Genomic DNA, 114,643 nt, shown 5'->3' with positions numbered 1-114,643 from the left:
ATCACAGAAACTGAATGAGTACAATTAGACATAGATACATCCAATTTACTATTTTGCAAAATATGCACCATCCATTTTGGCATACCTCTAGCCTCCTCATTCTCAGCCCTTTCCACATCAAGTACAACATGTACATTTGCATTAGTGATACGCTAGTTTGTAACATTTTTAGAAACCCCCATAGGTCGTACATGTGTCTCATTGGAATTTACATTCAAGTTTCCACTATTAAAAGAGGCAACAAAGTGTCATTAATGTCATATGAGCTTACATTACTGTCTCTAGTACATGGTAACAAAGGTTGAAGAATCTTCCAAAAACACAACATCTTGTGCAACCAAGATACGTTTTTTTTGCGGATGGTATATCCTATAACCTTTGCTTTTAGTACTGTAACAAAAAAATATGCATTTATTAGCCTTATCATCCAATTTTATGCACTAACCAAAAACTCACATGTGATCAATAGATGGCTTTTGATCATGCCATGCTTCATAAGGAGTCATAGATTGCAAAGGCTTTGATAGGACACTTGTTAAGTACATTAGTGGCACACATGAGAGCCTCAAGCCAAAACAAATGTGGCAAAGCTCAACCCTTGACCATATATCGTGCCATCTCTGTAAGCGATTTGTTTTTTTCTTTCAGCTACACCATTTTGTTGAGGTGTATACGGCACTATAAATTGGTGTTTTATCCCACGGCTAGCCAAAAATGCATTAAACTCATAAGGCATATACTCCCCCCCTTGATCTGAATGGAGGGTGTCCATAGTACATTTAGAGACATTTTCAGCCACAACCAAAAATTTCTTGAAGCACATGAACTCTTTGGACTTAGCTTCAAGCAGATACACCTATGCATGCCTGGAGTAATTATCAATGAAAGTCATGAAGTATAGGTAATTGCCTAAGGATGGAGTTTGCATAGGCCCAAAAACATCACTATGTATAAGTTCCAACCTCCATGTAGTTCTTATCAAACCATCCTTTGGAAACTTTGAACGCTACCTTACCCAAAATACAACCCTCACAAACATGCTTAGAAGGTGCTTCAAGCGGGGGCAAAGAAGCAACCATATCAGATTTTTGTAAACACAGCAAACTTGCAAAATTCAAATGCCCAAAATGTGCATGTCAAAGTTTCACATCTGAAATAGCCTTTGAATCCACAACTGCATTTGCAAAATTTTGACCACACTTCTCATACAAAGTGAGCTTTTATAGTCCATGATACAAATGATAGGTGCAAATATTTCATCACTAAAATTGAGATCATGAACAATATTCTATCATCCACAATTTTGATAGTCTTGCAAGTGAAGATATAGAAAATGGGTTCCTTTTTATCCTTGCTACATAAAGTGCATCAACAAGTGTGAAAGAATTGCCATCCCAAGCAGTTAGCACAATCTTTTCAAATCCCTTGATTGGATAAGAGGCATTATTGGCACAAGTGACCATATTTTGATCAGCGATAGACTCAAGAGAGGTAAACAAGTCACAATGTGAAATAATATTCTTTGTAGCACCACTATCAAAGTACCACACATGTGAATCTGTAGCAGCTAACATACATGCATCATGGACAGAAGGATCATAAGTACACTCTGCACTAAATTTCCACTCTGCATCTACATTAACATCAATATCTCCTTCTTTGACCTCTTTTGCGTTCAAACTTAGGACATCGCTTTATCAAGTGATCATTAGCCTTGCAATAATGGAAACACGTCTTCTTCTTGCCCTTTCACCACTAGACAAGGTGCTTCCAATAGAAGCATTAGGAACATGTGATATTCCACTCATTGAAGAACCATGAAAAGTGGCTACTTTGCTATTACCACCTTTTCTTTGAGCAGCAACAAAAGCCTATTCAACTGAACATTGTTTAGTCTTGTTCTTTCTTGAAAGTGAATCTTGCAATAGCAATGTGCATAATACATCAAATTTGAGAGCTTGAGGGGTTTCTTGGGTCATAAGTTTCCAACTACTAGCAAAAGTTTGGTAAGAATCTGACAATGCATCGAGAAGAGTCTACAAAAGTGAACTGCCAGAAATAACTTTGCATGTAGAAATGGGTTGCTCATTAATATCCTTGATACCAGCAAGAAAATCTTCCTCTTGCATAATCTTTGACTCTAGATCTTTACCCAATAATACAATTTTAGCCTCATTGCGACTTGCATAAAGATAAGCCAGAGTATCCCAAGCCTATTTTGATGATTTTGCTTAGCAATTGTGAGAAGTAATAGTGCACTTTATAAATATTGCAATCAATGCAGGAGCATGTAAATATCTAACATCCCAAAGAGACTGCTCAATTGTAGGTAAAACAACTCTAGCAGCAACAATAGACCTACTAAAACCCGCAACATCCAATAGAGCCCGTATCCACGGAAGGCAGACGCACATCAATGCCCTGCATAACATTCCAAATTCCATTTGACACAAGAACATGTGTCATCATGTAAGCACACATTGGATAGTTATCCCCATCCAATTTATCCTCAACAACAAAATTCTTGAAACATCTGTGTTGTTGTTAGCCATGGCGATTGACTGCACTTGATATGAAAACCGCCCAAAAAGAGGAGAAACAAAGTAAGACTAACACGGGCTATGTAGCACAAACCAAAGAGGAGTATAAGGAACCCGTTATGTATAAAATTTCACTAACAAATATTCTACACAAAATGACAAGATTGCCTATGCAGTATTGCTTGTAGTGGAAACAAAGGCCGAAATGAGCCTGAACCAAAATTTTGAGCACACCTATCTCTTTGAGCTATATCGAAGTATTAATCAACCTAATGTAGCTCACCAAAGCTTACCCAAATCAAAGAAAGTGAGCAAGCGGGTGCTGACGACTACACTTGGGAGGACGCAACCTGCTCTGATACCAATTGTTGGAATTAGGGTTGTAGGGATGCACACAATGCTTGGAGAAGATGAAGAAACTCGAGGCACACAACAAAGAATATATTTCTTAATGCACATTGGAAAGATAAGTTAGCCCTAGAATGATGGATGTATATATAATGCACGGGAGAAAAAACCTCCTAGTGAGGGAAAAAATGCCCTTACAGTTCTAAGTGTGTTCACACTTAGAACTGTAAGTGTGTTCACACACATCACTACCACATATATGTATGGTAACATTTCATATCGTGGAAGCGGAGCGACATGCCAGTCATAGTGCTTTAGTGGTTTGACCAATCTGGTGGCAATCCACACACATATACAAGGTACACAAATGGGGGGAAATCCTCATTCTCTCACTGGCGGATGGAGAGATGATGACTTATCCCTCTTAGACAAGTACACCTATAGTGGCATTATGAAACTTTAGCATTTATATTGGAACTTAGGTTGGATCATCCTGCAAGAATGGGACATTTGTGGATTAAGGCGGGTCGGTGGATAAGATGCAACACACAGAGATAATGCAGAGCTTTCACCATCGCTGGAGAGTGAGAAAGCTCTCTCTCTCTCTCTCTCTCTCTCTCTCTCTCTCTCTCTCTCTCTCTCTCTCTCTCTCGGGTGCTCAGACACACCCCTCCCTTGCGCACACACTCACAACCCCCGCCATTGCCCTCACTCTCTTATCTCACCCTAGTTTGCTCTCCCTTAGCTGCCTATCAATGCCCTTGTTTGCTCCAGTCCCCTTGCTCTAGTTTTTCTACCACTTGTTTCCACTCCTCCCCTCATAGGGGCTAGTTGGGTCACTGCTACAGCAGCCCAACAACACCATCAAATGTAGCCAACCACAGAGCGAGCGGTAGCCACCAATCTCCATTGCTCACTATTAAATGCCGTTGTATGATACTTGCCATTGCACGCCACTCGGTTGGTAGCTTGGGTCCTCTTAGCTGCTCCCCATGGGCTCTTCTCTATAATCATAGAGAGATACAATAAGAAAAAATTCAAATTTACTTTGGGCAATCCACTTTTCCATGGAGCGGCAATGTCCACAACAAAGTTTTTGTCTACAAAGTCCACAACGACATTGTAATACAAAGATGGACATCTTGGTACGACGGACTTCCACAATGGATACACTAAGACAAATCAATTTTGACACTAGTTTGCAACTCTCGGAAGAGAGGGGAGCGACTACTTTTCTCTATTGCTCATGTGTTAGCTTTTTTTTTTTTGGCAAGTCTACATTACTTTGTTTTTTTTTATTTAATATGCTAGAAAAATCAAAAAATGTCTACTCGTCATAGTGTGTCCTTGCCACCCTCTAGTTCTCTAGGAATTTTGGATTTACTCTCATTGACTGAGGACTTAACCCCAACCAAATTCCCAAAGTAGATGCCAGGTTCTCTCCCATTCCAAAGTGTACTTCCTAGTAACGTCCCCACTAATGCCCTTCACATCCGTAGACCCCATCCTTGGACTCGGCGTGCGTGTAGAGGCTACCAACCCTGATGACCCTCCTCTGGTCATTCACCAATGAGACAAAACTTATGGATGTTGATGTCACCAAGGGGGATGATGATGACTTATTGGCTGCCGAGGATGATGCCTATGACCTAGTAGACCCTATCGATGTCTTAACAGAGACGATGCTCTCTAGCATGATGTTTAAATATTTTAATGCAAAATTGACTACCTTAGAGAAAGTCTAGGCTGAGGTAGTCATGATGTTACAAAGTATCTCCACATACCTAGATGCATTGTAGCTGCTTCAATAGGCTTTCCTCTTCCACGATGTGAGTGAGCATAGCCGAGGCCGTGCATAGAGACAACCTTGTCCCTACTCAAAGATTTTAAATTGCCTATCTTTGGACGTGGAAGGAGAGCGAAACAAGGATTTAGTGAATATGTTCCTAGCAAAGTGGACATAAATTCATGTGCTATGAAAGTAGCCTAGTTATGTGAACCTAGTAGGGGCTGGCTTCTTATTGAATGGAAAGGTTTACAAGTGGTGAAAGTGTTTGAGTACTCATCTTGCCACTTACACGGAGTTCAAAACAATGTTTTGAAAGGAATTCTTTTTGGCCAATGAACAAGAGAGAAATTGAGATCTATGGGACAAGTGCTTGATGGAGAAAAAATCAAGAACAAGTCCCTAACTTAGTACATCTTGGATTATAGAGAGACAATACTCAAGTTGAAAGGGATCAATGCATTCTAGATGTTGTAAGGCTTTGAGAGAGGCTCCGCAACTTAGTACATCTTGGAATATAGAGATATAGTACTCAAATTAAAAGGGATCAATGAATTCTAGACGTTTCAAGGCTTTGAGAGAGACTTCACAGATGATTATCTTGAGTACATTGAGTCTCTTTAGTCAAAAGACTTATCCAAGCTAATAAAACATGATGACATCAAGCACTTTGGTGCATAAGATTTATGATGACATCAAGCACTTTGGTGCATAAGATGGGGTAGATAGGGCTGATGATAAAGAGAATAAGAGATTGGGGTTTAAAATAAAAGAGTTTTGTAGTGATAAGCAAGGGGAGAGGACAAACCAGGGGAGTTAGGATGGTCATTGTTCTAAAAAACCGTGACTATTAAAAAAGAACAGAGAATTTGACCAGAAAAAAGAGAAATATGTTAAAGTGCAAAAGTAAAATCAATTCTTTAGCATGAGGGAGGGCACACCAAGGATGAGTTTCCAATGATTACAGCTAGCACTAGTGGTGATGAGTCCAAGAGATACAGTAAATCCTCTAGATAGTTGCATACGGTGTCAAGAAGTTTGCAGTCTTGCCAGGAAAGCATCGGGCTTCTTCCTGTGGGAATTTGTGAGCTAACTCCAAAAATATATGAAGGAGTTATGCCATAGATGCCATGAAGTCTAGATTTTGGTAGGGAGTGCAATCAAAGAAGCTCCATTCTCTCTCTCTTGCGCACACACACACACACACACACACAAAGAAAGAACACAAACAAGAAAATCAAAACAACACGAAGATGAAAACTTCAAGGCTTTGGTCATATCTTATCATGGGTAAGATGAAAGGGCTAATAGATGAGTTAATGGTAATCAACCTTTGCCAACCAAACAAGCTACAAATTGTTCTTTGAAACTGTGGTTTAGTGCTACTATGATATAAAAGTTTTATCTAGTGATTGGGGTTAATTGTGTGTACTAATCTTCTTGGTTCATAGTAAGATAAATACACTTATATCAAAAGATAACTATAGTTTATAAGGGGTAGTATGATGGGATCTTGTGAAAGAAGTATTTCATTGAGCCTTTCTGGGCCAAAGAGAAACACTATACGTTGTTGGAAGTGTATTTTACGGCTAATCCATACGTTAATTATAATAGTTCGCACAAAGAGGAAACGATAGAAATTAACATCATGTGGATTATTCATCTAGGATAACTCTAGTATGTGCAAAATGTAGATATGAGAGAAGTGAAGAGAAGAGAAGTTTCCCTCCCAAGCACTATTCTTGCCCATATAGGCAAAAAGGATACTGCAGGAAGAGATGTACCTGTAGCAAGGAGATCCTAGAGTTTGTAGAGAGAACGAGATTTTAAGAGAGAGAGATTTGTGAGAGCGTAACGGTATGGTTACTCACCTTGTGTATTAGCATAGCTCTCCAAGAAGGTTGATCATAGCTTTGGCGAAGTGTTATAGCTTGAATGCCTTCGGTAGGCTAAGTACAATTAGGCATTAATACTCTCACTCTCTCATGAATGGTTTTCAAGGAAGAAGAGGTCCCTTTTTATAGGTGAAGGGAACCCCCAAGGGTTACACAAGAAAGAGAAGAGCTAGTGTGAACATGAACTGACAAAATTTGATATGGGTTGTCCCTGCATGATGTGGGCAGACTGAAAACCCCCAAGGGTTACACAAGAAAGAGGAGCCAATGTGAACATGAATTGACAAAGTTTTATAGGTGAAGAGAACCTTCAAGGGTTACACAAGAAAGAGAAGAGCCAGTGTGAACATGAACTCACAAAGTTTTGATACTTGAAAAAGTTTTGTAAGCATCCTTGCAATAATGCATTAAAATAGGTGTATCTTTGAAAATCATGCAAGATAGTGTCCCACTAGGATTTGGTTCCTTCCTGGTAGCTATTAAAAAGAAATATAAGAAAAATACATAGAATATATATATATATATATATAAAGTTACCCTAGATATATGATCTAGCTAGGATGTGAGATGATAATGAGATAGTAGAAAGAAAGAACCAATGCTTTTTGCCCCCAAGTTAAAGAGGCGGAGCTATTGACACTTTTTCCCATAGTACTTTCTAACGGTAGAGTAAGAATATGTTACCCTTGAGATAAATAATAGGATGAGATAGAAATATTCTTATTATATTGAGATATGCATATGTCCATTATATGTAATATACTTATGTATCTAAAAGTTACAAGATAGATCTTGTAGCATTCGTTCCCTCTATGTACGTGTCATAACACGACAATGGTTCAGAGGCTTCCTCTCACTTTTGGAGGGTTCAAGGAGGTGAGTGTGTGCCACTGTGATGAGTGTCATGCTTGTTCTTGGGTACACCAGGTGTGTGGCAATCTAGAATAGGTCCTCATGACATGGTGCACATGTATGGCACCATAGGTGGACGTAGAGTGGTGGTCTTCATAGATGATTGTTCTAGCCATAACTTCTTAAACTACTCATTAAGGTTGATTTAGACTGCAACCAATCATGAATATATTGTTGGGTTGGCCAATGGTTATGATTAGATGGTATGGAATACCATAGTATTGAGAGTTCCATTAGCCATGTAGGACTCCCGGGGCAGTCACTTATCAAAAGACCCCTATATCACGTGCGTTCAAGAGGTAATTAATAATACCTCAATATACATACTATACTACACTGTGAGCCTATTCAAAAAACCCCCACCCCCCCTCTGTATGTATACATTTTTATACATTTTGGTCTTTTAATAATCCTCTCCGGTTAACTCACGTGATATCATACACATTTTAAAAAGTGACCGCCCCGGGGTAGGACTACAAGGTTTTTCTTGAATTTTAGGTCATGCACTTGGCTAGAGCAAATGTATACCAAGGCAGGAAATGGCTGTATAGCCTAGAATCTAGGCTAGTGTGGAGTTATTTTCATAATATGTTGTAGTTTGAGCATGGCGATAGGGTCGTCACCTTATAGGGCGACTGTAGTGTCCCCTCTACCCCTCTCATTTCATCCATGGAGGTACAAAGAGCAGTCCACAATTGCCAGATAGCACATGTATTTTCTTGTTACCCTCTTTTATTTTATTTTTTATAAATAAAAGTAAGAGAATTGTTTTTGTAGTTGAAATTGTTAGTAATGTTTTTGTAAACAAGCATAATAAAAACGATGGCCTTAGGCAAGACCCACTATTTGAGAACCTTGTTTGGCATGCATGAGACTGTAAATTTAAAAATTCAAGGCAAAAATAATCCTTAAAAATAAGAACTTTGAGAAAAAAAAGTACATAAATGCTTTAATGAATTTATTAGAGGAGTTTCAGGATGTATTTCATGGTGAGTTACTAGATGGCTTGCCGCCAACTTGAGAATCAGACCATGGCATTGATGTTGTGCAAAGTTCAAAACATATAAGTAAGCCGTCTTATAGATTAAGCCACTTTGAGGCACTTGAAGTGAAAAAGCAGCTGATGAAATACTTGAACAAAGGCTTTATTAGCTGTGGTTCTGGTCCGTGGGTATCACCTATTCTTTTGGTAAAGAAGAAGGATGGATCTATGCGGATGTGCATAGACTATAGGGATTTTAATCATATAACAATTAAGAACAACTATCCAATGCTGCATATGGATGAGTTGTTTGATCAACTCTTTGGGTCAACATATTTTTCAAAGACAGACCTAAGATTTGGTTATCATTAGGTTATAATTAATTAGAAGATGTTGCAAAGAAAACATTTAGGACTTGCTTCAAACATTTTGAGTTCTTGGATATACCATTTGGGCTAACGAATGCACCAACAACATTTATGATGCTTATGGACAATATTTTATGTTCATACTTTGGAAAATTTGTAGTAGTTCTCCTAGATGATATACTAGTTTACGGTAAATCTCAAAAAGAACACTTGGAAAATGTAGTGCTAGTTTGGAGAGATTTTCCATAGAGGCGACGAGTAGCAGAGTAAGAGTTAGTCCAAAGAGACTAACCAAGCCTTCGGGGTATAGTTTGCAGCCAAAGAGCTATGGCGTAGACAATCACCATTGAAAACTATGGCTTCAAAGGAGGGTGATAAACTTCATCAGGGGGAGAAGTATGCTAGCTATTCCATTGACAATGGATACTTTCTCTACAAGGTAGAGTGTGTGTACCAACTATCGGTGAATTTTGGGCCCTCATTCTTAAACCAAGTTAGCGTAGTCCAAGTGCAGGTCATCTTGGGATTCAAAAGACCTATGCACTAGTTATAGGACAATTTTGTTGGCCTAGTTTATTTAAGGACGTCCAAGCTTATGTGTTGAAATGAAATAAGTGTTAGGTCAATAAACATGAACGTATCAGGGTTGGGGGACTATTCCATCGTTTGGAGATTCTTCAAGGGAAGTGGGAAAACATTTCGATGGACTTCATTTACCCAAGACTAGTTGAGTAATGACTTAGTGTGTGTGGTAGTGGACAAGTTAACTAAAATGGCAAAGTCTATTGCCACAAAGAAAACGGTTAAAATGCCAGAGTTGGCAAAACTCTTCATTGAACATCTCTACAAGCTATATGGCTTGCCCAAAAATATATTGTTAGAGAAAATTTAACAACGACTTTTGGAGGGATGTCTTCAAAAAGTTAGATACTACTCTGAGTATGAGCAAGGCGGATCATTGGATTTTGATGATCAAACCAAAAGAGTTGACCAAATCCTAGAGGACATGTTGCATTCTTAGGTAAGTAAGAAGCAATCTAATTGAGAAGAGTACGTATCTGTTGGAGGCTCGCCATAGCATAGGCAATCTCCCACAAATCTATCAATCCGGAGAGAGAGAGAGAGAGCATGACCCGGCTAGGGCTTGGAGGCATCACACAAAGAATGTGCGAGAGCGTCATCGGATGCAAAGATTGAGAGGATTCAAGAGCGTGCATCCTCCAATGCAAATAGAAATCATCCCAAATCAACTAATGCTAATCGCACACATCAAGCAATCATCTACACACATCAAGCAACGAAGTGAAACACACTAATCATGGAATCTCTCAAGCACAACTCTAATTACATGCATTGACGATTAAGCACGCAAGATCGCATTCAAGTCGGCCACCCCAACCATGCCCATCATGGTGTCCAAATCAAGTCACACATAATCAAATTAAACTCAAGGCTTCTTAAACCTACACACACAAGCACACCATTAGAGGACAACTCTAATCCCTCAATCACGAGTACGCCCACTCCGCTTAATCGAGAGAGTTAGATAAGGACTCCACTAATCGGAGAAGCTTAGCATAAGTAGGAGTTAGATTAGAGAAGATCAACACTTCAAAACAATGAAGGAAAGTAGAGAAACATGATTGACAACATAATGAAGACTAGATTAATTAAGAGAGGATTACACTAATTACATGTGATTAGCACTAGCCTTCTAAGCATGGGCATTAAGCTCAAAGGCTAGGCCATCAAGACCTCCTCTAGGGAGAGAGTTCTCAAAAGGACCACTCAAGAATGACCTCTCATTAAGCATAGGGCTCTTTTATAGTTTTGGGCCTCAAACCCTTCAACTATGGGATAAAGTGAGCTCTCTAGCCTATACTCATACAACTTCGGAACTCCTAAATGAGCCCAATCCCTATACAATGAAAAGTAAATATTGTGTACATCCATAACATGTCCACAACTTGGTGCATAATTGGTGTAGCCATTAGCCGCTTCTAACACTCCCCCCTTCCTAATTTGGCGCACGTCCTCGTGTGCCGGTGAAGCAAGACACGAAGACATGGTAGAAAGCAAATCCAAGGAAGAAATGTTGAGCTGCAAAACATAAGAACAAGTAATGAGAACAAAGGCTACCAAGAATGAATATAACATAAAGCACAAATGAACAATCATGCAAAGTGATTTTTTGCTTCTAAAAAATGGGTCAATTACAGTAAAAAACTAGACAACATAAAGCAAAAAAATACTCAAACTATTGTGAAGATTAAACCACTTGAAATTTCAGTTTTATGCATGAAACACAAGCAATCAATTATGACCCTAGGCTAATGCAAGTTCATAAACCTACTAGCCTAAAAACTATGTGAACAATCTTAATAAATCATTCAAGTCTATCATGTCTATGGGCTATAAAAAAAACTCATAATCTATTAGTACATTGTCAAAGCTTTTTGAAGCTCATGGAAGTTTTGATTTAGTCATTCATTGAAAAATTAAAGCACAATCACAACGCTACCACCCCAAGGCATGTCTAGGTGCGACTCTCAGCTCCTTGAACCCTCAAGAAGGTGTTCCAAAAGCCTACTAGCCTACCAAGGCGACGGCTAACCCCTATCAGCCAAGGGCATCGGTTTAGGGCCTTGACCAAGCAAGCCAAGGTGATTCCCCTCGCCTACCAAGTGCCAATAAGACGCTAGGCCTCACATAGACACATCATAACATAGAATTTTTATTTTCATGTACCTTAGTAGCATTTTTGCTACTTTTTTGGACACTTCTTTGCTTCATGGTTCATTTTTTAGCATATTTTTATTGCTTCCTTTCTGAGAACTAGTGGCAATTGGACTAAAAAAGATTAAAGCCTAATCATAGCCCTAGGTCATGACAAAAATGAATGGAATATTAAGACTTATCACTATGAATCTAGGACTAGCAAGAAATGAACCTACATTATCCTAAGGTCAAGGCTAATTACCTATGATTTACATACATAAAACCTAATTTTTTGTGAGTTAATTTTCACAAAGTAGGGTGTTGAAACTTTACGATGCCTAGCTTTCTAACATGAAAAACCCATGGCTTAGAAGCAAAATTTCACTTAAACCAAGCAATAGAATGGAGAGATGAACAATGAGCAAAATCATGGAAGGATTACACCTATTCATGCTCTTTGAGCACCCTTGAGCAAGCATCCTTTGTGTAGAGAAGTCTCTTGATCTTTTTATTTGAAAAAGAAGCCTTTTGAAGCTAAGTGTAAACACAAGCTACAAAAGCCAATTATTGAAAATCCACACAAAAATCATTAATGAAAACCTAAAGCTAGGGTCTTGCATACCCGAATTTGCCAAAGGGAAAAAACCCAAGGGAAAAAAAATGCCTTTGGTTATGCACATGACGCTCTAATGTAGCAAATTTATTCATACACAACAACAATGAGAGATAAAATGCTTCTACACAAGCAAATTTTACAATTTTTACCACCTCTCATGCATGGTTCAAAAAGTCGATTAAGTTCTAGCTCAATGAGATATGGAATTTAAACAAGCTAAGAGCTGAAAATAATGCAACTTTATGAAGTGAAGTGGCTCTTCAAAGCCAAATTTATCATTTCAAAGCTTTTCAAAAGTTGGCTAACAATTAGCTCAATAAATTTTACAATTTTAGAGCATACTCTATGAGCTAGAGATGACTGCAACTTAATGAAATGAAAGTGAGTGGCTCTCGATAGCCAAATTTGTATTTTAAAAGCTCAAAAAGTTTTCTAAACACTAGCTCAAATGAAAAAAATGCATTTCTAGACCAAGCTATGAGCTAGCATTACAACTTTAATCCACACATTTGGAATGGCTCTAATTAGCCAAATTTTGCAATATTGCCATGATGACCCCTTCTTGGATCATAAAATCACACACCTGCCACATCCCTTCACAAAAGACTCAAATCATTAGTGCTCTTTAGCTTTTGAACATCCAATACAAACACTAAAAGCATGCTCTATCAACCACAACCCCAACAGCTTAATGCTCACTCTTGGCCATCAAACAAGCTTCATTTTAGTGCTTTCCAATGATTTTATTTTTTCAAGCAACATGTGAGATTTAGTGCAACTCTCACATGAAGCTCACATGCATTTTAAAAAGAATTGGTCATGTCGTTTCATGAAAATGCCAATGAATATCGAGTACCAAAGCATGCACAAGCAAAGAATTTTGGTGCAATGACCACACAATCATAGCAAACACTCAATCAAAGCCTCATCCCTTTCTTATAAAGAACCAAAATCAATCATAGCAAGAGAGCAAAAATGTATGATGAGATGAACCGTAGATCTATTGAAATGATCAAAACCCAATTTCATGCTGTTGCCCCTTCAAAAAAAGGTCAATTTCAAAGATTTTGCATTCAAATTAGACAATAGGAGCAATTAATCAAAACACCTTTTGAAATGAAGCTCATATGCCAAGCCAAAATGAGCTTGCCTTCTAGTGCAAAGCAAATCTTCATTTATGCAATGAAGTTCATTGATGCATAGAAGTGTTTCAAGAATCCATCATGCACACAAAGCAAAAGAGAGAACATCACTGCTAGTGTTCTCAGATCACAAATCCATTCAAAATTCGTCTTTTAGTGCTAACGAAGGTCTTTAAGGCACTAAATAATCAAAATCAAAATTTTATTGCAATGACATGCATCCAGACAATAGACAACTCCCTTATTGTTTGACTCGAAATTTCATCCTTGCTTTGAATGATTGGACCGACGAGGAGATCTTTGCGGAATGGAGTGGGAACAGCCTTTTAATAGGCTTTTGTCTTTTATTTTATTTTCATTTTATTATTTTTTATCACTCTGGCAGTATCGTGTGCAGGCGACATGACAAACCAGGGAATGCGGGGAGCTCGGCTTTGGAGTTTCTGCAAGAGAGAGAATTTGGAGAGACTGTGTGTAGAGCTTGGTGTGTGTGAGCAAGGCGGGATTCGAGCCTGTGTTCGGTTAGAGTCAGGCTGCCTGGCGGTATCAAAAAAACAACGTGTGTGTGTGTGTGTGTGTGTGTGTGTGTGAGTGTTTGGACAAAGCCGGCCAGCGCTGCAGAAGCAGCCGAGCTGTGGGAAGGGTAGTGTGTGTGTGAGCCGGCGGCTTTTGTGTAGGGCTGCAGCCCGCCATAAAGTGTGTGTGTGTGAGTTGCTGACAGTTACGTTAATGCAGGACGCGACTGAGGTGTCACAAATATGCCATCACTGCAGGAGAGTACAAGCTGCAAACGATATTGTGTGTGTTGTGATGTGGAATAAATCCCGGCACAGCTGCAAACCAGGGTCAAAAAATGAGGATTGTCACAAGCTACGGTGCCAACTCGGGCCTGATTTTAATGGCACAGTGTGTGTGTGTGTGTGTGTGTGTGTGTGTGACCTGTTGCGAGCTAAGCTGATGGCCTAAGCACATTGGTGGGGTAGGCTCAATAAGGCCACAGGACAAGCAAGGTAACTGGGCCCTGGTTGCTCGAGCATGTGCGACAAATCAGGTAAAGCACAGTAGATAATCCGCTTTGCTGCGTTAATGGACTGCACGGGGTAGCCAGGCTGCAGTGAGGAAGGTCATGTGAGTACACGTGTGCGCTACAAGCCAGGCAGAGCCTTGTGGGTGGATGTGGGTAGCGCCAAAGTACGTAGAGCCTTGGTTTTGTCTTGTAGTACAAAAAAGGTGTGTGTGGTGTATGTGTTCGGTGCCAGCGTTGAAGCCAACTTTGTTTGCTTGTTTTTTTCTTTTTTTTAAAAATGAATCTTGGAATATTTCATGCTTAGAGAGAGTTCTCGTGATGACCTAAGGGCGATTATGCGTGCTTGAGCTTGAGAATAACCGTTGTGGCAAACTTCTTAGGCTCTTTAGAATCAAGGGAGAGATAAGAGATCACGTGTGGGAGGGACACTCTCACATCAAAGTTCACGGACATAATTACATGATAGAAAATGAGGATGCCTCAAGTCAAAAAATATCAAAAATCCATTCCAATGCACACTTTGGATCGAAAAAATTCCATGCACAATTGTTAATCCCAATTCCATCAATTAAAAATTGCATATGCACATGTACAAAATGACAATCCAATATTTATTGGCTATTTTCAATCGAATTATCAATCATCGCAACTCATTGGTTCATATTTGCTATCCACAATTATGCAGACGAAATTGGCACAAAACAAATCATTGCAAAACTAATCGCTCATCTCCAATTCAAATGATTCAAACCCAATTAGGATTGTCATTTATGGTTTGCATAGCCATACACATTCATTTACATCAATACATAGGCACACATTCAATAAAATTCCCATCAATTTGGCTTCAATGCACGGTAGTGCATTAAATCATCCTCAATTGTGTGTAATTGAGTCATCTCAAATCAATAAATCATACATGTACCAAAATTTAGGCCTTAATCATCACAATTGGCAACCAAGACCAATTATTCATCCCCAATTTAGGCATAATTGGCCATTACTTAGGCACACACACCTAATTTTAGCAATGATTTAGCAACTCAATAGGATCAACTTAATCAATCAAAAATTGAACGGAGTAGGTCAATCCACTTACAATTGATTGCATCCAAGCTAATCCTTGCTCCACGCGACGATTCCATCATGCACACATATGTGTGCAACTCCGATTCGGTCCAAAATTGACCAAAATCAACACTCAATCACATGATTAGGCATAGATTAGAGCAATTAAGGGTGATGATCCTCCTCAATTAAGGGGATTTAGCATACATTCCAAATCAAAATTAGTGGTTAGGTTAACACAATTAGCACGAAATTAGCATGAATGGGATGCAAAATTAGTGAAGGTTAGTGAAAAATTAGCAAAATCAAAAGAGAATTTTGGGGTGAAATGACTCTATACACATCCAATTAAACCTAATTACACTACACACAAATCAAATCCTACCTAATTACAAGAAATCGGTAATCAAATTACTCTTATCTTTTGCAACCTCAACTCCACTAGCGTAGGCAACCCGTCCCCGGCAGCGGCGCCAATTGTTAAGTATGGAGCCTGATATACCCTTGTAATTTTTTGTTGTAAAAGCGCACATTTGTAAGGCCCCCATTATGAGGAGAAGCCATCGTGCGTGAAGGAAAATCACTCACCGGAAACCAAAATTTTCACGGACAAGAATCAGGGGCAACTTTAAATTATGGTCGGAATATTCTTTTTCGCAGGAATATTATGGCCGGACGGCGGCCAGAAAGTGGTCGGAAAACAATCGGTCGGTTGGCCGGTGGCCGGTAGTCAATGGCCGATGGCCGGTGGTCGGAAGTCAATGGCCGGTGGCCGAATTCAAAAGCGGACTTGTCTTCTCAAGGGCGGCCACACATGGGCGAATTGGAGGGTCCGATTTGGACTTATTCGCACAAGGGAGGCCACACATGGGCGAATTGGAGGGTCCGATTTGGACTTATTCGCACAAGGGAAGCTACACATGGCTGTCTCTCATAAGAGAGGGCAGCCCTTTTGGCTTATAAAAGGAGGCCATTTCTACACACATTTCATAGTGTGAAGTTGATGCAACAAGGTGAGTGTGAGGTGGTGAGAGTGAAGCAAGGCGGGAGCTCCATTAAGGATATAATCCCTTTGTAAACTACTTCTTGTTTTGAAGTACTAAAGCCATTGAGTGGCTGCTTTCCCGTGGACATAGCCCACATTGGGTGAACCACATATATCGTGTGTACTCTGTCTCTCTCTCTCTCTCTACTCTATAATCTCGTGTATATAAATCTGTCTCTCTCCATTAAGTAATCTACTCAATTATCTATTTAGCTACGTCTTATTTCCTAACAACAATGTTGGAGGCTCGCCATAGCATAGGCAATCTCCCACAAATCTATCAATCCGGAGAGAGAGAGAGAGAGCATGACCCGGCTAGGGCTTGGAGGCATCACACAAAGAATGTGCGAGAGCGTCATCGAATGCAAATATTGAGAGGATTCAAGAGCGTGCATCCTCCAATGCAAATAGAAATCATCCCAAATCAACTAATGCTAATCGCACACATCAAGCAATCATCTACACACATCAAGAAACGAAGTGAAACACACTAATCTTGGAATCTCTCAAGCACAACTCTAATTACATGCATTGACGATTAAGCACGCAAGATCGCATTCAAGTTGGCCACCCCAACCATGCCCATCATGGTGTCCAAATCAAGTCACACATAATCAAATTAAGCTCAAGGCTTCTTAAACCTACACACACAAGCACACCATTAGAGGACAACTCTAATCCCTCAATCACGAGTACGCCCACTCCGCTTAATCGAGAGAGTTAGATAAGGACTCCACTAATCGGAGAAGCTTAGCATAAGTAAGAGTTAGATTAGAGAAGATCAACACTTCAAAACAATGAAGGAAAGTAGAGAAACATGATTGACAACATAATGAAGACTAGATTAATTAAGAGAATATTACACTAATTACATGTGATTAGCACTAGCCTTCTAAGCATGGGCATTAAGCTCAAAGGCTAGGCCATCAAGACCTCCTCTAGGGAGAGAGTTCTCAAAAGGACCACTCAAGAATGACCTCTCATTAAGCATAGGGCTCTTTTGTAGTTTTGGGCCTCAAACCCTTCAACTATGGGATAAAGTGAGCTCTCTAGCCTATACTCATAAAACTTTGGAACTCCTAAATGAGCCCAATCCCTATACAATGAAAAGTAAATATTGTGTACATCCATAACATGTCCACAACTTGGTGCATAATTGGTGTAGCCGTTAGCCGCTTCTAACAGTATCCATTTTGGAATTTTCTTACAAGAGTTCCAAACATTTAGCAACTAGATTTAGCATCATATAGTTTTTAGCATGGATGTAGGCCTAGAGAAGGAGAAGATTCAATATGCTAAGGATTTCCTTGAAGATATGAATGATATGATGAAGGCAGCAAAGGAAAGGATTGGTAGTGCAACTTTAGTGTTACTAGATAAATATCTACTTTGTTTATGTTTTTAAACTTATCTCATATTAAAAAAAAATGCCACTAAATGAAGACAATGACCGAACCATAAACAAAGCAGCCAATGGCGTGATTATCCTGCGGTAAAGGAGGCTGTTGCCCCAATGCTACACTGTCGATCGAACATGCTACACTGTTCAAACTAATGAAAGCACCCAAGTGGGCGAAATCCATTGTGGATTATATCAAACTAGAAGTCTTGCCAAAAAACATGAGCGGATCCAATCTATGCTCAATCTAGAGAGAAGCGAAAAACTATATCATCATTGAAAATAGCCTTTATCGGAGAGGGATAGACAACAACTTGGAAATTTGGATCGTGGAGAATGACTACTTACCAGTTCTAGAGCAAGCACATGTTGGACCAACAGGGTGTCACTTTTTGGCCAACAAAACTACAAAAGTGATACTTCTTGCAGGAATCTAGTGACCTACTCTGTACATGAATGCAGGGCACTATGTCAAACAATGTGATGATTGCCAACAAACAAAAATACCAATGTGATATGAAGACCGATGATGGAGGCAAGGGATTTTGCCAAATGGAGGATAGACTTTGTCCGACCTATCTCATCACCGGCATCTTGAATGCATGCTCAATACATCATAGTGACCACATATTATTTGACCAAATGGATAGCACCTAAAGAAACACAAAAGAACGATGCCAGGATGACAATGCAGTTCTTGTATGATAACACCACAAAATATGACACCTTTCAATTTGGTTTTTCAGATGAATTCCATTCTGTTGGTGCAATTCTTGATTCCTACACTACATGTTGCACAAGAATTAAGAGAGGAGATTTAGAAGGGCAATTATGTATTAGCCTACACCTTGAAGCAACACTCCAAGAAATTGAAAAGGTGAGATAATGGCCCATTTGTGATCAATGACATATCACCAAGTGGTGCCGCACAACTTGCAACATTAGAGGGAGAGGTGATGCCTAACTGGATCAATGGTTGCAGATTGAAGAATTATCATCAACCTCTCACAATAGAAATGTTGCAGAGGATACATGAGGTGAAGTAAAGAGAGTAGAAAAAGCACAAGCAATTCAAGAAAACGCAAAGGAGGAAGCTCAGTTGTGGAATTTAAAGTGCAAAGAACAACAAAATCTAACTTCCCTACAAAAAATAGAAGCACCTTCTCCTCGTATTGAAATAGTCCAAATCAAGCACATTTATTTGGGAGATATGGATGTACACATCAATGTCCAACTTGTTGATAAAACAACCAAAAGAGCAGTGGTAGATATTGGATTGCATGTCAATGCTATGCGGCATTCCACATACCTCAAACTATAAACTCAATGATAGGATTGACCAAGATAAGCTTAGGGTGGTTAACAAAGGAAGAATGGTTAGTTTGGGACAAGCCAATGTCTCAATCAACATTGATGGTAATGACTGTCCACATCAATTTCACATCATGGCGAATGCGAATCTCAATGAAGAAATCATCTTAGGAGTTTCATGGATGTGCACTTACAAAGTGGTGCTAGATTGGCAGGATGACACTCTGAAGTACAACCTCATGGGTACATTGTATGTTATGCCCTTGACAAAAAAAATCACATTTGGAATCTATAGTAGGAGTATGAACAAGCGAAGCAACATGAGCCAAAGTCATCTATCCAACAACATCAATCTACAAGCATCCTTGTGGGGAAGGTTAAGCAAGCCTAGGTAAATAAGTCAATCATGGTAACCAAACCGCAACAAATATGGATACCTAAGTCCATGCTTTCCAATGAAATTTCCCCCTCAATGGATCCAATCTTCCAAGTAGCCAGAACACCGAATCATAAGCCCTAACAGTCCCGGGGTAGTCACTTATCAAAAGACCCCTATATCACGTGCGTTCAAGAGGTAATTAATAATACCCCAACATACATACTATACTTACACTGTGAGCCTATTTAAAAAACCCCCACCCCCCTCTATATGTATACATTTTTATACATTTTGGTCTTTTAATAATCCTCTCTGGTTAACTCACGTGATATCATACACATTCTAAAAAGTGACCGCCCCAGGCTAACAGTGGAGGAAATCCAAACAACAATCGGTGCTTCTTTGGGCTTAAACAAGTACACATGGATTCCCAAATTCCAACCAAAAAATCCAACAACCATCAAAGCACCAACATGGCAATGGAGACTGAAACAACTGAAACAATCAAATGGACAAACATCTGCAAAGTCTCCCAAAGCAATCTCAATGTGCATAACTAAAGCAAGGCCAAGCCAAATCAACAACCGTGACCCATCACACTCATCAAAACAACCACAAAGATCGGGCAATGCATCTTCAATAACTTTTATTTGGAAACCGTAACATAGATGAAACCTCACGAGTAGAAACCACATAACAATTCGTTCAATACCCACAACTTGCACATCATCATGCTACCCAATGCATCTCTTCCTCACTAGATTTGACAAGTATTCTCCTATTTAATGCTAGAATGTCTGTGGATTTCCAAAACAACAAAACACTTGCACAAAAAATTGTAGCAATCAAATCAAAGCGGGGATTTGTGCAAATTGTCGAAGTCCATTTGGGGGGGTAATTGAATTCCAAATTCAATTATCTTTTCATGAGAATGTTCTCCTTATTGGGAAAAAGTTGGCCATGTAATCAAAGCTGCCAGAGGGAGTGGAACATGAATCGCGATCCATGTCCCCCACCTCAAAATTCAAACAAAATTGGCGCAAAAGGAAGCCCTTGAAAGTGCCTATTCACTTCTGAGCTCACAGTTGTCAAATGTTGTTGGACATGGATTACAATTTATGTCCCCCAACATGCTAGAACCGGTAAAATTTGTTCAGACATATTCACCTTGCCTTGAGAAGTGTGCCAAATGGGCATTGGGACAACCAAAAATCAAGTAGAAATCAAGTGAAATTGGAATTTCAATCACCAATGGTCATTTTGACCCACTTATGAAATTTTGACCCAAATCCCAAAAAAAATGAACCAATACTTGGGAGAAATGCCAAGAAACTACCCTTGACGTTTTGTAATTTGGGTGCAGAACATGGATCGCGATCCATGACCCCTAGATGTAGAGTTGCCAGGAATTGGTTGCAAAGTGTGTGTACAAGCTAGGAATTGTGCATGGTGGCAAAAATTCAGTCTTTAGTCATGAAAAGTGCTTCATTTGTCAAAATCTCAGCATTGTCAGAGTGTTACAGACTAGAATTGTGTTTTTAATCAAAGTGCAAAGTCAAGATGTCCATTAAACTTATGGTAACTCAAGAAATACTAGAAAATGCGTGGAAAGTGGTCCAAACTTGCCAAGGAGACTGGAGGATTTGAATAGACATTAATGGAGATGAAACCTAACAGACATCTAGGGTCTAAGCCCTTCCTCAGCTCCAAATCATCAAATAGAGGAATTCTCAAACAGATTGATCACAATGATGGATCAAAGTTAGGAGCTATGTAGAGCTAAGGAGCTATGTAAAGAATAAGGAGTTATGTAGAGCTATGTAGAGGAGCTATGTAGAGCTAACAAGCTCAATAAGGAGCTCCATAGATAGTTACATGAGCCACCATTTGAAAAAAAAAAATGAGAGCTTGGTTTTTGAGTGGGTTCAAGAGAAAGAAGTTAAGGGAGCAAGAATTACAAGCTCCAATCAATAAATTCAATATTAGTTCAAAGAGCCCTTAAATTGGAACAGTCATGCCATCAGGTCCCAAATGCCAAGAATGACCTAACCCTATTTGAACTTCAAAACCCTTGCCAAAATGCCAAAATTCTCTAAATCTAAGAAAATTTCCAAGAAGTGGTATAAATTTCCAACCAATGATCCAAACTAAAAAAGAAGTGAACCACAACATCCCCAAAGCATGAAAGTGATTGGAACATAGATAAACTTTAGTGCGGCCTACCATGCCGAATTAGATGGAAAACCAATATACATTAATAAAGTCATTGAAGATATTCCTAGAGCTTATTATATTAGGAATCTTAATCAATGGGCACAATGTCTACCTCTATTGGAGTATGCTTACAATTCTTCACACCATCAAAGCATTAGTATGATCGCATTTTGTGCCCTATATGACCAAAAATTTCTTTAATTGCTCAACTTTTAAGATCCTACAATAAGAGCTTAAGATTCTAAAAGGATTCTTGAAAATCAAACTAAGGCCATTCAAAAGGCCATTCAAGCAGCTCAAGATTGCCAAAATCAGTATCCCAATGTTAAGAGATCCAAGAGATGATTCAAGGATGGAGACAATGTTTCTCTTTGAATACATCCAAAGAGGAGTAACCAATCACTCAAGAAGTACAAAAAGCTTAGTCCGCATTATTGTGATCCTATGAAATCAATTTCATAGGTACTTATGCTTACAAGTTAAAGTTGCCAACTTGTCTCAAATTCCACGATGTATTCCATGTAAGCTTATTGAAACTCAACATCCCTACTCGTCAACAAATTGTAATGCCTACCCGAAACATCTTGAAACTCCAACCTTTAGAAATTGGAAAGAAAATCCTTAGGAATAGGATTCTGAAAGGATACCTTGTCCCATGGCATAACAATCTTGAGGAAGATACAACATGGGAAAATGAAACCACCTTAGAGGAGGACTACCCCTCACGTCTTTTTGAGATAAGGACATCTCAAACCCTTAAGTTGGGGACTCTATAATTTACCTAAGTTTTTTTTAAATTAAAATTTAAATGTATCTTGATTTGAAATCACACATCATGTATAGGAGTGATGTTACTTTTATGTTTTAGACCTTAAAAAAATGGGAAGGCACTAGGAGGCCTACTTTTAGCGAAGTGGGTGTTGACTACCATCAAAAACTAGGACAAAACACTATTTCATGGCCCTCAAAAACTGGGAGAAAAAACTCCAAAAAGAGAGGCTAAGGCTAACCCACAACAAAAAGCAAAAGATCACTAACATTGATTGCACAAAAAGAAGATGCATAAAGGAAACACAACTAAAATTAACAAGGCAAGAGGAGATAGACAAAAATCATGGGCCAAAAACAACACCTTAAATGACTATATATAGGGGCAAAGTTCAAGCATAAAATGGAAAACTCTATAGGGAAAACTATTATACAACAATGAGAGAACTCTGATGCCACAATCCTACCAACTTCTCCCCATAAGTCCCTTCATGGTGATGACCAAGGCAACAACAAAGGCACAGTCTTTGGCGTCTTTCACAATAAGGCTATAGTTGGAGCTATTAGTTGCACAGGAGGTGATAATGGTTCACTCCAAGTCAAAAATTCTTGGGAGGTCACCCACACAAGTAGTAATGCTCCTACCTGAGAACACTTAACCACAAGGTAACTAACAACTGAGTTGAACCTCCTTGTTGTCTATATTTCCAAAAGAATGTGGGGTTTAACTTGAATTTTATATCTACCATGGCTAAACCATGTGTAGCATAAGCATCTCAAGGAATATCTAGAACTAATTAAGTACGCATGTAGATGGGTGTGTTATGCATGTAGATGGATGTGTTAAGGACACATGCACTAGTAATTAGGAGATAGCATCCTTTGTTTTTTATGTGACTTTGTTTACCCTAATTACCTCTCCACATTGTTGTAATTTGTCCCTAACTTCCCCCTTCTTAAAATCACTTGAAAGTGGCATGTGAAGCATGTGTATTTTTCACTTATGGTTATGTGTGTACTAGCATATATTCCTAGGGATATAGATGCATAATGTCATGTAGTCGGGCCATTATAATATGGTAGGTAACCTTGCATGTGAAACACAAAAATAGGGGTTTTAAAGTGTTTCTAAACTAGTACCTAAGGCATCACTTTTTGGTACTACCGATACATGCTTTGTCCCTATTGTAAGATACCCAACTGAGTCATAAGGTGTCCAAGCCAAACACTCTCAATTATAACTATGAAATATTCTCTATACAACGTAGTCTCAAAAATACAACTGGCTAGTGTAGGATGTGTCTTTCTCAACCAAGATTTACATGAGCAAGCAAACATTAGAAAAATGCGTTAGTCGATGCTCCCCAACCCTGAAGGTTGCAGTGACTTGATAGATATGCCTTCCTTTGTTCTTGGACTTTGCTGATGGCATCTTAATCCAATTTAGAGAATCAAGGATACCAACAATATAAGTAATCTAGGTCGCTATCCTTGATGTGTATGTAAGGGTTATATACCATAAGCCAAGTAAATAACCCAAAGGTTTAATGGGATCCAATATCCTATAACATTGGAGTCTCAACATCCCTAGGATCTATAGATGACACCTTTTCCCCCACATTTAAGAGGCACAATTATCCACCATAAATTCCTAGGCATGCTAGGAGACATGTCCTTGACTAATAAATTGTCTTGTGAAAAGTATCCGACTAATTGGGTCCACACATCCATAAACATGGCTCCAAGTGGGTACCAATCTCCCATTTTCCACACCACACTCTCCCATTCCTCATATTTCTTAATAACTACTAAACTAATTTACATACACAATCAAGGCTTTTGTATTTATTTTTTCCACCATTTCATTCATATAGCCCTTCAAACATCACCGAGACATTTCTTTCTCAAATAGAGCCTAATGAAAATAAAGAGAGGGAAAACAAAAATGCACCAATCTGAATTCCACCACCCCTTTATTGGACACAAAAACTCTTTTGACTTTCCACCTTCATAAGTAAGACTATATTAGGTCAAGTGAGAAACTCCCAATTCCCAGGTTAGACAATTTTTAGTCAATCGTAGTTGTTGAAGTGTGCATCCATCCAAGGTCCACCACTTGGCTAATCTAAATGGATTTTGTTAGAGTAAGTGCATTCTAGATCCACCACAAAAGTTTTTCCCCAAATAGCACATCCTTGATCCACAATAATTCTCCATTTTAGACAACTTGTAGAAGCTTTGGTGCAGTCGGCCGGCTACCAAGCCTCACCATATCGATGCTAGCAAAGCAAGAACCACAGACATAAAAATTTTCAATCCGTGAGACGTAGCTGCCCCGACTAGTGCATGGAGGCTACAAGAGATAGCCAATCTCTCAAAAAACCCAAGCCTATGTGGTGTCTACCTAACTGGGTCTCAAATGCGTTCCAGACATCAAAAGCTACTTTCCTTACTGCAAGCTTAGTCGGACAAATTTGTGTATCTATGAGACTCCGAATGCAATGAAACTTAATTCCTAGCAGGGTCTCCTTAACGCTCTCATGTACTCAAATGTCAATTTTGACACTCGAAAAAAATTGTGCATAAACAACCTATTTTAGGTCAATTGGTTTTGACGTTCAAAGCACTCTATGGCTTCCTCTAGACGTGCTCTATCTATTCCTAACGTAAAAAAATCAGTTTTGGTGTGTGTCTTGTGCATAGGGAGCAAAAACATCTCGTAGACGGGCATGACTAAAAACACATTTTCATCACGAGAAACTTATGTTAAATGGATGAGTTTTCACATGCAAACACGTTTGTATGCTCAGAATAGCAATGCAACAATGTACGCGAGAGACACGAAGGGTTGAAGAAAACAATAGATTCACAGTAAGCTTCTACAGCGTACGCTCACTTTCAATATCCAAAAACTTAGGTCAATAGTTGCAAAATTTGGCTTTTATACCTTAGCCAAGGTTTAAGAATGGATTCCTAGCTAATTGGGCTCAATGAGAAGGCTTAAAACTGCATAAAGTTACAAATTTTGAAACCCTAAGCCCCTTTACACTCATTGGCAATCAATAATTACAAAATCTTTGGACTTTGCAAGATTTCTCATTTAACATAAAGGGTTTTAATACAATTAATTGGGATTAAAATGAGAGTGGTGTCCCTTTGATGCTCTTTTTTTGGCTTTGTTAGCTGAGCAGCTAACATTCCCCCCTCCTTTCTTGTGTCGTCCATGACATAGCTACTTAGGGTGCTAAGTAGTGGTCGAGCTTTCTTGGTTCCTCTTGACATGTTGCTCAAGACCTTGTTGGTACTTGATATGAAGTTCTTTGTCCTCTTTTAACATGAATTGCATGAATATTTTGTTCCTTTGCTCGACTGCTAAGTAGAAAACAAACCTAGCTCTTCAATTGGTGATGACGGGGCCAAAGATTTTTAAATCGGTTAGTAAAGAAGCCCGTATAGAATGCCTCTTGAAGGCAGAAACATCATTGGAGCATAAAATCCATGGAGCACTTCCTCTGAAGGTTGGCCTAATAGATCATAGCACAATTCCTTGTTACCTTCGAGGAAGGACATCCATGCAGCATCTATTTGCTCCCGGTGGTGGAAAGTTTGTAAGCAAGTGAGGAGCATTTTGAATATCTTGACCAACATGATGCATGCCAAGTCAGGTATCTGTCTGAACAGCTAGATAGTTCAAGAGAGTGTGTCAACCATATAAGTCTCAGTGGGTGGGCCATTCTGTGGTGGTGGGAACCTTGGAATTGATCCAGGTTGGCCTCTTTTGCTGGATGATTGAGTGTTGCTGCCAGCTTCTGACTCTTGGTATCGAACACTGCACAAAATATTGCTTGATATTTGATGGCACATTTGTATACAAAATGAGATACCTGGGGTGCTGGTTTAGCGAGATCTCTCGCCATTTTGGATGTGTCATTGTTGGGTTGGCTTGGAAGTCCTTTAGCAGCCTTTCTTTGATCTATAGCACTTCAAACTTGATGAGTGGGAAGGGGAGAGCCTGCTGATGCCATGCTTCATTGATATTGGCCGGTGTGAGAAGGCTGACATTGATTGAGTGCAAGATGCACTCTTCCCATTGCATCGCCTCTTTCCATATGGTCTCTCTCTCCTCTTCCACTTGCTTCTTTAATACAGCTTTCTCCTATGAAATTAGGCTTTTTGATTGATATGAGGGTTGAGCTTCTTTGTGAGGAATCTCTATCTCTGAGAGATTGCCCTCTTGAGTGGTGTCTACTTCAAAGTCAATGAACTATAGGGCATCTTTATTACCCATTGCCGAGTCTACTTGTTCTTCCCCCGATGTGGATACATGTGCTTTGGTAGCCTCTTGAGTTTTCTTGAGCTTGACTTTGAGTTGTTCAATCTCTTTGTGATGTCCTTATTCCCACTGCATGAATCTAATGGATTTTTCGCTCCTTTGCATATGTTCTAGCTTTAGCTCCGTTTCTAGGTCTCAAACCTTTTGTTCAAAAGCTTTGTAGGCCTCATTTGTTCCCTAAAGTGTAGTCATTGTTGGGTTGTCCTTCAGCTGATTAAGTAGTGTGTTTTGCTCTTGGCATCAAGACTCTGATTGTGCTAGCTGAGTATTTGCAATATTTAGCTGAAGCTGTAGCATTTGTACTATGGAAGTTGAATCTTGCAAAGTAGTGGTTGCCTCTTTAAAGTGTTGCTCTTAATAAAGATTCTTTGTTTTGAGAGCTTCCAAGTCCGCTTCGAACTTTGCGTTCAGTTCATCTAGTTTCACATATTGTACCTCAATTGCCTCTTGGCATGCTTCATTGAAGGACTTGGCTAGCTCAAGCCGTTCATTCCTTAGATTGAGGCGTGTTTGTAGGGTACAAAGCTACTGATGGTGAGCATACATGTCCTCTTTCATTTTGTCAAAAACATCATGAGCATATTGGGCATATTCATCAATGTCATCTAAACTCTCCAACTTTCTAGAGTTGCTTGCTTTAGGCTGTTTTGTTTGTGTGTGTGGAGCCTCGATTGGGAGGGATTCCTTTGACTGATTCACTTGCTCCTTTTCAGAATCCTTGGGCAGCTCAGTCTGTGTTTCTACATTTTCAGCATTTGGAGCACTTTTCTCTTGTTGTGGTTGCTCTCTTAGAGGAGTAAAGTGTGGAGATTCTTCAGTTTGTACTTGTTCTAGTGTAGGCAAGTCCTCTCTAGAAGGTGTTTGTTCAATTTCTTGTGCTTTTTTCTGTTCTCTTTGACGTTCTTCTTGTCAATAAAGATGTTCTAATCCTGCTAGAGGATCATTATTTAGATTGTACATGGGGTTTTGGATCGAACTTTGAATTTTTTGGGAGATGGTTTCCATTTCTCTTCAAAGTCACCATTGAGCCCTCTTTCGAGCTCAAAAGCAGTAGCTTCCCTCTCAACCCTAGCCACTTTTTGAAATGGTTCCTTTGTTGGTGGTGTAGTTCTTGGCCTCTTTTTGGGTTCCTCATGTTCCACCTTAGAGTTTTTTGTTCTCTCTTTTCTTCCTCTCGAGAGGTATTTCCTCCTCCTACTCTTCCTCTTTGTCGCTCATATGAGCATGATCCCCTTACCCATCACAAAGCTTACATCACACAGGTACACTTTTTTCATGCATAGATTACCCTAAGTTACACTTTACCACACCAAGAGATTAAAAGTGTCCATAAATGACTTTTAGCTTGTCAAATGAGCCTAAACTTTATCAAGCACCAAGATTCAATCCTACAAAATCAATCAAGCTCACTTGAGCTCAAAATGTCCCAAAATCAGCCAAATCTATATTAGGTGCACATAAGATAGAAATGTAACCAAGAGGGCTTGACTTGTCATTTTTGGACACAAAAATGAAGTACATTGCCAAGTTTCATCAAGTTTGGCAAAGCATAACTCCATCATTCACCAAAAGCTGTGAAAGCGGAAGAAGTGGACACAAAAAATTTCATAACTCTCACCATAAATGTCCAAAAGCCATCAAATTTCATGCATATCACCTACAACACATACACATCCAATGCATTCAATATGGCGCCAATTTGCATGCATTTACACACATCTGTATCTTAGGTGCGTCTAAGATAAAGTTTACCAAAATTGAATTTTTAGTGATCTTCTTTGCTTTATTAGCTTTTCTACTTGTTGTTGGGAATTGTTGGAATTGGTCTGACAACCAAACTTGATGATATTGTATCAGGTTCAATCTCATCCACTTCCGGAGCTCCAAAGAAGAAGACCATGAAAGAAAAATTGGCAGAGCTTCTTCCATATCAGATAGAGGAAGAATCACTAAAAGAAGCAAATGTCACATGGCTTGCCAAGGAACAGCTAGAGAGTCAACATGTCACCGTCTACCATGGCACATTCAAAAGCACGCAAGGATCCATAGTAAAAGTTCAAATGATGCCAAAGAAAGCTCAAGACCTTGCCAAAGAAGATTCAGGAGAGATGCAGTCAAGTCACTTTGGGAGAAGATCGGCCTCAAGGACTACATAGTGCTGGAGCCCTATGGGTTACAAGAGGGCCTATGAGCTCTTACACAACATCACACAAGAAGGTAGGGCAACCATTTCAAATTTGAATGAATCCCAAGTAGAATTAGACATCGTAGAGGATCAAGTCACAGATACCCTAAAGCTACAAAAAGGAGGAAAATCGATGAGAGACCACCAGCTACCCACAACCCACATTTTCACTAGTAGATCTACTTTATTCTCTGATCTAAAGAAAAAAGAGATAGAGCAAGCACTTTGGCTCTATCACCATCATTTTCATTTCACTGCAAAGTGGCCTCCCAGATACACTATTCCAAATCATGTCGTGGCTTCTACATTTACTCAGGCATCAAAGAAAGAGGGAGTAATGGAAGTGAACCATGCCCAGCATGTCTTTACAACCCTCACACATGTGAAGAAGCCAGAGCATATTTCATTCTTGGGGGCTCTAGAAGTACTAACATGGATAGCCTATCATGCTATCGGCCAAGCAAAGCATCTACCCCCTTGCCCCGGAGCAAAATTTATGGCTACTAAGAAAAAAATGATGATGAAGAAGAGTGCAAACCAGAGCACCTCCAGTAGCCACAAGATTACAAACCAGATTAGTGACAACTGGCATTTTGATCTTAGTTGTATATTCCTGCTTTGGTTGCCATACCCACTTCATCTTTGGTAATGCAATTTTGTTGATGATGTAGGTACAATGGGTTCACATTAGGCTTCCTGGCAGTGTGTAATAGCTTTTAAGGCACCCATATCTGTTGAGGTTCATTGATAAGTTGACTTTTAGGTATCCTTTTCTTGGTTCCCCTCATGATAGGATGGTGAGAAGAATTCTTTAGAGAAGCGATAGTTGCAAGTGTTTCCGAGGACTCATGCTTCTTTGATTGGAAATCATCGAGAGCTTTTTTCTATTCTTCTTTGTTGTATGCAAACAGTACCTTTGGTTGTCCTCCTTTAAGTGTAAGTTCCAAAAATTTGGCATCTCAATCTTGGATTGTTTGTAGGTTCGCATCCAAGGAACTCCTAATATTAGGTCTTTGTTAATATATTCATCCGCTATGCATATGAAAGTATGCGGGCAAGAGAATCCATGAACCATAACATGACTGAATACACCATACCAAGACCTTCTCTTTCAGTGGTTGTGTAGCTCTTTCCTGCAGGTTTAATAGTTGACTAGCATAGGAGATAGGAAAATCCATTGTTCCCTCTCCTAGTTGAGCTAAGATGCAGCCAATAGCAAAACTCAAAGCATCGATATGCACAAGGAACACTTGGTTCCAGTCTGGAGCTTTTAATATTGGTGATGTGGTCAAAGCTTGCTTAAGCTTCTGGAATGATTTCTCACATTTGTTGGTCCAAGGTTGTGCTTTTTTGTGGATCAATGGGATTGTAACATCTTCTTCCTCTTCAGTAGATCTATACTCAAAAAATTATCACAATTTCTTCCTTTGATTTCCCCGTTGAGCTCAAAGTCAGATTTCGTGGCCTCACTATCTGGTGTTTTGGCCCTTGAACTCTTTCCCCTTGTCCTTCTTTTGGTGGGTGTTGTAGAAGAGCTACCCACCAATGTGACAACATGTTTAGCTTTGTGTAGCAAATCCAGTTGAGATTCAGCCTTTGGTAACTAATCTATCATACCTAGGGCATGGTATGCTATCTGGGTGAGTATTGGGCTGACATTCATGTAGGTTTTATATTTATCACTGCCTTTGAGGTTTGCTTCCACAAGATTCTTGAGGATGTAATTCCCCAGATCGCATTCTATTCTCCTCTCTCTGCCAGCCCCATTGCCATCACCAGTACAATGTGTAGATTCGGCTCTGTGTCTCTGGGGGGTTTTTGGACTTTAAGATGTTATGAAACGAGTCGTAATGATAGCTCACTCTCTCAATAAATAAGGTCTTTGGACATGAGCTTGTGACCTTGCTACTTCACAAAGGCTTTGTCATTGTTTATGGCTCTTGTCTTGTTCAGCAAGTCATCGTCATCGATGGGGAACCACATCTCCTTTAGGAATATGGTTGTGTTTACTTTAGTGCCATCGGCTGCGTGAAACTTGACAATGAACTCGTGTACTGGACTTTTGGCTAGCTTTTTATGCATGATGTGAGTCTTCTCATTGGATGAGATGTCCACCACCTCATAATTGAGCAGCTTCCCACTCCATATGAGGTTTCTGTCGAGCATTTTGCTACCAAAAAGTCTACTGTTTAGACCAAGAAATTGATTTAAAAGTTTTTGAAAAAGTTGAGAAAAATGCAAACTTAACTATAAGGAAAAATAAGCATAATTTGTTCAAAACAGCTCCAAATTTGACCAATGAAACTAATGAGTACTTTGAGTCTGAGCATAGAGAAATTGGGACAAATAGCCATGTCATGGATAATGCACAAAAGCACAAACCATGGGAGAAAATCAACAAAATGAAGATGTCATCATTGACATACTAGAAGAATCAACAACGTTTTCAAAATTAAGAAGGACAAGGTCACTACGTAAGTTGCAGAATCACAAAGAACCAAACATGTATGACAAAGGAAACCTATATTACCAACTTGTCCTTCAACACCTTCTTTTTGAGGATTCAAGCTTACAAGCTCCGAATGACATAGTTTGAATGAAGTTGTGAGGAGTTAAAAGAGTCTTTGGTAGAAAAGGACTGGCGAATATCGTTCTCTGCTAAAAAACTAAAAGTTTTGTCCAAGTACTCTTCTGCAAGGTGGAAGAGTGCTCATAGTCCAATCCATAGTGTGTCTTACATGCTCGATCCAAAGTATTGGAATTTAGTCTTGATGTCAAATGTAGAGGTGGTCAATGATTTCTATCAAGTAGTCAATATATTCTACTCCAATGCTCAAGATCAAATTAATTGCTTGTGTATACATCTGAACATTGTGGATCATAGATTTATGGAGCAATCCATGGATGCTTTGACAAATCATGTTCTCCTACCTTCTTTGCCTCCAAAACTACTTCCGAAGATTAAGCTACATTATATACATGATAATTTGACACCCGCTTGGCTATGGTTTCGAGTATCATGCCCCAATCAATAATGTCGATGTGAGGTTTATTTGCACGACTGAAATCTAACATTATGTTATATGGATGTAGATTGCAATGTACAATGCCAGCTGAGTGTGAGATTGCGATGCCGTCCAGCAAAGCATGCAAAATGGTTGGCATGTTTTCAATTATCGATCTGAGATTTGCATGCTCTATCTCTAATGGTTGTTGATTTTGTTGGCAGCAATTTCTTTCGACCATACTCGAGTCTATGCATGCAATGTCAAATGCGCCTTGCGAGAAGGGTACTTGGCATATTAGGTCTCCCAGTGGGCCCCCCTTATTGTATGAAAGAAAGTGAAACCAATGCATCTGACAATTGAGGGATGTAATGTTTACATGTCCTGCTCTATTTGGAAGCTGTCGAGCATTGCTTCTACCTCTCCCTTATAGCATTTGCCTATGTAATTGATGTGTTCTGGAAAGAAAGATATGCTCTTAATGGTATATAGGTTGCAAACATAAAAAAGAACCTATCCAATCCTAGAACCTTCTGCTAAGGCTGCGTGGGGAAATGCCAATCAAATACACTTAGCATTCAATGATGTGCACATGAATGTTCCCAATCCATTGGTATCCGATCTATCACTGATGGCTCCCTACGTTGGGTATCTTGCACCATCTTGACTCGCTTGGGCAAAGTGGAGAATGTCTTCTTTTCAAGTCTTTGCAATCTATCTTCATGTTGCCAAGCACCGTTCTGATATTATAATGCGAGTCAAATTCTTTGATACCTATTGGCATTAATAACTCAGGGTGGCCTTGTTCAAACAACTTGCACTCTGTATTCTCCAAGACATTAATCTGCTAGATTGTGGCATATGTGCAATTTGTATATACTCTTTGCAAATGGCCCACGTGATGATTTTCCTTTGTTCATGCATCATTTTCACATTGGTCAATAAAGAAACGATTAAAATGTTACTGCATAGCGCATCTAAGTTTTTCACATATTAGAATATCAAAATATAACGATATGTGACAATTTAAAAGACTATTTCAAAACCATAAGACATTGTTTTACATTTTGATTGCTAACAATAGTTCCATCCAAAGTTGAAAACATATGGCACAAACCATGAAGATAACAAAATCCAAATACATTGACTCAATCTTTTAAACCATACGTGTTAAAAACCATAAACACTTCAAAAAAACTATGTTAAACCATAAGATATTGGTTCACATTTTGATTGCTAACACTAGTTTTGTCCAAAGTTGATAAACTATGCCACAAACCATAACGATAACGCAAATCAAATACATTGAATTAATCTTTTGACCCATACAAGTTAAAAACCCTAAACACTTCAAAAAATTATACTAAATCATAAGACATTGGTTCACATTTTGATTGCTAACACTAGTTATGTCCAAATATGGCATGAAACATGATGGTAAGGATAATCAAATACATTAGCACAATCTTCCAAACCATACAAGTTAAAAACATGTAACACCTAAAAAAAAACATTGGTTCACATTTTGATTACTAGCACTAGTTCTATCCAAGGTTGATAAAAATATGGTACAAAGCTAAGGGAAGGTGTACAACTTTCTCCCCATGGTCATTTATGACAGATAATTTATGAAAGCGATTAGTTTTTGCTAGTTCAATTTAAAAGGGAAGTAAATCTTTCAAGATGTCCATATTTTTTACTCCTTTAAGTTAATAGTAGAATCTAAATTTACGAATGATTTACCAATTTTGAGGTAAAATATTTATTATTGAGCTTTTCAAGGAAATTGTAAGATTCATACATATGTAAATTGAGCTTTATCTTTTCTTAATTCCATATGTAAGAAGCTGCATGAGGTTTTGATGTTATATACAAAAGTTGTGTCTCATTTACTTAAATCTATGATCTGAGCAATTTTTGTTTTTGTAGCTCATTACAAGTTTTGCATCCTAGAGGGAGAGAGAAAAAGAGAGAGAGCGAGAGGGAAATTGAAGTTTTGCATCCTAGAGAGAGAGAGAGAGAGAGAGAGAGAGAGAGAGAGAGAACAATTGAACTTTAATTTTGTGATAAATTGATATCCAATATTCAATATGCTCAAAAAATAACATTATATTGTGAAGAAACATTTCAACAACAGATTGTTGTCAAATAATTGTGATTCTCTTTTTTTAATATATGCATGATGATTTGATGCGAGATACTTTGACAAAAACAATCAACACAAACATTTATAGACATTGTGAAAATTTTATATGAAATATTCTTCATGATTGCGTTATCGATCGAGTAATTTGTGTGCATGGTATATATATATATACACAACAACAGTAGGATACCTGGCCAAAAAATGTGGGTGCATGCATTAGTCGTTCTACGATATGGTTCTTATCACAGGGGCATCACTTTGATTATGCGGAGAATATGGTATCGTTGTGGTAAGTATTGGCTCATCGTATGGGTACTACGTCGATAATGTGGCGATACTAGTATCATTATGGTGATTCAACTTCCTTTCCCAATGCAAAGGAAACATATGGGCATCGGTCGGTACCGCGGCCATATGATGCTTGTATTTAAAGAGTCTTTAGATTTGAGCAGCATATATGTGTTGTTTGTTAAAAACATGTGTTTATGCATAAATGTGGCGTTCAGGTTGTTGACACTGCCATATCAACGCCGTATAAATTATATGTATGCATATATATATATATATATATATATATATATATATATATCACAAGGCACCCTATCACACAACGCACACACATACAAGCACATGAGTCATGTGGTCTGCTACTGCTGCGCATTGCAACGTAGAGCATGCTCCCACACAACCCCCTCACTTCCTCCCTCTTCTCGACATACTTGCAAAGGTCATTGTCGATCACTCTCTCTCTCTCTCTCTCTCTCTCTCTCTCTCTCTCTCTCTCTCTCTCTCTGAAAATGATACCTTGCGGGCCCGCTTGGCCCCCCCTTTTTATTATCTTGCGGGCATGTTAGGGTTTAGAGTTTCCCCGACGAGCCTGCATGGTTTTTTATTTTTCTCAACTGGATTTTGGTGGGTTAAAAGCTCACCAATCACCGGCTTAATCGTGATCATGTAAAGTGTAATTAGATAACTACATTGTAATCACATAAACTTTTATGTGATCATGTAATTATAAATCTTGTTCACAACCAAGGACAAAAAATTGCACAAGTGTGACCAAAACACTAAAATTGGATTAACTTTTCCCTTTCATGCTCAAATTTTGATCCAACTTGCCCAACAGTCTTAAGATGATGTTTAGAATCCAAAAAGGTTGGATCATAATCCATGTATCACTCCCAAGGCCAAAATTGATCACATAGATCTGTTCCAAAGAGAGTAATAATCAACAAATTTCATTAGCTCTCCAAAATTCAAAAGGCAAAACCTTAGCCAAAACCAATTTTTTATCCAAGGCTTTGAAAATTGCAAGACAGAGCTTGAATTTCCAACCCGTGACTCAAATAGCACACAAGTGGTACCCCTAGGATCTATTCATCATGCTGAACCAAGCCATGTCATCAAAAGTCAACTTAGCAAAAATTATTGAATCGTGATCTGTGTACCTTTTTCTTAGAATGACCTGCCATCTCTTGCACTTGTGGATAGTACTAGTTCAAGTCTACTAGTGAAGTTTGGTCAAATCTAGATTGCAATTGCTCAAGTTATTTTCATTTTGTTTTGTTCTATGGTCATCAAGGAAGAAATGCATATTTTGGGTCACTTGATTTGTGGCTAGTTTTGAATGTCCCTTACACGATGCCTCGAAGATAGAAGCCCATCATCGTCAAGAACATCTAAAGAACAGTGGGAGTATCTTGACCCACACAAACAAACAAGGCATAACTCACTTAAGGAAGGAGGGAGTGTCCTCAACTGAAAGAATTTTGAAGCTCTTCACCCAAAGAGAAGCAACCCAAATATCAATTCTCACATGGTCGTGCCAAGGGATGACACGAGCTAGGAAGGGGGGAGTGTTTGGAGACATTGACTACATATACCCCATCTAGCCAATTCTTTGCTAATGTCTTCATTTGTAATCCTATTCTAATTCCAAAGGTTGTAAATATACATAAAGCTCACACATTATGATGGAAGTGGATTTGTTCCACCATTGTTGATGCAAATGTATAATACCCATGGGAACTAAGTTTAAAGATCATTTTTTAGAAGGCCTAAGTATACAAGTCACATCTTTTAGAAGCCCTAGGTATAAAAGTCACTTTTAAGAGCTTTTAAAAAGAACTCTTTGTATGTGTGGGTAAAGAAGGGAGCACAGCTACTTTGTAATCGACATATTTTGCAATCCGGTAATCCAATTATAAGTTTTTTTAAGTGCATTGTGTTTCTCTCCTCTTGATATGACAACTCAATGTATTCATTGTCAATTTTGTGATGCTTTAAGATTACACTTTGTGAGCTTTATTTGTTGTTTTAGTGATATTTTCAAGTATAAATTGCTAATCTTTTGGTAGGAAGTTGTTCCTAAACCTTAGGAAATTAAAATATTAAAAATTAGTTATTGCTTCTGAAAGGGCGGTGGTAATGCGTGTGCTAGTCTCCACACAACCATGCTATCTTATAGCCTCCCCCTAGCGTACACACTGTCCGATCGTGTCAGTGGCTTTGCATGTAGGACCCATGTCCTTACATTACCCCCCCCCTTGGAGAATCGTTTTCGTCCTCGAAAAGAACGTAGGAAAACGTTTCTTAAGTGCGGAGACATTCTCCCATGTAGAGCCTTCTTCAAGTCTATCTAGCCATTTTACCAATACCTGTTGTCTGACATGATGTCTGGTGTGAAGCTCATGAGAATCCAAAATCTTTTCGGCCGGACAGTGTGTACGCTAGCCTCCCCCTAGCGTACTCACTATATGACCGTGCAGGTGGCCTTGCCTGTAGGACCCATGTCCTTACAGCTTCACATCATGGGATAGATATTTTATGAATGCACTCCTTAATGCCTTGTTCACTAAGACCTTTTTAGCTGACCAAAAATAAAACACACACATACACACACACACACATTCTTTTGTAAGAGGCAAAACTTTGTGGCTTTCTAAGTGAAGAAGCGAGTTAAGTATACATTTGTTGTGAAGTATTGATTGATTGAAGTTTCCTTGATATTTTAGTTTTTAAAAGATTCTTTTTATTTAAGAGCTTGATATGTGTTCATTTCATCAACACTAATCTTGTAGCTTAAGTCTCCAGTTTTTAAGCATTTGAATAAGATACTAAGAGCATTTAAAAATAGATCTCTAAAAATCCTATTGAACATTTATAAATTGCCTGCAATGTTTGTAAAAATTGTCTTTTCATACTTTTGAGCTTATCATGATAAATAAATGGATCCATAAAGGGTGCTCTCAAAAGATTGTATGTGATGTTTTGAAAAATAGGTATCCTATGTCTTAGAAAAAATTTTGAAGCTTCAAAACAAAGCGAGGAGCCACGGAGGTATGCTAAAGTTAAATGGGAAGAAGAGTTATGGAGAGTAGGTTTTAATTAGCGCTTCCAATTTTATGTCATTTTTTGTTTTAATATAAAATTGTATTATCCAAATACACACATAATCATAAATGCCTTATACGTTATCACGAGCCCACTTAAACAACAAAGTAAATTGATCACATTGGTTAACTAAAACAAAATAAAATAAAAAGATATATTGATAACTAAAACAAAATAATATCTTAATGCTTTCCAAAGAAAGGTAAGTCTAATAACATAAATATTAATAAAACAATTTCATGAAATGAATTTATTTTTGAACAAATTCTTTCACAAATAAATTATTTCTATGCCTTTTTTTTTCCATACTCACAATTGTGAGTTGAGAGAGTTTATATAAACTCGAAAAGAATACAATTGCTCTCAAACACCACATGTGCCTTGAGGGGGCTTGGGGTCCAACACATGCTTGTACACAAACAAAGAGGATACTAAACTAACGGTGATAAACCTACTCTCTTGAGTGTTCTAAGCAGCCCAATGCATGATTACATTCTTGCTCCAACACCATGGATGAGCTCAGTGCTCATACACACAATATCATCAAAATGAGCTACAACCAGTTTGGCCTCAAATACCTGAAGGATCCTAGACTTCTAGACCTAGTTCAAGTAGCAAAATATAGTAATTTGGGTGCACACCAAAACTACCTGGCTTTGGAATCCACTCCCTCCCAAGATCAGGTCATCAGTAAAGAAGATGATCTTCCAAGTCCTTCATACCCATTTGCAAACCTTAGTGGCCAGCCCCCGTGAGGTAGGGCACTTGGTGAACAGATGAAGAGGGTCTTCAGAGGCCGACCTACTACCAAAGAAAGTGTCAAAGCCGAGCCCTCTAGCACACACCTTAATCCTAGTAGGCAAGGCTCCCCAAAGCACCTTCCAGATGAATACCTTCATGTATTTAGGCCATTTAATCTCCCAAATGGCCTTAACACTCTTTTTGTAACGCTCTTTTGACTAGTTTTTCTTCCAGATTCTGGTGAGTGGGGAAAACCAATCTGCTTTGTATACCAGCACATTATGGGTACTTTGGGTCTTGGGAAGCAAGAACACTTTGTCTTTCGGCCAATGCCAAGCTCTCCAATTAATTTCTGATCCACAGACATGTCGAGTTGAGGATGTCAGCACTTCCAAGAGTCTACCGATCAGAAGCCTTTCGTACGTACCCAAGTTATGTTGCATCACTACAAGCTCCACATCCTTCCTGCAAAAGCTTCTATCATCCTAAAGATGAGAAACTTTAGAAATTCCTTTGTTGTTGACCAGATGTGTAACTTCCTTGCAAAAGGGGTCCAAGGAACCCCTTCCGTGAGCCAGGGGGACCAATTGAGAGAGGAATCCTTGAAGCATATGAAATTCTCCCCCCATTCATTGAAGCTGCTTTGTTACACTTTCATGCTAGCTCCCCTGTGCAGCCTCCAAGCTTCAGGAATGTCCACAAAGGCGCCATAATCTTGTCCTGCACTGTGGCCTTCTTCTAAGTGCTTTAAACGTTCTCTTTTTGATCCCGTGTTCTTTAAGATCTTTTTTAACCAAATAAAAAGCGTAAGAAGCAATAAAATTTCAAATGTACGCCTAAACCTGGCTCTCATCTCCTCTTAAGGCTTGTTTTACACCAAAGGGGGATTGAACCGAAGAGCTAACGCGAAGGCGCCGACTACGTGTGCTTCCGAACGAATGCTAAACGGGACCTTCACTCTAGCTCAGGTTGGCTTGCCCGAGTAGCTGGTTGTCACAGATGAGGTCCCTCTTTCCTGCAGTAGAGCTCACAGCAAATGGTAGGAAACTTCTAGGACACGGGTATGTTCAAAGCATCCCCACCTGTTGTTTGTGCTCGAAATGCCGCCATAGCAAGACACACCGAGTGCGGGGAGTTCCGGAAGGCTCTCAATGTCTTTCTCGCCATGCCACAGGAAGCTCTGCAACCTGACACAGCCACCTTTTTGTCGCTGTTGAAAACATCCATTACTGCTCTCGGTCATTTGCAGTTTTGTCGCGTGGTGCATGATCACATCATCAGACTCGATTTCATTGCAGATGGGATAGTTTGCAATGCTCTTGTACATGCTTATGCCAAATTGGGGAGCCTTGATGAGGCACACATAGTTTTCCAGAGGTCAAGGAGTCGAAATGTGCTGATGTGGGGTGCCATCATGTTTGCTCGTTTCCAACAGGGACATGTAGCTCATGTTCTAGAACTTTTTGATAGCATGCTGCAGGAAGGCATAAGCCCTGATAAGTTCATTTATATCTGTGTATTGAAAGCATGCAACCTTACGGGCTCTTTAGATTGGGGCTTTTTTGTCAATTCAGAGATTGTTAAAAGGGGTTTTGGATCAGATACAACTGTTGGCTATGTTCTAGTTGACATGTATTCAAAAAATAAAAGCTTAGACGAGGCTGTGAAAACTTTCAGAGACATGCCTGATCACGATGTGGTATCCTGGGGTGCATTGATTGGAGGATTCTCTTTGCATGGAAAAGCGTCTCATGTTATTGAGTTTTTTGCAGAGCTGCAACAGGAAGGCATACATCCCAATTGTGTTATACTTCTTTTTGTATTGAAAGCGTGTTTAGACATGAAGCTTTTGGATCAAGGAATGATCTTACATGATCATCTTGTCACCAATTCGAATGAATCGGACCTGGCTCTTGGAAGTGCACTTGTTGGCCTTTATTCGAATTGTGGGGAGCTTCTAGAGGCACGTAAAGTCTTTGACAGTCTATCTTGTAAGGATGCAGTGGCCTGGGCTGCCATGATTGGAGGATATGCCCAAGCAAGACAAGATCTTTCCGCCCTTAGTCTTTTCTCGAAATTACAGGAGGAGGGTCTAAAGCCAAGTGATGCCACCTTTTCATCCACTCTGAAGGTTTGTGGTGTCATGCAGAACCTTGAAGCTGGTAAGCTTTTACATCACCAATTTGTGGAGAATGCACTCGAAGCGAACGATGTTGTTGTCAGTGCACTTGCTGACATGTATGCAAAATGTGGGAGCCTTATGGAGGCCCAAGAAGTTTTCCAAATGATATGCCATCAGGATATTGTATCTTGGGGTGCCATGATTGCCAGGTTAGCCACGCAAGGGCGAAACCTTTGTGCTTTTAATCTTTTTCAACAAATGCAAGCAGAGGGTGTAAAACCAGTAAAGACGACGTACTTATGTGTTCTTAGATCATGTAGCACCTTTGAAGCTGCATACTGGGGGGATCTGGTACACATGCAAGTAGTTGAGAGTGGACTCGAGGCAGATGTGGTTGTTGGCAATGCATTGATCAATCTGTATGTAAAGTTTGGAAGCTTAGATGATGCAAGGAAGGTCTTCAACAATTTGTCAGATAGAGATTCTGTTTCTTGGAATACACTTGTAGCAGGCTACACATGTCATGGGTATGATATCTCAGCTTTAAGATTTGTGGAAGAGATGCACACCAGTGGGGTGGAGCCAAGTGATGTAACACACTCACATGTTTTGAAAGTGTGTGCAAACATGGGAGCCATCTTCCAAGGGATGATTACACACGATAAGATGTTAAAAGATGGGAACCCAATTCATGTTTTGGCTGGCAGTGCATTGGTTGGTATGTATGCCAAATGCGGATGCTTGCAAGAAGCACAAAAAGTGTTTGACGAGCTCCCAGAGAGGAACATTGTTTCGTGGGGTGCAATAACTGCTGGGTATGCATTGCATGGCAACACAAATATGGCCAAGGACTGCTTTTACTACATGGAGAAGCAAGGCTTGCATCTCACTGAAGCAGTGTTCACAAACATACTTGTGGCGTTTACACATGCTGGGTTACTTGAGGAAGGCTGCAAATTGTTTAGTTCGGTGTTGCGATGTCATTCCGAATTTTTAAATGCAATACACTATAGCTGCATTACGGACCTTTTTGGCAGGGTTGGGCAGCTAGATGATGCAGAGTCCTTCCTCCAAAGTATGCCTCTCTCACCCCGTACTTCCAGTCAGACGTCTCTTCTTGCTAACTGTCGAATGCATGGCAATGCTGGGCTAGGAATGCAAACTTTCAACTACTATGTTGAAGCTGATTTATCGGTGGCTTGTGGATGAGTTATTTTATTTATTTCTCATCCTCTTCCTGTATGGTGTGTTTTTCACAAACTTATTGGGATGATGCTCTCTGTACAACTATTACAGCAGATGATCAACCCGTGGACTTCTTAAAGGTATCTATACTGATTAACTTCTCTCCCTAATGGAGCATTTTTGAATTTTCTTGACTTAATGTTTAAGTTGGAAGAAGCTGATACGATCCTGCTTTTGCAGGTTGCTTGAGCACTGGATCCACCAGTATATTTTTTCTCCTGCTGCAATTGTGTTACTCTGGTAGGTAAACTTCTTCTAGCTGCTTAAGTACAACATGGAGTTCTTTTCTCTTTTTCCTGCTTGCAAAAGCTTATAGCTGTGTCTGTCTTCTGCGAGAAGCAATAGTTGGGCCACTGCCAACTGTATAGTAAGAGTTTGTTATTATAGTAGTAACCTGCAACCAGTCTGCAGTGCCTTGAGGGGTGGTAGATGAATGTGCCTTGAGGAATGAATGACAGGCTGATAATCAGAGTTTTAGAGAAGATTAGGCAAAATTAAGTGGACACTCTCTCCCAGAAAATTATACAGAAGAGAGTCCCCAATCGTACCCTTGTTGGTATGCCGTAGGTATTTCTTTCTTATAATAACAATCATTTGAGAAATTGTCACGAGGCTGCGACAATCACTAACTTTATTTGTTGGTTTCCCTCCCTTGATTTTTATTTAATTTTTGTGACCCTCTTTTTGAAGTCACAAATGGTCGGACTTTGTATGTCCAATGTGAAACGGTCGATGGCTGAGAGTTTCATCCGCAGCAATGAAGGCCAGGTCTCCGCGAGATGGTTGGGCCGATCGGCACTGAAATTCGTTTAGTAAAAGGGTGGCTAGGCTCAGTGAAAGTCATTCGGGCCCCTTGCCGAGACTTCATAAGTTGGTGGGTTCTAGGAATTTAGACCAAAAGGGAAAAGTGGACACTTGGCGGCTGGAGAGCGAATCTGCAAGGTAGCTCAGCTCCAAGGGGGTGCTCAAATCGATTTGGGGCTGCCTTTCACTTCATCGTGAAGCCACAATGTGTGTGTGAGTAGTGGGTGCAGTTTTACAGCTTTAAAGGAAAGCTTGCCTTCTTCTCTGTGTTATGTAGCACGATGATTCCGCTCTCATGCACCTCTCTCCCCTTTTGAATACAAAATCGTGATACCCAGCTCAAGGACTTTCCATCTGTATGTACAATTTTGTGGGTTTGTTCGCAATTGCCGAGGCAAGAGCCTCTTGCACATGTACCGAATTAGCTAACTACTAATCCCAAGCATGTACAGACTGATTTAGAGAGATTTCTCGCCGGAAACCTCCTCTAAATCAAAGGGCAAGTAGCCCTACATGTGCAGGAACTCGAGGGCTACCTATAGATGCGTTCGGCATGCAAAAGGAATCCCAAAACAGAGAATTACAGCTTGCTGTAAGTTTTTGCAGGTTTAGGGTTTTGACCTTTTTTGATGCCTGAAGGTCCTAGGAGCTTCGAGGAAGTTAGGGAACTGGTAAATTGGTGTTCCAGTGCATTTTAGAGGCGAAAAACAGAGATTTTAGCGTGCTGTATTTTCTCGCCAAGTTTGTAAAAGTGATTTTGTTTGAGAAGCCTTCTACTGTTGTTATGCTACTGAAATTGGGCTAGAGTAAGCAATTTGCAGCCCATTAGAAGTGGGACAACTTGTAGAAGTTTATAGGTTTTCTCCAAGTTTAATTGAAATAAAAAAATATTGAAAAGGGTGCCAGTCTTTGGGGCCTACATGGCGTCGCTGTCTACTATATTAGAATGGCTTTATATGGCTTACTAGGGGGATAATAGCATTTTACTCTAGAGCCATTTACAAGCGGCAAAGGAACATTATCCAAAGTGGCTAATTTGTATTGCTCCTTGTGGTAAAATCTCTTGTACTCTTTATGGCCCTTGCCAGGCTGGGACCAGCTTCTTTGCTTTTTTCTGATATCCTGATAGAGCAGTATGAGCAAGCCTTGTACCATTGGAGATTTGCGGAGATGGTGATCATGCCATGCTATGCGACTAAGTTGCTCTGCTTGCAGAGCTTGGGAAGCCAATCTGTGGCTCTCTTCCAACAGGAAGAGACGAGACATAGGCAGAGTCCATACCCCAATAGGCGCGCAGACTATCTACTCGAGGGGATCTTGAGTCTAATTCAAACGGAGCTATGGCTTCTAAGCTGAAGGCTAGTTGAAATGGTGTGTGAGTGGTTGTGGCTTTGAAAGAAGTGTGATAGGTCCAGAGGGTGCTGTGGATAGCTTGATCCCGTTAAGTTGGATGGAGATGAAATGCTTTCCATAGAAGGGCGATAAGAACCTTGTTCGTGCTCTCGGCGTGCCCATCTAGGATAATAGGCACAATATTTGCGATGAAAAATCTTGTAATTGGCCAACAAAGTCGAAATCAGCTCATTAACAAAGTGATTGCCTGGATCACTGGTGATCTCCAGGGGGCACCAAAACTTGCACAATATATTTTCGTACAAAAACTTTGCTACAATATTGCCAGTGTAATTAATTGTTGCCAATACCTCAGTCCACTTGGTTGCATAATCTGTAGCCACAAGCAAATACTTCCAATTACCCCGGTTGAGCCAAGGGCAAAATTGGACCCACAAAGTCTAAACCCCATCTCTCATAGGATAACCATGCCATAGAGACCTGCAGAGGACGGTTGGACTGCTTACTTGCTTTCGGCCCACAGCGCTGACAAACATTGCAAACTCTGACATGAGCAATTGCATCCCTAAATACATAAGGCCACCATAGACCACTCAGTAGAATTTTCTGGGCGGTGATGTGACCAAGATAATGCATAGTTACCCGGAACGGGAGGGTCCGGAAGGGGATGGGAATGGAGAGGAGGACGGGGACCCGGAACGGGAACGGGAACGGGGCCGGAACGGTCGACTAAAGTAAGGCTTGAATTACCTCCATTCAGCTTAGTCCCAAATAAACTCCAAATCTGCCCCCAAATCTGCCCCCATACTTGCCCTCAAAGTGCACCAAATATGTCCCCCAAACAACCCCAAATTTGCCCCCAAAAGCCTACTTTTTTCCCCTCAAATGCCTACTTTTGCCCGTTCCGTCATTCCGCCTCTTTCCCCCCTCTTTCGGAACATCGTTCCAGTTACACCCCGTTCTGGAACGGCGTTTTGTTCCCGACCGCCTTTTGGGAATGGGACTCGTCGAGAACGCCGTTTCGGAACGTTTGGGATGTGTTCTGCCCATTCCCTGTTACACTAGGATAATGGCCACTAGTGGGACCATTGTGGGCATCCTCAAGAATATGCTCAACTTCATGGGGGAGACACCGCCTCAAAACACCATACGGTCCTGACATGTAGAGCTATCCTCCAACCAGAGTGAATGGTCGAGACTTCAACAACAATCTTCTCTTCTGCAAGGAAGATGCATTCTTTGGGTACAGGCCAGTGGATATTTCGAAGTTGTATCCACCTTAAAGAGACTACTATCTGGTAGGTGGTCCGCAATCCTTGTAGCTTCTTTACCTGTTTGAATGCGGAGAGAGGGGTCAGCCATGACTTGATGCTTGCCGGGACGGAGGACCACCTCGAAACTCCTTAAATAGAAGTAGCCACCGCAACACTCGACTTGCAACTTGCGGCTTATTAAACAGATAGCGCAGAGCATGGTGATCAGCAATAATTGTGAAGTTGACCCCTGATAAATAGTGACAAAATTTTTGCAGAGCATACACAAAAGCCAAACCTTCCCTTTCTGTCCTGCTATAGTTGCGCTCTGCTTTAGTGAGCAGTCGACTTGCATAGTGGATAGGTCGATCCAAACTGAACTTCTTGCTATGTTGAGTCAGCACAACATCCACAACCGTCTGAATCTCATCCGTATGCACATGAAAAGTGAGAGACCAATTAGGGGCAACTAGAATAGGTGCTTCAGTTAGGCGTTTTTTGAGGTAAGCAAATGCTTCAGCCTCGGGCTTTGACCATTGGAAGGTACATAAGTACTGGTCAGGCGTGCCAATCATAGTTACCCGGAACGCGGAACGGGAACGGCAACGGGATCCCCGCGGAACGGGGGAACGGCTAGGGGTCCGGAACGGGAACGTCGCGGAACGGGAGGTATAAAAAACACCCAAATAGTGCAATTTTTAGCTCCTTGTGTTTAAATACAAGGAGTATTAGAGTGCTTTGACTCTAATACTCACAAAAAACTCGTTTTGAAGACCATTCAACCTTGCTATGACTAGATGATGAGCGAGAGAGAGAGAGAGAGAGAGAGAGAGAGAGAGAGAGAGAGAGAGAGAGAGAGAGAGAGATGGAGAGGGAGAGATTTGAGAGAGTGGGAGGGAGAGGAAGAGAGCTTGAAGGCTTGAAGCCTTGAGCCTTGAGAAAGTGAGTCTTGAGAGGGAGAGATCTTGAGAGTGAGAGGGAGAGAGCTTGAGCCTTGAGGATTAGCTTGTGAAGAGAAAGGGGGAGGGGGGTGCGTTTTATGAGTCCTTGAGGCCTTGCACACTTTCAAAAGAAGCCCAAACATTTACTTCAATTTTTTCAAATTTTGCCAAATTTGTTTGTAGCCGTTGGCCGTTCCAGGGGCATTCCGGAACGGTCCGGGGGCATTTCGGAATGTTCCGGAACGGCCGTTCCGGTTTGCATTGGCCACCCGGAACGTCAGACATTCCGGGACGTTCCGGAATGTTCGGGAAGGGAACTGCCCCCCGGAACGCCGGAACGGGGGCTAGGGGGCGTTCCCCGGTAACTATGGTGCCAATGGTTGAGCCACTTGTGCATACATACGAATGAAGCTGCGATGATAGATTGTGTGGCTTACAAATCTCTGAACACCTGTGGGATTGAAGAGAGGAGACGACCTCAAGATGGCTATTATCTTCTCTGGGTCAGACGCACAACCTTAGCAAACACCACATGGCCTAAAAGCGTACCTTGAGTGACCAAAAAATGGCATTGGTTCGGATTGAGCTTCAGGCGTGCCTTCCTACACTTGAGGAAGATGACAGAGAGCTGAGCGAGGTGCTCCTCCAAATTCTCCACTGGGGTGGAAGATTGAGTGCCGGAGAAGGTTGAAAAATCATCCATGAAGATGCGAATATGATCCGTGAGTAGAGGATAAAAGATGAGATATACTCTATGGTTGAAAGACGGTGAAGCATTTTTCAGCCCAAAAAACATTTTTGTGTAAATGAAAATACCCCATGAGGTCAACAAAGCAGTTTCAATTTGATGAGCAGGATGGATGCCCAACTGATTGTAGCCATGGAACCCATCTATGAAACTGTAAAGTATGTGCTTTGCCACATCTTTGAGCATGCGTTCGGTGAAGGGTGTGGGAAAACCATATGGAATTGTTACCTTGCTCAGAGCGCGGTAGTCGACGCACACGTGGATTTTATTATCTTGCTTCTTGGGCGCTATGACCATGGGTGATAGCCACTCAAAAGTGCTCCACGGGTACAATAATCCTTGCTTCTTGTATTTTTTCTAGCTTCTATTTGACAGCTTCTGCATACTTAGGGTTGAGCTTGTGAGCTCGATCTGTGACTGGCTTAGCCCCTTCAACCAAAGGGATAGTATGGACACCCAGTTCTAGTGGGATTCCTTCCAAATTTTTGTAAGACCAGGCAAAATCATGTCTAAAAGAGTGCATAAAAGAGACTACTTGACCGAGTAGTGCGGGGTGATCTCATAACCAAGCGGCTAAGAGGATGGGTTGAGGGTTATCAGGGTCGCCCAAGTTGACTTCTCTGAGCGGGTCAAGAGGTGTAGCTGGCGAGGGTGTATGAGAAGATGAAGATTGTGTCGCCTCTTGGAGCTTCGAGACATCATGGGCTGGTGTCTGATCGGTGTGAAAATCAACATACTCTTATTGCAACAATCCAAGTGGAAACTCCTCGAAGGGTAAGTCCTCAAATACAAAAGATAGCTTTTGCGTGGTCATGGAGTGTGACACAGAGTAGGCTAAGGGGACAGGTGAGGCGTTAAGGAACTCATGCAAAGGAGATTTCTTCCCCCTTCTGTGGTGTGTTATAGGTTGACCGAGGTCGATGGCTTCCATGAAGGGGGCCTACTAAAGTATGATCCTCAGTGATTGTCACTCTTACTTCTGGATGATGTGGCTCACTGGTCTCAATTGGAGGAATAGTGGAAGAGGGTGTATCCACCGGGCTAACACGTATATTGATGACCCAAGCCAACATAGGAGTTGCAAAACACTGAAAGCTCGACTGTACATATTGCACCTGCACCTAAAATTGTTTGGCCCTGGAGTGTAGGGGTGTGAAGAATCAGGTGAAATCCACAAGGTATAATGTGGATCAAACAGTAGAAGCCATTACAGGAAGAAAACATTATAGGCACCTCGCATCTTTTCTTTGACTCTCTGACATCTCTGAGCAAAAAGTAATACTTAAAGGCATCCAACAACTCTTTGTTCCTCGCATAGTCTGGGTAATCAGGATGGAGCAACTCTTGACAGGCTTGAATGGTGGCATCTTTGCAAAGCTGGGAGTATGTGCGCGTGGTCGGCTTTGAAGACGGAAAGGTGGTCATTCCTAAGTGCATGGCCAAGTAGCAGTAAGGTTGTGAGCTCGGACTTTGGGAAAACGGTTCAAAAGTTCGTGAACCATAGCCACCAGCACATTAGTGGGCAAATGTGCATTCGCTAATGCAGTCAAACCTAGTTTCTGTAGTTGATCTTTGGAAAAGATATCGTTGAGAGAAGGATGGGGTAGCTGCACGTGAAAATTCAATGTGAACTTTGCCTGACTTTTCGACTTAGCAAGCCTGCTGATTTCATAAGATAACAGCTGATGCTCTCCCTTTTTTTTGCCTTTGGGTTTTGCTTCTTGGGTGCCGGAGGGTCTTGACTCTGAGCTGTAATTAGAATCAACCTTATTAGAAGGTACTCTGTAACTTTTATCATTGCATTCACTGGAAGTCATCTCGGTTAACACCATGGCTGCTTTAATCGGATTCTACATCATCTTCAAAACTACTATTTCTGTCTATATGAGCAAGCTTTTTTCGCAAAGCTTCTCATCGCATTTGCCTACTACTGCCTGCCATATTAACACAATAACTCAACTCTGTTGTTGCACGTTGGAAAGTTACACTCAGAAAATGTCTCAGCAAACGTGATACCGATGTCTCACTCTGTGGAGAGTCAAATCAAGTAGCTAACTGGTTTAAGCTCTCGCCTGTGGTAGGCTGTTGGACGCTCGATTTAGCTCAATTCTCAAAGCCCTCGCTTTAGCTCAGAATGTGCGTTTTTTTGTCCCTGTCTACCCTAAAGAATGAGTATCTACCGATGTCTCAATCAATCGAGAGTCGAATCAAGGAGTTGGCTGGTTTAAGCTCTCGCTTGTGGTAGTTTACTGGATGCTCGATTTAGCTCAATTCTCAAAGGCCTCGCTTTAGCTCAGAATCCTCGTTTTTTTGTCCTTGTCTACTCTAAAGAATCAGTATCACGTTTGTTGAGACGATTGCAAAGTGTAACTTTCCAGCGTGCAACGACAGAGTTGAGTTACAATGTTAATATGGCAGGCATTTGCGAGGAGAAGCTTTGCGAAAAAAGCCTGCTCGTAGAGACAGACAGAGTAGTTCTGAAGATGATGCAGAATCCGATCAAAGCAGCCATGGTGTTACCGAGATAACCTCCAGTGAATGCAATGATGAAAGTTGTAGAGTACCTTCTAATAAGATTGATTCTGATTCCAACTCAGAGTCAGGGCCCTCCAACACCCAAGAAGCAGAACCCAAAGGCGAAAAAAAGGGAGAGCATCAACTATTACGTTATGAAATTAGCAAGCCTGCTAAATTGAAAACTCAGGCAAAGTTCATGTTGAATTTTCATGTGCAGCTACCCCATCCTTCTCTCAACGATATCTTTTCCAAAGATCAATTGCAGAAACTAGGTTTGACTGCATTAACGAATGCAGATTTACCCACTGATGTGCCTGTGGCTATGGTTCACGAACTTTTGAACCGTTTTCCCAAAGTCTGGGGTCACAACCTTACTGCTACTTGGTCATGCACTGGGAATGACCACCTTTCCGTCTTCGAAGCCGCCCACGCGCACATACTCCTAGCTTTGCAAAGATGCCACCATTCAGGCGTGTCAAGAGTTGCTCCATTGTGATCAGTGTTAGAAAAAAACCGGGGTCTAGTGTATTTTAACCGGCTGAAATTATAAAATCCCAGTTAGATTTTGAGCTTGCCTTTAAGAAAACCGGCTAATTTACCCAAGTTTTAGTGTAATTACCGGCAAAGTCAAATTTTGACCTAAAAACTGGGATAATTTCAAGTTTCCCCTTATTTTGTTCGGTTAGGAAAAATGTATTTTTCTAGCCCTGATCGTGATCACCTAGACTATGCGAGGAATAAAGAGCTGTTGGCTGTCTTTAAGTATTGCTTTTTTGCTCAGAGATGCCAAAGAGTCAAATAAAAGTTGCGAGGTGCCCACAATGTTTTCCTCCTGTGATGGCCTTTACTATTTGATCCACACTATACCTTGTGATTTCACCAGATTCTTTGCACACCCCTACAGTCCAGGGCCAAACAATTTAGGGTGCAGATGCAATCTATATAAGCGAGCTTTCAGTGTTTTGCAGCTCCTATGTTCTCTTGGATCATCATTATGCATGTTAGCCCTGCGGATACACCCTCTTCCACTGTTCCTCCACCTGAGACTAGTGAGCCACATCATCCAGAAGTAAGTGTGACCGTCATTGACGATCATACTTTAGTTGCCCCCTTGATGGAAGCCATCGGCCTTAGTGAACCTATAACACACCACAGAAGGGGGAAGAAATCTCCTTTGCAGGAGTCTCTTTTCCATTCATTGAGAGCGTACCTTGCACTTTGTTGCTAAATTGGCTTTATCTGACATAAAAATAATTCTAAATGAATTTTTGGATTTATAAGTGAGAGGGTTTTCTCGCTTGGAACACCAGGAGAAGTGAATTATTGAAATTTTAAAGTGAGAGGGGTTTTCTCAACGGAGACATCCGAGTACAGAGTATTCCTAGTGCGTCATTCAGAGTAATGACGGGAGCACTGTGAAAAAAAATATCTGTAAGGCCACCAGGAACAAGTACTTGTGATGCGTCACATCGGATGGGTGACCGGGAGCATCGGAAGAAGTATCCGACCATCCGGGAACGGACATCTCTGATGCATCATAGGATGGGCATAGAGCATCGTGAAGGAGATTGTACCGTAAGTTCGGTAGGAAAGGACTAGGTGATGGGTATTCTTGATGCGTCACAAGGTGGGTGACTGGTGCATCGAAAAGGGAACATCCATAGTTTGGAGGAAATTCTGAACTGTGTTAGAAATGTGCACAAGGAAAAGCAAGCACTCGAATGAAGATGGGTTCAGAGGAAACTTTGAGGAAAAACGGATGCATTTAGAGAAAGCAGGTTGCTTTTTGGGAAAGCAGATGCTTTCCTGCGAGGAAGTCTATGTCTGCATTGCATTTGTGCATGTGGTTGCATCCAAGGACGCCTGGAAAGTGTTGTGTAAGCATTGTTTTTAACTTATAAGGTTTTATTGAGTTTCTGGGTAAATTTAGACTATTTTTAAAATACTCCGGCCGCCCACTTAATAAGTGGGCAGCCATGTGATAAATAAGGCAATAGATCAGCCAACGTTCTTTCTCTCTCTCTCTCTCTCTCTCTCTCTCTCTCTCTCTCTCTGTGGCACAACAGCGCACCCAAAAAAAAGAAAAAAAGAAAAAAAACCCGGCCACTATCTCTACGCGGGCGCCAGTGCTTTGCTATCTTTATCATGGCCAGGGAGCTATAAAAGCATCACACGCCTTCTCCCAGAGGGAAGACCAGTTTTTTGCAAGGAGAAGATGCTGCTGCAGATTTCAGCCGCAAAGAAGACGTTGCGGGTGATGCCCATGGCTGCCCCAAGTGTACTAGATGTCGCTAGGACCCAGTGCGCGAGTTCCCTCGCGAAGAAGTGCCTACGGAGCGTGTTTCCATTGTGACAAGCTGCTGTTTTTTTCTGTTTTCAGCCCATAAACGTTGTAGATGGGTGAGACAAGACTCATGTACGAGAAGGAACCCGAAAACACAACTCTTTTGCGTGTAGGATTGGAAGAGAGGATTTTCTATGTAGAGATCTCTTTCGGGGAATTGCTTTTCAAGAACCGAGTTGCGTTTCGAGCGTCGAGACTTTGAAGGTAACGATTTTCATGTTATGATCTCTAAGTATTTGTTTGCAAGTGTACTTCCTCTTAGTGAGAGAGTAGGAGTAGAGGAAGGCATGAGCCTTTGCAGGAGAAAGTGCTATGAGGAACTAGAGCTAGATTAGCCCAAGGGTTTCGTACCCGAGTTTGGGACGTAGATCCACGGATCCGAGAGAGGTAGGTAGTCTCTCGAGTTGTGATCCGGAAGTGGGTTCCCTAATAAGGACTCTGTGTCCGGGAAAGCAGAGTTGTTCTAGAATTTGCAAGAAGAGGACTTTGGAAACAGAGTTGGAAAAGAGTTGCAGGGATGTCATGCCCTGAGTTTGGAAGGTGAGATCCAGAGGCGAGAACCTTGGTTTTGAGGATTGGGAATAAGGAACGGACCAACGCATGAAAGAGTTGATCCTACAGGTACTCTCCCCGATGAGCGAGCCACTCAAGGAGACCGACTAGTCATCACGTAGTGCATGTAGAGATGACGGCTTCAACAATCCAGGCACTGAGAAGTTGACGTTCAGTAAGTATGATGGTAAGATGGATGCTTCTGTGATTCATTCTTGGTTGCATCAATTTAATGCTTACTTTGTGACTAACAAGAAAACCAACAACAATAAAGTTTTGACTGCTGCCGTGTATCTAGCGGGTGATGCCATTAGTTGGTATCAAGCTTGGCACGAGTCACAGTTGGCTGAGCATCTTGAGGATGCCGCGGATGGCATACCCCTCTCTTTCAGTTGGGTTGACTTTATGCCACCGCAGTACCTTGATTGGTTAAAAGAAGATTGGCGCAGCCTTAAGCAAAATGGCACTCCTGTTATGTCTTTTTCTAACCGTTTTTGTAGATTGGTGTTTAATTACGTCAGTCGGATGAGGATCGCAAGGAGGCTTTCCTCTTTTGGGTTGGATGAGTGCATCAAGTTTGATGTGCAAGTTCTTCAACCCTACGGACTACAATGACGTTGTCAGAATCTGTTAGGTGCAGCGGAATGAATGTTTGCGCTTTGCTCAAGATGAGTGCTCCGAACTATGCTCAAGGTTCCTTTTGTTCTTATGGAAGGGAGAGCCTTCCGTTCTTAATGAGAGAATGCTATGATCACAAACAAAGTGAATGGACATTGTGCATGCAGGTGTATGAGACTGAGAGATAGAGAGAGAAGAGAGATACGACACCAGAGACGTTGTAAAACCCTCCTCCGAAGGCCCCACTCTCGTCAGCGAGAGTGGTCTACTTATGATTGCACAAACTGAATGCATGTGACTGATGCAAGTCTAGGCTATGTCGGCGATGACGACGGGGATGACGAGACCGACCTAAGGGCTGGAATTTGCAATCTTTTATCTGCTGTCCAAAAACGCTATGGGCTGAAATCTGCGGCTAGTCCAAAAACGCTGATTTTGGGGGCTGTTTCTGTAGGTCTTTGTCGCTGAAAATCTGCAGGTTTAGGGCTGAAAACTGAGGTTTCTTGGGGCTGAATCTGATGCTCTTTACGGGCTGAATCTGCTTCTCCTTAGGGCTGAATATGCAAGTGCTTCAATGCTGAAAACGCCATGCTGAAAACTGTCAAAACGCTAGGTATGGGTCTCCAAAAACGCTAGGCTGCTGAGCTTCTGTTGGTGATGGTTGCTGATGCAAAAGGCTAGGGCAAGGCTTGGTTCTGGCGACGATGCTGATGCAAAACGCTAGGGCAAGGACTTGCTGACGGTGACTACTTGCTGGAGAAAACGCCAATGGGGGATGGTTCTTCTTGCTTGGAGGGGAAAACCGCCAAGGTCTTGCTTGAGAAGTTGCCTGCTGAGCTTGGCTCCTGTTGCCTCTTCTTCGATTTAGTGCTAGTCTAGGTTTGCTTATATACAAACTTACTCAATTTGCCCTACCTTCTTTCCAACAAAAGTCACTTAAAAATAATAAGTGAAAAATGTCAAAAATAGGTAAAATAGGCTAAATACACTAGAAAATTCCCCTGAAGGATTCTGATGGGAATGCTTATGATCATGCTGTGTGCAACCAGAGGATATGCATCTAAACTAAGTGACTGGGCATGCACTATCTACGAATAGACTCACAAAAGTGCCAGATCACTTCTAATCTAGACTAACTGGATTGACTGAACCCTGGTCATGTTGTAGCTTGTCCACAGACACATAGGGTTGGATGTGTCACGTGACATCCCCTCCTTTTCAAAGTGAGGTACTGGTACCGAACTGTATGGCGTCGAGGGAGATGGCCAGTGACATCCGGAATCCTGGAAGGAACTCTTCGCCGGCCCACTCTGATGTGTGGGTCGTGCGGTACTTGAACTTCATAAAGGTCTGCAACGCTTGCTTCTTTGGGCTGCGCCGAAAGCGACACAAAGTCTTCTATAGCTCCTTCGATGCTTCAACCTCGTCTAGAGTCATGCTTCTTTCTTCTTCAAGAATCTCCATGGCTGAAAATTCCTGAAACCGTTTCCAACACAAAACCATGAATATACCTATTCCATGTAAAGTGACTGGAAAAAATCTTGTCTTCCTCAAAGACTGTGCATGCAATGTAGATGAACAAAGAGACGGAGTGCCAAATCGTTCACCACACACACGCAAACAATGAGATCGAATCTTTCTCTTATGATCTAAAGCAATCAACTGTGGCAATTCACAATGGAAATGCCCATGCTTGGTTTTCATATTTTCGTGTGCTCGTTCTATGAATATGTCATGCCAAGGAAGAGACATGGAATGTGACTTCCTTGAATTCATACTTTTCAGCTTTTCATGAAAAATCCGCATACATTTGTGCTCTTTCATGAGTGAAACATGCCCACCGTACAATATGTCATGCCTATGAAAAGGGATCACATAAAGACACTGACTAAAATACAGGAAACGATCACGAATGAAACACTCGTACAATGCGTATTGACCAATCATGCGAACACATAGTACTTCCTGTAATGGTGCTTGGGACCTAGGCTCGAGAGCCAAGATCGGTTCTTCCTGAAGGGGTTCTTTGGACCTAGGCTCGAGAGCCAAGATCGATTCTTCATGACTGATCGAATCTGCAATGAGGTTAGCTTCACTAGAGAAAGTATCAACTAACACATCATCCTTGTGAACAATCACATCATCTTCATGCAACTCATAATGCTTGTGAGAAATCACATCTCGATAATGCAAATCATCATGCTTGTGAGAAATCACATCTTGATCATGCAAATCATCATGCTCATCATTAACATCCAAATCATCATGCTTGTCATTGTCATCCAAATCATCATCAAGCTTCTCATAATCATGCAAATCCTGTGTGTCATGCTTTGGAGAAGAAGAGACTGAGAGAGTCTCCGTTTCCCGAATCCTTTCAATCTTGTCCTGCATATTAGCAATGAGAGAGGGAGAATGAACAATGTCCTCTCTACGAATGACAATGGGAGAATCACTTTTGGCATAGAGAGTGAAAGTGTTAGCCTCTCAATTAATGAGAGGGTTAAGATCACGAAACCATCGAATGCCCAAAATCATATCACATCCTGAGAGAGGAGAGACAAAAAATCTTCTAGTAAAGGCAGCTTGTTGAATTGTAAACAACACACCAAGACACTCCTGCGTGATGAGAGAGTCCATACCGGGAACAAAGCCAGAGACCTCGAGAGGAGATTTCTGATTAACTTCTAAGCGGGCTCTCTCAACAAGAGAGGGACTGATCACATCATGCATACTACCTGGGTCAAACAATATGACAAAACGTTGCCCCGACACCTGACTATAACATTTAATGAGAGAATCATCAATGGGAGGGTCAAGAGAAACTTGGGGCACACTCGTGTTGTCAGTAATTGCATTGACAGAGGAAGTGGGTTCTGTGGTTTCTTTAGATTCATTCGATTCAAGCTTAGGACATGTTCTTTTTATGTGACCCTTAATGTGACAATGAAAACAACGACCTTCCTTAGAATAAGTGCTTTGCTCTTCCGATGTGATGTATCCTCCTACAATTCCTTGTGCTACCTTTTCATATGGAGTAAGCTTAGGTTTAGCAATTGTGTTAGCCTTACCCTTAGATTCATTGGAAGAATTCTTTTCTGAGAGACTGTTGGAAGATTGGTCAGAAGAGTTACCATTCTTACCATTCTTATTGTTCTGAGGATTCTGAGAAGTTTGCGATGTACTTGTGGAAGTCTTGTTCCCTTGAGGCTTTCCCTTGTTGTGCTTCATCTCTTGTGCGAGAGCAATCGCTACTGCCTTGTTGAGATCGATTGGATGGAGTACCTTGACATCGTACTTGATATACTCGTCCAATCCATAAAGGAATGCCTCTTTGCATTCATTATCCGACTTGCGTAATTGGGTACCTAACTGCAAAACACGATTAGAAAAAGATATAACCGGCATACCATTTTGCTTGAGAGCGCGCCAATCATCCTTCAATCGTGCGAGGTACTGAGGTGGCATAAACCGCGCGTTGAGCTTGTCTTGGAAATCAGCCCAATTAAAGGAAAGGGACGTGAATTCGTCGGCTTCCTCTAGGTGGCGCGGCTAACTGTGCCTCTTGCCATGCGTGGTACCAATTGATGGCATCACCGGCAAGGTACATGGCTGCCGTCAAAACTTTGCTATTTCCTTTCTTCTTAGTTGTCGCAAAATAAGCATTAAATTGATGCAACCAAGAATGAATAGCCGTAGCATCCATCTTACCATCATACTTACTGAAAGTCAACTTCTATGTGACTGGGTTGTTGGATTCCGCATCGTGGCTTGCGCCACTTGAGGAACTCCTACGATCTTTGGCTGGTTCGGACTTCGAGGCAAGTACTTGTCAAACCAATCCTTGAGTACGTAGTTCTCTTTGAGCCTCACGCTCGGCCTCCCAGATCGCACGTCTTGCTGCCGCTTCCTCCTTTCTTTGTTCTTTTCTTTCTTTTCGTTCGTCGGTTTCGCGTTCCAAGGCAATGCGAGTCTCTTCTTGTTTGGCCATCATGTCCATCATCTGCTTGACCATTGTCTCCATAGGGTTTGGTACATTTTGTGGCGTAGATGGCGAAGAGGGAGGGTCGGAAAAATCTCTTGGTGGGGAAAATTCTTCGTCGCCTCTCTCATGCTCATCACCTGTATGCGAAGTATCCATTCCGCTTCGGTTGACGACCATGCACTATGATCTTTGGTTCTTAAGTTCACGAGGAACTTGGGTTCTTGAGGGTCTTGGGTTCTTGGGTGCTTGAGGGTCTTGAGGTTTTCTTTCGCTTGCAAATCGTGTTTGAGAAGGATCTTCTCTTCACCCGAGTTCTACTCCTTTCCGCGGGCGTACCCCTTGGCGGCCTTGCGCTCACACCAAGGTTGCTTTTTCCCACCTCACGTCGATTGGCCGACCGCTAAGTGCACGGTCCACTCTTAATGAGTGAAAAGAGACACAAAGGGAGGTTGGACAAGCCCTTCTTTCTTGGGATTCCCGTCACTCTTCAAAACACGATTAGGAATCGACACGCCCAAGCGAACTTGGGTTCGTGCGACCGCAACAAGCAAAAAAAATTCTTTTGATTCTTGTGGTTCTTTCCTTGAGTGATATGGAACACTGCCAAAGCTCTGATACCAATGTTAGGTGCAGCGGAATGAATGTTTGCGCTTTGCTCAACATGAGTGCTCCGAACTATGCTCAAGGTTCCTTTTGTTCTTATGGAAGGGAGAGTCTTCCGTTCTTAATGAGAGAATGCTATGATCACAAACAAAGTGAATGGACATTGTGCGTGCAAGTGTATGAGACTGAGAGATAGAGAGAGAAGAGAGATATGACACTAGAGACGTTGTAAAACCCTCCTCCGAAGGCCCCACTCCCGTCAGCGAGAGTGGTCTACTTATGATTGCACAAACTGGTACAAACTGAATGCATGTGACTGATGCAAGTCTAGGCTATGTCGGCGATGACGACGGGGATGACGAGACCGACCTAAGGGCTGAAATCTGCAATCTTTTATCTGCCGTCCAAAAATGCTATGGGCTGAAATCTGTGGCTAGTCCAAAAACGCTGATTTTGGGGGTTGTTTCTGTAGGTCTTTGTCGCTAAAAATCTGCAAGTTTAGGGCTGAAAACTGAGGTTTCTTGGGGCTGAATCTGATGCTCTTTACGGGCTGAATCTGCTTCTCCTTAGGGCTGAATATGCAGGTGCTTCAATGCTGAAAACGCCATGCTGAAAACTGTCAAAACGCTAGGTATGGGTCTCCAAAAATGCTAGGTTGCTGAGCTTCTATTGACGATGGTTGCTGATGCAAAACGCTAGGGCAAGGCTTGCTTCTTGCGACGATGGTGATGCAAAATGCTAGGGCAAGGACTTGCTGACGGTGACTACTTGCTGGAGAAAATGCCAATGGGGGATGGTTCTTCTTGCTTGGAGGGGAAAACCGCCAAGGTCTTGCTTGAGAAGTTGCTTGCTGAGGTTGGCTCCTGTTGCCTCTTCTGCCATTTAGTGCTAGTATAGGTTTGCTTATATACAAACTTACTCAATTTGCCCTACCTACTTTCCAACAAAAGTCACTTAAAAATAATAAGTGAAAAATGTCAAAAATAGGTAAAATAGGCTAAATGCACTAGAAAATTCCCCTGAAGGATTTTGATGGGAATGCTTATGATCATGCTGTGCGCAACCAGAGGATATGCATCTAAACTAAGTGACCATATCCTCTAAACTAAGTGACTGGGCATGCACGGTCTACGAATAGACTCACAAAAGTGCCAGATCACTTCTAATCTAGACTGACTGGACTGACTGAACCCTGGTCATGCTGTAGCTTGTCCACGGACATATAGGGTTGGATGTGTCACGTGACAGAATTACTCTAGCACAAGAAATGAAGCACAGCAAAGGTAAGCCGAAGAGAACAAGTCAAGTACTCCTCAGACCCAACCGAATGGTAAGAGCAACGGTAATTCTTGCTCTTCTCAATATTCCTCTACACCTAGAGCACAAAACTCTCACATTGATAGTAAAGAAAAGACTAAAACTCAAGAAACGCCTAAGTTGAGACCTGATGAGAAATATGCTCAAGGAGTAGTAGGAGGATGGTTAAGTCTTGAAGAACGTATTGAATATGAAAAGAAAGGAAGATGTTTTGAATGTCACACTAAAGGTCACATAAAAAGAGTTTGTCCTAAGAAAGTACCCAAATAACCCACAAAAGAACCCACGGAATCCACCTTGTCGGTTAATGCAATTAGTGAGAACACTAATGTGTCCCAAGTTTCTAATGATCATATACATCTCATGTAGTGTTATGGTCATGTGAATAGTCAACACATTATGATCTTGTTTGATTCTGGTAGTATGCATAATGTGATTAGTGACTGTAAGGTGCAGCGGAATGAATGTTGTTTTTTCTCAAGATGAGTGGTCCATAATGTGCTCAAGGTTCCTTTTTGTTCTTATGGAAGGGAGAGCCTTCCGACTTTAAGGAGAGAGTGCAATGATCACGAATAAAGTGAGTGGACACTGTGCGTGCAAGTGTATGAGACTGAGAGATAGAGAGAGAAGAGAGATACGACACCAGAGACGTTGTAAAACCCTCCTCTGAAGGCCCCACTCTCGTCGGCGAGAGTGGTCTACTATTGATTGCACAAACTGGTACAATGATGATGCATGTGACTGATGCAAGTCTAGACTATGTCGGTGTCGTCGACGGGGGTGACGAGGTCAATGCTAGGGCTGAAAACTGAAAGTATGTATCTGCTGTCCAAAAACGCTCAAGGCTGAAATCTGTTGCGATTCAAAATGCTGAATTCGGGGCTGATTTCTGCTTCTGAAAAAAACGCTGATTAGGGCTGTTGAAAACGCTGATTTTCTGCTGCGTCTTGGTGCTGAAAACGCTAAGGTATGCTAGGCGATCGGGGTATCTGGAAACGCTAGGCTATGGTGACTGCTTGTACTTGGTGATGGTGTGTCTGCTGAAAACGCCAAGTGGTGGTGAGGAAAAACGCTAGGGAGCCTGTAGGAGGAAAATCGCCCAAGTGGTTGGGGAGTCTTGCTGAGAGAGAAGGGGAAACCTGCCGCCGAAGGCCTGTGTTCTCCTTGCTCATCTACCAAATAGTGCTAAGCTTGGTTTGCTTATATATTATCTTACCCAATTTGCCCTACCTACTTTCCAACAAAAGTCACTTAAATTAATAAGTACATACCTTTTCTAAAAACATTTTTAAGTTAATAATGTTTTGTTTAAATAGTTTTGTTTCGTAGCAAACAAAGTGATTTAGTTTGTTCTGTTTGTTTGTTTTTGTTTTTCTTTTCTTTTCTTGGTTCCTTGCTTTTATAGTTTTATGAGTGCTTTATTCCCTCTTATAATTCGTGAGTTCAGACTATTCTGAACTTATGAAGGTATATATAAATGAACTGGAAAATTCCCCGGAAGGATTCTGATGGATTTTGATGGAAATGCTTATGATCATGTTGTGTGCAACCAGAGGATATGCATCTACACTAAGTGACTGGGTATGAACGGTCTACGAATAGACTCACAAAAGTGCCAGATCACTTCTAATCTAGACTGACTGGACTGACGGAACCCTTGTTATGCTGTAGCTTGTCCACGGACACATAGTGTTGGATGTGTCACGTGACATCCCCTCCTTTTTAAAGTGAGGTACTGGTACCGAGCTGCATGGCTTCCTTGTAGTCTGCCAACAACTCTGGATAATCCTTGAAAAACTCTTCGTCGACCCACACCGCTTCGTGGGTTCCTCGATCCTTGAACTTCAAAAAGTATTGTCTCACTTGCTTCTTCGAACCATGTCGAAACCGATGCAACAACACTTGCTCCGGCTCCATGACTTCAGCTTCATCGATGATCTCCGGTTCTTCTTCTTCCGAAATGTCCTTTGGAGGTGTTCCCTGAAACACTTTCAACCAAGAAAGATGGAAAACGTTGTGCATTGACCATGAGTTAGGCAAGTGCAATTTCATTGAAACCTCATTTATCTTTTTAATGACTGGAAATGGACCATACATACGAAAAGACAACTTGGGACACTTCTTTCCAACTTGCTTAAGACGTTGCTTCATGATTCTTAGATATACCCAATCTCCTCCTTGATCGAAACATCCTGACGATGCTTATTAGCCTGCCGTGAACAAGATTCCTGAGCCTTGCTTAGCCGAAGCTTCACACTCTCAGAAATCTCATCCAATGACTGACTTTCAGCATTGGCATCAGGCATCTGACTGACCAAGCGAGTCAAAAGTGACTGGAACGGATGGCCAAAAGCTGCCTCATACGGAGTTCGACCAATAGCAAAAGAAAAAGAGTTATTCAAAATAGCCTGAACCAATGGGAGATAGAGCTCCCACTGAGACTGCTGATCATGCACATATGAACCATCGGACTGTGGATGAAAAGCTGATGAAAAATTCAACTTAGTGCCAAAATTTTCAAAGAGTGCGCGCCAAAAATTGGACGTGAACTTAACATCCCTATCTGAAACAATTGATTTTGGCAAACCACAGAGGGGGTACCAATGCTTAATGAGCAACCGTGCTACATCTTGTGCAATAATTGTGGCTTTACAAGGAATCAACATGCAAAACTTGCTGAAACGATCAACAATTATCAAACATTTAGTGTTCCTTGAATGCAAACTTGGGGGTAGGTTAGTCACAAAATCCATAGAAATATCTTGAAAAGGTCCATCGCGAATAGGTAGCGGAAGCAAGAGGCCTTGCTGCTTACCCTGAGGAGCTTTTACTTTTTGACATATAGTGCATTGTGTGACATAACGAAACACATCTTTTCGCATTTTAGGCCAATAAAAGAATCTTTCAATTTTTTTCAAAGTGGTGTTCATTCCTCTGTGCCCCCCACCCATGAGAGAATCATGTGCATCATGCAATATGGTTGGCCTGAGAGAGGGCAACACACATAAACGTTGACGAAAATACAACAAACCATCACGAATGAGATAGTTACTTGGCCCTTGGGAAGCAAGAGCCTGCAACCAATGCTTATCAAACTCGGAATCCGCATACTGATTCTTCATGCTGTCAAAAGACTCACCCTGAATAGAAAATGTGGATCTTGACTCAAGAGCCAAAATCTGCCTTTGTGACTCAACGCATCTGCAACAGGGTTAGCTTTTCCAGGCACATACTCAATCAAACCTCCAAATTGCTCAAAAAATTGTGACCACCGTGCTTGGCGATCACTCCAATGTGCACTAGGCATAGATTGTAGCCACTTGAGGGCTTGATGATCCATGCGAACCGTAAACTCTCTACCATAAAGAAAATGCTTCCAATACTTAAGAGAGTGAATGACAGACAAAAGTTCTTTATCATAAACTGAATAATTCTTTTCCGCACTATTGAGCTTCCGGTTAAGGAAAGCTACAGGACGACCATGCTGCTGAAGCACAGCGCCCATGGCGACATTGCTCGCATCTGTCCATACCTCAAAGGGATCATCCCAAGAGGCAAGGATAAGACACGGTGCTTCTGTCACCGCAACCTTGAGAGCTGCGAAAGCCTCAATGGTTGCCTTGGGCAAGTCTACGCGATGACGACGAGTCTTTACCCCTTTCAAAACATCAGTCATAGGTGCAGCAATGCGTGCAAAATTCTCTATGTGCAAACTATATGATTGACATAAACCAAGAAAAGAACGCACATCATATGTAGTTTTGGGCAAATCCCAATTACGAACCTGTTCCACCTTTGCGGGATCTAGCTTGACGCCTTCTGCAGAAATGATATAACCCAGATAAGTGACTTTCGTAAGAAAAAATTCAGACTTCTTAGCTGCAATGTACAACTGACACTCATCCAAACGGGTTAGTATCCTTTCGACATCTCTTTCATGTTGTTCCTACGATGCAGAAAAAATGAGAATATCATCCAAAAAGATGAACACACATACATTGATCATATCGCCGAAACGACCTACCATGAGACGATTAAATGTACCCACGGCACCTGTCAAGCCAAAAGGCATAACAATATACTCCCATTGCCCTCGCTCGGTGCGAAAAGCGGTTTTGAAAATGTCGCCTTTGAATACACGTACCTGATGGTATCCACTTTTGAGATCGACCTTGTTGAAAACCTTTGTCCCATTGAGCCTATCGAGGATATACTCAATGCGAGGCATCGGAAACTTGTTCTTGACGGTCATCTTGTTTAATGCCCTGTAATCAACACACAAACGAGACGAACCATCCTTCTTGCGAACAAACAAAATAGGAGCAGCAAAAGGACTTACATTAGGACATATGAATCCTCTAGCCACCAACTCCGTGAGTTGTCGCTCTAACTCTTCCTCCTGTGTCTTGTTCAAACGATAAGGAGCCTTACTAACAGGCTGTGCCCCCTCCATAAGCTCGATGCAATGGTCCTCCGGCCGCTCGGGTGGGAGACGAGGTGGAAGATCATCCTGTAGAAAGAGATGTTTAAACTTCGTAAGCAAATCAGAATACTTAGGTGGAGCCTGAATGCTCTGGGAAACTGGAGCAGCATAGATGAATGCCGCTTGTGCTCCTCGTCATAATTCACGCTTTACCTGCACATGAGAGATGATAGGCAAAGAATGCAAGCCCTCCTCAGCACGAATGATGAAGGGGGAGTCAATTTTGGCATTTAATGTGAGAGTGTTAGCCTCCCAATCAATGAGAGGGTTATGCTTACGAAACCATCTTATGCCCAACATCATATCACATCGTGAGAGAGGAGACACAAGAAATTTCCGACGGAAAGTAGCTTGTTGAACGGTAAACAATGCATCAAGGCACTCTTTCGTGATAAGAGAGTCCATACCGGGAGCGAAGCCAGAAACCTCGAGAGGAGATTTCTGACTAACCTCTAGGCGGGCTCTCACAACAAGAGAGGGACTGATCGCATCATGCCTACTACCTGGATCAAACAATATGATAAAACGCTGACCGTTTACATGAACATAACACTTCATGAGAGACTCATCAATGTGTGTTTCAGAGACATGAGAAGATTCAGCTTGATTCTGTAAGGTGCTTGTGGTTGCTGTGGGTGCCTTTGGTTCTTTAGGTAGGGCTGTCTTAGCCCCGGGGCGGTCACTTTTTAGAATGTGTATGCTATCACGTGAGTTAACCGGAGAGGATTATTAAAGGATCAAAATGTATCAAAATGTATACATACAAAGGGGGGTGGGGGTTTTTTAAATAGGCACGTAGTGTAAATATAGTATGTATATTGAGGTATTATTAATAACCTCTTGAACGTACGTGATATAGGAAGCTTTTGATAAGTGACCGCCCCGGGGTCTTAGCACAAGCCTTCTTAATGTGACCCTTGATGTGATATTGATAACATCTATCTTTCTTAGCATAAATCACTTGTTCTTCAGCCGTGATATATCCTCCTACAATTCCTTGTGCAACTTTTTCATATGGGGTTGGCTTAGGTTTTGCAGGTGCTTTAGCTTTACCCTTAGATTCATTGTTAGAGTTCTTTTCCGAGGAATTAGAGGAAGAAGGGCTAGAAGAGTTACCATTCTTACCATTCTTACTATTCTGCGTGTTCTGAGAATTGTGAGGGGTTTCTTGAGAAGTTTTGTTTTCCTTAGGCTTTCCCTTGTTGTGCTTCATCTCGTGTGCGAGAGAAATCGCTACCGCCTTGTTGAGATCGATTGGATCAAGTACCTCAACATCATACTTGATATACTCGTCCAATCCATAAAGGAATGCCTCGCTGCGCTCCGAATCCGATTTGCGTAATTGAGTGCCCAACTGTAAAACACGATTAGAGAAAGACATAACCGGCATACCATTTTGCTTGAGAGCGCGCCAATCGTTCTTCAATCGTGTGAGGTACTGAGGCGACATAAACCGCTCCTTGAGCTTGTCTTGGAAATCAGCCCAATTGAAGGAAAGGCGCGTGAATTTGTTGGCTTCCTCTAGGTGCGCGGCTAATTGTGTCTCTTGCCATGCGTGGTACCGATTGATGGCATCATTGGCAAGGTACATAGCTGTCGTCAAAACCTTGCTATTCCCTGTCTTCTTAGTTGTTGCAAAATAAGCATTAAATTGATGTAACCAAGAATGAATAACCGTAGCATCCATCTTAATATCATACTTACTGAAAGTCAACTTCTCTGTGACTGGATTGTTGGAGTCCGCATCGTGACTTGCGCCACTTGAGGGAACTCCCACGATCTTTGGCTGGTTCGGACTTCGAGGCAAGTACTTGTCGAACCAATTCTTGAGTGCGGAGGTCTCTTTGAGTCTCACACTCGACCTCCAAGGCCGCTCTTTGAGCCTCCCGTTCCTCCTTTCTTTGTGCTTTTCTTTCGTTTCGTTCATCGCGCTCGTGTTCTAAAGTAATGCGAGTCGCTTCTTGTTTTATTGCATTTCTTTCATTTCGTTCTTCGTGCTCACGTTCCAAAGGAATGCGAGTCGCTTCTTGTTGTGCCAACGCAATTCGATTCGCTTCTTGTTGTGCTAGTGCAAGGCGAGTCGCTTCGCGATTTGCTTCGCGATTCGGTTCTTGTTGTTGGGCCATCATGTCCAACATCGACTTGACCATCGCCTCCATGGAAGTTGGTACAACTCGTGGCGTAGATGGAGAAGGGGGAGGGTCGGAAAAATCTCTTGGTGGGGAGAACTCTTCGTCGCCTCTCTCATGCTCATTACCTGTATGCGAAGTATCCATTCCGCTTCGGGTGATGACCATGGACTATGATTTTTGGTTCTTAAGTTCACGAGGAACTTGGGTTCTTGAGGTTTTTCTTTCGCTTGCAATCTGTGTTTGAGAAGGATCTTCTCTTCACCCGAGTTCTACTCTTTTCCGCGGGCGCACCCCTTGGCGGCCTTGCGCTCACACCAAGGTTGCTTTTTCCCACCTCACGTCGATTGGCCGGCCGCTAAGTGCACGGTCCGCTCTCAATGAGTGAAAAGAGGCACAAGGGGAGGCTGGACAAGCCCTTCTTTCTTGGGATTCCTGTCACTCTTCAAAAACACGATGAGGAATCGACACGCTCGAGCGAACTTGGGTTCGTGCGATTGCAACAAGCAAAAAAATTCTTGTGATTCTTGTGGTTCTTTCCTTGAGTGATACAGAACACTGCCAAATCTTTGATACCAATGTAAGGTGCAACGGAATGAATGTTGTTCTTTCTCAAGATGAGTGCTCCATAATGTGCTCAAGGTTCCTTTTTGTTCTTATGAAGGGAGAGCCTTCCGTCTTTAATGAGAGAGTGCAATGATCACGAACAAAGTGAGTGGACACTGTGCGTGCAAGTGTATGAGAGTGAGATAGAGAGAGAAGAGAGATACGACACCAGAGACGTTGTACCCTCCTCCGAAGTTCCCACTCTCGTCGGCGAGAGTGGTCTACTATTGATTGCACAAACTGGTACAATGATGATGCATGTGACTGATGCAAGTCTAGACTATGTCGGTGTCGTCGACGGGGGTGACGAGGCCGACGCTAGGGCTGAAAACTGAAAGTATGTATCTGCTGTCCGAAAACGCTCAAGGCTGAAATCTGCTGCGATTCAAAATGCTGAATTCGGGGCTGATTTCTGCTGCTGAAAAAAACGCTGATTTGGCCTGTTGAAAACGCTGATTTTCTGCTGCATCTTGGTGCTGAGAACGCTGATTTCTGCTGCTGCGTTTTGGTGCTGAAAACGCTAAGGTATGCTGGGCGATGGGGAATCTGGAAACGCTAGGCTATGGTGACTGCTGGTACTTGGTGATGGTGTGTCTGTTGAAAATGCCAAGTGACGGTGAGGCAAAACGCTAGGGAGCCTGCAGGAGGGAAATCGCCCAAGTGGTTGGGGAGTCTTGCTGAGAGAGAAGGGGCAACCTGTCGCCAAAGGCCTGTTTTCTCCTTGCTCATCTACCAAATAGTGCTAAGCTTGGTTTGCTTATATCTTACCCCATTTGCCCTACCTACTTTCCAACTAAAGTCACTTAAATTAATAAGTGAAAAATGTCAAAAATAGGCTAAATGCACTGGAAAATTCCCCTGAAGGATTCTGATGGAAAAGCTTATAATCATGCTGTGTGCAACCAGAGGATATGCATCTACACTAAGTGGCTGGGCATGCACGGTCTACGAATAGACTCACAAAAGTGCCAGATCACTTCTAATCTAGACTGACTGGACTGACGGAACCTTTGTTATGCTGTAGCTTGTCCACGGACACATAGGTTTGGATGTGTCACGTGACAGTGACTCTCTTGTGAAGAGCGCACGTTTAGAAGCTCTTCCAATAGATCCCGTTGTGATCTCTGGATTTGCTCCTGGCATGTACTACTCCACGCATGAATGTACTAATGTGACACTCTTAGTTCTAAATGTCGGTTTTCGTTGTAAGTTTGTGGTTTCTCCTCTCATAGGATATGTATGATATGATTTTTGGCATCAAGTGGTTTAAGGATTATAATCCACAAGTTAGTTGGCAAGAAAACACTCTCTCTCTCACAGTCGAAGGTGTCGCTTCCCTGGTTCTTCGTTGAGACAAGAACATTCCGTCTGTGTCATTAATCTCTCACTCTCATGTTTTAGAAGAGGATAAAACACATAGTCTCTCTTAGTACACAGTCCCACAGTCCAAAAAAGAATCAGTCATTGCATGAAAAGGAACCTCTATCAATCGTTCGTTCTCCTAGTCGTTCTCCTATGCACTGCACGCATTTTGTGCAAGATAGAGATTCGATTGTTCGTAAGGATGATTACGCCTTCAAGTAGCTCCAGTCTATACCGAATACACCTTGGAGTGACTGTCAAGCTAGATGGTTCCAGTCTTGTGAGCAACTTGGTGGTTTGATTGATTGTATTCCTAGTGAAGCTAACCCAATTGCAGATACAATCACACATGACCAATCTTGGCTCTTGAGTCGAGGTCCACAGTACCCATTTTGGAAGTATTTTTTGTTTGCATGATTAGTCAGTATGCATTGTGCGAGTCTCTCATTTGTGATGGTCTCTTGTATTTTTGTCACCGTCTTTATGTGCTGTCAAGGAATGGTGGCAGCAATCCGTGATCTGGAATATTCAACCAGGCAAGAGGTGTGATCATTGTCAAAAGAGACGTCACAAGGTTTCTAATACTGAGGATTGTCCATACTTAATCTTCAGACTTTGGAAGATATTGGGACACAAGTCCAACACCAATTGGATGAAGATATCCAGATTCAAATGGAATTCTTTAAATTATCCAAATCATCATGTGAATCATTAACTGATTCTGATTCGGGTTAAAAAATAAGCATGATTCAAAGAATTTTCATGAGCAAGTGTAGATGGTAGAAATAAATGTTCCACAACTAGATGAGGATTGGTCACCTTTCTCGTCTGTTATGACTGATCTTAAATTGAGGGAGGCATACATTAGCAATAGGGAATTCGACTGGTCTCTAGTTTAGTTTCAGCCTAGTAAATTTGATCTCAACCAGGAACTTTATGTTCCAAGACTGTATGATGTTTTTGAAGACATTACCAAGATCACAATGCTTGAAGCCTGTCTCTCGTATTGCATGATGGAGGATACACCAGCTCCACGGGTGAAGGTAATTTCCGAGCAGATGGAGACACTCATTACAGAGGAGGTAATGATGTTTCAGAAGAAAGGAAATGTACTCGTCACAAAGGAAAGAAGGGTGCTAGACCAGTGCAGTACGAATGACAATAGTGAAGATGGTTGTGATTAGGGGCTCCTGGAAGAACCTCAACTGTCTGAGGATGGAGGGTTGGTAGAACTTCAAGCAACCAGTGTGAGGACCAGTGTCGGGCTCTGGAAAACAAGTACCAAGTTCAGACGTATTCCAATAGCGGATCAGAACAGAGCAGTGGAGATGTCCACGAGACAATGGCTGAAGTATAAACCATCAAACTGTTGATAACCAAAACTTTTCAGTTTTAGATTGGGTAAACCTGAACAAATGTCTGAACTGGTTTTAGGATAGAAATTCAGATTCAGGCAAGGCTTTGAATATGTCTTATAGCAAACCTGTGGAACTAAGGGTAATGCAGTCCCAGCAACAGAAACTAGTAGACTATATGGATAGGATTTCAGATCAGGCACTGGTTTTATGATGGAAATTCAGATTCAGGCAAGGCTTTGAATATGTCATATAGCAAACCAATGGAACTAAGGGTAACGCAGTCCTAGCAGCAGAAACCCGTAGACTATATGGATAGGATTTCAAATCAGGCACCACTGGAATTTAAAACACGTAACGGTCGTCGGCTGGATATAAATAAGCAAATCATCAAGAGAATCTCATCAGTAATAATGATAAAGGCCGACCATTGCATCAACACGTCACAGACGGTACGCATAAACTCGAGGCAGGAAAGGAGTAGAGCATTCATGGCAAGAGTGCATATAACTATGAGAAGAGCGCGCAATCCTTCACTTGACCCGCAGATACTCGCGTGACTCGTGCGCAGAGCTTCCTCTATGGCAACACCTTCGACACAACAACGCTCTTCTTCGCTCACACCTTCTCCATCAACTGTGGTTGTTGTTTTATTTGAAACCACGAGGTGCTCTTGTTTTGATCCTCCAACATCAAGTTAGTACTCTCTTTCTACGCAAGATTGTTTGTCACAAACCGGTGACGTGGCATGACCTGATACACCCCTAGAATGTGCAGCAAGACGGCCCCTGAAACGCGGAACAATTGCTGACGTGGCACCTATCACCAAGAGGTGTATTTTTCTTGTTGCCTTCCGTAAATAAGTATTAAATATATTTATTTTATTTTTACTTGTTTGTCCCAAAACCCTTGAAAAGGTGCAAGTGGACATTGCATGGCCAGTGTGAAACGGCTGCAGCCAAATGGGTTTCTCACATCGGGGATCTAGGTCGGTCAGACAGGGATTGCCCGGGCCAGTTAGCACTGGATTCTAATGAGTATAGAAGCTCGTGTGCGCCAAACTGGAATTTGGGCCACTCGTCAAGTCACTGCAACTTTATAAGTTGAAAGGGGCCAGTAAATTAACCCACATTGTAGATGTTGGTCAAATGGTAGTCTTCAATGATGGTCAGGAGACCGATAGGGACGCCATGGAAGCATCTCCTAAAATTTAGGGAACTGCTATTTTTGATCGGAAAATGTGTTCGCGTCATTAGCTCTGGAATGACAAGGGGAACATTTTATTGCTCTGCCGCCAAGTCAACTGACGCACCAGTTGAGATATTTTTAGCAGGGAAAGCCCAAACTCGGAAACTGGGCGACGTGTCAGCCTGTGAGCGATTCTGCCACTCTGGGAGGCAAAAACGAGCTGCATATCAACAAAGGGGGCGCCATTTTCAGCCTCAGGTGGATTGTAGCAGGTACAGAAGCTATGGAATGCTTACCTTGCCCTCTATGCACAGTATGGTGACGGGAGTGACGCCCCGCACGCTACATACTGCTCTCTTTCTCCCCTACGTACAGTACGTTATGCCCCACTAGTGGGCTTCTCATTTGACCTATGTACAGTTCTGGGGTTTTATGCGCGTTTGCCAAGGCAAGAGCCTTTTGAACAGGAACCGGATTAGCTAATTGCTAATCCCCCAATGGTACGCACAGTTCCATCACGAAAGATTGCGAGTTTGGAGAGTTTTCTCGCGTGAAAACTCGTCCAATTCACAGGGGAACTGTCCCATTGCGTGCGGGAGCCCTTGGGACACGCGTAGGCGTGTTCGCTCCGCTAAAAACGATCCGAAACAGGGAATTACAGCCTGCTGTGTTTTTCTGCAGGTTTAGGGTTTCACACCTAAACTGCAAGGGAACATCGGGGGAGCCTCGTGAGAGCCTTGGGAAGCGTGTACAGGCTTTTGGGCTCCCGGCAGTGAAAAACAGAGAATTACAGCCCGCTGAATTTCTGTGACAGCTCACCAAAAAGCTTCCAGATATGGAGGGAATCCGTCCTAGACAGGTGTTTTTGACCTACAGGGGTTTTTGCGCCGTTATGCTGTCGAAATCCGGTCGAAAACCTGCGTTTTCAGCCCTCGCCAGGTTTGGACAGCTTTGTGAAAGCTTGTGCTAAGTGGTCGGATCGTCTACCTTAATTTGAATAAAGAAATACCGAAAGGGGCGCCAGTCTTTGGGGCCTACATGGTGTCGGTCTCGTGTCCGCAGGGACATTCTAGTCGCTGGACGCAACTGTGTTCTCTTCCCTTCTCAGTGCTCTGTGTAAAGTTAACAGGTAATTGAAATAGTACCGCCCTCTACGTTGTACGGGCCGGTTATATGGTTCCATCGACGGGATAGTCACTTTTTCTTCAAAAAGTGCAGCGTGGATTGTTGTGGGTGAAAGCAACACAGAGCTTCTCGATATGGCAGAGAAGAGAGACCAAGTACCTGAAGAGGGATCTTCCTCACATGGCACAGAGAAAATTCCTTCAACTCTTCAAGAAGAGGACAGGTTGTTTAGAACTCAACTGCGTTGTTGCATGGACATGTTTCAGCAGTTGGCTAACAACCCAAGAATGCAGGAATTCTTACAGGCTCCGACAAAGGGTTTTCAGCCTCCTACACAGGGCATGACTGAGCCGTTGCAGGAAAAGGAGATTTCCAATGCGCAGAGGACTCATGATGCTCGAGGGAAAGCCCATGTGGTTGAGCAACTAGCGGTGTCCAATGATCCAAAGCAACTTGCTTTAGCTGGACAGGAACCGTTTGTGAATGGTCAAGGTAGCAATGAACAGGCTATGCGTCAGACCCTTCCATTACCTAATACTTATCCTGGTTATTTTGGAGGTGGTTCAGTGTTTCTATGGCTGGACCTTCCACAGGTTATATGCTAGGGAATGTGTTTGGGACAATGCGAACAGGCATGGGTAACCCTATGTACGCAAACATGGGTGTCCAACCTGGTTTTCAGGGTGCCTATGGCCAGTTTCGAGTGCCTGGAACACAATTTGGTATGGCTGGTTTTTCGCAGCCATACGTACAAAATGCAGATATGACAGGGAAAACAGTTGATGCGAGTGCTGGAATGAACACTCATGGAGCACCACTGTTACAGGCACCTGTTTATGATAACGTGTCTCCTTTGAGTCAGCCTAAGGATTACAAGGAAGGTGGACAGGGAGTGAAGTTTGAAACTTTCAGAGGAACTGAGGACCAATTAAAGGCTTTGACCTTTATAGAGCAGTTCGATGCAGCTTATGCTGGAGGCAACTTCACGGAATCTTCAAAGATACGCAAGGCTGCCACTTTCTTGAAAGGGAATGCCTTCAATGGTGGACTGCATTGTTGAACCAAGGTCAAGCCCCAACAACGTTGGTCCAATTCAAACAGCTTTTTGCGCCTGCATGGTTGACAAACACTTTTGAAGTGGATGTGATGACAGAATGGCACGAGTTGAATGCTAAACAGTGTGCGAATCTGGAAGAGTACAATAAAAAGTTTTGGGCCGCACAGATTGAGAAGTACTATTGCGGATTGCCCAAGAAAATCAGGGACTACTGCACAAAGACTACTGTCATGAATATGTTTCAGTTGATAGAGAATGCAAGAGTGGCAACCAATCTGTCGAAGGGAGATTCCGATGGATTTAATAGCCACAAGAAAGGGTCCCAGGGAAAACAGTTTTCAGCCAAGGGCAATGTTGCAGCAAAGCCTTCTGAGCCTCCCACAAAGAAGCCCTCCACTGAAGAAGGTGATACGTCCAAGAAGCAGTCTAAGTCTTCTTTGGAACGAGGACAAGGACAAAAAAGGCATTTTTCTGGCAAAACTTTTCAAGAAAGGAAAGTCCTTAGGGAGGCCAAGAAATGCTACATTTGTGAACAGGAAGGACACTTTGCAAATGAGTGCCCACAGAAGAAGTCACAGGATAAGGATGACAAGTTAGACCATAAAGGGAATAAGCCAAAGGCGAGTGCAGGACTTGTTCCAGATTTGGTTGGAGATCAGCCAAACACAGATGCCACGGAGCTGTGCAGAGCTTGGGGCAAAGTTAGAGACCAGACAGTGCTGGTTTTCTTTGATCCAGGAGCCCCTGCAAATTTCATATCACCAGAATTGGCATCAAAGTTGGGCATTCGTGCAGAGGAGATGGGTATGATAGGCGAAGCAGGTTTGGCATGCCCAGGACATTCAGAGCCTGTTACTCCCATTCTGGGAAAGGTTCGTCTGCACATTCAGAGCTATGTGGATGTGGAAGAATTTCATATTATGCCGCTTGAGGGCTGTGATGTGTTATTGGGTATCCCATGGTGTTACAGGTTGCATGCTATGGTGGATACTTACAACAAAAAGATTACCCTTGTACATAGAGGAAAGACTCATGTCCTTGATGTAAAGCTTAAAGGCGAGTCTGTTCCAATTGTTTCTGCTTCTGCTATTTCATCTGTAATAAAGAATCATCTTTCTGCGTACTTGATCTTTGCAAAAGAAGTACCTCAAGTTGTATCTAATTTGTCTACCTTAGATAAAGACAAGTCAACTTTTTTGAGTGGTTTCAGTGATTGTTTTTCGGACTCTTTGCCAGGGGAGTTACCTCCTGAGAGACCTGAGGATCATACTATAGATCTTGTGCCAGGTTCTAGTCCACCAAATAGACCACCGTACAGGGTTAGTGCAGCCCAGCTGAAAGAGATTATGGGTCAAGTCAACGAGCTTTTAGAGATGGGGCTGATTCAGCCCAGTTCATCCCCTTTTTGTTCGCCTGTACTCTTAGTGCAGAAGAAGGATGGTTCATGTCGCATGTGCATTGACTATCGCGCCTTGAATAAGAATACTATCAAGAACAGGTTCCCCATACCGAGGATAGATGACATTCTTGATCGGCTTGAGGGAGCATCATTGTTTACAAGAATAGACCTAAAGAGCGGGTATCATCAGATACGCATTAGACCAGAAGATGTCCATAAGACTGCGTTCAGGACAACATTTGGTCTCTATGAGTTTCTTGTCATGCCATTTGGTCTCACAAATGCTCCTGCCACATTTAATAGAATGATGGACAGAATTTTTAGACCACATAGAAACTTCGTGGGTACCTTCTGTGCTGACGTGGTATGCTGTACGGACCCGTAAATTGCGGCGCTGCAGTGCTGACGTGGCTGAGCTGTACGGACCTGCTTTTTCTACGCAAAAGCAGGGCTGAAATTGCGTGGCTGAATTTTGGCAGCTTTTGAGTCAAGTTGCTTTATTTTTAAATGCTTTTAAGTCGAAGCTTTTGATTTTGAAGCTTTTGGGGCTCTGCTTTTAGCAGCCCTTGTAACCTTTACAAGAAACCCAAGGGGGCTCCCTCTGCAGAGCATCTGGATGCAGAGTCTGAGAGAGAGCACCTGCGGGAGTTGTACTTTGCTCGAAGATTAATATAAAAAGAAATATCGAAAGGGGCGCCAGTCTTTGGGGCCAATACCTCTAGGCACGAAATTCTGTTGGGCCGTGTCGAATCATTTGTATACTGTTTTGAAGTGAATCTCTACTGCGTCGCGGTAGAATCTTGACTTGGAGTGTCCAAGTTTGATACTCCTTTTGGCCGAGACTCAAGAAGGGCGTGGACGATTTTTGTACGCAGTTGCTTGGTATGCTAGAAGGTCAAGTGTTGACAGGCATAAAGCACAGGGATTGTTACAGCCTTTACCCATACCCACCCGCCCCTGAAAAAGTATTGCAATGGATTTCATTTTTGATCTCCCGAAAACACAGCGTGGGCACGATTGTTTATGGTCCAGATCTTCAGATTACATGGCATGTCTGAGACGATTGTTTCCGACAGAGATCCCAGATTCTCGAGTTTGTTTTGGAAGGCTATTTGGGAGAACATTGGCACGCGGTTGGAGTTCTCGTCATCGTTTCACCCGCAGACTGACGGGCAATCAGAGATTGCTAATTTAGTAGTACCAGATTTTGTTGAAGTCTTCTTCTTTGGATCTGAAGACTTCATGGGAAAAGGTTTTTACCTTTGGTGGAATATGCTTATAGAAACACGATTAACTCTTTGATAGGGAAGGTGCTATTTGAGATTATTGAATTTGCTATGAAGGGTCCACGCTTAGCACAAAAGACAAGATTTTTCTTTGAAGCTGACCAGTTCACGAGGGACTTGGACTTGGTCCGGAAGGCTTTGGAAAAATCTCAGAGAAAGGCAGTAGATCAACATCGTCACGATTTGAAATTGAAGGAGAACGATTGGGTGCTCTTACATTTTGGGAAGGCACGCCTGAGAAAGAAAAAGGGAAAGGAACGGCTTTCTCGAAAGCTTTGCATGAGATACTATGGACCTTTCCAGATTCTTCTGAAAGATAAATGATGTCTCCTTTAGACTGAAGCTGCCCGATACTTGAAGAATTCACAATCTTTTTCATGTGAGTCTCTTGAAGCCTTTTAAAGGCGATGTGCCCGATGATAGGGAGCCTCATGAGCAACCCGAAGTGGAGGAAAACGAAGAGATATTCGTTCCACACCAGATATTGGCACAGAAAGATAGAAAAATAAAAGGTAAAGCGATAAGGCAGTTCTTTGTTAAATTCAAGACCTACTTCGCATTGGATGCGAAGTGAATGGAGGAGGAGAACTTGGCAGATACTCCTTGGATTGTGAATCTTTACCTCGAAGCATTTGGTTTAGCATAGTCTATTCCAAATGGAACCCCAAACTCAGCTTGGGCGGAATTTGGTGCAGCAAGTATGCATGAGAGGGGAGTCGCTCCACTCCTTTGTCAATAGATTGCCCTCATCTTTGATACTAAAGTCACTGATGTCTCTTTTGACTTTCTGGGATACTGTGGGCTGACAGTATTCTGCTATATGACTTTATGAACTGGAATTCCCGATACTGACTTGTTCTTGACTTATTTTAGTGCAGGAACTGATAGACGAAAATGACTGCAGCATTTCGGTATGAAAGATCTCGATAGACGTGATTGCAATAAAGATTAGTTAATCTGGTATGTATGAGGTCCCGAGTGGATCTAGATGCGATTGCTAAATACGTTGCCGATTAATCATGGTCTGAGATCCGAATGAATTTTTGACTCTGATTTGTCATGTGATGTCCTGTGATGTGACTGTCGATTGGTACATGTGCTAGATGTGTGTTCCTAGTGCGTCGGTACTAACTGTCAGTGTCTGCTAAGACAGTTTATGGCCTCTGTCTGTTTTGCAGGCGTAATCGAGGGCGATTACAATGCTTTCAAGAGGGGGGTATGTCACAAACCGGTGACGTGGCATGACTCGATACACCCCTGGAATGTGCAGCTGGACAGCCCCGTGAAACGCGGAACAATTGCTGATGTGGATCAGCTCTAACCAAAGATCGCGAACAGTCTCTGCTGGAGGTACAGGGCGAGCCTCAAAGATGCGGAAGCAACGGGCCCGCCAGATGAACCAGAGTGTCAGGCCACTAATGAGCTCCCATCACTCCTCTCTCTCACCACTCCTGTGGAGTAAGCTCTGTGGTAGTGTGGAGTTCAGGTCGCCCCCCCTGCATCACTATCATCCTGCTGGTGGAAGATAGCTCAAACTGAAGTGTCGGACCCGTGATTGTGAACCAAGCAGCTGCCCCCCAAGTGTACTGCCGAGCCGTGGAAAGAGCAGGCATCAGCCGAAGAACACGAAGCCACACCTGCTGTGCCAAGGGACAGTCCCAAAGACAGTGACGCTGACTCTCCACAAGATGGTCACAAGCTGCGCATGCGACTGATAGACCACTATGCATCAGCCAACTCCCAACTGCTGTAGCTCTGCGTGCGACCAGCCACTGAAACAAAGTGACTCGCCTCGGTTGTCTGAAGTCCCACAACCTCTCCCAAAAGCTGCCAAGAACTCAACTGTGAGACTCTCCTCCTACGAATGAGGTGCTGCAGCAGGGCGAGCCTCTCTCTGTGCTGCCAGTATGTGATGTCCCAGTCGAACAGTGTACTGAAAGAAACGGACACCTGGGTGGTCTGCAGAAGAGAAAGGATCCCTCCAAAGCCACTCTCCAGGAACCCATTGTACCCATGCAAGTGGACAACACTCCCAAGCCCACAGTCTCTGTCACCATATACATGTGGTAGTAATGTGTGTGAACACACTAGGACCGCCGGGGCATTTTTTCCCTCTTTAGGAGGTTTTTTTCCCCGTGCATTGTATATACGCCCATCACTCTAGGGCTATCTATCTTTCCATTGCACACTAAGTAGCACACTCTCTATTGTGTCACTCTCTATTGTGTGCCTTGAGCTTCCTTCGTCTTCTCCAAGCTGTGTGTGTTTCTCTGCAACCCTAATTCCAACAATTGGTATCAGAGCAGGTCACGTCCTCCCGGGCTTAGTCGCCAGTTGCTCCAGCACACGCCTGCTCACTTTCTCCGATTTCAGTGAGCTTTGGCAAGCGTTCGCAGGTCGACAAATATTTTGAGAAAGCTCGAAGAGCTTGGGCTGCTTAGAATTTTGATTTGGGCTCATTTTGGCCTCCGTTTCCACTACAGGTAGTACTACACAGACTATTTCGTCATTGAATTTCTGTCAGTGCCGTTTTCTGCATAACAGGTGCCTTATAGTCTTCTACGGTTTGTGCTATATAGCATAGGTTGTTCCCGCTCCATTTCTCCTATTTTCGGGCAGTTTTCACATCAGGTGTAGCATTTACCATGGCTGACAATAACAACACATATATGTTCAAGATGTTTGCTGCTGAGGACAGGTTGGATGGGGACAACTACCCTATGTGGGCTTATATGATGCAACATGTTCTTGTGTCAAAGGGTGTCTGGACCATTGTGCATGGCATTGATGTACGTCCTGGTTCTGAAGATTTAGGCGATGTTGAAGATGTTGTAGGTCTTGCTGCAAGGATTGCAGCTATTAGAGTTGTTTTTCCTACGGCAGAACAAGCTCGTTGGGATGTTAAGGATGCGTAGGCTCATGCATTGATTGCGTTGTCTCTGAAGCGCACCATTGTTCCTCACATCCGCTTAGCAAAATCTGCAAAACAGGCTTGGGATATTTTAGCAGGTCTTTATGCAAGCCGCAATGAGGCTAAAATTGCTTTGCTGCGTAAAGAGCTGGAGTCGAAGATTATGCATGAGGAAGATGATATGGACACTTTCCTTGCTAGTGTCAAGGATATCAATGAGCAACTTATTTCTGCAGGTGAAGTCATTTCAGACAGTTCCCTTGTGCAGACTGTTCTTGATGCCTTACCAGATTCTTACCAGACTTTTGCTAGTACTTGGAGACTTATGACCCAAGGAAATCTAGAAGTTGTCAAGTTTGATGCATTATGCACATTGCTGTTGCAAGAGTCACTTTCTAGAAAAAACAGGACTAGGCAGCGTGCAGTTGAACAAGCTTTTATTGCTTCTCAAAGAAAGAGTGGTAACAGTAATACAGCCACTTCTTATGGTTCTGCTGCGAGTGGCAAAAATTCTGTTCCTAATGCTTCTGCTGGCAGTACTTCGTCTGGCAATTCTGGTGATAAGGGCAAAAAGAAGATGCGTTGCCATTTTTGTAAAGCAAATGATTACTTGATCAAGTCGTGTCCTAAGTTGAAGGCCAAAGAGGCTAAGAAGAAAGAGGGTGGTTCCACTGCAAATGCTGGTTCCACTACAAATGCAGCCATTGTTGAGTCTTCTGTGAAAGGAGATCGTGTTGCTGATGTTGATGCAGAATGGGCTTTTAGTGCAGAGTGCACTTACAATCCTGTTGTCCATGATGCATGCTTGTCACTTGCTGTAGATCCACATGTGTGGTATTTCGACAGTGGTGCTACAAAGCACATTACCTCACATCGTGAATTGTTTACCTCTCTTGAGTCTGTCCCTTATGGGAATTCAGTCACTTGTGTCGACAACGCCTCTTATCCAGTTCAGGGAGTTGGAAAGATTGTGCTCACTGCTGCTAATGGCAGCTCCTTCACACTTGTTGATGCACTTTATGTACCTGGGATCAAGAAGAATCTCTTGTCTGTATCCGCACTTGCTAGACTTGGACTTGTAGTCAAATTTGTGGATGACAGATGTACAGTTCATGATCTCAGTTTTGGTGATGAAATTGTTGCATCTGGGCTTTTGTGCCGTGGGCTGTATAAGCTCACTTTGTATGACAAGTGTAGACAAAATTTTGCAAATGCTGTTGCAGATTCAAGGGCTATTTTAGATGCAAAATTTGGCATGCACGTTTGGTCATCTGAATTTTGCCGGTTTGCTGCGTTTGCAGAAATCTGATATGGTTGCTTCTTTGCCACGTCTTGAAGTACCTGTCAAACATGTTTGTGAAGGTTGTATTTTGGGTAAGATGCAGCGTTCTAAATTTCCAAAGGATGGTTCAGTTCGGGCCACATGCAGTTTGCAGCTTGTGCATAGTGATGGTTGTGGGCCCATGCAAACTTCGTCCTTGGGCAATTACCTGTACTTCGTGACTTTCATTGGTGATTACTCCAGGCATGCATGGGTATTTCCGCTTAAAGCGAAGTCCGAAGTTTTTATGTGCTTCAAACAATTTCTGGCTATGGCTGAAAATGTCTCGAAATGTACTATGGGCACCCTCCGTTCTGATCGAGGGGGGGAGTATGTGTCTCATGAATTTAATGCATTTCTGGCTAGTCGTGGGATAAAACACCAATGTACAGTGCCTTACACACCTCAGCAAAATGGTGTTGCTGAGAGGAAAAACAGGTCACTGACGGAAATGGCACGATGTATGGTCAAAAGTCAAGCTTTACCGCATTCTTTTTGGCTTGAGGCCATCATGTGTGCCACTTATGTACTTAACAGGTGTCCTACGAAAGCTTTGCAGTCTATTACTCCATATGAAGCTTGGTATGATAGAAAGCCTTCTATTGAGCACATGCGTGTTTTTGACTGTTTGGTATATGCTTTGGTGCCACAAGTGCAGCGCAGAAAATTGGATGATAAGGCTGTCAAATGTATTTTTGTTGGTTATAGTGCTGAAAGCAAAGGTTACAGGTTGTATCATCCGCAAACAAAACGTATTCTGGTTTCTCGGGATGTAGTGTTTGTGGAAGATTCTGTTCAGCCCTTGCTGTCATGTACTAGAGACAGTAATGTAAGCTCACAGGACATTTATGACACTTTGTTGCCTCTTTTCAATGGTGGAAATACGAATGTAAGTTCCAATGAGGCAAATGTACAGCCTATGGGGGTTTCTGAAAATGTTTTGGATCAGCCTATTACTGATGCAGATTTACATGATGTACTTGATGAGGAAAGGGCTGAAAATGAGTTGGCTAGAGGTATGCCAAAATGGCTGGTGCACACTTTGCGTGACAGTAAATTGGATGCACCTGTGTCTAGTCGTACTCGTTCAGGATCTCGCCATGCATCTTATGCATCAGATTGTTATGCTTTGGCTGTGTCTAGTTTACATGATGTTGAGGAGCCTCTGTCTTTTGATGAAGAACAGAATTTGGAAAATTGGATGGCTGCCATGCAATCAGAATATGATGCACTTATAGAGAATGACACATGGACTTTATGTGATTTGCCTCCTGGCAAAAAGGCCATTGGTACAAAGTGGGTTTACAAGTTGAAATGCAAGCCGGATGGTGAGATCGATCGCCATAAGGCTCGACTTGTTGCAAAGGGTTATGCACAGCAAAAAGGCATAGATTATGAAGAGACTTTTGCTCCCACTTGTCGTATGACTACTGTGCGTTTTCTATGTGCATTGGCAGCTCATTTTGGTTGGGATGTACATCAATCAGACATTGTTACTGCTTTCTTGAATGTTGACATATTTGAGGAAGTTTATGTAACGCAGCCTCGCGGTTTTGTCATAAAAGGACAAGAGGACAAAGTGTGCAGATGTAAGAAGGCTTTGTATGGGTTGAAGCAATCTCCTCGTGCTTGGTATGAGAAAGCTGATACTCATTTGGTGAAACGAGGCTTTTGTAACAGTCCAACAGAAAGCACATTGTATGTAAAGCGTGAGGATGATGTATTTCTCATTGTGGTTCTTTATGTTGATGATTTGCTGATCACTGGACCAAATGAGAGACATATTGCTGAATTTAAGGCTGATTTGAATGCTACTTTCAAGGTGAAAGATTTGGGGCTGTTGCATCATTACTTGGGTATACAGTTTAAGCAGTGTGATGGTGGTATTGCCTTGTGTCAGAAAAGTTACATAGAGACATTGCTATGTAAGTTTGGACTTGAGGATTGCAAACCTATTGCCACTCCCATGGAAACAGGTTTGAAGTTGAGTCTACATGATGCTGGCGATCCTGCTGATGTGACTCTTTACCAAACTGCTGTTGGCTGCCTCATTTATGTATGCAACACGAGGCCGGATATTCAGTTTGCAGTCTCACAAGTCAGCAGATTTATGCATAGCCCAGGGTCTAAGCATTGGCAGACTGTCAAGAGGATTTTCCGCTACCTTAGTGGCACTTTACTTCTTGGCTTGTTTTATCCCAAGGGGGGATCATTGCTGCCAAACTTACATGCTTTTTCGGACTCAGATTGGGCTGGTTGTTTTGACACGCGAGTGTCCACAAGTGGTTTTTGTTTCATGCTTGGCAGTTCATGTATATCATGGTTGAGCAAGAAGCAACCTACTGTGGCCACTTCGAGTTGTGAGGCTGAGTACAGGGCAGTCTTCACAGCTACGATTGAGTGTGTATGGCTCAGACGCCTTATGGTTGATTTGGGTGTTGGACAGGACACTGCCAACACTATCTACACTGACAGTTAGAGCGCATTGGCAGTTGCGAGGAACCCAGTTTTTCATGCTCGCACAAAGCACATTGAGGTGCATTACCACTATGTCAGGGAGAGGCTCTCAGCAGGAGAGATCAACTTGGCTTATGTGCCAACACAGGACAACCTTGCAGATCTTTTCACAAAGGCATTGTCTCGTGAGAAGCTTGAAGCTTTCCGCAAAGCTTTGGGCTTACTTCCCTTTGTGGACTGATCCTGTCCTCAGGGCATGGCACTTCCCTTTACTCATGTGCCAGCTCTCGTTCACCGCATCACTCCAGGGGGGGATTTATCATTTGTTACCATATACATGTGGTAGTGATGTGTGTGAACACACTTGGACCGCCGGGGCATTTTTTCCCTATTTAGGAGGTTTTTTCCCCCGTGCATTGTATATATGCCCATCACTCTAGGGCTATCTATCTTTCCATTGCACACTAAGTAACACACTCTCTATTGTGTGCCTTGAGCTTCCTTCGTCTTCTCCAAGCTGTGTGTGTTTCTTTGCAACCCTATTTCCAACAGTCTCCAATGTCCAGTCTCAAGAGCAGCTGGGTCATGATCGATGACACAAGTCCTCCCACAAATGCCCACCACTCGGATCCTTTGAAAACAACACTCTGCCACCTGCGGGGCCTCTACTGCAACTCGCTGTAAGCGTCCCTCACCCTATAACTCGAAAAACAGGGAGGGAACAGTCTCTGAGCAAGCCCGAACTGAGATGAGAACCTCCAATCACGTGAAGGCTCCCATCTATTTGGGCGTTGCTGACTCGAGAGGTGTGAGCCACTCAGTTGGAACTGCCTCTGAGATGTCCTGGCACATGCTCTGCACCCCTCTCATGCCTTGAAGCTGAAAATCTTGCAGCTCTTCTGACAAGCCTGAAAACTGTAACCACTCACCCAAGGAGCGTGCTGGACCCGCTACCATGGGACCTCAGGAAACATGATGCCGACTACCAACCAAGTGGTCTCTCTGAGTGCTAACCATGGGGTTTCAAACAAGGGGCTATCGTAGGCGCTCCTCCGTGCAAGTAGGCTACCGTTGCTCCAGGCCTCGTCACAAGGTCTCCCAAGATCGAAGCAAACCCACAGCGAAGCTGTCCTCCAGTCTCCTGCTCAAACCAACTTTGCGCATCTCTTTGAGAAGGTTGCCAGGGGCCTCCTGCCTGAGGCACCTGAGCACGAAGCCGCTCTAGCAAGAACTCCTTCTAGGGTTCCTCACTTGGAAGAAGTCCTCGGACGATGAACTTCCCAAGAAGGGCTCTGCTCTGCTGTGTTGGGTCGATGATCCCAAGCCCTCCCTATGAACAAGGAAGAGTGATGACCTGCAAGCCACTTTGGCCCGGGCTGTCTGAGTGTCACGCCCTGACCAAAGGAAGTTCCTGATCAGCCTCTCTACCTGGCTGGTACAAGAACTCGAGAAGATCCAGCAAGAAGTGATGTACCACATAGTAGCCAACAACACATGGTTGGCCAATACAACTCTGCCAGCCAAAGAAAGTCGTGCGGAGCTCCAATTTAACAACTTCCTTCTGATAGACAGGAGGAGGAGAGCAATCTGCTGCTCGGGAGATAAGTCCAAACCAACCTAACGGCCCAAGTACCGAACTGCAGTCCCTAGGGGAATCCACCTAAAACCCTCACCTGGCATCCAATCGGGTACAGGGGCACTGCCAACCGAGAAAGCCACTGTCTTTCTCCAGTTGATGAGTGCGCCAGATGCACAACAGAAGGTCTCAAGAGCTTGCTAACAGCTGTGAAGGTTGGCCTCTTGGCCATCCAAGTACAAGGCTGAGTCGTCAGCAAACTCAACGTCCAGTAGCTCATCTCCCCGAATAGGGAGTGCTAAGCCCTGTAGACCAACCTGTTGCGACACCAAAAACCTGCTCATTGCCTCAGCATAGAACAGAAAGAGGAAGGGGGCAATAGGACAGCCCTGTCTGACCGAACGTGTGAGCATGAAACGATCTCCTCTACCTCCTGCCAAAAGTACCTGACTGTGTGCCTCTCTGTACAAAGCTGACACCCCTCTGATCCAAGCATCTGAGAAGCCCATCCTGCGTAGAGTGCCCTCTAGAAAGTCCCAGTCAACTCTGTTGTATGCCTTCTCAAAATCGAGAAGAAAGGAGCCACCCTCCTTGGGAATGAGGTAGATCAGACTCTCACTCATGCTGTCAGGCATCACTCTTGTGTGCAAGATATACTGAAAAGCACTACAGAGATCTGGGCCAAGCAAGTCCTAGTACTCCAAGAAAAAATTGGGAGTCAAGCCATCCTCACCTGGATAGCTAGCACGGGGGAGTGCACTAAGAGCCGTGTGCAACTCCTCAAGCTGAAGTGGCAGCTCAAGTCTCTGACGCATCTCTCAGTCACAAGGCAAGGCATCTGTGCCCACACCTGCTCCCTGCATGCATCCTAACGCTCTGACTGAGGCTCTGCAGACAGTAACTCACGGTAAAAGTTAGTAGCAAGTGCACGCATGTCCTCTGGCTCAGAAGCAACTGACTCGTCGGGCCTCCTCAATTGATTGACCTTGGCATGCGAATGCCGAGGTCCCACTGCCTTAGAAGAAAGACTGGGATGCGAATGCCGAGGTCCCACTGCCTTAGAAGAAAGCACCAGTCACTCTGTCACCCACCTGTGCCCACTGAGATGCATGTCGATGGAAAGCAAACTCATGGCGCCGCTCCTCTGTGCTAACAAGCTCCTCGTGAGCTTGCTATAACTGCTCCTCCAATCAAGGACTGTCTGGATGCTGCTCCTGCATCCTCTGCAAGGAAGCAACGCCCCGTCTGAGACGTTGCTCCTCCTCTCTCGCTGTAGCAAGGCGAGAGAAAGAAACAACTAAGCGGAGCTAGTTCTGAGGCCACTATGTCAGCAGGAGAATCCTGCATGTCCGAGCTCTCTGTCTAGAGAGCCTCTACTCGCTCTATGAGTGCAGAGTCCAGCAAGACCCTGTTAGGGATGCGAAGCATCGTGCTCCTCCTCTGTCTGTCTGCCACTGTGAGGATCACTGGTGCATGGTCCGAGAAGGAAGTCCCTGCCAAAATGCCAACTATCCCACCCAAGTCACAGAAATGGTCACTAGTGTAGAAGCGATCTATCCGTGATAGATTCACTCCTCCCACTCTACGGTCCGAACGAGAGAAGGCCAGGCTGTCTTGGGGCCTCACAAAGCTAGTGCTGCCACACATTCGAAACCCTTAGAGTCATACAAAACCTCTCGCAAGCTGCCAGCTCAACTCCATGCATAGTAGCATGGCTACCACCAATCCTGTCAGAAGGGTCCTCCAACATGTTGAAGTCACCCCCTATGCACCACTGCTCTGTCTGCGGCAGATACTCAACAATCTGTGAGCAAAACTCTGCTCGTGCACTCGTCACATTGGATGCATATATGTTCAGGAAGCCCACAAGTCAACCCTGAATGTGCATAGTGATCCATTGAGCCCTGCGTGGCACAATAATCCCTCTGCCCACAATGGCCTGCTGCAAAGAATCCGCAATAGTCATACATACCCCACCCTGGATGCCTCCAGGTCCAAAAGCAGCTGACCAAAAAGTATCATATTGTCCACGCAAGAGTTGACCACAACGTTTAATGTGGCTCTCACACAGATGATGCTCCTGTAGCATAAGGAGATCAATCTCGCCTCCCACAAGGCAACGCTGAAGCTCCTGACGCAGTCGGCCCCTCTGACGCTGAAACTGGGGCCCACCTAGACCCTGCACGTTCCATGAGACGATCCTCATGGGGAGCGAGAGAGAACAGATGCTGCCGCAGCAGCTAAACGTGCTATCTTCGAGGCTGGCTTGGATGGGGAGTAATCCGCATCTGAGCGTCCTCTACATAGGCGTGCCTGGCCCAAGCCCAAGTAGACCGAGCCGTACGTAAAGCAACCTCCTCTGTCCAGGAGTCCTCTTGAATGTGTACATAGCATGGCGAGCACTGCGTATCAGCAAAGAAGTGAACCACAATGTGTCTACATCCGACTGCATCTGGAGGGGTCACCGTAAAATTGGCCAATGGTAGTCTGAAGCATGTTTGTAACTCCTAGGTCTCCCATGTGGTCAGAGAACTCTAGGGCCTGTGTATGCAGCCCATCCAACACTGAGTCGAGAGTCGACTCAGTCTGGTCCTTGCCGCAAAGGGGAAAAGAGAAGCCAACCGCTGAGTCGAAGGCCTCTATCCCCCTAGCTGCAAGGAACAGACCATGAACCCTGAAGCAGGCTGCCTCATGGTCTGCTGAGGAGTCGCCGAGAAAGCGTGTAAAGTCGTAGTCAAAGAAGTCCCACCGACGCTGAATGTCAAAGCTCGTCAGACCACGAGGGACTGCTGCAAAGGGAGACGTCTGTACCTGTAAAGGGGGTCGCAAGAAAGGCTTGTCTCTCTCTCGCAAAGCGACTCGTGGCAAAGGCGCTGCCAAGAGATCTCCTAGGAGCCGGGGATGGCCCTGCCCCCTGGGGCGACTGTGGAACTGGAGCGCGAGGGGGAGCAGGGGGAGGTGGGGGAGAAGAGGGGCGAGGGGGTATGGCAAAGGTAGAGGGGCGAGGAGGAGAGGCGGCGGGAGCAGAAGGCGGTGGGGGGGGGGGTGCTGATGAGGAGGGGGGGAACTCGGGGGGGCTGTCGAGGGTGAAGTTGAGGTGGGGGTTGGAGCAGGGACCTCGTCCTGCTCAAGAGGACCGAATTGGTTCCCCGTGGGAACCCACTGCTGCTGGGCAGGTGCCTGAGGACCACCCTGAGTGCCAGGTTGTCGTTGTGGCCCCTGCCGTCGTCGACCCCGAACTTGCTGCCATCCCTCCTCCGTTGGAGCGCCAGGCTCGGAGGGTGGCTCTGCCTGTGTGCTCCGTCTCTGCCTGTGGCTGCTGGCCAGCCCTTGCAGGCTGGGGCTGAGTCTGTGGTGTAGGTCGGGGCCTCCTCCGTGGATAGGCCTTTGTAAGATGGCCCATTTGTTGACAAATGAAGCATTGGTTCGAGACGCCCGAGTACTCCACGCTTTGTCTAAACCAACCCCCACTCACCCGAGGAAGGAGGATGACCTTCGGGAGAGTGTGAGTGTCCCTAACCAGAACGCGAACTCAGGGAATGCCGGCAGCCTTGGCAGCTACTGAGGCTGCTGTGCGAGGTGTCTCCAGGACAGTCTCAATCGCTGAGCCTATCCTGGACAAAAGTGGTAGGTACTCTCTCCGCAAACCAGGAAAGCAAACAGAGATGGGAATGTCTACCTCCTCTACCAAAACATCTCAAGCATGGTCAAAACCATGTCTCCACTGTCAAAAGCGGGCTCGAGCTGCTCGGATGGCCAAGGGGCTCATGGCGATGACCTTGGACACCATCTTGGAGGTCTCAAACTCGATTTGATAGTAGCCTTGTCCGAGGATCTGAACGTCCAAGATCTTGCCCACCTTTGCGAGAAGGCGGGCCTGGAGAAGGTCACGCAGCTCTCCTCTGCTAGGTCTGGTGCCGAGAATCTTGCAGATGACAGAAGTCGCCTGCAAGTGCTCTACCTCTGCGGCTAGGCTCGCTTTCTCTGTCGGTGAAAGAGCAAGTCGAATGGTGGGCTCAGCGGGGTCGGGTGTAAGACTAGGGGAGACTAGTGCCTGGAATCCACCTCCCAACCTCCCACTATGTAGGCCAAGCTCCTAGCCCTTTGCCCTAGTTGGATTCCCTTTCCACATTGCCTAGTCCATGTCTGTGTCCGTCGGTACACAAACTCTCCCCTTATGGAGTAGGTACCCATTGTCGATGGTAAAATGTTTCCATCACTGTAGTTCATCACTCGACAGAGGAGAACTATGTGTGGAGGTTAACGCTACACTACCATCATTGGAGTGAGAAGGATCCCTCATTTGTACATGGCTCCACACTTTGGAATATGCGTCATCATGCTCATATTTGCCCTTTAGAGAATCCAAAAATTCACTACGAAGTTTCGTGAACAAGAGAGAATTGATCTCCGGAATACGACTAAGAGCGTCAGCCACCACATTGTAGCGTCCTTTACGATACCAGAGCTTGGCGTCATATTCCTGAAGAGTCTCAGCCCACCTGGCTTTCCGACCCTTCAAACCGGTTTGTTGTGTAAACCATTTGATGCTTTCATGGTCAAACACAATCTCAAACTGAGCACCATACAAATAATGTCTCCATGTTTTCAAGGCACACACTATTGCATAGAATTCGCGTTCATAAGCAGAGTAATTCTGCAGTGCTGCATCAAGCTTCTTGCTTTCAAATGCAATTGGCCGCCCGTCTTGTAATAGGACTGCTCTAATAGCACGGTCACTGGCATCCGTTTCCAAAACGAATCGTTTCAAAGGATTACAATAGCGAGTATTGGAGCTGTAGCTAATGCATCCTTGAGCAGATCAAAACTATGTTGTTGAGCGGGTCTCCACTGAAAAGCTTTGCCTTTGCCTTTCAATTGGTCCGTCATGGGAACAACAATATTAGCATAGTTTTTAACGAATCTTTGATAAAAACCTGCAAATCCTAAAAAAATCTGTAACTCTTCCAGATTTTTAGGAGAAGGCCACTGCCGAATTGTATCCACTTTGGATTGATCCGTATGTAGGCCAGTAGCTAAAATAACATGCCCAAGATAGTGAATTTCTTCCTTCAGAAAATCACACTTAGATTCCTTGGCATATAATTGATTTGTTCGTAACAATTCGAACACCTGCCTCAGATGTTGTAAGTGTTCTTCTTCAGAAGCACTGTATACTAGAATGTCATCGAGAAAAACGATGACAAATTTGCCCAAGTACGGCTTCAAGACACTATCCATAAGTGTCATGAATGTTGCGGGCGCACTGGTTAACCCAAAAGGCATAACCAAAAACTCGTAATGTCCAAACCTTGTTCGGAATGGAGTTTCGGGTATATCAGCTAGTCGAATACGTACTTGGTGATAACCTGACCGCAAGTCTATTTTCGTAAAAATACGAGCATGAGTGAGTTTGTCGAACAACTCATCCACGCGTGGCAATGGGTACTTGTTCTTAACAATAACCGCATTTAAGCCACGGTAGTCTACGCACATGTGCATGCTGCCATCTTTTTTCTTCACTAATAGGATAGGAGAAGCCCATGGTGAAGAACTGGGTTGGATAAACCCTCTGCTAAGATAGTCAGCAAGCTGATATTTCACCTCAGCAGCTTCAGAGTAACTCATGCGGTAGGGTGGTTTACTGATAGGTTTACTGCCTGCAACCACATCGATGCTATGTTGCACCGACCGTGTCGGCGGTAATCCTGGGTGGTAAATCATTAGGAAAAACATCGTGAAATTCCTTTAATAAATTTTTTAAATCACTAGCAACCTTTGCTTGTTGGGAAGTAGCCATTGGTGGAAGAGATGAGAGAGAAGCATGCGGCGTTGAGGAATGTTCAACAGATTCAAGTTAGAGAGAAAATGAGACAATGAAGCTCAGCTGTACATATCAGTGGTGAAGAAGGTACATCCTTCTCTCCTAACAACAACACATGTGCGCCATGGGATTCAAACATCAAGCTGTTGTGCTCATAGCTGCGCTTTAGTGATGGTCCTAGGCTATGCAACCATTCCCTACCAAGGACCACGTATGCCCTCTCCATGTTCATAACCTGAAAATCCAAGGATGTGGAGTAGCCTTGTACTTCCAACGGTACAGCTGGGACTAGAGTATCCCAGACTTCGGCATCATATCCGTTTATCATTGCTACCTTGTAGCGGTGGGTACTCGGAGTTTGAGGCAATTTGAGTTTTTTCACCAATCCATAATTGATGAAATTGTGAGTAGCACCGTCATCTACCAAGATGCGCACCTTCTGTGTAACAAACTGCTGACGTGTCGAAACCCTAATTCTGCTGAAATCCTAACCTTAAAATCAGAAACCCTAATTCTGTCCGAAACCCTTACCCTAACCCTAAAATCAAAAACCCTAATTCTGCCCGAAAGCCTAATGTTGTTGAAACCCTAACCCTAAAATCAAAAACCCTAATTCTGTCCGAAACCCTAATTTTGTTGAAACCCTAATCCTAAAATAAAAATCCCTAATTCTGTCCAAAACCCTAACCCTAAAATCAAAAACCCTAACCCTAACCTTAACCCTAACCGTGATTTGCTGACGTGGCAGGCTGACATGTGGCCTCTGTACGGACACCAGCGCGATTGACGAAAAGCTGACAGCTTTTGGCATTGCTTTTTTGACCAGGAGCGTTTGAGTTTTGAAGGCTTTTCACTGTAATTTCTTTTTAGGCCAAGGGCCTTTAAATATGAGGTTAGGGCTCATTCTTTGGCATGCTTCCTGGAGAAGCTGCAGAGTCTGGAGTATCGGCTTGTACTGTGTTGATGCAATATAAAGAAATACCGAAAGGGGCGCCAAGGTTCGGGGCCAATACTCTCTGGGGTGGAATTCCGCCACTCCGTGTCGCGTGTCGTCTCTCTCTCTCTCTTTCAGTTCAGTTCTTATTGAAGTGCTAAAAAGTTGTTCAGTCTGTTCTTTTCTATTGGCACGTGGTGTCTGTCTTGTGACATTGTGCCCTTGCAGAGATTCGTGCATACGTACTAATTCATGGTGGTCCGAAGGTCTGTTGCCACATGGAAGCTGTGAGACAGCATTCACGCACCACCTCGGTGTGTGTTACTTCCACTGTAGAGAATCGTGAGGAAGACTCAAGAGGCAACAGTTGCACTGTGTGCACTGCTTTCTTCTTGCCATGAGCAGCAGATTTCTCCTTGGGACAATTCTTTTTGCCATGACCGCTTCCTAAGCATTGAAAACATAATTTCTCTTTCTTAGCTTTATCAAAGTCCTCAGGAAAGAGAGGACCTCTGGACCCCTTGGGTTTTTTAGCTGCTTCAAAATTAGCTACTATAAATTTCCGTTTATTGTGCCCATACTATGTGCGTGTATTACCATGTATATTAGCAAGCACGTGATTATGATGTGATTTCTTTTCATATGATGATCAGTTGTACTGAGGTTTAGTTGTGTATCCAATCGTCTAAACACAACCCTTCAAAAATGACTGTTAAACTTGGGATCACGATCACTGACAATGTTACTTGGCAAACCATACAACTTGTATAGGTTGTCCACAAATAACTTGGCTAATTCTGGAGTCTTAATTGTTGATTTGGTTGGAATAAACTTACATAGTTTAGTCAACCGGTCTACGACCACCCATACCGAGTCATGACCTCATACAGTGGTTGGTAAACCCACAATAAAATCCATAGAGATACTTTTCCATTTACCATTGGGAATCTCCAAAGGATGTAAGATTCCTCCTGCTTTCAGGCGCTCTGCTTTGTTAACTTGACATTTTCGGCAATGCAAGACATAATCTTGAACAAAGCCATGTAAACCTGGCCAATAAAATTGTCGACGTACGAGAGCATAAGTCTTTCTAATACCCGGGTGCCTTGCACTTGGACTATCATGACATTCATAAAGAATTTGGCGCCGCCGAATGTCTGTGTCCGTCGGTACACAAACTCTCCCCTTATGGAGTAGGTACCCATTGTCGATGGTAAAATGTTTCCATCACTGTAGTTCATCACTCGACAGAGGAGAACTATGTGTGGAGGTTAACGCTACACTACCATCATTGGAGTGAGAAGGATCCCTCATTTGTACATGGCTCCACACTTTGGAATATGCGTCATCATGCTCATATTTGCCCTTTAGAGAATCCAAAAATTCACTACGAAGTTCCGTGAACAAGAGAGAATTGATCTCCGGAATACGACTAAGAGCGTCAGCCACCACATTGTAGCGTCCTTTACGATACCGGAGCTTGGCGTCATATTCCTGAAGAGTCTCAGCCCACCTGGCTTTCCGACCCTTCAAACCGGTTTGTTGTGTAAACCATTTGATGCTTTCATGGTCAAACACAATCTCAAACTGAGCACCATACAAATAATGTCTCCATGTTTTCAAGGCAGACACTATTGCATAGAATTCGCGTTCATAAGCAGAGTAATTCTGCAGTGCTGCATCAAGCTTCTTGCTTTCAAATGCAATTGGCCGTCCGTCTTGTAATAGGACTGCTCCAATAGCACGGTCACTGGCATCCGTTTCCAAAACGAATCGTTTCAAAGGATTACAATAGCGAGTATTGGAGTTGTAGCTAATGCATCCTTGAGCATATCAAAACTATGTTGTTGAGCGGGTCTCCACTGAAAAGCTTTGCCTTTGCCTTTCAATTGGTCCGTCATGGGAACAACAATATTAGCATAGTTTTTAACGAATCTTTGATAAAAACCTGCAAATCCTAAAAAAATCTGTAACTCTTCCAGATTTTTAGGAGAAGGCCACTGCCGAATTGTATCCACTTTGGATTGATCCGTATGTAGGCCAGTAGCTAAAATAACATGCCCAAGATAGTGAATTTCTTCCTTCAGAAAATCACACTTAGATTCCTTGGCATATAATTGATTTGTTCGTAACAATTCGAACACCTGCCTCAGATGTTGCAAGTGTTCTTCTTCAGAAGCACTGTATACTAGAATGTCATCGAGAAAAACGATGACAAATTTGCCCAAGTACGGCTTCAAGACACTATCCATAAGTGTCATGAATGTTGCGGGCGCACTGGTTAACCCAAAAGGCATAACCAAAAACTCGTAATGTCCAAACCTTGTTCGGAATGGAGTTTCGGGTATATCAGCTAGTCGAATACCTACTTGGTAATAACTTGACCGCAAGTCTATTTTCGTAAAAATACGAGCATGAGTGAGTTTGTCGAACAACTCATCCACGCGTGGCAATGGGTACTTGTTCTTAACAATAACCGCATTTAAGCCACGGTAGTCTACGCACATGTGCATGCTGCCATCTTTTTTCTTCACTAATAGGATAGGAGAAGCCCATGGTGAAGAACTGGGTTGGATAAACCCTCTGCTAAGATAGTTAGCAAGCTGATACTTCACCTCAGCAGCTTCAGAGTAACTCATGCGGTAGGGTGGTTTACTGACAGGTTTACTGCCTGCAACCACATCGATGCTATGTTGCACCGACCGTGTCGGCGGTAATCCTGGGTGGTAAATCATTAGGAAAAACATCGTGAAATTCCTTTAATAAAATTTTTAAATCACTAGCAACCTTTGCTTGTTGGGAAGTAGCCATTGGTGGAAGAGATGAGAGAGAAGCATGCGGCGTTGAGGAATGTTCAACAGATTCAAGTTAGAGAGAAAATGAGACAATGAAGCTCAGCTGTACATATCAGTGGTGAAGAAGGTACATCCTTCTCTCCTAACAACAACACATGTGCGCCATGGGATTCAAACATCAAGCTGTTGTGCTCATAGCTGCGCTTTAGTGATGGTCCTAGGCTATGCAACCATTCCCTACCAAGGACCACGTATGCCCTCTCCATGTTCATAACCTGAAAAATCCAAGGATGTGGAGTAGCCTTTTACTTCCAACGGTACAGCTCGGACTAGAGTATCCCAGACTTCGGCATCATATCCGTTTATCATTGCTACCTTGTAGCGGTGGGTACTCGGAGTTTGAGGCAATTTGAGTTTTTTCACCAATCCATAATTGATGAAATTGTGAGTAGCACCGTCATCCACCAAGATGCGCACCTTCTGTGCAACAAACTGCTGACGTGGCGAAACCCTAATTCTGCTGGAATCCTAACCTTAAAATCAGAAACCCTAATTCTGTCCGAAACCCTTACCCTAACCGTAAAATCAAAAACTCTAATTCTGCCCGAAAGCCTAATGTTGTTAAAACCCTAACCCTAAAATCAAAAACCCTAATTCTGTCCGAAACCCTAATTTTGTTGAAACCCTAATCCTAAAATAAAAAACCCTAATTCTGCCCAAAACCCTAACCCTAAAATCAAAAACCCTAACCCTAACCCTGATTTGCTGACGTGGCAGGCTGACATGTGGCCTCTGTACGGACACCAGCGCGATTGACGAAAAGCTTACAGCTTTTGGCATTGCTTTTTTGACCAGGAGCTTTTGAGTTTTGAAGGCTTTTCACTGTAATTTCTTTTTAGGCCAAGGGCCTTTAAATATGAGGTTAGGGCTCATTCTTTGGCATGCTTCCTGGAGAAGCTGCAGAGTGTGGAGTATCGGCTTGTACTGTGTTGATGCAATATAAAGAAATACCGAAAGGGGCGCCAAGGTTCGGGGCCAATACTCTTTGGGGTGGAATTCCGCCACTCCGTGTTGCGTGTCGTCTCTCTCTCTCTCTCTCTTTTAGTTCAGTTGTTATTGAAGTGCTAAAAAGTTGTTCAGTCTGTTCTTTTCTATTGGCACGTGGTGTCTGTCTTGTGACATTGTGCCCTTGCAGAGATTCGTGCATACGTACTAATTCATGGTGGTCCGAAGGTCTGTTGCCACATGGAAGCTGTGAGACAGCATTCACGCACCACCTCGGTGTGTGTTACTTCCACTGTAGAGAATCGTGAGGAAAACTCAAGAGGCAACAGTTGCACCGTGTGCACTGCTTTCTTCTTGCCATGAGCAGCAGATTTCTCCTTGGGACAATTCTTTTTGCCATGACCGCTTCCTAAGCATTGAAAACATAATTTCTCTTTCTTAGCTTTATCAAAGTCCTCAGGAAAGAGAGGACCTCTGGACCCCTTGGGTTTTTTAGCTGCTTCAAAATTGGCTACTATAAATTTCCGTTTATTGTGCCCATACTATGTGCGTGTATTACCATGTATATTAGCAAGCACGTGATTATGATGTGATTTCTTTTCATATGGATCATCATGAATACGTCCTTTCACTATGGCTTCCTCAAGTGTTTTAGAGTCTTGAGTCTTGACGTGCTTCTTAAGCTCTGGCGTCAGACCGCGGATAAACCCACGTACTTGCTGAAAGGTATCTAGTCCTTCGAACTTGAGGATAACATCCCGATAGTGAGATATATATTCAAGTAATGATGGGTATTGGCGCATGGAACACGTGTCCCAAGCCGTCCAATTCTGATCTGCCTCTTTTCTAGGCTAGAAGTTTTTGCGAAACATAATCTCAAAAGCTACCCAACTCTGTGGTATGATATTCTTTTCCTTGAGAGACATCCACCACTTGTAGGCCTTGCCCTCCAGAGTTAAGCTTGTGTGCAGTGCTCTGACTGCGTCCGGAGTACGCCGTAAGGTGTGAATTCCATCCCACTTTTTTTTTTTTGAGAAAAAGATTCTTCTATTAGTTAATGAAAGCTGCCCGTAGGGCTACAACCACCTTTGTAAGAGAGGGCTACAACAAACATGATGGGGAGACTCTCCCAATGAAAGAACAACATATATACAATGAGGCTAAATCAAGGGATGGGAGGAGGGAAGAGCCACACAGGTGGTCGGTAGTGCCATCTGAGCACACCTTGGACAATGGTATAGAAAGGCCCAGGGCGCCAGAGTCGAAGGAAAGCCTCGCGGCGCTCCCGCATGCGGTCGGAGCTGCCCTGTAGTCCCTCAAGCCGTCCTCTGAGAGTATGGATCAGCTTTAGCCAAAAGTCACGAACAGTCTCTGCCGGCGGCATAGAGCGGGCCTCACAAATGCGGAAACAGCGGGCCCGCCAGATGAACCACAGTGTCAGGCCACTGATGAGCTCCCAACACTCCTCTCTCTCACTGCACCACTCCTGTGGAGTAAACTCTGTAGTAGGTTGGAGTGTAGGACGCCCCCCTGGTATCACTATCATCCTGCTGGTGGAAGATAGCTCAAACTGAAGTACCGGGCCCGTGAGAGTGGACCAAGCCGCTGCCCCCCCAAGTGTACTATCTAGCCGTGGAGAGAGTAGGCATCAGCTGAAGAACTCGTAGCCACACCTGCTGGGCCGAGGGACAGTCCCAAAGACAATGACGATGACTCTCCACCAACTGGTCACAGGCTGCGCATGCGGCCGAGAGACCACTATGCACAAGCCAGCTCCCTACTGCTGTAGCTCTGTGTGCAACCAGCCACTGAAACAAAGTGACGCGCCTCGGCTGTTTGGAGTCCCACAGCCTTTGTCAAAAGGCTGCCAAGAACTCGACTGTGAGGCCCTCCTCCTGCCAATGACGTGCTACAACGGGGCGGGCCTCTCTCTGTGCTGCAAGTATATGACGTCCAAGCCTAAGAGTGTACTGAAAGAAAGGGACTCCTGGGTGGTCTGCAGAAGAGAAGGGGTCCCTCCATAACCACTCACCAAGATCCCACTGTACTCGTGCCAGTGGACAACACTCCCAAGCCCATAGCCTCCAGTGTCCAGTCTCAAGAGCTGCTGGGTCAGGGTCTATGAAGCAAGTCCTCCCACAGATGCCCACAACTCGGATCCTCTGAAAACAGCACTCTGCTACCTGCGGGGCCTCTACTGCAACTCGTTGTAATCGTCCCCCACCCTGAAGCTCGAAAAACTGGGCTGGGACAGTCTTTGAGCAGGCCTTGACTGAAATGAGAACCTCCAGTCGTGTGAAGGCTCCCATCCACCGGGGTGCTACTGGCTCGAGAGGCGTGAGCCACTCAGCTGGAACTGACTCTGAGATGTCCTGACACATGCTCTGCACCCCTCTCATGCCCTGCAGCTGGAAACCCTGCACCTTCTCCGACAAACTTGTGAACTCTAGCCAGTCACCTAGAGAGCGCGTTGGACCTGTTGCCATGGGACCCCAGGAAACATGAGGCCGACTACCAACCAAGTGGCCTCTCTGAGTGCTAACCATGGGGTTCCAGACGAGGGACTGCCGTAGGCGCTCCTCCGTGCACATCGGCTGTCGCTGCTCCAGGCCACGCCGTAAGAGCTCCCAAGAACGAAGCAAACTCACAGCGAAGCGGTCCTCCAGTCTCCTGCTCAAACCAACTCGGCGCATCTCTGTAAAGATCCATCTGGTCGAAGGTTGCCAAGGGCCTCCTGACTGAGGCACCCTGGCACCAAGCCTCTGCAACAAGAACTCCTTCCAGGGCTCCTCACCTGGAAGAAGTCCTCTGACTATGAACTTCCCTAGAAGGGCCCTGCTTTGCCGTGCTGGATCAATGATCCCAAGCCCTCCCTGAGAACAAGGAAGCGTGATGACCGACCAAGCCACCTTGGCTCGGGCCATCTGAGTGTCACGTTCTGACCAAAGGAAGTTCCTGATCAGCCTCTCTACCTGGCTGATACAAGAACTCGAGAAGATCCAACTCGAGAAGATCCAACTCGAGAAGATCCAGCAAGAAGTGATGTACCACATAGTCGCCAACAGCACCTGGTTGGCAACTACTACCCTACCAGCCAGCGAAAGTCGTACTGAGCTCCAATGTAACAGCTTTCTCCATCCCACTTGCTGAGAAAGATATTCACTGCATCCTTATTGCAATCGCGGTCTTCTCCCTTAAAAGTCGGTGGTTTGGTGTTTTTCAACAACTCATCAACCTCTTTTGCAGTGAGAGTGTGCAAAGCATCGGTAGATGGATCCTGTCCATAATCAGAAGGGCCTTGTCCCTGTGTAACAACGTGCTCATGCATGTGTGTGGCAATAGGGCCCTTGGCCTGCTGCTGCGTAAGTTGTATCGCTAATGTAGATAATTTAGTGACATTTTCATTTAAAGATGTAAAATTTCCTTCCATGATTGATATGCATGTCTGAAGTGCACAAAATTCTTGAATATCAAGCAGTTCATAAGCGTCGTCACCCGCCGTAGCGTCCCGGGCACTCTTCGTGAGAGTATCCGGCCACGAGCCATCACGGGCAGGATTAGGCGTATGATGCTCGAAATCAAAAGTCATATTGATATCGGAATCCATGGCAACACCGTGGAGTGTAAGAAAGATAAAGAAGAATACCTTGATTCCAAAAAATAATCCCGTAGTCGTAGTTTGCACCGCAGCCGATAATTAGCCGTGCTAATTACGTTGGTCATCAAAGCTTTAAGCAACCCGTAAATCCGTGATGTTGGATACTTGTTTGAAAACTTACAAGTGTTGTTGACGAAGCTTGACATCTTGTCGAAGAAATTCTTGGCCCTTCGGCGAGGTTATGTTGACCTTGGTGTTCAAAGCCGAAAATATTGTCGTATAGTAATTAAGTGCAAAAGTCTGCAACTTAATCACTCCTGGATTGCTGAACGGTATGCCGAGAATCGAGGGCCGTGCCTCTCTTTGTATGATGCCGAAATCCATTCGGCTTGTATGCCGTAATCCATTCGGCTTGTATGGGTGTATGCTGAGGTGGGCATGCACTCTAAGTCAATAATCAATTTGCCCAAAGGTTTTGACCTTAGGGCATCGTGTGAACAAGAAAACCACAGCGCTATGGCGTCCTGCTCAGGCGTCGTTGAGAGCCAGAGAAGCTTGTTACGCCGCGGGGGTTGGTTGGTTGCGCCTGCCACAGAGACAGATTGTCTCCAGCACGGGCTCGCGCGTCTGTCAAGGCCGAAAACAGGGCGTTTCGCGCAAGTGCCACAATTGGCCTCCCTTCTCGCAAGCGGGTTTGCCCACCCGAACCCTCGTCGAGCTTTTCGTGTAGAGAAGCTTCACGGCTTCATGCCTCCATGCACATGCAAAAAACTCTCCATGCCTATTTTTGTCCTCCCAAAAAGTAGCTGGCTCTTGATACCAATGTAAGACTAGGGGAGACTAGTGCCTGGAATCCACCTCCCAACCTCTCACTATATAGGCCAAGCTCCTAGCCCTTTGCCCTAGCTGGATTTTCTCTCCACATTGCCTAGTCGGGCCTTGCCCTTGTCCTGACATCGGGCGAGGAGACTTCGGAGGAGTCCCTCTGTGGCGAAGCTTGAGCCTCCATCTGTGTCTCCTGCTGTGAAGAAAAAGAGAAGAGTCGTTGATGAGAGGAGGCCGGGGATGCGAGGATGCACGCGTTGCTGGCGGAATTGGGAGGTGGGACTGGCGGGCTGAGGGAAATGGCGGGGCGGCAGGCGGGTAGGGCAGCGGCGGAGGGCGGACGGGCAACGGGCAGGGTGACGGGCGGGGTTGGGTAGCGGGCAGCGGGCATGCAGCGGGTGGGGCGGGGGGGGCGCTGGAGGACTGCGCGCAGCAGGGCGCGCGAGGGCCGGGGGGGGGGGGCAGCGATGGTGAGAGGGTGGGCGCGGCAGCAACAACGAGCAACGATGAAGCCAATCCGTGTGCTCTTGCAGGAGTTGTACTTTGCTCGAAGATTAATATAAAAAGAAATATCGAAAGGGGCGCGAGTCTTTGGGGCCAATACCTCTAGGCACGGAATTCAGACAGTCAGTGTCGAATCATTTGTGAACTGTTTTGAAGTGAATCTCTGCTGTGTCGCGGTAGAATCTTGACTTGGAGTGTCCAAGTTTGTTACATTGTTCGCACGATTCGTACATTTGTAGACAGAAAGTATCAGAAAAGATGCAGGCGACCATGGATGAGATGACTGCACGGACAGATGCACTTTTGAGTTCAGTGGCAGAAATTTCATGTCGAGTGCCGTATCATAAGATTGGTAAGTATCTATTTCAACAAATAGAATAGGATCTTATCAAACCTTGGAAATTAGAGGTCGTGGTGGAAGCCACAAAGATACCCTTTGATGTAGAAATTATCCAGCATGTGGTAGATACTTTCAATCCAGACAAGGGGACGGCTGAAATTCATGGTAGAACAGTATAAGTGACAGTGGGAGATCTATCCCATGTGCTCCATCTACCCTTAGCCATTCGGTCCGCACCGTGCAACGCTGTTTAGGTCAGTAAGTTCTTGAAAGAGGATGCATCAGCTAAAAAGAAGTGCAAAATGGGAGATCAGGGAATTCCAGTGGCTGTATTAGAATGTAAGCCTGTGTGCAAAATTATGGCTGAAGCTATTAGTCTCAAGAACAACCCGACCTATGTCTCTGAGAAGTTATTCAGTATGATGCTGGCAAAAATTATGAATCCCAAGGGTGAGATCAATATCAGTCGATTTCTGTACAACAGCATTATGCAACACCAAAGTTAAGACACAAAACTTGTTCAAGGTATAGTATGCTTGGCAGTTCCTTTACTGGGCTACTTGCGTACCAGCACATGTCAATGCTGAGAAGGTATAGAAAAAGGTGGCCGGCAAAGGCACTGGGAAGAAGCGAACCAGTCAGTCAAAATCTTCAAAAGAGCTTGAGATGGAGCAGACCCAACAGACAAGGGGTCAGAGGTGGCAACGGTTGGATCCAAGAGACCAACGGCTAAGTCAGAGGCAAGCCCGTATGAGAAGAAGAGGAAAACAACAACCTTCTTGGAACAACTCCAGGCAAGAGTGCACACTACAGATAAGAAGCATTCTACGGATCCTTGAGCAGAGAATGTAATTAACCTGGTCAGTACTCCAAAGAACACAGTGCCCACAGATAAAACCAATGGCAACGCACTAAGGTGGAAGGTAATGAATTGAAGAAGGAAAAAGTAGAACGGAAAAAACAAATATTGCATTATCAAATTGACCAGAATCAAAGTGCCAAGAGAATTTCTACCCTCCAGCGGAAGACAGAGCATTTGAAGTCTGATAATGCAGTAATGGAAGAAGAGAAGGTCACTAAATAGACAGCAGAAAGGTTCAAAAGAATGCTGAACAGAAAAATGGTTGCTTTCAGTACACTTAGTGAGATGCACAATGTGATGAAAAAGGCTATACTGGAGAAGTGCATCTACCAGTCCCTGGTCGATATCACTGATACGGATACAGACCTGACTTTTAATTTAGGCGATCTCCAAAAATTCGTTGCATCTATCCAGTCTGACCTGCAAGCCAAGAAATACAACACCACTTTGGTTGATGAAGCACTTATGGAATATATAAGGAACCAAGATCTAGTCGATGAAGATTATGAAAAGGATGAAGAAGAGGACTCTTAGGATGATGATGCAGGTCCCAATGAGCAAGGGGGAGAGGACAAGGATGATGATGATGATGATGTTGACACCCCACCTTCTCCTCCACCACTAGGATCAACAGCAGGGGGGTCAGTGACCAGTGGTGGACAAGGCTCCGATGAAAAGAGAGATGGGGAAGCTGGCGGTCAAACACAAACAAAAGAACAGATTGGAGCTGACCAACCCTAGCAGCAGACCCAGTAGAGCACCCAACAACAATCAGGAAGGCAGTAATCTTGATCAGCAGTTCAAAGCTTGGATAAAGGTAAACAAATTATTCTAGATCTAGATTCGGATTTGGACACAGACCGGAACTTCTTCAGTGAACTGCTGCCACTAAATAAGAGCTTGAGGAAGCAAAAGACAACTCAGATTCAGGAGTTTTTTCATGATGAGATGATTTACTCTGATTTAGAGCGATTTCAAATGCTTTATGCTGGAGCCAGAAGGATGGTGGAGCAGTGAAAGCTGATCAAGTATCATGATCAAACCACTTGTGAGCTACCTCCACACCCCAGATGCATACATGTATTTGAAAGAGTTCGCGAATGGTTCTTGACAAATGACGATGTGGTGGTTAATCCGCACATAGAAGAACCTTCTACTGTGAATCTTCAGAGTCTAGGTATACAATTAGAAGTGCTACAAGGTGATAAACCCACACACAGATGTATGAAGGATATTAGGGTCCAAATCAAAGAGATGCTGGTAAAAATGCAGATGGGCAAGAAGTACTAAACTAGAAAATCAGGATGCTGCTAGAAAATAATGCCACCAGTAGCAAAGGGGTAAAAACTCGATTGACACTGTGAGAGCAGTAGGTGCATGTGAAAAGCTTGTTTCATCTTATCAGAATATACAGGAAGATGCTTCAGCAGGAAAATCAGATCATTATGAATTTCATCAAGTTTGCTCCTGATTCGCCAACCTTATTGAATGCCTTGCCGGTCAAAGAGGATGAATTTCCTTGTTTCTTTCCTGGCCTCTTGAAGCTAGAATAAAAGCCAATCAGCCTCTTCCTGAAGCAGTTTGTCATAAGCTAGCCAAGGCTAGACTGACCCGAGGAAGGTGAACTCTGTATGATGCTGACACCAAAACTTGAAATGCATTGGTACCATACGAAGTAGAAATGGTGACCGAATGAAAGGAACAACTGAAGCAAGAGGCCATTTACCGGCTTATTCAGAAGGACAATGCAAGCACTGGTGCTCAGGTTACTGGTCCATCAATTCAGCCTCCACCCAGGGTTATTCAGAAACCTACCAAGAAGAAGGCTCCATATAAAAAGAGCCGATGACATCTAGTGTGTGAGTCACCTCACGAGCATAGTGAGCTGAGAGGCTTACCTTAGCCTGCAAAAAGGGGGACACTTGCCAACATACCTGAAATTTTATCCATCTCAGAAATTTTGGAAATATTCCAAAAGAAATGTAGATGGTGGGAAAAGTCCCTAGGTTGGCATTCCGACTGGCGGTTGAACTGGTAATTACCGAGCCAGTTATTGTAGTAACTGTACAGTGGACAGTCAGTCAGAGACCCTGCTCGACACCTATAAATAGGGGTCATTACTTCATTTGGCGGAGAATGACTTGGGGGATTTTGGGAGCTACACTCTATTGCACTCTTGAGTCTAGTGTCTTGGAGCTTACTGTGCTCTTATATTCTCTTGTCGATAAGCTCAAAGCAATCCTTACACTGTACTTTGTTCTAGTTGTACTGATCTAATAAGAATACAACCCAGTTCTAGTTCGAGTTCTAGTTTATGTGTCATTTCCATTTCAGCTACTATTGCCAGTTCCATTTTAGTGTCAGTTTCTTTGCCTGATCTGTTGTTTGAAGTTTGACTGTCTGAACTGACGACCAACTCTTAGCCCAACCTGGAATAGTTGTCTGAAGAGACCACCTCATTCCAAGAAGACTCACATGAAATGTGTTGTGAATCATCCAATGGTTTGGCAATTGTAGTCTGAAGGATATTTTGTTGATCTTTTGCAAGATGTGGGAAGGTCTATAGTATTGCATATGCATACTTGGCTTTGTCTCCTTACCCTTCCTCTCTCTCAATCTGGGCTTCTCAAACTTGAGAAGCACCAAATCTTCTTTTTCTAATGGCAAGTACAAAGCCTCTTAAACCTTGGCATAAGATGGAGCAAGATCCTCTACATGATTTACAAAATAGGCAGAACGCTCTTGCCACCTACGGCTATCTCAAAAGGTGCCTTCCTAGTAGGCCGTGCTGTTGTAGGCAAACTCCACCAATGGCACAAGTATAGAACTACTGAATTGGTAATCTTTGACTGCCCATCAGTCTGTAGATGAATTGATGATGAAGACTGGAGTGTCATACCCAAATTCTCACACAATGCTCTCCAAAACAAGCTAGTCATCTGGGATCTGGCATCATGATGTCTAAAGTAAACAACCTAGCCATGTGGTTGGCTTTGTGCGCTTACTGTTTCTCTAGTCGACTGGGTCAACCATGGTGCCCATGCCGAAAGTGCGTGCTTGTTACTGGGGAAAAAGACGGGGAAGGGGCTGGGGCAGCTTGTGTATGTGATACGTAGTGAGCCACTCAAAAGCGTGTTCTTCCAGATTTCCTTTCTCCTCAAAATCATGCTGGCCGGTTTAATTGAGATGTTGAAAGTGATGGATAAGTTAATGAATCGATCCTGAGCATTTGTGAGGTAGAAGTCTGAAGGATATGTGGCCATTAAGCACATTGAATATTCAGTCCAAAGGCTGAAGTTGAGAAGCCTTCTCTTTAAAGCATATAGGAGAACAAGAGGTGATTAATGAGGGGGGGAAAATGAATCCCATGAAATGCCCATGTATGATCTACTGGAAAGACTAGGTTAAATTGGCCTAAAGCGACAACAATTTGATCAGTGGAATATGTGGCTTAAGGAGGATTAGTTCTCACCATTGCAAGGACATGGCTGCTTAAACGAACGTTAAAACAAGCTGTTTTTGTGGATTGGCAGGTCGTCGAATGCATTTGCTGTTGGTAGTAGCAGCGGATCTTTTGAGCACTAAGCAATATTTATCTCTAATTGGAGGTGATTGGACAGAAGGTAAAACTGGTATAGATAGGAACCATGTTTATTTAAAGGAAATCGAAATTGTCAAAGCAGCCAATTTGTCAGTACTATATACCCATTCTTCTAGGAAGAGAATGTGAAGCTCATTCAAGTGATATTACAATCGAGGAAAAATGCATGCACTTTGAAGAATGTCAATACGGAGTATGCGATGGATTGCTTTGAATATAAGGAGATGTTTGAACACAAGCACTTGTCATCTTGATTCACATGTAAAGACAATATACACTTGGAAAAGGACTACTAGCATGTAAAGAGTGCTATTTTGATCATTCTGAAGGTTCTCAATGAATCTTCACTGATCACTCTTTAATACCGCCTGAGTGTTTCAAGTGGAGCTTTACTTATTAGTTACAGGGGCTCATGTAATTTGATTATCTTCATTCTAGCCTGTGTGGGATGCCCTTTGAAATTTGATGCCCAAGAAAATGGCACGTCTCATATGATAGTAGTTAAAACATTAGCACTCTAGGAGGAGTATTAGCTGAGTTAAGAAACTCTTTTAAGTACTCCAAATGGAAGTCATACGACTAAATTGCTACAAGCACCATCTGAAAAACAAAACCACTATTCAAATGCTTGGATAATATTTCTAGATGGGATAAAAAATGCTTGGATAATAGTTTTAGATGGGATCAAAAATGTTTTGCGATTTTGTTTATATTGCGTTGCATTCTGCAAAATAGATTATTTGTACATTTTATGCCCTTCGTCTCTCTATGAAACTTGAAATATAGGTCCTTTATATGTGATGTTTGAATATGAAAACTCAGGCAGTAGGCAAATAAATTGCTGTTGTTATATCTACAATTACAATATGCCCTTCTCATTGTACTAATAGGAAGGCTTAATGAGTTGTTACATATATTTGGTAATGAATGTGCTTTTGTTACAATGGAGGCCAACTTGTTAAGTATTGAATCATGTAAGATATCTACATGATAACGCCTGTGTATGTGCTAAGTAAGAAGATACTAATGGCCATAAAAAATATTGTCTGGAGAAACAGGATGATTGTTTACAAGGACTTGCTTTGATACAACAAACTATTGTAAAAAAATCAAAATAGTATTGAAGGACTTTCTTTTGTCCATCAGTCATCCCTAAAAGTAAAAATAGAGCTGGCAAAGAAAGGGTCGACCTTTTACATACGGCGCTATCATAATTCTTTAGATGAGGCGAGGTTCTCTTAAAACATATTCAAAAAGCATGCTAGAAACAATTATGATAATTTCATTTTGAAAGGGTGACCACAAGAATCATGTCTTGAGCCCCAAACATTATATACTCGATATTAGAAACTTTGATGCATGCACAATTTGTAGATTTACATCCTTGGGCAAGTATAGGAGCACGTTTTGTGCCATTTGATGATAAAGTATTGTCCTTTATTGCGCAAACATCATTTCAGAGGGTTGGATGTGGTAAGCAAACAAGATTTTTTTATCACTGTTTTATTCAACTAAATTGCTTTGTGGATGTTTATTCCAAGGTATTCATGACCTTATGCACAAATGCATGTGATGGATGTATTCCACTCATTCCCTTGAACAACGTCATATATTGCGAATATTTTTTCATCTCAAGCAAAAGTTGAAGCATTGTTGGAAGATGATTGGGAGGAAATCATACGGGTAATATTAGCTTTGCTTAGGTCAAGGCCAAAAGGGATGTGATTGCATAATTAATGGTAGACACTCCCATTAACTTTGTCCCTTTATAGTAATCTTGAACACCATAAAAGATGGATCAACCTACTTGCAATCTTCATATTTAATTCTATTTCCTCAATTTTGCACAAGGTTGAAACCCAATAGAATCTTAAAATGCCCTATTATTGTAAGGCCCCCAACTTAGCGGCTAGAGCGACTTGATAGTTAGGCCTTCCTTTGTTCTTCGGCTCCATCGACAACATTTCACTTCAATCTAGAGAAAGGATATGAGCATAGAAGTGAGAGAGGTCTCTATTGTTCACGGTTGTGGATGTAAAGATCCTACCCAAAAGCAAGGTTTATAACATCATATCACAACTAAAGTAGAGCCTCAACATGCCTTGGTTCTCTAGATGACTCCTTTTCCATGTATAAGAGGCTCGGCTACCATCCATAAATTGCTAGATATGGTATGCGTTTAACCTTAACTAACAACTAGAGTTGTGAAAAGTGTTTAACTAAAAGTGTCTACCCGTCTGTAGATAGTTCCAATTGGATACTACTCTCCCACTTTCTATACCACACTCACCCATTCTTCTTGTTTTCTATTTACTACCATATCGTTTTACATATATAATCAGGGTTCCTTTATTAGTTTTTATCACAATTTCATTCATACATCTCTTCAAGCATCAACCAAACAATTCTTTCTTTAATAGGGTCTAACGAAAACAATTCTATCTTTTAATAAAATGGATTATCCATTGTTATAAGTTTGTTGCTACCCACATGCTTTTTTGTAGCAAACCAACAAAACCTTTGCAGAGATTTTCTTATTTGCTAACAACGAAGCTAGAAATTTTTTTCCCTTTTGCTAATTGTTAAGGACACTCTCTTACCACAATATTTTCTCACTGATCGCAAAATCCTCTCGCTCTCCGTGAGTTTTATCTAACAAGATACCCTATTAGTAAGGTTCTTGGCTATTTGCAACTTTGGTCACTTTCACCGCAGCTTGTGGGTTTGTTGGAGCTGCAGGTGTGATGTTGGACTGTGTATTTCTCTTGGGTGGGGCTATCTCTTACTCAATACACAAACAAGGCGAAAGGATGGTAAGCCTAGAATCATTTTACTACCAATCCTTAGTGTGAGAAGAGGCGATCAACACATGCATTACCAATTAGGAATATGCCATAGCCAGAAGCTTCTCTTCTGCATTGCTAGAGCTTAGGCCCTTCTTGCTTCTCCTCGTCCTCCTCCGCTTATCACCATGCATGAGATTTTGCACGTCCAAGGAGGCAAACATGGCAACTAGAGTGGGGCTAAGTTCTAGGAGGTTGTATGCATAGAGCACGTCATCGACCCCACTGGTAACTACAATGGCTCCGACATTCAACCTGAGCGCATCAATGTCTACTACAACAAAGCTAGCTGTCCATGAGGCATACATGGTGCCATGACCACACATCCATGACCCATGTAACTCCATTATTCTAGAACCCCCAGATTCTCTCTCCCTATGTACATGATCATTGAATGAAGGTCAACAAGCTTACACCTCACCCACTACATCAACCGATGCTTCAACCTAGTGCTATATAAGGAACACATTCCTCATTGTACGAAACCTCTCTCTTGCATTATGGTAATCAAGCTCTCTATGTGCATCAAGTTTTTGTGTCTTTGTTAATTAGCACTACGATTAGCTAACATGAATGCCACTAACCTCTATCCACCCTAACAAATAATCTCTACACCGAGGGGAAGATCAAACTTGGTTTCTTGATATTGCACTTTGAGACGAAAGCAAAAGCAAATATATGTAAAATTTTGAGATCTCTCCTTAGCATTTGTGGATTGGCTTTGATAAAGAGCAGCGAGTCATCATCAAACAATTTTGGAAGCAATTTATTTTCCCCTAGGAGGGAGAGACCTTGAATTTCTCACTTTGTTGCACTGTCCTCGAGCGAGATTGCCAAAGTGTGTGAGCCAATTGCAAACAACAATGGAGCAAGGCGGAAGCCCTACTTAATCAATCTTCTTACTTCAAACATTTCCACAATCTTGTTATTGAAGAGAATCTCAGAGTAGCTTCATTCCCCAAGTGTGTGAACTATTGCGCACATTCTTGGTAAAGCCCAAGTCCTTCATAACCTCAACAATGTATTTCCATAAGATTCTGTCATAAGCCTTATCAAGGTCGAGTTGAAGGAGGATGCATTCTTGCTCAATGAATTCGGCATACTTGATGCTGACCATTGCCGCAAGTGTTACCATATACATGTGGTAGTGATGTGTGTGAGCACACTTAGGATTGTCGGGGCATTCTTTCTCTCACTAGGAGGTTTTTCCACCCGTGCATTGTATATACGCCCATCATTCTAGGCCTAACTTATCTTTCCATACGCTATGTGCGTTTCCCTGCAACCCTATTTCCAACAATTGGCATTAGAGTAGGCTGTATCCTCCCGAGCTTACTCTTCAACATTGCCAACGTACGCCTGCTCAGTCTCGTAGATTTTTGTGAGCTTTGGTGAGCGTCAGTAGGTCAAAAAATACTTTGGGCTCATTTTGGCCTCTGTTTCCACTACAGGCAGTATTGCGCATGCAATTTTGTCATTTTGTGCAAAATTTTTGTCAGTTTGTTTTTTGCATAACAGGTCCCTTACACTCTTCTAAGGGTTGTGCTATATAGCATGTGTCGTCCCTACTTTGTTTTACCTCTTTCTGGAAAGTTTTCAAAGCATGTGTAGGCATTCGCCATGGCTGACAACAACACATATGTGTTCAAGATGTTTGTGCTGATGATAAATTGGATGGGGAAAATTACTCAATGTGGGCTTACATGATGCAACATGTTCTTGTGTCAAAGGGCGTTGGAATTTTGTGGGGCATTGATGTACATCCTGGTTCTGAGGATGCAGACGATGTTGAGGACATTGGAGGTTTTGGTGGTAGGGTTGCTGCTGCTAGAGCTATTTTGCCTATGGCTGAGCAAGCTCGTAGGAATGTTAGAGATGTGTAGGCTCATGGATTGATTGCGTTATCCATGAAGTGCACTATTACTCCTCACATTCCTTCAGCTAAATTTGCAAAATAGGCCTGTAATATTTTGGCTAGTCTTATGCAAGTCGCAATGATGCTAAAATTGCATTATTGCGTAAAGAGTTGGAGTCAAAGATTATGCACGAGGAAGATGAAATGGACACTTTCCTTACAGATATCAAGGATATTAATGAGCAATGTATTTTTGTAGGCGAAGTCATTTCTGACAGTGCCCTTGTGCACAATGTTCTTGATGCTTTGCCACATTCTTACCAGACTTTTGCTAGTACCTGGAGACTTATGACCCAAGGAAACCTAAAAGTTTTTAAATTTGATGCATTATGTACATTGTTGTTGCAAAAGTCACTTTTAAGAAAAAATAGGGCTAAACAACATGTAGTTGAACATGCTTTTATTGCTACATATAAGCAAAGTGGTAACAACAATGTAGCCACTTCTCATGGTTCTTCGGCAAGTGGCAAATCAACCGTTTCCAATGCTTCTATTGGCACACCTCATTTGAGGATTCTGGTGATAAGGGTAAAAAGAAGATGCGTTGCCATTACTGTAAAACTAATGATCACTTGATCAAACAGTGTCCAAAATGGAAGGCAAAAGAGGCTAAGAAGAAAGGGGATGGTTCCACTACAAGTGCAACAATTGTAGAATCTTCTGTGAAGGGAGATTGTGATGCTGATATAGATGTAGAGTGAGCATTTAGTGAAGAGTGCATATATGATCATTTTATCCATGATGCATGTATGTCAATTGCTACAGATGCTTATGTGTGGAACTTTGATAGTGGTGCTACAAAGTACATTACCTCTCGTTGTGACTTGTTTACCTCTCTCGAGAATGTCTTTCTTGGGAATTTAGTCACTTGTGCCAACAATGCCTCTTATCCGGCCAAGGGAGTTAGAAAGATTGTACATGCTACGAATGGCAGTTCTTTCACACTTGTTGATGCACTTTATGTACCTAGGATATAGAAGAACCTTTTTCTGTATCTTCACTTGATAGACTTGGTCTTGTTGTAAAATTTGTGGATGACAGATGTATAGTCCATGATCTCAGTTTTGGTAATGATATTGTTGCATTTGGCATTTTATGGGCATCTGACATTAGGTTTAATCGCTTAAAATTAGACTTTCTTACAAGGCCCATACAAAGTTTGTATTTTTCCGGATGTTGCTGATGCTGAGAAAACTGGGTGTCGATATAGGATTACGGATTACATTAAAGGGGATTCTGCAAGTGACAAAAGCTTGAGTCCACTTGAGATGTATCTCAATCCACCATTTCTTTCCAAATGCTTGATGCAAAGTAGAAGTACTATATGCCTATTGATCAACTGATGCTTCATTGCATCATTTGATTATATGTAGGAGTAGCATGGGAGCATTGTTTAACCACTTCTGCACCCATAAATGGCTGGCTTACTTCATCTTCAAAAGTCATCTCCACATCCCTCTCGTTCAATGGACTAAGTAATTTCAAAAAAATCTTCTTTTTTTCTTCGGCAAGTATTCTCTTTGCCTTGAGTGCCCACTTTGGGCAATTTTCAGCGATACATTTTTGGGGGGGGGAGGGGGGTGTTGGCTAGCACATTCCGAGGTATTTTGAACACATGTTTTTTTATCATGTGTGCATTTTTGCTAAATTTGTGGCCACAAGACTTACCCCTCAACCTCAATGAGGTCTTTCCTGCTATGAAATCATCTACATAGCTCCACTTAACTCCTTTCATTATATTGCAAAGAGGTTTGTGAGCATAACAACGCTATCTATCAACATTATATCTCAAATTATTTTCAATCTATAAAAATCATTCCTACTTTATTAAAAACCAGATCATCACCACTGCTTTTTTTATTTAAAAATCAACAAACATTTAGAATGTCCACAAACATAAGCATAAATAGTTTATAATGTATTGTTATTTACATTTTAAAAATTCTTCTTCATTGTGAGCTTTCACTCTATACATGACAAATAATTACCTAGTATACATCTATATAGCCTTTGAGTGTGAATAAACTCTACACATAACATGAAATCTCCTAAATCTACCTTATAACCTTCACGTATGAGTCAATTTTTGCACGTGAGAGATAATTTCTGAACGTGAAAGATAATTTTTAGTTACCTTACTTAAATCACTTCCAAATGTGAGTCAAAGTTTACACAAAGCAAACGATTAATATTTTGGTTACAAAAATCACCTCCAATGTGAGCATTGCTCTACACTTAGCATACAATCACTACCTAAGTTACTTTTAAGTGTGAGCATGACTCTACGTTAAAAAAAAAGTAACTATTAATTTAAACTAACTTAAATTACTTCAAAGTGTGAATTTTTCTACACATGATAAGCATTCACTAAATTCACTCCAACTATTTCACTCTAAAGAAAACATATTAACCAATGTGTCTACATATCAAATATAAACTCAATTTTGTGCACTTTGTTTCTAAAATAAAATTGATTTCTAACTAAAAGCCCAATCTAAACCCTTTTTTCCCCGTTGAACTCAAGGCAACTTGTGAAAAAAAGAAGCCTACAATGAAGAAAGGACCGCGGTTCATGCTAATATATAACAATATATTTTGGTCAAAACATCTTTTGATTGAATTATATTTTGATCGCATTATATTTCGATCGAACTACCAAGAAATTAATCTATACGATGATTTTGTTATGTGACATCATATTATACGGATGTTTAATTGATGGTGTTGTATAATACGCTCGATTCAAGTGTATATACATACACCAAATAACATATAATGCAACTTAGCTTATGGGCTCTTATTTAAAGGCTCTGGCCTCTTTCAAAGCAAATACATGAAAATAGTAAATTGTGTCACAAACTGCTAATGTGCCAAGCCACGGATGACCCTAACCAACCTATAGATCCTAGCCAAGGGACCTAAACCCTGATAAAAGAAGGACTAGAAGAAGTCTCATCAACTTATAGGTTTTTGTTGAGTGGCCCAATCATTAGAATGGGTTAGGACTAAAAACCCTAACCCTCGACTAACTTATGGTACCCTGATTGATGGGGCCTAAAATAAATAAAGCCAACACTCACACATTCCTTTGCATAGAAGTTGATGACATGGCATGCTATACGAACATCCTTGTGATTTGTGAAAGAGCATGATGACATGGAAGCGTGTATGGACCAGCCCTTAGGGCGAGTGCTTTTGGGCCATATGCTTGTAGACTTTATGATTTTCATGATTTTTCTTTTGGAAGAGGCGAGGGCCTCTAAATAAGAGCTAGGGGCTCATTCTATGGTATCTTGAATTGCAGAGTAGTAGAGTAGAGACCCTCGGACATTGTAACTTGTTGGAGAAATATAACTAAATACCAAAAGGGGCACCACAATTTGGGGCCGGTGCACTGTGGGGTGGAACTATGCCACTCCGTATCTCGGGTGGTCTTTTTTCAGTTGAGTTGTATTGATGTGCCTAAAAGTTTGTTCATTCTATTCTTTTCACTTGGCGTGTGGTGTCATCCCACTATAGTGGAGAGAACTATTACCATCATAACTTGAGCAATGGTCTAGCCCAAGCTAGACAATATCAACCCAAGCCCCTATAAAACAAAAGCCGATCACCCAAGCATGCATCTCAAGACCCAAGCATGCATCTCAAGACCGATTAAAAAACAAAAGAATTGACCCTCAAAAAATATGAAAGTACCCATAACTTTCACGTGCGGAGTAGCCCGTAATGGCATGCATGAAAGGCACTTTGAGCACTATGCAATCGATCCATAAGCATGCACTTTGACAATGTCTTAGCATCATGGCTTACAAGCAAACCATATTTGACATACATTCATCTTTGCAATTTCCTGTCATCGTGCCCCAATCACTTTACAATTAACATGTAAACCTCAAAGAAGCTTAATATGCATCCTTTAATCCTATTTAGCATCGTGGAAGCGGCGCGATACAACACCAGTCCACAAAATGTAACTATTAGTAAGTAGCTCGTCTGTCAAGGGTTGTGTAACTCTGAAACGTGTGTTATGACCCCTCAAGGCACCTAACGTGCTTGAGGATAATCGTACATTTCTTTCTGGGTTAATATAACACATCCAATTTCAATTGTGAGTATGGAAAGAACTCGGGGGGTGCACGATGTAGTCATGTTAATGTATAACGTGAGTTTGAAAGGAGGGATTTTAAAATACAATTTTTTTTGACAATTTAATAGAGATACATTTAAATAAGGGGTTTTTATATTCAATTTAGAAAAAAATCCTAAAATTAAGGGTTATTTTATTCATTCAGACATGTTAAAAGAGGGGTTTTTTAATACCCTACGAACACACGTTATATAGGGGGGTATTGAATAGTGAGCCCCCCGAGGGCAAGAAAAAAAATGATCACCATAAGAAGGATGATACAAGCTAATAAAGGCTAAATGTAGCGATACGATTCTGGGGTTCACGGACTCTGCAGACTGAGAATGGGTGTGGGGTGGGGAGAGGCCCCAGTTACATGGGTGCCCTCGGGGGAGAGGGTCCCGGCTTGGTGTTAAGGCCCTCAACTGCTATGGGCATGTGTGGTAATGGATCTCTTTCCTTGTGAAGTTTGAGCTCATGGTCGGCACATTGGACAAGTGGATCTAGAGGTGACAGCTCTAGCCACTTGGTGGCATCCTCGTGGAATCTTCGATGCACCTTTTTGAAGTTATAACTTATAGTGTAGGGTTTTTGTTTGTTGCGGACACATTGTGAAATGGTGATGGAGACTTTCAGGCTCCGCCCATATCTCAAACCTATGCTCTATGTCCCGGCGTTCCTCCTTGGTGGACAAGCTAGTATGTGACGTATGCTCGCTTGTCGATGGCAGCCGAGGTGGCTCGCCTGTTCTTCTTTGATTGATTAGCTTCCTCTAGCTTCTCTCTCTCTCTCTCTCTCTCTCTCTCTCTCTCTCTCTCTCTGTCTCTGGATTGGGTTTCTCCCATATTAGCTGTACTCCGCTTTGCAAGGTGGCTCCCTTTATCAATCGATATAAGTGTTTGACGCAAGGATCTGATGTGTATGGGTGCCATGGCTCGGTGTGAGCATGGCATGAATGTATATTTTTTGGTTTTAATACATTTATCATTCACAAAATGTGAGCAATAAATAAATATTAAATAAATAAATAAAATATTCTTAATGGCTTCAAAATAAAATCACTACCTATACAGTGAAAGAAGAAAAACACAAATGCACCAATGTGAAGTGGACCACCTCTTTATACGTATATAAAAAGTCTTTTGACTTTCTACCTTCAAAAGTTTTTTCATTTCCTAAACTCACCCTTCACCCCCTTAAGATGTTTTGAAAGGCTCAGCCCTCTTCCCAAGATGGCTAAGCGACACAAAGTTCTTAAAACCAGTAAAAAGATTTTTTAATGGAAAAACAACACGAAAACCTCTCGACCATGGCAAGGGCCAAATGGGAGTTAGTCACTTGACTAGTGGATCAAGGAGGCCTCATAATTTCTTAACCCAGTTGCCCATGCGATGGCCCGTTGTGTTATATTTGTTGTCTCATTGGCTAAACATGACCAAGCTTGGGCTATCATGATCAACGATATGCTAGATGAAGCTAAGCTTGGTTTGAAAGGTGATAAGTGGAAAGGAGTAGATCTTCAAAACCAACTCCTAGCCCTGACGTGGTCTACCCTAAGTTTGGGGGGTGTCTCAAGGGAACTGGTAAGGAAATGAAAAAGAGCAGTTGGTTTTGGAGTGTGGGGAAGAAGCAACGTACTTCAAGAACTCCATCTTGCATTAGTCCCCCTGGCTCTCTAAAGTTGTAGGACCACCACAAAGCCCCTTTTGGATAGAAATTGCCAGGAAAGTGAATAATAAGGGCCTGAATCTGCTAGTTCACTTTTGAGACAATAACAGTAAGAGCTGGAAACCTGTTGACCTTCTGACAACCCAATTTCAACTAAATGGTTATGAGATATTGTTAGTCAACAGAGTGATAAAAGAGCTTGACAATGTAGTAATACCAATTTGTGAATCCGACGGTTTGAATGGAATTTTTGGAGATGGCTCGGAACTAGTCTTTTATAGAAACCCCATTCTAAAGGCATATATGATGCAATTATTCACGAAAATGATTGGTCTAGTCCCCTCGACAAAATATGGAAGAGACAATTGCTGGAAGAACGGTGGAAGGAATTCATGGAGAACATCTGAATTAGGTCCGATCGATGCTTGAGTGAGGATTTGGCTCACCTATTCATGGAATGCCAAGCGATCAGAGGCATGGTAGGGAAATCTGCAAGTAGGTTCAAAGGACATGTCATATCAGATTCTTCAAGACTGATCTGTTCCTTGGTGGCAAGAAGTTGGGAAGTGCTACTATTCTCATCTACACTTAAACTGTCGAGTACTTTGGAACCGCTATGTGTTTGAAGCAGATCTTGATGTGGCAAGCTTCTCAGAGATTATACAAGAAAGCAGCGTGACAATCTATACGCTCGGATGCAAGCAAGCCTTGAAAGACTGGTCTAGGGCTACCCATGCCGTGTTGTCAATCTACAATAAGTAAAAGCCTAGAACTATAGTTCACCGTCTTTGTTAGTCCAGGGATGTTAAGCCTCGATGAGAGGCG

At 42.8% G+C, this 114,643-nt stretch overlaps 1 protein-coding gene across 2 annotated transcripts; it reads left to right on the top strand.

Moving 5' to 3' along the window:
• Positions 1-39,197: 39,197 nt before the first annotated feature.
• LOC147445916 (pentatricopeptide repeat-containing protein At3g03580-like) lies at positions 39,198-103,744 on the top strand. Of its 2 annotated transcripts, none has more exons than XM_086525244.1 (3): positions 39,198-41,768; positions 41,869-41,928; positions 103,199-103,744. In XM_086525244.1, the coding sequence occupies exon 1, from the start codon at positions 39,385-39,387 to the stop codon at positions 41,650-41,652; it is 2,268 nt and encodes a 755-aa protein (XP_086381370.1). In that variant the 5' UTR covers positions 39,198-39,384; the 3' UTR covers positions 41,653-41,768; positions 41,869-41,928; positions 103,199-103,744. The 2 variants fall into 2 exon arrangements, with proteins under 2 accessions (XP_086381370.1, XP_086381371.1); XM_086525245.1 differs by lacking the exon at positions 103,199-103,744 and adding an exon at positions 99,347-101,969.
• Positions 103,745-114,643: the final 10,899 nt, after the last annotated feature.

This window comes from Adiantum capillus-veneris, chromosome 12 (genome assembly GCF_014529385.1).
Source record: "Adiantum capillus-veneris isolate H3 chromosome 12, ASM1452938v2, whole genome shotgun sequence".
Lineage (NCBI taxonomy): Eukaryota > Viridiplantae > Streptophyta > Polypodiopsida > Polypodiales > Pteridaceae > Adiantum > Adiantum capillus-veneris.
Note: the sequence above shows the minus strand (reverse complement) of the source record. Positions and strands in the feature narration are given on the sequence as shown.

Bases quoted from the DNA above. Each gene is read 5' to 3' on its own strand.
- LOC147445916 (XM_086525244.1), top strand. From the start codon at position 39,385: ATGTTCAAAGCATCCCCACCTGTTGTTTGTGCTCGAAATGCCGCCATA.